Source organism: Suncus etruscus, chromosome 12 (assembly GCF_024139225.1).
Source record: "Suncus etruscus isolate mSunEtr1 chromosome 12, mSunEtr1.pri.cur, whole genome shotgun sequence".
NCBI classification, from domain to species: domain Eukaryota; kingdom Metazoa; phylum Chordata; class Mammalia; order Eulipotyphla; family Soricidae; genus Suncus; species Suncus etruscus.
In genome coordinates this window covers 55,984,539-56,128,717 of record NC_064859.1, presented here as the reverse complement: position 1 = coordinate 56,128,717, position 144,179 = coordinate 55,984,539, and the positions used below count along the sequence as shown (strand labels likewise).

General features: G+C 36.0%; 1 protein-coding gene across 1 annotated transcript; it reads right to left on the bottom strand.

Annotated features, from left to right (window-relative positions):
• Window positions 1-73,148: 73,148 nt before the first annotated feature.
• Window positions 73,149-132,623, bottom strand: TMEM182 (transmembrane protein 182). The gene is made up of 5 exons (XM_049784945.1): window positions 132,492-132,623; window positions 132,178-132,277; window positions 130,605-130,703; window positions 99,780-99,917; window positions 73,149-73,369 (listed from the first exon to the last, which is right to left on the bottom strand). The coding sequence occupies exons 1-5, from the start codon at window positions 132,621-132,623 to the stop codon at window positions 73,149-73,151; spliced, it is 690 nt and encodes a 229-aa protein (XP_049640902.1).
• Window positions 132,624-144,179: the final 11,556 nt, after the last annotated feature.

The window sequence follows — 144,179 nt, the reverse complement described above, 5'->3', positions numbered from 1 at the left end:
TGTGTGTGCGTGTGTGGTGTCAGAGTTCAGTGCCTCACATATGAAAGGAAAACACTACATTAAGCTACATTCTTTAGACATGTCTTAAATATTTATGTTCTCTTTCTTTAATTAAAAATTAAATCAATAGACTGGCTACATAAAAATATAGATGGCCAATGGACATATAAAAAGTGGTCTTTTAAAAAAAAGTGCTCTTCCTTTTATTAGGAATTGCAGATTAGAACAATAAGATATCACCTCACACCAATGAGACTGGTACATGACACAAATTAATAGAAACCAGTGCTAGCTTAAATGTAAGGGGAAAAAAATAACCTTATCTGGTACTTGTGGGAATGTTGACAGGTTCCACCTAAATTAGACAATAGGCACACCTCAAAAAACTAGAATTGAGCTTCCATATAACCCAGTAATTCCACATCTTGACATCTCCAAAGCCAAAAAAAAAAAAAAATCCAGAAAAGACACCTGCACTATCATGTTTACTGAATACTATTTACAATAGCCAAACTCTGAAAATAGCCCAAATTCTATGAACAGATGATTGCATTAAGAAACTATGGCACATAAACACAATGGAATATGACTCAGATATAAAAAAAAGATGAAATTATGCAACTTGCTCTGAACAGCCAGAAAAAGAGGGGCATATATAAAATATATTTTTCTTTCTCATATGTGGGATTTAAATAAATATAATAAGGAATTAACAAATGGCCAAAAATAACAACCTGAAAACTTGTCTTCAGAATTGGGCTTACCATGGTGGAGGACAGGGGCAGAGCAGGAAATGATGTATATATATCTATCTATCTATATATAGATAGATATATATCTATATATAGATAGATAGATAGATATACACATATATATATATGTTTGTGTTTGTATGTGTGTTTGTGTGTGTGATGATTGATGGGGATGGAGGACAATGCTGAAAGTTATTGGAAATTTTATATGGAAAACTATTGTTAACATGTAAACTATAATCATGATGACTAAAATAATTTTAAGACATATTTTGCTATGATTTTTAAAAAGCTAAAAGTCTACTTCAGAATCAATAAACATATGTTTAAAATAAAATCATAGATACATCTTTACAGATTCTCTCTTTGTAAGAGAAAAGGAACAAAAATTATTCTTATAGTCAAAATGTTGCTAAATTTCCTTATTTTTATACACAGAATATCCTTTATCCCCTGACAATTCACTCCTATACAGATGAATGAAACATTATTTTAAATCAGACCAATAAAAGTCAACAAGCAGTGAATAATTATCTCATAGAAGAATATGGCCTTTCATTTTATTGGTAGTTTAAGTTAAATTGCAGTAAGGTGAATGCAAAGGGAATAGTAGAAACTGGTGTCTAAATATGTAAAGCCTAGGGAAATGTTCATTAAAGGTTTCCCAATTTGACAATGTCTACACAGGTGAAAGTATAGGACTGAGCAAAGCAAATTCCACTGTTTCAACATCTGGATGCTGACATTAACACAGTAATTCACTAATTCATTCAAACAGAGGTAGGGTTGGTCAAGACTTTTTAGTGGTTTGTTATAGGCTTGACTTTAATCATAAAATGCCTCAAACAATGTCCAGAGCTGAAAATGAAGGTATTTTTTTCTCCAACTAGTTTTGTAACTTCTAATTCAGAGAGAAGCAATCAGTTTAGCCAAAATGCACGATACTCTTTAAAAAAAAAAAGAGTCCAAATCCCTAGTATGAAAAGGAGAAATATTGTCAGGATTGACTCGCTTGGCACACAGCCATTCCCTCCCTGAAGGCTTTTGGGTGACTAAATGCAGCAGAGCCTGTTGAAACCTGTGAAGTTGTGATAAAAACAATTGGACCAGGACTTCCACAATAACTATTTGGATGAGTAGGTATATAGTTAATTTTTATGCTTTTCTTCACCTTTTCTGAATTCATAAACTCTGCCCCAAGGTCAGGGCATAATATTCCTGTACTTTTAACAGATCATTTATTCCTAAAATGTTTTTGTTTTTGTTCTTTTAGAGTTAGAGAGAGAAAAGAGAGAGAGAGAGCAAGAGAGAGACTTATAGCTTTAAAGAAAACCAAGAGATAGCATTTTAAAGAGTGGATTGAACCAAGAGAAATAGTGAACATGTGTGCTTTCATTCTATTTGAAAGTATTAATGTTTCATTTTTTACAGAAAAACTGGTGATGTTACTTGAATATACTATTCTTTATTTTAGCTTGGAAAATTTAACTATTTCTCAATTAGGGATATTCTAAGCTTTACATAAATTGTCTTCTTTTATATTCTCAGCCAATGTATGAAGAATGTATTGTTATTTTTATTATTACAAATTAGAAAAATTCTGAGATCATGTAACACATAACTGAGATTTAAAATTATGTGTATCTTGACTAAAATTCTTCTTGTCTTAATTACTGTGTAAATTTACAAAAAAATCATATTTATTGTATTGCTGCAAATAATGAAGTGACTAATTTTCTTCCATAAAATCATGTTACACTAAATAATTATTTTTTAAAATATCAAATCACTTATTTATTATCAAAAAAAGCCTATTTCTTTACTGTTTGTCAAGTGTCTTATGAAATAAGGCACATTTCAAAAGACAAATCCAAAAATACCAAGTGATTTTTTTCCATTCCAATTCATTTTATCTTGAAGATAAAATGTACAATTAAAGAAGAAAATGAAAACACACAGGAGGTTCTTCTAAACCACTAGGACTTTGTAGTTACATGTTGAAATTATAATGGCTTTCTATGTATGCTGGACAAGCATTAACAATTTTAGCTAGAAAAGTTAACTTACTAGAATTAATAATGTCAAAGAGTAAAGATTGCTTTTTATCCTCCTTAAAAATTTTAATTTTACATTTTTAAAAAGGAATTTTTAACTCTTCTATTTTCCAGGAGTCTTAAAAATAAAAAGCAACATTAGTATCAGCAGCTTCTTTACACACACACACACACACACACACACACACACACACACACACACACCTCATTCTCAGAAGGATAAATAGTAAGTACCTAGAGTATTTGAATAAGCAGATAATTAAATGCACTTAACCTACATTGCTATTAGCCTTCTATTCAACTTAAGGTATATTTCTTTACCTATGTAATCAAGGAGTGTACCTCCAGCTGTCAACACCTCAGCCCAAATAATCAAAGCAGGTTCTGGTTAATTGAGAAACAATATGCAAACATAGTACTTCTCTATCCTTGTAAATTTTATATGCATAGAAGTTCTCAGTTACTCTTTCTGTGCATTTCTTATTCAGTCAAAATTGCCAAAATATAATTTTGTATGTGAATTTATACCATTATCTGCAATAGAAATATTTAATTTGGGTAACATTTTATGTAACTTTAAAAAAATGCTTACTTTTTAAATGTAATAATGAGCAAAATAATGTGTCCCTTTAAAAAGATTTAAAAGATACCATTACAATGACAATTATAGCCAATTGTAAACTTTCACAGGAAAACTGATCAATTTTGTATCACAAATATAATTCACACTGATTTCCAAATCACTATCAGTCTAAGAAATAAATAAGAAATGATCTTTGAGGAATAAATGCATAATAGAAACCAAATTGGAGTTGCCTTGTTTCCCAAATGCAAATGTGTTCATCTGTGGCCAGTTTATATCACAGAAATTCTCAGGGGAGATTTAGGTCACCAATGGATGTGATTAAGAAATGAAGTTCACAGAAAAAAAGATGCAGCATCTTTCAACCAAGCTTTTGGTATTATGAAAATGCATGATGCAGTGTGAGGCCTTTCATAATAAAACACTGATAAGTACAATTGAAATAAATATACCAGTATCCGTGGATAGTGGTCAAACAAATAGTCCTAAGTAAATTATCCTTTTAGATAAACACAATGAGGCTTATATGTTTTTATTTTCAATAGGGAATAATAGGCTAAGGTTTATGAGTATTGAAAATGATTAAGATATAAAACTATTTTGACATTACTATGCTGGGCCAAGAAAATAGCAACAATGACATGAAAATAAAAATCAAAAAAAGGTAGCAATTTTGAAAAAATCTTAAAAATGCCTAAATTTTCTTTTATTTTACATAAGTGTGGTACTAATACTTTGACTTAAAATAATAATTATCAAAGTATAACTGTTATTGGATAGCAAAATCAACCCACTATAAAGTGACCCAATAACTTTCTTAGCATGTGACATTTAAAAAGTGACACTATTTATTTCTTTGGGACAAATATAATAGAACTATAAATCAAGCTTCCAAAACAACCATAAAAACTTCTTTTGAGATTTTCCACCTCTAGGCTCACCTCTGTCCAAAGAAGTTTCAGAAGACTTTCTATTCAATAGGTAGTGTTTTTGTGACATTTATCACACCTTGTGAGAAGGTGGTTTAACTATCATAGCAAAGAGCCTGGAGACTTGATCTGTCTCCACCTATAGTCCTGAGAACAAAGGAAACTTCAATTCACTCAATTGAAATGAATTGTATTCATATCATAGCAATATTAGGACCTTTTAATTGTATCTCCCTAAGAAAAAATGAAAATGCCTTAGTTTTGTGAGATTAAATGCTCATTCAGTAATTGCGATGGACAGTATGCTTTCAGAGTGAAAGAATTAAATTAAAAGAAAGACAACTCTGGAAACCGTACTGGTGGTAGAATTAAAGAATGTTTCATCAGATCCTGATGTCTCTACAGTAATGAATCTGCCAAAAGATAATAATATTTTAGTGAAAGATTTGATTGGATAAGTCACATTATTTATTAACTGTTATCCTAAAGCATCACTTTTGTCTTATTATTAAGAATGGTTTGAGGGCAGCAAGGATGCCTGACACAAGGCATTAAAAATGGATTGTGTCTATCAGAGAACTTGGAGAAAGTGAGCTATTGAACTGTGTTGGTTGATGAAATTTACTAACACCTGATAACTAAGGCATTTAAAACTCATGATTGGAATCAGCTCAGTGAAGTCCCCTTGAATAGTAAGTCATTCACTTCATTCTTTTCAATGGCCTATATAAAAATAAGTTTTACTTATGATGCTTTCTTTATAAACATTTTAAAACAGACAGCTAGATTTAAGAACTCCATTGACAGGTTAGGTGAAGATGATGAAAGTTGGTGGGAAAATGCCATCAGAGCCATTCTGCAATGATTGGCAATTTTTCTGGAGAGCGAAACTTTCATGTGCATTTCAAATTAACTATTTGAATTCTCAATTAGATTATATAATAAAGATTATGATGGCAACTAGTAGAGTTTACCAATGATCTTCAAGCAGGGCCTGGAGACTAGGCAGCAACAATAACAATTTGGGTTATAACAAATTGGGTTATAACAAATTTCCCAGAGCTCATTGACCCTTGAATGTATGTTCAAGGCATGAATATTTATTAAAATTTAAGCAATTCAGACAAAATAACAGTCATATTATGAATATGACTTATTATGAATAAATAAGGTCTTATTATGAGTAAATAGATAAGTAAGAAAGAAAAAAGAAACAAAAAGAAAAAGCTAAACATTGTAGGATTCCCTTTCAAGAAATTTAAAGAAATACTCTGTAGTGGGTCCTTGAATAAATTTCTTGAATTGTGGCAGTTTTTTTTTTTTCCAAGTATCAAGACAAGATAAACTTGGCAAAATAGACATAACTACTAGTATATAAAGATATTGGAAAAGTTTATAATTTCTGAGTATATTTTTCTTTATAGTACTTAGGAATCATGGAATCGTAGAACTTAAGGAATTAAAGTAAGTGTGACCAACCTTAGACATTGGGATTAACAAATTTACCACCAATCCAAATACAAAAGATTGTTCCCAATTCTAAACTGTAGATCATTACATATATATTGCCAAATTTAATTAGATAGAACTTTATTTAGACAGACTATAGAATACATTTACAAATTAGTAAAATACTTTATAGATTTACTTAACTCACAATTTAGCTTTTTAATAATCTGCATTATTTGGTTTCTTCACAAGACATCCTGAGTAATCTATATTAGGCATTCTGAGAGTCCATTCTTATTTTTATTATTCTTGTAAAGAAACAGTCAATTTGATATATCCCTCATGCACTGTCTTTTAAATTATTCACCTACCAAACTCCCTTTAATAAAATATCACAATTTTGTCTGTTAAAAATAGAAATAATTACGAGCTGCAGTGGTGGCACAAGCGATAGGGCATTTGCCTTTCAGGCACTAACATAGGATAGACAGTGGTTCAATTCCCCGGCGACCCATATGGTCCCCTAAGCCATGAGCAATTTCTGAGTGCATAGCCAGGAGTAACCCTGAGCGTCACTGGGTGTGGCCCCAAAAGGCAAAAAAAAAAAAAAAAAGAAAGAGAGAAATAATTATAATTGCATCTAAAATCTAATAATAATAGTAATAATAAATAGGCAGCTACATCATTTGTAAGGTCCCATGATAAATGAAAATGTGGAGCTTTGTATCCAAATAAAACAGATTTTCTTTTCTCCCCCATAGGCTTTCTCTTGAGCTGTCATGATAGTTTTTATTGTTATTTAATGTTATGATACCTCCAGCTTAATAGTATTTGTTAGAGAAGTGTAGGCAATACTGGAGAAGGATGGTGTGACAACCTGAATGGAAACAGAACCAGATGTCTGGAAGCTGAAACTTCTTGGGAAAATAGACAACATGGGGAAACAGGTAGCATATTGCTAGCAAATACTTCTTGGTTCCACCCAACTTTGTTTGTTTGTTTGTTTATTATTTTGGATTTTTTGGCCAACCCAGCAGCCCTCGGGGGTTACTTCTGGCTCTGTGCTCAGAAAAGCTCCTGCCTTGGGGGACCATATGGGATGCTGGGGATCAAACCCGCATCTGTCCTGGTCAGCCACATTCAAGGCAAATGCCCTACAACAGTGCTACCACTCCAGCCCCTCCACCAAACTTCATTTACAAAATATATATTTAAAAGATAAAATTAGAGAGATTCAAGTGGGACTACAGTGAAATGGAAACCCCCTTGCCTTATATATGTGAAATCCTGGGTCCTTTATCCCACATTGATCAAAAGATAAAGGGAACAAGGAAATCAAGATGCTTAAAAAGTGGAAGCTACTTCCCACTCCCATGTTGGGTATAATAAAAGCTGATCCTTCTCCTAAGACAACTTGACACATCCTCATTGACTGATCAAACTTGCTGCAGTCATTCTAATGGCTTGTTTTTGGATGTATATAATATTATATGAACCACTGAAATGCTCAGATAGTCAATGGCTACCTCTATTCCATGTGTTCTTAGACACATTTGTTTCATCATTCTAAGATCAGTGATTTCCAAACTGCTTGGCATATTACCCTCTGAAAATAGTGAATAGCATTACTAGCACAATTTACTTTCTATGAAAATCCACCTGTTTCAAGTCAACAAACAAAAACCCTTCTCAGTTGTGTGCCAGGGAAATATCACCCCTAAATTGTTCTGGTGTCCCAAGAAGCAGCATTGATCACTGGGAATCACTGTTCTAGAGTAATACTAATAAACACAGATGCCACTGAGCCAATAAGGCTATTGTTATAGCTAATCTGAACAACTCTGTACCTATATATTACATGAATAAAAATTATTTCAAAAAGTAATCCAAAATAGATCTAAAATAATATCTAATATTTTGGGGCTGGAATCATCACACAGCAGGTAGGATATTTGTCTTGCACACAACCAACCTGTGTTCAATACCCCGGCAATCCATATGTTTATCTGAGCCTGCTAGGAAAGGTTTCTGAGCACAGAACCAGGAGAAATCCCTGAGTGCCATTGGGTGTGACTCAACCCCCCCAATCTAAAATATTAATTAAAAATAAAATACTGATTACATATTAAAATAATCACACTCAGTATATGGATTGAATAAAATATCTTATAAAATTAATCTTTTCCTGCTCATTTTTTGTTGTTTGTTTCGTTTGTTTTTGGGGGCCATGCCGGTTGATGCTCAAGGGTTACTCCTGGCTATGTGCTCAGAAATCACTCCTGGCTCGGGAGAACCATATGGAACGCCTAGGGATCAAACCAAGGTCTGTCCTAGGCTAGAGACGCCTTATCTCTAGCACCACCACTCTGGCCCCTTTCCTTTTCATTTTTTTGGGGGGGAGATTAGGGTCACACCTGGCAGCACTTAGGGGTTACTCTTGCCTTTTTATTTTTAATTTTAAAAATGTAGCTACTAGTATAATAGCCAAATCTTGGAACCAACCTCGATGTCCAACAACAGATGAATGGATCATTAAGATGTGGTACATATACACAATGGAATATTACATGGCAGTCAGAAATGATACAATCACAGACTTTGCAGCAACGTGGATGGACCTAGATCATGTTATGTTAAACGAAGTAAGTCAGAAGACAAAAGATAAACACAGAATGGTAGCACTATTCTGAAACACCTAGAACACATATTTTATACACAACTAATACCTAACAATCAAATAACAGGGTTCAACAGGGTAGAAACAACGAACACTGTAATAGTCAACATAGACGTGGGAGCAGTGTCCAAAATACATGAAAAAGGAACAACGCAAACTCTTGACTACACATTATACCACAAAGAAAACAGCAACAACAGAAACGGCAGCATAGAGAGAACAGGTATGTAATCAGACTTCTACAACAAAGGTCCACAATAACCCCTTAGAGTTCGTATACAGGAACACAAGTATAGAACACCAAGGGAAATCACGGACTGCAATGGCAACATACATAACACTACCTTTTAATGCCTTTATCTTACTATACTTTAAATAACCTCTCAGCTTTTCTGTCCACAGGTGCCCTTGGATACAAAGGGCGAACAAACTAAGGTGGCAACTCGGGATACCACACGGGATACCATACCTTGCTTGCACTACGAGATGGCCACAAGAAAACTCTTTAACATACACTTTATCTCTAGGTAATACCTTCATTTAGGAATTGAAGCACGAGACCAGTCAGACCACTGAAGCAGTACCTGAGACGTACAGACTTAAACTACAGGCTCTATTCTTCGAACACATTTAATCAAACCAGCATTCCCTTGCTATTCTCTCCTCTCTTCTCACTACTTTTTTTTTTTTCTATTCTGCGCATTACTTTTTTCCCTTTCTCTCCCCCCTTTTCTCTCTAAGGTATTTTCTCTTTTCTCTCCCTTCAAACCCTTCCCATATACCTTCCCCTTTCCCCCCTACGGAAATCTAACTATCCCTTCACCCCTCAATCCCATCCAGATCTCCCACCAAATTAAAACTCTTCACCCCCAGTCCTTATTCTATTAGGCATCAAGATCGATCCCCTACCCAACGAACCAGTACCCAGCACCCAGGCGAGAGGACACCCAGATAAACCCACACCTCGTCTCCTGAAAGAAAAGACAGTCAACTCCCCTGTGGACTCACACTGCGAGGCCCTCCCTACCAACTCCCCCTAACGCGGACTACTCCTTGAAACCGGGCCTAGATCCAAAAGTATCCCCAATGCAAGAACTCTTCCAAGACCTCCCTGCCGCAAATTTTTACCAATCTGAAGAAGGTCAGGGGGTGGGTTAGGAAGATGCCTGGGAACCCACACACCACAAGAAAAACCCAAAAGACAATGGGAAAAACTGTACTTCCAACATAGGTATAAGACCTGTAATACACCACCTCTTTACCTGCCCTCCCCCAAATGTAAGGTAATCTTTTGCACCACTTTGGTCCCTTAAAAATTTCGCTAACTCATTTTATTTCTTTTTTTTTTCTTTAATTTATTTATTTATCTTTTTTAAATGTTCGTCCTACATATATATTTGTGAGCACATACATTTTTAATTCCCCCTTTTTTTTCTCTCTTCGTTTTTTGGTATGTGACCTGTGTCTGTTATCCCATCAGTCCACCCACGAATACACAGACATTATAATGTAGCACCACTTCCCTCTGCAAAGGCACACTACGTAAAGGGGAAATATTACATATAAAAAAAAAAGAGCTCTTATCTACTAGAGATAGGAACTCATAGTTGTTTAAAATATAGGGATATCTCCTGCCTTGAAAATATGTCATGTGGAATCAAATTAGACCTCAGGTGATTAGATACCATTCATCCAGCCTTGAACCCTTGATCCCCGACATAGAAACGGCACAGCTCTTCACAACAGCTGCAGGAAACAAACTCCATCCGGGACGGCCTTAATACGACGAGACCAACAACAAGGCCCAGCTCTAACATGATATCCTGACAACGAGGAAAATGCGAACATCTTGACCTTAGAGCAGATTAGCCTACCTTACCAACTAACGACAAGACAAAAACAGAAGTCGTGGCACCCTTTGGTAGGTCCAAAAGCCAAGATCGGGATTTACAGATGACTGGCTGCTAGATCCACGACCAGACTGTATACATCTTGGGTCCAATAAAAAAGCCCTAGTTTAGGGTTTGAACTATGACCTGCACAATAATCATGATCCCCAGTCCCAAAGGTCCGGCAGAGACAATAGTAACGGAATGGGGCTTTTGGAAGCACAAAGCAAGACGCTATCCTAGGTGCCACCCTAGGTTCAGTGCAAAGACCAAGATCACCAACCACAGAAGATGGACTAAAATGACACTAAGGTAACAGAACCGCTAGAACCACAAAGACTGACTTCATCATAAGTCCCACCTCAGGATCTGTGCAGATACTGAGACATCTAAACACAGAGCAGAAGTCTTCCACACACCAAAAAAAAAAAAAGGGAAAAAAAAAAAAAAAAACACCAACGGGAAAGGAAAGGATCCTGAGCAAAGTCTAGAGTTGATCCCATGACAGTATGCTCCAAGGACGGAGAAACCCCATATCTCTTAGGCCAAGTGAATTCTTTTTCGAATGACCCCAATATTTACTGTGCCAGGGCAGGAGGGAAAAAACAAAAATACAAAAAGCACAAAACCTTGGTTATTTTATATATAAATATATATATATTACCTTCATTTATTATTGTTATTATTATTTTTGATTTACCAATCTATTTTGGTTGATTTCTCTGTTTGGGTGTAATTATTGAAAGTGTAGTCCCCAATTATACTTTTTTTTTTCTCTTCCTTTCTTCTCTTTCGTTATGTGCTATGCCACGTTTCTTAATTCAAGACCATGGCGTGATCTTTGTTGGTCTGTTTTTGTTTTTGTTTTTTTCTATTTGTTTGTTTGTTTTGTCTGCTCTGTGTGGTGCTTATCGATATAGCTGGAGCCCTCACTGGATATTTGACACTTCTTTTGGCACTAGTGGAGTGTTTCACCTTCTTTTTCTCCATCTCCCAAATTGATGATGAGAGCCTTTAGAAGGACTCCGCCCAATTTCGGGGTATTAGACTCTTATCCCAGTTTATTACTTTTCTCTCCTTCAAACAAAACCACGCAACTTGAACTAGCTAGTCCTGACTCCAGTTAGAGGGGGAAATAAGGGAGGCATCAAGACCAAACAGGTGCAAGACTACTAAGTAGTGGGTTAGATACAGAGGGGACCACATATTCTAGCCGCCCTGGGGTGAGGGAAAAGGAAAAGGGAGGTAGGACAGAAACGGAGGTGTAGGGTGGACAATTTGGCGATGGGAATCCCCCCTGATTTTATGTAAATATGTACCTAAAATATTATTGTCAACAATATGTAAGCCACTATGATCAAAATAAAAATTTATATTAAAAAAAAAAGAAAGAATAACAAGATAAAAAAATGTAGCTACTACACAGGCCTGTGTTTTGTATGCTGCTAATGACCCTAGTAGGAATCCAAAGTTTCTACTCCTGTTAGATGTTGAGAAAACAACCAGAAGAAGACAGACAACTTGACTTTACACAAAGGGTACCAATATTTACTGGTTCTTCTTGACACCCTCAGTGAATGGGTAGGGGTTTTCCCAAAAATCACTGAAAAAGCCAGAGAAATGTTTAAAATATTATTTAAGTAAACAATCCCTAGACTCCAGATCACAAAGTGACAATGGTATTTCTTTCATTTCTAAAGTTACCCAAATTTTAGCCTCTGTCCTAAAAATAAATTATCAGCTCCATTCAGCCTGGCACACTCAATCTTTGGGAAAGTTGGAAAAATGTAATCACATCCTAAAAAAGATATTGAGAAAGTTATGCCAAGAAACTTCTGAGTCTTGGCTCTCACTTTTGCCTATAGTCATCCTAAGATACAGAATAAACGTTTTGCTGAAGGAAAACTTTTGCTTAGTAGTCCCTCTGAGATATTGTACATTAGAATCCTTTAAAAAACATACTTACTGAAATCAAAGAGTTTAAAATTAACTTAATATATTATCAATTTAGGACAAGTGCAGCTGGAAAATCAAGAACATATAAATGTTGTTTCACTGTAGCCATATAAAGAAGTAGTCCCAACCAAAATTCTGCATAGTAGTTAGGTCTTACTGAAAACCTGAGAAACTGAATTCCCTTCCAACCAACAATTGCCTAAAAGGTAGGGATCTTATCAAGTCATCATAAGCATCCTTTCTTAGAAAGAGTGGATCAAGCTATTACTGTGATCCCATCAAGAATTTTAAACTTCTTTTTAAGAAAGCCCAACACTAAAAGTTAAGTTATATGTGTGTTAACTTGGAACATTTCTTTACAGGTGCTAAGTAAAGACAGAAACTAGCATTTTTAACAGCATGCAACAGAAAAGAACAAAAGCTAATGCTACTGCTATTGATTTTCCTTAAACCTTCTGCTCTTCCATGGGCCAGAGAGAATTTCTCTCCAACAGGGCCTAATGATTTTAAAAGTTGTTTTCATCTATAGGCCTGAGTAATTGTGTAGCAGGTAGGATGCTTGCCTTGCACACAACCAACCTGGTTTAATATGGTCTCCCTGGTGCAGTGCGGATGGAGAGATGGAGCATCCGGTGATTTAGTTGGTCAGTTTAAATCACACCAACTGAAAAAGTATCCAATCAAAATAAATAATAGAATGGTGGAGGGTGTATAACAGCAGCAGTTAAGAAGAAGGTTCCAACCAGTCTGTCCACTTCCCTTCCTCTCCCCATTCCCTACTCTCTCTGCCACTTCCTTGTTTGTTTGGGAACTAAACTGGTGGCTCAGAAATTACTCCTGGCTATGAGCTCAGAAATCTCTCTTGGCTCGGAGGGCCATATGGGACTCCAGGAGATCGAACCTCAGTCTGTCCTGGGTCAGCTATGTGCAAGGCAAACACCATGCCACTACGCAATCGCTCTGGCCCCTCTCTGCCACTTTCTTTTGAACTTAGATGATAGGTAATAAATATTATTGACAAAGGTATATGAAGGCTCTTGCTTCCTGAAAGAATACTGGTTAATACATCAGGAAGCAGAATTGTGACAGAAATAGAAATAATATCTGGAATAAATACTCTTTCAAAAGGGGCCACAGAGAGGAGGTTAGATCCCTGCCTTGCATATGATTCAACCTGGTTAGATGTTTACATGGTCCTTAAACTTAGCCAGATATCACCAGTAGGTGGCACCCATAAAAAGCTATATACATATTTCAAAATAAGTATATATTTGAAAATACTTTATAGCACTGGAGATGTGACTCCAAGTCAGGATTTTCTTGGGAACTCCAATATTACATGGTGTCCCAAGCAGCCATGGAGTGCCTCAGACAACTAGCAGAAAATGAATGCCAGATGTGTACCATGATCCAATAAATAACATAATTGTAAGTACTTAGTTGTTTAAAGTATATTCTAAAGATTATTTAATTTTTCATTACAAAGAGATGCTTATATGTAAAATTTGTAATTTTTCAGTGTGCAACCCAGTAGAGAGATTGAAATAAAAAATCCTTAAAATTTATTTACTGCTTTGCACACAATTAGCATTTTTCAAATAGCTAAAGTTTACCAATTAAGCTCACTGTATTATGAGAAATTGTTTTTGCAACCTCTACAATATAATGCTAGTCCAAATGCATGAAGAGGTTTATAAACTTTTCGGCATATTTCTAAGTACACTCTAGAAAGTCGGCACAATTCTTCAGCTGATAACCAGAATAACTGAGTTTTTGAATTGGCTTTTACTAACCCTCCTCACTCTCCAGGACTCACACTTCAGTAAGCTGAAATGATTTCCAGAAATTTTTTAATAACTTCCTCTGTAACTAATTCCAGAATACATAATGAAGAAACCCACCTGCATTCTAGAAATGATGTTCACTTGATAGCACTGAAAATTAAAATGAGTTTCTAATTTAGCTAACAATACAGTAAAACCAAATATATGCACAAGCAAAATATTAAAGATTTGTTTATGTGGAACTCTGATATTTGCCATGAAATTTCCCACAATTAAATTTTGACTCAAAAAAAAACTGATTTTTTTTTTCTTTTGAAATCAGTTTCAAGAAAGCCTTGATAGAATCAGCTAATTAATTCTTGGCCTTTTTAACTAACTCATATTTGAAGTCAGGTGCTATAAATCAGTTTCAGTTGAGATATTAAAATCAGATTATAACAGAAAAGCCTTGTAAATATTTGCCTCCAAATGAGTTTAAGAATAAATATATATTCAGTAATTCATCCATATTTAGCAGATATTAATAAGACAAAGCATAGCTTTAAATTCACTTATCATTTAATATAAAGGAGGGAATAAGAAACTGGGCCTGATTAGCTTGTTTATTCTTGAGTTTGGTAATACCTTATTAAAATCTGAAGCGCAAAATGATATAATCAGGCAAGTGTCAGCAGAAATATTTATTCTGTAAATGAAGCTTTAGTTAATAGAACTTTAATTTGAAGTATTTTACATTTTCTTCTCCACCATAACAAAAAAAAAAATGGAAAAGGATTCGTTGAAAGGAATGTAAAATTAGTAGAGGCTTGAATTTTTCTTCAGCAAGTGTGTTAACACTAAAGATTGGCAACTGCTAAAAATGATACAACTACTCTGTGTTTACTCATGTGAAATGAGTTTTTATGCCAGAAAAAAAAACACAGAATTTTTGGTGAGGAAAAGCTTCCTCATTTACTCATCTGAGAGGCAAAGAGAATAAGGTCTAGTGTGGTCTAAAACGCCTGGGATTGCGAGTCTTGGGTAAAAGAGAATCCCAGGCACTATCAAACAATCAATAAGGTTGATTTTCACGGTGACCAAAAGCTTGGGAAATTGAATGCAATAACTTAGACGTATTCATAACTTTGCGGGTGGTAAAGCTGGAAAGGACCAAGCAAAAGAGAGGAAATCTATGATTCTTGGAAGACTGAATAAGAAACTAAGGAGCCAGCAAATTTAGGGTTGCCAATTTAAAAAGTTCAACTACCTCCTCTATTTTCGCCTTCTCTTTGAGCCATTCCAGGAATTGGAATATTGCTTCATTTCTTTTCAAATTTCAGGGGAAATTCTTATCGAGAAGGCTGCCACCACTTTTAATTAATCCAGCACTTTACCAGATTCATAGCACTCAGAACCGCCTAATGAATCACCTTGAATGGGAGCGACAGGACCCTCCTGGGCCAGCCCCAATCCACTTTCAATCTGGGCAGAATCCTGAACCAAATAACCAGGCTGTCTCTTGCAGTGCAGCCTATCAGAATTCACCATCAATGGGAATAAAAATAGAGAAAGCGCTACGCAAGGGGCTGTGGGAGGTCAAAGAGCTGGTTTTTCATTCCTGTTCTGACAGTAGCAATGAAACTATAGTCTTGTTACTTAGCTTCTCTAAATTCGATTTTTTTTATCTATAAAAAGAAAATTCTATTAGTATTAGTCTGAAAATATGCATTAAATAAGATATGCATCTGGGCTTGCTTGGATCATAAAAGATTTGAACCAAACTGTTTTATTAAAATAGAATTATAAGAGTGGGAAGGAAGGTAATGTATAGACACTTTACTGCTCACTCCCGAGTCTAACTTTCTCCCCGCATACTACAGATCTTGCCATAATGCCTGTGGTATCCAGAAGACAGTGTCTTTGTCTCACTGTTCCTGGTAAAGGACTAGCATCCTCTTTTCTCCATTCAGTAATAAGAAAATCCAGAAAGTGTACGTTGTGGTTGATTTGTGCATGGTGCATGGTGGAGCATTGCAAAAATGTTAGCAACCCTTATCTGTATCTTTATTATTCTCAACAACTTAAGGGAGGTTTTGTGGAAAAATAAATGGAGGTTCAAGGATGACAAAAATAAAGATACCCTCATGTTCAAGATTCTTATGCATTGTTTCCCACCAACTCCCAGTCCCACCCTCCATTATATCCAAACACAAAACAATTTACAATTCTTCTTTGCTAACCTGCAAATGACTCAGAAGAAATAGAAACTAATCATCTCACCCAGAAAAATGGCAGATCAGTGATGAAACAAAATAATTGATTCAGAATTTGTTCCAGGATGCAAGTGAAATTTTTACTCAAAGATACTGTCTTCTACACCCTAAGTAATCATCACATCATTCCTTATTGATAAAACCCTTAACACTTCACCCCAAGTATCAAGCACCATAATTTTAATACTAAAATTTTGACATAAAAATAGTTTCTGAATTTATTCTAATTCCAATTTGTATAATTAAAGTATGGAGATGTTCAGCATCTGCCTTAAGATGCACTTAAAGTCTTCCATTTCATGGGATTCAGTAGACATATGACATTATGAAGATTAAAACCACAGTTTTGTTTAACTAGAAGTTCAAATAGGTGCTGTGTTTTGTCTTCTGTCCCATTCTGACACTGTAGCTTATTGAAATACAATTAAATTTATAACTCCTGAGTCACTTAGAAAACCAGCTTAATGAAAATGTAAAGTGATCAAAATAATTAATCCCAAAATTAAATGTTGAATCATGATAATTTTAAAGAAAAATAATCATTCTCTACCATAAATAAATTCAATTGAAATAAACAAATATTACTTTTGATTTGGGGAAGCGGATGAACCATATGAAACATAACAGAAGAGGCAGACTTTTATTCAAGCACATTCATTTATAATTTACCCTTCCTTGTATATAAACTGATTAATTTTTATCTCTCAAATATTTTCCAATTTTTGACATATGTACTAGATTATATGACAAAAAACAAAAGGTTTCTATTCTCCCTATGAAGTTCTTCTTTTAATACATCAAAATTTAGATTGATATCTACTGATACTACATTAAAAAAAAACTAATTTTAAAAGAGAAAAGTTTCCAGATAAAAATGTGTTCTTTTATATAGCATGAAATTTTAAGCAGCTATTTTTAAGTTTTTAAGTTTCAGTTTCTGTGTTTTATAGTAATTCCATCAGTTTGACTTTCTTAAATGCAAAGCAATTGCTTTCATAGAAAAAAAGTGTTTTTATAATGTCATTAAGAAAAACTCAAGAAATTGTCATGAAGCTAGTTACAATGTAGTACCATAAGTACTATTTTAATACAACCTTTTAAGTCCCATCACCTCTAAGTATTATAATGACATTAATATCATGAATCATTTTGTCTCTATAAATTTATCTACATAAGGGTGGGAAAAATTTCTCTACGTAAGTATAATATATAATAAACAAACATTTTTATTCCAATTTGATTCAGCTTTTCAAAAGAATAACTACTTACTAACATTACAACATGCTAAAATTTTTTTGGAATAATGAAAAAAAGCTGTTGAGTTTTTGTTTTGTTTTGTTTCAATAATTTTTTTGTTTTGGGGCCACATCCAGTGACACTCAGGGGTTACTCTTGGCTATGAGCTCAGAAATGACTCCTGGCTTGGGGGACTATATGGGACGCTGGGGTATAAAACTGCAGTCTGTCCTAGGCTAGTGCCGTAAAAGGTAGATTCTTAATCTCTTGTGCCACTGCTCCAGCCCATGTTTCTTTTAATATTTGTGCTATTTTGGAGATGTGTATTTTAAAGTTTTTCATAAGGCATTATTATCATAGTGAAGTTAACAGATAACATATACTTTATATTTAAACCTGTTTTGAATATTGACCTCAAACCTATAGTTATTTCAATCTCAGTTTTCAATATAGTCATCTCTAATATAAGATGTATCAAACTTTTATGCTAAGTCTATCATGAAGTCTATCATAGTTGGTAGTGGGTAACGTAGACTAAAATAGAATAATATGAATCAGTGAGGAAAGCTTCCAGGATACTGGAACAAGGTCAAGGACATAACTTGCTTGCTATCTCCTGTATTGCTAAATTCAAGGAGCCATTTTATATCTCACATTTGATGTTGTCTGTACTTTTCACCCTTTGAACTTTTTTTACTCTGATTTCAAGTAATACTGTTTTCTCAGACTCTTTTCTTTAAATTTAATGCTACATGGAATTATATTGCTTTCTAATTACTTCCAGTGTAGGGTGAGAAATATCCATCTTCATATCCTCTTGGAGTAAAATTTATGGCATCAACTCCTTAGGCAGTCTGACTTTTGAGCTTGAAGTAGAATTACACCAGGATTTTTTGTGTGTCCTACTCAGAGATGGAAGAGGAATTCTCAGTCTTCATACTCTATAACCACATAAATTATTTCCTTATAATAAGTTTTTCTGTAGACTATGAATATACATAGAGATATAGATGATAGATAGGCATAGACAATAGAAAAATAGATAGATGATAGATATAGATGGATAGGTGGATAGATATAGATGGCTGGATGGATAGACTATATGGTCCTACTGTATATGTTCCATAAGTACCATGTATCATTTTTATTTAACTTATTAGTTTTAGAAGCATATTTGTTAGTTTGTACTATGAGGTCAAAAAGCACAAACATGGTAGGTACTTTTCCTCCTTTCAGTTCTGGGGTTGTTCTTAATAAAAATAGCAGTAGATTGTTTTTCTAATGAGGTCCTTACTTTCTTCTGTGTCCTGGTCTGGTCTTTTCTTGGACACACAGAAAAAAAAGAGGAAGCTGTTATTTTTCTTCCATAGAAAAATAATTTCTTAGGGATTTATTTTTTTCACCTAACTGATAAAATCAGATAATTAGGGCTCCAGATACCATACTGTTGGAGGTTTGAGAGGGAACACAATTGATCCATAATAACATTTGTGTATTTGTTTTGTTTTTCTTTAATTTAATTTATTGTATTAAAACGATTGTGATTTACAAATTCCTTCATTGTTAGTTTTCAGGCATACAATAAATCAGGGCAAATCCCATCACCAATGTCCACCTCCCTCCACCATTGTTCCCCAAGTGCATTCCATACCATTGCCCCTTTTCCCCCAGCCTGACAGTATAATAGGCCCATTTAAGTTTAGATTGCTAAAGTTTGGGTCTCTTGTTTCCATTGTTGTTGCCTTTGTCTTGAATATTTAGTTTTTTTTGTTTTTTTTTTTTTTTGGTTTTTGGGTCACATCCGGCGGTGCTCAGGGGTTACTCCTGGCTGTCTGCTCAGAAATAGCTCCTGGCAGGCACGGGGGACCATATGGGACACCGGGATTTGAACCAACCACCTTTGGTCCTGTATCGGCTGCTTGCAAGGCAAACGCCGCTGTGCTATCTCTCCGGGCCCATAGTTCTGTTCTTTTTAACACTACCAATGTGCCTGAGACTTCTTGGCCCCTGGTCCCCATCCTTTCATATTCGCATTTCTCCTCTTCCACTCAGTTTCTTTTTTTCTCCTTTCTATACTCAGGGGCTAATGGTGTTTGACATATCTTCCATTTAGACCATTGAATTTCTTCATGCAGTTATTCTAAAAACCACATACAGGTGACATAATTCTATTTTTATACTTCTTCTTTTGGCTTACTTCATTTAACATAGTATCTTTTAGTTCCATCCCTGTTGCTGCAAATTGCATGATTGCATCATTTCTCACAGCTATGTAGTTTATTGTATATATGTACCACATCTTTATGATCTGATCATTTGTTGTTGGACATCTAGGCTGATTCCAAATCTTGGCTTGTGTAGTTAGTTTCAAGAAATAGTGGTGTGTAGAAGACTTCATTTCACAACCTCCTTTGAGAGAGAGAGAGCAACTGAGCCATCATCAGTTATATGAAAAAAATGTCAGATAATTTCTAGGAACTCATTTCCAGAAACAACTCTTTTCCTGCTCATTATCCCATAGAAACTAGAAACAAGGTCTGGAGTAGAGGTTATACTTGGGTAATGACTGGAAAGATTTGGGGTCTCTTGGGGTGCTGTAGAGCAAAGCTGCTAGAAATGACCAACTTCTATCTATCCTGAATTTTATGAGAGTAAGATATAACATTCTAAGTATTATAAAACTTCATTTTATGTGTAAAATTGTAAAATTTATTAGCCTTTTAGGTGCCTTTTCTACTTGTGACCTAATATAAGCCTAATTAAAATACCTAAATAGTCAACAATAAATAGAGTGGACTTGAAAAGCCATGGAATTAGTAGTGCCCTGGGGGAAATGTGAGTGTACACTTTTTAAAACAGGCAGGGATTTAATAGTTAACTTAATGCCAGCATTTACAAACTAGAAGAAACTGGCTTGAAAGTTAGCACAGTGGCAAAAACACATTTTACCTCTTCTCATTGGAACTTGTATGTCTTTGGTTAGCCTCGGGCATAATCACTCCCTAGTATTTATGCCAGACTTACAGGCCATAGTTACCTGTTGAAATGCAGTGACTGGCTGTCTTTAATCTATAAATACTTTATATTATATAAGAAAGCTAAGATCAAGAAAAATCAACCAGTGATTTTGAAATAATAAAGACTAGCATAGCAGTCCAGGTCTTTTTCCATTGCGTGGACTAGATAATCCTATTTGAAGTACACTGAGATAATCCTTGCTAGAGCAGAGAACTCTCTATAAAGAGTCCTTGTAACTCTCCTGTAGATTTCACTCTTTTCTATCAAGTCAGCTCTAGCAATAGAACCCATGACAGGCATCTTCCTCTGCGGGTATGTTTCAGTTCAATTGCCAATAGCTCTCCCTCAACCTCCGCTGCCTGAATGTCCTCCTCTATTGCAGGGCCCTAGTGAGACTATGTGTCTATCTTTTGGCAGTTTCCCTCAGAACACATTTTTTTTATCACAGATTGAGAGCCCAGTATATTATATTCTCAATCTCTGTCATCTCCTATCACATTAATGTGATACCATTTTAGTCTATTGGAGTCCCATAAAAATGAAAAATAAAAAAGAAGAAAAGAAAGAGGTGCTAGAGCATGACAGCACCTGTCAGAGTGTTGCAAGTACTTATTTGAAATAATGGATTAAATCAGTTTCATGTGACATTTGTAGTGGCAACACATCCCTGTAGACTAAGTTCATTTATTTGCACTATGTAAATGAAGGCATCTCATGCAGACTATCATTAAAGAAAATGTTTCCTCATAGAGTTATGTACTTAAAAAATATATGGCATGGAGGGGAGCTTAGAGACTAGTAAAGAACTGTAATTGCATCCCTCTGCTTAGAGAGCAAGCTGTCTCCTTGTTTAATGCTAAACTTATAAGTCATCTTTTAAACAAACACTTCCCCAACCTTTGGGGCTAACGTGAATAATACTTTGACTCTTTTCAAATAGGTTATGAAAAATACTGGCACCTACTCTGTAGTCTAGTTTTATCTGAATTGTTTACTTAACTGAAAACTCTTGGAAAGAGTAGGGGTGATATTGCCATCTTTCTCTTCATCATCCAGCATCATGGTTTGAAAGCACCTCAAAGCACAGCATGAATTCATTGTTTATCTTAGAAAATTCCATCTGAGAAGTTGAGTAAAGTTGCAGATATAAAGAATTGTTCCAGGAAAATATTATTTACAGTCTTTAAAATACACATCTTTATTATGTAGAATAAAAGTCTCATTTATGGCTTATAAGTATATATTCAGATTCAGAGTTAGGAATAGGGGCTGGAGTGATAGCACAGTGGTACGGCGTTTGCTTTGCAAGCGGCTGACCCAAGAGGGACTTTGGTTTGATCCCTGGCATCCCGTATGGTCCCTCAGGCCAGGAACGATTTCTGCGTGCACAGCCAGGAGTAACACCTCAGTGTCACCAGGTGAGGCCCATAAAACAAACAAACAAACAAACAAAAACACAAAAAGAATATAACATTATATTTTCAAGTCTATAAAATGGAATTTAGCAGACTGGGAGAATAACTTGAAGGGTAAGACTGCAGGCTTTGCATAGAGGAGCCTTGCCTCTGGTTTCGGGCACCACCAGTTTCCCCAAAAATCAAAAAAAACACATCTCATAGCACAAAATTAGGAGATGCCCCTGAGTTCTGAGACCTGTGATCCCAAAAACCAGTAAAGGATAATTAGAAATGAAATGTGACTTTATCGATCTAGAATTCGGAAGATGTTAACTAGGAGACATCTATTATTACTAGGTGACTGCAAACCAAATATTGACCATCTTATATGCTAAATGTGCTCTAAGTTGGAGAAGAGATACCAAAAGTATTAGCTCTTCTCTCGGAAATGTCAGAAAGTAAGCTGTTTGAGAGGTTAGTTAGAGCAGAATATCATTGGTGATGAGTTATATTAAGACCTGCAAATCAGTATTGGTTCCATTACTTGAAATGGCAGATCTGAATGATTTCCTATATGCTTGTTGGAATGTGTATAAGATACCTCAACCCCCACACCACTCGAACTCGGTACTAACATTCACGGTTACCAAGGGAACCTCTCCCTTGTTTCCTTTCCCTGGAAACAATGCACTTTCCAGAAACCAGGTTTTTGCCCAAAATGTAGAAAAGGCCAACATTGGGCGCAAGTCTGCAGATCCAGAAACCGCTTTGATAATAATCTGAGGAGAGGTTTGAACACAAACCCCAGGAGGCAAAACAATTGCTACCATTATGGGAAGCCCAGGCATTTCAAAATAGATTTCCATCTCCTTTTAAATTTAGTTTCTCAAGGGTACACATACACGATGCAGGGAAACGCCCACAGGACCTCCCCTCTCGGGCCTTACCGAAACAGGCCAAAGTCCTCAGACCATAATTCTTCCCAGCCCAGACCAAGAAAATTTAGATTAGAGATTTAGATTAGATTAGATTTAGATTAGAGATTAGAGAATTGAACCAACCAGGGAGAGCTTGGTTGAACATAACATGCCCAGAGGACATTACTATTTAACCAGGAGAATGCCTTTATATGTTGAGAACTGGCATTGTGGGTCTGGCACCCCCAAATACAATGGGTTTGATTCTTGGCAGAAGTTCCCTCAACCTAAAGAGTATATCAATAATCACCAGTGTCATTGATTCAGATTCAATGGGAGAAATCATTGTGATTATTAACATACCAGTTACATGGACCTTTAAGAAAGGGAAGCAATCACCCAACTTGTGATAGTACCTTATGTCAAATGTGGAAACTCAAATAAGAAAAAAAATGGAGGTTTTGGAAGCACAAATCCAGGTGCAGTCCACAACCCACTCGTGGCTATGGTTGTTACATTCAGAATAAATAATTATTATTATTAAATAAATATTATTACATTAATAATAAAACTCCAATTGGAAAGGCGGACATTTAAAGGTATGCTAGACTCTGGGGCACAGGTTTCCATAATCTCTGATAAAGAATGGCCAAAAAATTGGGCTTTCCAGAAAATTTCGTATTCTTTGAAAGGAATAGGAGATTTAAGTTCCTGTTTGCTGAGTACAAGGACTATAGTGTTAATGACCTATAAAATCAGACCTCACGTGGGCCTGTTTTCACCATTTTTGTAGGACCATTACCTACACAAACAGTGGAAGGTAGAATTCCACATCCCATTAGCTCCAGAAGCACACAAACCTTCCCTTGATTCAACAATTCAAACTTTTTCTTAGGGGCCAATGCCATAAACACATGAGCACCAATAAAAATAAAATGAAAATCTGACGAACCAATTTGGACAGGTTAGGGCCACTTATTGATGATAAATTAAAGGTGCGGACAGAATTAGTGGATGAATAGCGAAGCTTAGGATATATTGAACCTTCTTTTTCTCAATGGAAATTATCCATATTTACTATAAAAGAGAAATCTGGGAAATGAAGAGTTTTGATGGATCTTAGAGCTATGAATTTATACATGATATTTATGGACAAACTGTAAACAGGCTCACCATCTCCTGTAGTTATTCCAAAGGATCAGCCATTGATAATAATTGACTTAAAAGACTGCTTCTATCATATTCCTATTCACCCAGATGATAGAAAACATTTTGCATTTTCAGTTCCTTCTCTCAATAATACTCATCCCTGCAGATGTTTCCAATGGACCATTTTTCCACAGGGCATGCTGAATACCCCAATAATGTGTCAGTCTTTTTGTAGATAAGATTTTGTGCCTTGCTGGTAAAAAAATTTCCTCAAGCCATGATCATTAATTATACAGATTACATTTTGCTGACTATGAACAATGAAACAGATCTACAGAATTTATACTCTTATGTTATTGACTATTTACAAGCACCAGGACTAAAAATAGCTTTAGAAAAAATACAGACTACGCCACCTTATCAATACTTGGGTTTCATTTTGGACCGAACATCAATATTTCCACAAAAAATTTTTATTAATAAAAAAATACCTCAGAACACTTAATAATTTTCAGAAACGTTTAGGAGATGTAAATTGGCTCTGCCCTGTGCTAGGAATCCCGAATGCAGAGTTGTCTATTTCTTTAAAACTTCGGAGAGTAATCCCTCCTTAAATAGCCTGAGAAATTTAATTACAGCTGCCAAAAATGAATTGAACATCTTCCTGAATGAATTACAAAAATCATTTCTCTCAAGATTCATCCCAGGAGATAAGGTTTTTTGCTGATTCTCTCTATAATAGATTCTCATACAGCTGTGTTAATACAGCAAACAGGACCTTTGGAGTGGGTGTGTTTACATAACAAACAGCCTTGCTCAGTAGTGTCCTATCTACAACTGATTTCAGAGTTTATTATCAAAGCAAGACTCAGATGTATATATTTGCTAGGTTTTGACCCAGATGTAATAGTTCTGCCAATACCAAAAAAGGAAATTGAGTCAATATTGCTTTTAATTACAAAGGGTCTTCTCAGATTTCACAGGAGAAATATTTTTTCTTTATCCATCAGAAAAAACTTGGGACATATTTTTTTTTAAAGAAAACTCAATTTGTTGTTTCTTCAATTGTTTGGGATTCCCCATGTCCAATACCAAAGATTTTTTACATAGATGGATCATAAAATGGAAAGGGAGGTATTACCATGGACAAAATTAATATGATTATAGATACCAAATATAAATCTGCCCAGAAAGTTAAATTAGCAACTTTAATTCACCTATTAGAAAATGTAACAGAAACTATGAATATAGTTAGAGACTCTATGTATGTGGTAAATTTATGTCCTGCAATAGACACCACATCCCTTAATGCTAACAACCCAATCATACAGAATTTACTTAAACCATTACAACAGCTTCTTTAATAATGAACTGAATATATTAGAGCCCTCAGGTCTTCCAGGATCATAAATCAAGGAAATAAAACTGCTGACTTGTTAGCAATGCCTATATTTAAATCACCTTTAGAAGAACATTCAACCATACATACAAATGCACGCTGTTTACATGTGAATTACCAATTCCATAGAGGCAAGCCAGTGAAATTATAGAGAATTGCAGCATGTGTGTGCACCATTAACAAAGAAAACTTATGGGGCTGGCGAAATAGCATGGAGGTAGGGCATTGCCTTGCATGCAGAAGAACAATGACTCGAATTCCGGCATCCCATATGGTTCCCTGAGCCTGCCGGGAGCGATTTCTAAGCATGGAGCCTGGAGGAACCCCTGAGTGCTGCCAAGGGTGACCCAAAAACCAAAACAACAATGACAACAACAATAACAACAACAACAACAACAATAATAATAATAATAAAGAAAACTCAGGAGCAAATTAAAGAGGCTTACAGACTAATAAACTTTGGCAAATGAATATAACTCAAACATTTATTTCCAAGAAAACCTTATCTCCATGTTGTGGTGGACACATATTCTCAGTTTATTTGGGCAATCCCTATGTCTTCTCAAAAGTTTAAGGCTGTTTGTAGTTTTCTTTTACAGTGTTTTTCTGTGATGGGTATTTTATATTCTATAAAAACTAATAATGTCCCAGCCTATATTAGCAAAAATTTTGAATTTTTTGTGTAAAGAATGGCAGATAAGACATCTGAAGGGGATTCCTCACAATTGTCGTGGACAGGCCATTGTGGAAAGGACTCACAGAACCTTAAAAACTCAATTACAAAAAAATAAAAAAAGAGGCTTACCACTAACGAATTTGTTATCTTTGACTCTTATCACACTAAATTACTTAAATTTACCCCAAAGGGAAAGTTACACTACATGGGAAAGACATTTTAAAGAAGATATTCTGAGACAAGAAACAATCCATACACCTATTTGGGTTAGGGAGGATGATAAATGGATAGCTAGATATCTTCTCCTGAGAGGAAGTGGTTATGCCTATGTTTCTACAGATGATAACCCTTCCAAAAAATTTTGGGTCCCATTATGCCTCATCAGAAATTGGGTTAGCACAAATGATTGGGCTAGCACAAATGCTGGGACTATAAACTCCCCTTCAGATCAAATACAAAATACTCAAGACACCAACAATAACTTACTGAGGCCTCCATGACAGGGAACAAGGATTTAACATTCACACTCCATAACTTGAGTAAGACTGACAATAGCAATAAGCCCTTAATTCCAGGATACAAAAGGAAAGACAGGAACCGGTCTTAACGGACCTCCCAAAAATAGGAAACTCTTACTACATGAACTCAATATTGCAATGCCTGTATAATATTTTAGACTTGAGTCAGTATTTTTTATCAAGATCATTATAAAGAAGATATTAACAGGAAATATCCAATGGGACATGAAGATAAATTAGCCAAAGAATTTGGTCAGCTCATCAAAACCATGGGAAATGGATATCATAGCTATATTAACCCTGAAAGATTCAAAGTAACAATTGGCTTACTTAATGACCAGTTTGCTGGACACAGTCAGCAGGATCCACAAGAACTATTGATATTTCTCATAGAGAACTTACACCAGGATTTGTTTAATGAAAATTTAATGACAGATAAAGCTTATGGACAATGAGAACTATGAACAATCTAGATCAGAACACCGAAAGGCTCATGAATCTATTACTTATGAACTTTTTCAAGGCCAGTTCAAATCTAGACTTCAGTGCTTCACATGCCACCATAAGTCTGAGGTTTATGAGACATTTGTTCATTTTTCCCTGGCTGTAACATCTACAGATAAATGTACATTACTGGAATACCTCTTTGAATTTTTCGAAGAAGAGTTAAGAGACAACAACAAAGTTCATTGCAACAGCTGCAACACTAGAGGGATTTTTTTAAAGAAAGCATACATATGGAAACTGCCACCAGTATTAATAATACATTTGAAACATTTTGCTTTTGATGGAAAACAAATTTAAAAACTGCACACTTATGTGAATTTTCCTTTAGAAGACCTAAATTTAGCAGAATTCACTTCATAATGGGTCAAACCATTATGGTAAAATTCACTATGGACACTGTACTTCTACTGTAAATTTGCTACAAGACAACACTGGATCAATTTTGATGACAGGAAGATCAGAAAAGTCCCTAGTACGTCTGTGAAATCCACAACAGTATACATCCTGTTTTATACTTCTCAGAAGTCTACAATGAATGCAGGTAATCATTTCACTGCCTTGTCAGTTGCTATTAATGCTCTATGGTTCTTTTCACAGGTATGATCGCTAAATAGGATTGAAAATGATAGATTCCCATTGCAGTTGCTTGTATGGTGAATTTATATCTTAACTTCATTATTGCTCTAGATCACAGTTAATCATGAAATTTTATAATTTAATTCGTGTTACTTAAGGTTCACCTGAAAGAAAAATATCTCATCATATTAATGTTGTTATATAACAATTAAGTTAGGTATATTCATTTAACAAATTTCATTTTTTATTTTAATATTATTGTTTTATTTTCCTCAATTTAGATTTCAAGACAGAAGTGAATACATAACTTGACATATAATTTTTTAGGTGGACTCTCTTCACATGGCCCCTCATCCTAAGATTGTCTATTATAGAGTTATCGTTCAACACTTATAGTAGTGTTTTCCATGTTTGTATTGTGCATGAAATTATCTTCCAGATATGCTCTACTCTGCTTTTGAAAAAAAATTTTGTGAATTTGAAGTTATTCATATAAATAGTCTGCCAGTTATTATATCTTGAAGCATTTTTTGTTTATTCAGCTGAATTTTTCTTTTGCTTTACTTTAGATCCTGTCCATTTGCTTTTTGTTTAAAAACTTTTTTTTGTAAGTATGAGTGAGTGTGGTGGCATGATTTTTGTGAAGTCTGTATTTGTGTGTCTTGTTGTGTGTCTGTTTGTTTTGCATATTTTGTATATAGTTTCTTTTTCTTAACTTTATCTTCCCTGATTTATTCTTCCTTATCCTTTCCTCTCTCCCCCTAGTTCTTAACATTCAATTTTCAGGAATCCTTTTATATATGCACATCATTTTCTTTATCTGCAACTACAAGCCTCCTGATTTGGGCCCGAGGAAGAAATCCTTGGTTTTTGGAATTTCGTGTCCTGTACCAAGCTGCGACCTGCTTTTCCAGACTCTTCAATTGTTTTTGGTCGGAATTTTCAGAGTTGCAGACCCCACATTTTTACAGACTGGCTTTGGATTCTATAGAAAATTCACTTTTTGTATTTTTCTTATGACTGTAATCCATTGAATTTATATTTGATACTAGACTTCTTTTGACTATTGTAATTAATGTTCTTCTCCATTTTTAATTTTTAATTTTAGGAATTGATGTTGTGTTACTTTAGGATTTTGCTTTCTTGACTTTAGGTCAGTGGGTTGGATGTTGCTGTGAATAATTTCCTAAATGATATTTTTGTCTGTTCTCACATTTCTTTTGCATGGGTGCATCATAAGAAAATTATAGTAGGTTCAAAAGGATGTTTTATCCATTTTGGATGGAACCTCAAGTTGTTTATCTGCATGGGCAGGTTCTTGGCCTTAAACATTTTGTTTTGGTTTGGGACTAAAACTCCCATCAATAAATAATCTGCCGTACTTGGTACACCAATATCAGACCTCCTATGGACTTCTGCTTGGACTAAGAACTTGGAAATAAGTTCAAATAACATTTTTAAAGTTGCTCCCCGCCCCCCACATTGAAGATGGAGGTATGCCTCCTCCTCCAAAATAGGGGTCTAATTCAATGCCCCCAAATATGGGCTTCCTGGTCAGCCCGGACATGCATGGAAAATGTGCTTTATCCTTCGTGCTACACAGCCTTTCTAGCATCTCTTCTAAGGATCTCTGTCTCTGGATTACAATTGAGCTTTTCAATTGCCTCGGGAACTCCCCATCGCCTACTAGAACCTTGATTATTGAATTTCGGACACTCCACTCGTTCTTCCGAGGAAGAACTTATTTGGAATTCTTTATCTTGTACGTCGTAGATCTATCATCTCTGGAGCTTGTAGTTGATTTCTTGACACATGTTTCTGGTTTTGGACACCTGTGTTTAGGTTAGAAGTTTTTCTTTACTTTTCATTGTGATGCGCTTATGCAAACAGCAGCTGTTTTCTTACTGCTTAGTTGTTCCTTTTAAAATTATAAGAAATGTTACTTGCTTTTGTATTTTATTATTGTTGCTTTACTAAAACAGGGGGAATTGTTATATATGAAAGCATTTCCATTCCTCACACCTATATTTATTGCAGCACTATTCACAATAGCCAGGCTCTGGAAACAACCAAGATGCCCTTCAACAGACGAATGGCTAAAGAAACTGTGGTACATATACACAATGGAATATTATGCAGCTGTCAGGAGAGATGAAGTCATGAAATTTTCCTATACATGGATGTACATGGAATCTATCATGCTCAGTGAAATAAGTCAGAAGGAGAGAGAGAGACGCAGAATAGTCTCACTCATATATGGGTTTTAAGAAAAATAAAAGTCATTTTTGTAACAATCCTCAGAGACAATTAGAGGAGAGCTGGAACACCAGCTCACTCCATGAAGTTCACCACAAAGAGTGGTGAGCACAGTTATAGAAATAACTACACTGAGAACTACCATAATCAAGTGAATGAATGAGGGAACTGGAAAGCCTGTCTGGAGTACAGGTGGGGGTGGGGTGGGATGGAGGGAGATTTGGGACTTTGGTGGCGGGAATGTTGCACTGGTGAAGAGGGGTGTTCTTTATATGACTGAAACCTTATCACAATCATTTATGTAATCAAGATATTCAAATAAAGAGAAAAAAATTAAAAAAAAAGATTTTTATCTCTGCCTGTTGTCGCACCTACTACCTTCCAGGTGGGGGCACTGTTGAAAACCTAATAGTTTGGGAGCAAGGTGCTCAGGGTCTTTTTGTAAAGTTTACTAGCTGGCTCTAGGTGTTTTTTGGAGCTGGTGGTAGGCTGACAAAGGACTCTGCATCCGACCTTCTTACCCCTTTACCCTCCTGTCTGTGTAGATTATTTACTGCGGATAAATATTACCAAGATCTCCTCCCCCCGCCCCAAGAGGGTAGAGGAATGGGAATCAACTTCTCATTGTGGGAGCTTTTTGAGGATTTATTACTATCTTTTATTACTATTTATAAGGATTAATATAAAAATACATAGCACATTTAACTTTCTGATACATATGTAGTTTAACTTTTCTATTTTACCTATTAATTAATATGTTAATTAATTAATAATGCATCTATAGATTTTTCCAAAATTTCTATAGATGTAATTTCTGACTAACATGTGTTTTTTAGCCTTTACAATTAGTACATATTTACTTTTCTTCCCTTACAACTATAGTTGAGTATATAAAATATAAAATAGAATGTAAAATTGGGTCAGAGAGATAGAGCAAGGATAAAAAAAGAGCAGTTGCCTTGCAGGCAGCCAGTCCCAGCAAACCACATGGTTCCCTGAGTATAAGCAGAAATGTTCCTTGAACACAAACTCAGGAGTAAGTCTTGATCACTATTAAGAATTGCCCAAAAACTATAAAAGAAAATGAATGGAAATAGTGACTTGAAACAAAACTGTATTTGTTTGAATCCTAAAAAGAGAGCTTTCACCCATTTTACCCTAAATGTGGTATATGTTATTGTTCTTAGAGATTCTTACCAACATAATAGTGCTTTACGTTATTGCCAGTTTGTTTCTATAATTATTATTGTATGACAATATTCTAAAATGTCTAAATCTATGTAGATTATAATACACTTTTTTCCTTTATCCTGCTAACATGATAAATGACATCATTTATTTTAAAATGTTAAATCAACCTTACTTTCCTGAAATATACCAAATATGCTATAATGGTTTTATAATTTTTAGGATTAGATATAATAATACTCTTCTCTTTAGAAGTTTTACATTTATGTTCATGGATTAAATGAGCTATGATCTTACTTTCTCATAATGTCCTTACCAACTTTTGATCAAATTTACACTGGCACCTTTAAACTATTCGGGAAAGTTCTCCTTTTCCCTCTCTATTTTCTGTAATAATTCGCAAAACATGTTTTAATATCAATTCTATAAGTACTTAGTAAAACTCATCCTTAAACCATTTGGACTTGAATATTTGTGGATAGGATTATAATAACTCTTTAGGTTCTTTAGAAGTGAAAATATTATTCATATTCATTAGAAATATTGTTAGTTTGCACTTTTCTACATTTAATTTTCTACATTTCATTATTATATAAATGTTCATATTTATTCATATATCTGTTTATGAAATACTTTATGGTTTTAATGTCTGTATGACATTGTTAATTAACATTCTTACAATTCTTTATTTGTGTTTTTCTACTTTTACTAGATTTGTTTCCTAGGTGTTATTAAGCTTAATTTTTTATAAATTAATGATTTATTATTAAATATCAAAACTTCAATTAATTATTAGGTATCTTATTTTCTTTTTATAGGTGTTATTTTTATTCTACTTTGTTTTAAATTATTTTAATACATTTTTAAATGTCTGACTAAAAGCTCAGTGTGTGGGGTTTTTTTTTTCAATTTCTCTGTTTTTAAAGCTTTTTTCTTCTCTAACAGGCACTTACTATGAATTTCTCAGTATGGTTTTAGTTTTACTCCACAAGCTTGTTAATTTTCTAATTTTAATTTTAAATTTATTTGACTTAGAAACATTGATTATTTAAACCTTCTATATTAATTATATATATATATATATATTTGACAGAGAGGGGAGAAGTGAGATTATAAATATAAAGCCATATATACATAAATGTATATATATATATATATATACTTAAACTTTCAAACTAATGATAATTTGGTAAGTTTTCGTTACTGTTGCTGTTCTATAATTTCTTTGAATTTAATTGCATCATAATCCAAATGTATTTCTATTATTTCATTTCATTGTCCCTGAGGTTTATAGGAGATAAATTATTCTTAGAGTACCCACTGATGCTTCTGTCCGTAATAGCCCTGCACTAAAGACAGATGTCTGAAGCCAGCAAACCTACTTTGTCCAATCAAAGGTGAAGCAGGAGAGCTTCAAAAGATCCCTTTGTTTTCTACAAGAAAAGTACTGAACGTCCAAGAAAGAAACAATTACAATAGCTTAAGACTTGGATAAAAGCCACATATATTCTCAATAATATGTGTGGTTAATTTGGAACTACAACATATTCAGTCTGAAAGAAAGATGTTAGGATCATCTTTCATGACCTTGTCTCCTGAGATCCAGGACCTTGACATTTTAAAGACCTCTAAATACAGTACAGTTGGGATGTCACTGGTGAGATTAGTTTACAAAGAGATGTGGCTTACATCTCGACTTCCTTTTCCATGTTTTGAGATTTCTCTCTGTTCCTCTCTAATATCATCAGATGCAGTTTCATAATGACCCACTTGGCCTTTTATTTGTAGATCCACATAGTAAAGAACAATAATTGGTTGAAAAGTGGAGGAAAATCTATCCTTGTCTTTGGCTATGAAGAGCTGTTATTATCACATGATGAAGAGGAACATCACTCAAATGTACTGGACATTTCTGAGCATGTGGTTTCCTTTTGATGCTTGAAGTAAAAATGTAACAGAAGAGAGACAAATCATGGGTAAGATTATTAATTACAAGGGATCCAGGATAAGCTAGATCTCTGAGTGCAGAGCGAGGAGTAAGCTCTAAACACTGTCAGTGTGGCCCCAAAACAAGTACCATCTTTAATTTCAGGGTCAGAGAGATAGTACAGGGTTTAAGGCATTTATCTTGTAACCTTCAGACTGTGGTTAGATCGCCAGTACTGCTAATGGTCCCTAATTACCTCTGGTGTGGCCTTGAGACAAAAATTCAAAAATGAATTACATGTAAAGAATACATTTAAAGCTTTGACAGGGTATTTTTAGATGAGTGGAGATCATAGAATCTTTCATTAAGACTGCAAAGAGTTCAAGGTTGTTGTCCATAGCACTATTTGACCACATGGCAATTTCTATCAAAAGATCCTTTCCACTGGATGTGAAAATATGTCAGAAACTTTTATTGGTTTTTGTGCCACACATAGTGATGTTCAGGGCCCACACTTGGCTGAGAGCTCAGGGATCATTCCTCATAGCACTCAGGGAACCATATGTGGTATCAGGAATTGAATCAGAGTTGGCCACTTGCAAGGACTTAACACTGTGTGTGCTTTTGCATGGAATAAGTTGTAAAGAAGATTTAAGGAAACCCACCAAAATTCTGAAGAAATTACATTAAACAGTATGAACTGTTAATTATGGTTGAAAGTGTCATAAACAATACAAAGTGAACAGAGTCATTCCCAAATTCTACTGGCAGAAAAAGTTCTAAGAACATTGCTCAGTTGCAAAGTACATTTATGAAAGAAGAGAACTGGATCAAGAGCAATAGTAGTTTTCTAAACAAGATTTCAAAATTACTATGAAACAGGTACTTTATTGGCCTCTTTTCTTCTTTATAGATGAACAGATGTCTATTAAAAGTATCTTATGTGTGACCTACCACTAAATGTTGAATATATTAAGACAATGTACTTTTTTTCTAATACCTTGATTCTAGATTATATTTTATTACTGGTTTCTATTGCATCAGACAATTGATGGGATAGCACTTTTGAAGCTTTATTTTAGAAACGGTGGTATCTCTTTTGAATGCTTTCTGCTATCAGCCTCTTGCTCTGTGTTGGTGCTCAGTATACAATCAATAGCAAGAAACCTTTATGTGGCTCAAACTCAGAATGATCTGAGACTTACCAGCAAAATCTTTTTCAGAAAAACTGTCCTGTTAACTGTTACCACCAGTTGAGACACAAAGTTAGAATCTGTTATGCTAAGTGAAATAATGGGGCCGGAGAGTTGGCGCTAGAGGTAAGGTGCCTTGCAAGCGTTAGTCAAGGAAGGACCGCAGTTCGATCCTCCGGCGTCCCATATGGTCCCCCAAGCCAGGGGCAATTTTTGAGTGCTTAGCCAGGAGTAAACCCTGAGCATCAAATGGGTATGGCCCAAAAAACAAACAAACAAACAAACAAAAAGAAATAAGTCAGAGGGAGAGAGACAGACACAGAATAGTCTCACTCATCTATGAGTTTTAAGAAAAATAAAAGACGGGTAGGTGGCGCTGGAGGTAATGTGTCTGCCTTGCAAGCGCTAGCCAAGGAAGGACCGCGGTTCGATCCCCCGGCGTCCCATATGGTCCCCCCAAGCCAGGGGCGATTTCTGAGCACATAGCCAGGAGTAACCCCTGAGCGTCAAACAGGTGTGGCCCAAAAACCAAAAAAAAAAAAAAAACAAAAAAAAGAAAAAGAAAAGACATTTTTGCAATAATATTCAGAAACAAAGAGAGGAGGGTAGAAGGTCCAGCTTGCGACATGAAGCTCACCACAAAGAGTGGTGAGTGCAGTTAGACTAGAGAAATAACTACACTGAGAACTATCATAACAATGAGAATAAATGAGGGAAGTGGAAAGCCTGCTAGAGTACAGGTTGGGGTGGGGTGGGGAGGAGGGAGATTTGGGACATTAGTGGTGGGAATGTTGCACTGGTGAAGGGGGGTGTTCTTTACATGACTGAAACCAACTACAATCATATTTGTAATCAAGGTGTTTAAATACAAATATAAAATTATTGGATAAAAAATGTTGAGACCAAGAATCCAGAAATCTGTACAGCAATATGGCATGTCCACAGGACTCAAGAATGTATGATCATTTTCTTCATAACTTAAAAATGATTTAGATTTACCTAAGAGATGCTGAGGCTATACAATAACTGCATATGGCATGATACAAGCTGTCCTGGAATAGTCACATATAATAAAACAAGAGTTTACAAACAGGAAAACTTAAAATCATGCCAACACAATGAACAATTCTGTAAAACACTGGTCATTTACAAATCAATGTCTGTGTTGCTCTGGTTCCTGCTCTTTGTTTTCCTTTATGAGTGGAGACATCAGTGACTAAATTATTTAGCTATGACTAAATCACAGACTGGCCACTGGTATTTTAATTTTTTAGTCCTCAGAGTCTATGAATGATGCCAACAGCCTAATCTGGTCTCCAGAAACTAAGGAGATTAGATTCCCAACTGATTACCTGGGCAAGAAATAGTAGCAACACACATGCACACACTCACTCACTCACAAACACACACACACACACACATGCACGCACACACACACATTCACACACTGAAAAACAGAGAACAACATTAGTAAAAAGGATGTGAGAGACCGAAGATTTGGTAGATAAATTCTTTTGCCTTATTTTTTCCAGGGAATAGCTGATGTAAGAAATCTCAACAGATCAATATTACACAGCCTCATACCTGTGTCATTCCCTGCTTCCTGCTTCTCTTTTTTTTTTATACTGGCTTCCCAGGACTGCTTTGCAGATAAAAATAATATTATATATACATTTCTACTTTAAATTTTTTTCTAAATATCTTGGACAAAAACGAATGCAGTGTAAAATGAACACTCATGTTTACACCAGTGCGGTTCAGAGTAGGTCCCAAACCAGAACATCTTTTTGAAATGTTAAAGAAAAAAATTCTCAGGTTTATTGCACAATTAATAATTTAGGAAATCTGAAACGTATTTTTAAAACTTTTCAGATAATTTCCTTACAAGCATTTGTGAGAACCATTCCTTCAACTGGTAGTAAGAAGTGGAAAGAGCTTCTTTATAATGGTGTAATCACACTATTACAGAAATCTAGAAAATGGATCATTCATTGGTGGTATTCATTGGGTTAACTAGACAATATTAAAATGGTATAAGATGCAGGGACTCAACATTTTTGGTCATAGTATCATATCAACTGAAAACAAAAATATTGCCTGTCTGATTCAACGTGAATTTTATTTTTGAATTACTTTATTTAACACTAGTTTCATATTTTTTATTTTCAGTTACAAAGTTGTTCACTATTGAGGTTCAGTCGTGCCCTTCACCAGGATATATGTCCCTCACCAAAGTCTCCATTTTCACCCCCACCTTCCCTCCACCTGCCATTGGGAGCACCCAGTTCTTGTCCAATGTATTTCCAACTATCATTGTCATAGTGGTCCCTTCTCTGCCCTAACTGTAGCCCCCCACTATTTATCATGAGCTTCCTAGCATGAGTGGTCCTCCTGGCCCTCATCTCTATTGTCCCAAGATACCATACCATACTATTTTTTTTGTTTTTATATTCCACAAATGAGCGATATTATTCCCTCTAACTCATTTTGCTCAGCATAATACTTTCCCTATTTATCCATGTATAAGCAAATCTCATGACTTTATTTTTCCTAACAGGAGCATGGTATTCCATTTTGTAAATATGCCATTGTTTCTTTGTCCATGCATCTGTTTTTGGATACTTGGGTTGTTTCCAGATTCTGGCTATTGTGTATAGTGTGGTGATGAACATAGGAATGCAGAAATCTTTTCTGCTTTGTGTTTTTGGGATCCTAGAGTGGTATTGCTAGAACATATGAAAGCTCAATTTCTAGTTATTTTGAGGAATATCCATATCATTTTCTAAAAAGGCTGAACCTGACTTCTATTCTTTAACATTAATTTTTCTTTTCTTGTCCTTTTTTAAATATATATAAAGTTGGAGTAAACTCAGTTCTCCATAGCAATGCTCATTTTTAGAATGAGAACAAGGTTCTGTGTTTCCTGAGTCTTCTACTTACCTGGATTTCAAATCTCTTGTAACCTTCATGTTTTCTCTGCCATCCTAGACAGCTATGTAAATTGCTCACTACTTTATTAAATTAACTTTTAGACTTTTGCAACACTCTTGGAGAGCCACAAAGTTGAGTTTTAAGACTGTTAACAATATTAAAGTTTGGAATATCTGCTCTGACTATAAGAGTCACTTAAACTACTTTAAAATATACTTATGAGACTAGCAATAGCTAGTTATGGGAACTATAGCAATAGCATATCAGGTAAGGCTTTTGCATGTCTCTCACCAGAGTTTAATACGTGGCATCCCATCTGGTATCCTGAGCATGCCAGGAGTAATTTCTGAGTACAGAACCCATGAGCACTACTGGGTGTCATCCAAAAACAAACAGAAAAGTAAAAAAAATGCATAAAAACACACAAATATAAACATATATAATATTTATATATTGCATTGACTTGACTTAAGTCATACACTTATTTATATTGATCTTGGTTAGGGTCTGGGTTTCTTCTATTCAAAAAGGTGTCAAGCAAGAAATTTAATGTGTCACCACTTTTTACCAAAAAGTTGGAAAGTTCTAGTTCATACTGTTATTGCGATTTTATCCTTGATTCCATAAACATCAGAGAAAATATAATCATTAAATAGGTTTCTAGTTTTCAAAAAGCTGCTATCACCAACACCTCACAAGAATCATGAAGATTTCTAGTAAGATTATATAGTCTGGACGTTGACAGTATAAGACAGACCAATTTTTTTTTAAAGGCTCTTCAACTGCATCTTCATAAGACTTAGGAATTTTGGTTTCTTTCCTGATAGTTAGTTATCAAGCTTCTTATGGAATTTCTATGACCATGTATGCTTCCATGTTTAGGGTGCAGTCACAGCAAATTTAGTTCCATTAATTCTAGTTGTAGGAGTTTTCTCTTTGCTCTCCAAGGCAGAGAGCAGTTTGGAAGGGGTCTGCACATGTACCCCAGAACATAGTCTGCCTGCCTTCATAGAGCTCCTGGAGACAGTTCCAGGGGTCTAGCCACTATCTCTCAGGAAGGCTTCAAAGAACATGCGCCTGGAGCCAACAGCCCAGCTCTGCAAAGCAGCCTTCAGCCTTATCCTGTTAGCTGGTTTGTGCTGAAATTTTTTTGTGTTTGATTCTCACCTTCTATTCCCTCAGTGAAAATCCCATTATCTCTAACAGCTGTGTGTCAAGAAAAAGGCATGAATCTTGTGTAACAATAAAAGGATACTATACTTGTTTTTCCAGGTAGCCTTAGGCAAAAACATTTTATCTCACTTTCCTCATTTAGAATATAAAGACTTAAACTTCTTTCAGAGACACTTCTGAATGGAATTAAATATCAACAGAAAAGAAGCTTAGACTATTTGTTTTTTTAAACATGGGTCCCTCCCAATGGTAGAAATTTGTCACCAAAATATTACTTGCAATTTATCATTTCTAGATAAATTCATAAAGCGAAAGAAAACCAGGAAGGTGACATACACTGCGTAAGCTTTGAAATTGATTTCAGAAGCATCCGCGCTCACTACAAAAGAACTTCACAGTTTAATTAGGATGGCTCAAATCCAGTGTCTATATTTAGGATAAGCTGGAAATTACAGTGTAGAAATGAGAATCATCCAGCAAGTCTAAATGGGAAGATGAGGAGAATCTGTGGAAAACACACACACACACACACACACACACACACACACACACACACACACACACACACACACACAGCTTTTCTCAGCTAACCGTAAAAGTTAATAACTTTTGTTTTTTACTGGACACAAACTGAAGTGATCTTGGGGGATTTTAGTTCAATTGAAGAATGAGCTTTAACTTAAATGCTTTCAATGTGAACTTTTAAATCTGCCCTCATTCAAATCAGGCACACTCTCTTTAATACCTGTGTTATCTGCTTAAGCACAGATCAATTTGGCATTTAACTTATACCATATCATAGAAGCCTCATTAAAATTCTGAATGTATATAAACATATTTTATACCGTTAATATTTTGGCTTCTTTTTGTAAATGGTTGGCAGAGTTCTCATGGCACTATATCATTAATTCCTTAAATATTCTTGTTTTCTTTTCATCATTGGTATATCATCAAATAAATTAGTTCAAACCCAAAATGTGACAGAAAGAGCCATATGATTGATTTTTTTTTCACTGCAGGAAATGTTTTCAATGATTTTGTACAAATTATATTGGCTTAACATCCAATAATTTGTTAGAGGAGCACATGGTTATTTATGACCATAATTACAATGTTTTGGGATGTTGAACAGGATAGGGTGTTTTTTTTCCCCCTTACTCTGTCTTTGTTGCAGTTAGTTACCTGGGCCTAAGTTGAAATGTGCTAGACAGCTTTTTCCTAAAAGCTGTTTAAATGTTTTAAATATATACTCAAAATTGTTAAGAAAATCAATCGCTTATGGGGCCTGAGAGGTGGCACTAGAGGTAAGGTGTCTTAGCTTAGCCAGGAGTAACCCCTGAGCATCAAATAGGTGTGGCCCAAAATACCAAAAAAAAAAAAAAAAAAAGAAAAGAAAAAAAGAAAAAAAAAAAAAGAAATTCAATAGCTTTTCCTTGGAGCTGACCTAAACATCTAAGATGTTCTTCAGCACAATAAGTGTGTAGCCAGAGAGAAGCAGAAAGACACTAGAATTGAAGAGGAAGAGGTAAAAATTCCTTGAAAGTATAGTGATTTGCTTTGGCTTAATTTTAAAATAAAAGGATGGAAAATTCAAGGTAAAACTGCTCTTACCCAATTGTCACTAATGATCTCTGGTTTAGAGCCTACATTTGCACTAGCTACATGTTAGGGATGATGTTTCCCTGATTTATTACTATTACAATACTTCAATCATTGAACCACTCTACTATCTGTCTAATGTCAGTCTCTCATTCAAAAGGATCATTCAAGTTTTAAAATAGCCTGAAATTTACTAAATTTCAACCCCGAAGACCCAGTGTAATTAAGTTGAGCTTGCTTGCTTGCATGTTAATTTGAATTAACAGCAACTACATTTCAGGTATGCCAATTAACTCATTCAATCCCCGGAATGTTACTTAGGGCTTGGGATTCATATTCCACAGATGAATAAACTGAGATTAGGTATTATCAGTACTGTGCAGTGTCTTAATGAGAAACTTTACATGGGTTCCAATATCAACCTTGCCATTCCCTCTACTGGACCAGACACTATTCAATGTCTCTAATGGATACAATTTAAAAAGCTCTATTCTTCGTTCTCTGATATCAGGATTAAAAAAAAAAGTGCATATATTTACCTGAAACTATTTAAGCAGTAGAAGGATGAAATCAACAAATTTGATTGCAAAATTTTCCTGTTTTCATGAACACCAGAGTATTAGAGATGGGATTGAAAGAGGAAGCCTCAGTTTCCCCTTGTTCCCTGTTGTGATGAGTTCTATTTTAGCTGTCTGCATTACACATTTACAGTTATCCACAAATTCCTAGGCTCTCACTGAGACTGAAGAAGTTCAGTTTTTGAGGCCATGTATTTTGCCTCAGGCCTTGGGCTCACAGGAAACTAAGAGAAGGGGCAAGCTGGGGAGACTGTCCCCACCAGCACAAGTGGGAAAAAAAGATTAATTTTAGCAATAAAAATGGACCCTGAATAATGGAGATTATCTGGGAAACAAATGGAGACCCTCTAAACTTTGATCAGAAACACTGAGTTTTCCTATATAAACTGGCAAAAATCAAGCCATACATAGTCCTATACTAAGTTCCTTCCTTCCCTGCCGAAGAGGTGGTTTTTTGTTTGTCTGTTTGTTTGTTTTTTCAGTAAACTTTTCTCTTTCATCTCTGAATCTGAACATTTTATTACTCAAAATTTTCCTTCTGGAAAACACTAAAAAAATCCCTGAGAACCAGGATCAACACAGATATCTGCCATCACCACTCCTGCATCAGTATTACCCAAAATAAATCTCTTGATCTGCTCTCATTTTCTATCAAATTAGCTGAAACAGTCTAAATGTCTTAATGCTATTTTAACTCAAAATGAAAACATTTCTCCTCCAATCAAAACACCCTTGAATGAACTAATCTGGAGGCGAGCTGTTTGCTTCTTGACAAAACAAGTAGACCAGGCCATTCAAATCTTATTCTCATCCTCTTGAAAGCACTGAGCAGACTGGGGAGGTGGGTTGGGCTGAAGATGAACTCCAAGTCGTCAGCTAACTACTCCCCTTGCTCTGGCTCAAGGGCATCAGGGACAGGCAGAGGATTTAGCTGAGGGATGAGGTAAATTACAATGTAGAGACTCTCTAAGAAATTCTGTGCCTGACACTGCCATCAGGTGGTCTTTCCTGGTAGAGGTTTATTAAAATAAAAACAAACACCTCCTCCGAGGTTTTCTTGCTAATGATCAGAATCTAATCCAGTCTCAGATCTATCATCAGTTTACATGCCAAATGACATGGGAGGATTCAATCAGCCAAATCTAGAAAGCATGAATCTGCAGGACAAATTACCCGTTTCTTTCAACAAATTATTGGTGGAAAGGAAAAAGGAATGACAGTAAGGGAAGGGGAAGACCCTCTGCAAGAGACATTTGAGAGAGAAACTTGTGAAATAAATGCAATACAAATACTTATGTGATATTGATTTAAACAAATCATTAGTTAAAAAAATATGAGGAGGATGTTAATGAGATGCTTTATTAGGCTTTTCATGTGGGGGTTGAAAGCTAAATCACCAACACCAAATGGTTCTAATAGAGTCAAGAATAACCCTGAGCACTGCAAAGTATGTACCAAAGCAATAGCAACATTGAATAGAGACTAGTCACTAGATAATATTAAAAAAATGCTATTTAATTGCGACTACTAATTTTTATTGAGGCAACAATGGGATAGGGACTAGTCAGTAGATAATATTAAAGAATCGTTATTATAATTGTGACTACTAATTTTTATTGAGGGTTGGTAGTGTTATTATATTTATTTTTAATCTCATCTTCATCAATTAACAGGCCAGAGGCACTCTACATACTGTATATGTATCGATGATTGAATGAGGTATCAAAAATTGGTTCAGGGGTAAATGGAATTAGAAATAAATAATTGGAGATTGGAAGAATACCAGTTGTCTTGTGGAATCCAGGGAATGAGGACATGGGGAAAGCTTTTACTGTTTCTTATATGTTTAAAAACACACCTAAAAGGGGCTTTTGTTTCTTTGGGCCCATGCTAAATTACAGGGGAAAAATTATTGTAATTTTTAGTTAAATATAATATATAATATGTTTTTACTTTTTGCAGGGGCACAATCAGGCTCTGCTCTTATCACTCCCCACAGGTCTCAGGAACCACAATTGGCCAAATGTAAGGCAAATACCAGCTGTACTGACTCTCAAACCAAAAACTAAGTTCCAAGTTTTCTGCCTGTAATGTTGTTTTTTATTTTTATCTGTTTAGCTTTCTGACCACACCTAGCAGTTTCAGGATTTGGACATAAATTCTTTGTTAGAGTTATAGCCACCTTAACTTTGGCACTGTCTTTCTGGCTGTACTTTATTCATCTTCAGCAAATTTTATCCATATGGTGGCAAACTTTGTCAAAAAAGTTTCTTGTGCTTACTATTTTTCTCTTCATACATAGACATATATATTCACTGTAGCAATTGGTATCCCATGCCTACGTGTGTTATAGTAAAAATTATTCTCAAATCCTATAAAAGAAAGTTGGCTTGTGAAGCAAAAACTTTGTGAATGCTTAGACAATTACACTTTAAAAGTTAAGGAGCTTCAAGTTGTTTTGCCTTTTCTTTTTAAAGCCATCCTTCAGTGAAACACTTTATATTTAAATTTAAATGTAAATATAATTGTAAATATATATTCCCCTGTTGATTTCTTTTTTTTTGGGGGGGGTGCCACACCTGGTGATGCTCAGGGGTTACTCCTGGTTATGGCTCAGAAACTGCTCCTGGCTTGGGGGACCATATGGGACACCAGGGGATCAAACCACGGTCCTTCCTAGGCTAGCGCAGGCAAGGCATTATGCCTTGTGTCACCGCTCTGGTCCCTCCACTGTTGAGTTCTATGACGAAAACTATATACACTAGTTTCTAAGGTATTTTTCCTCTTTTGTAAGCTGTTATTGCTTAGGGCCTGAATGAGAGAGAATACAGCAGATAGGACACTTGCATTGCACAAGGCCTAGCCAGGTCGAAACAAACCCCAAGCACCAACTGCAATCCTCAAAGGAATGATCCCTGAGCACAGAGACAGGAGTAAGCCTAGAGACCCACTGAATGTAACCCCAAAACAAACAAGCAAACACAAAATTTGTAGTTGCTTAAACTTATTTCAACATATTTTTTCCTCACATGGAGGGAAGCAATCATCATTGACAATGAAATAACAATAGCTGAACTCTAAAAGTCAAATTAACATTTTGTATTCAAATTCCAGAAAGGTAACATCTTCACAATAGCACTGTCTTTATATTTGCAGGAAAAGAAAAAAAAATATGTCTGCGTATTCTCTTAAAATTGGGTGGCAGTTAGCTTGAACTTTCTGGTTTCAATTCCCTAAGAGCAAGAATGCCAACTATAGCACTATTTGCTTATTAAAGGTTAGCACTCTGGAAGATAAGATACTTGTCAAACAGAAAAAAGTAGCAAAGATATATTTACAGTGTTGTTTGTTGTTGTTAAGTAAAAAATGTCTCTAAAGCAGTAGCTATATAAACATTTCTTTCCAAAAATATTTTTTACTTTTGTGCTCTGTATTTCCTTAAGGCCAGTAAAAGTGAGTCTTTAGTGAAAGTACCAAGTATGATCAGAGCATTATTAATCTCCCTGGTGAACGATGCCTTTTCTAAATAGAATTTTTGGGTCTTGGGGGTAGATGCTAAATAGGAATTGCTGGGTCATATAGATATTCAATTATTTATTTTCTGAGAACTGTCCACAGTGTTTCCAAAAGGGCTGAACCAGTCAATATTCTTACTACTCCTGTGGAAAATGAGGGCTTTTACCCCCCTACACATCCAAGACAATATTGTTTATTTTCATTCTTTGTCATGTGAAACAGGCTTATTGGTGTGAGGTGGTACAGCTCATTACTGTTCAATTTGCATTTCCCTGATGAAGAGTGGTGCAGATTACTTTTAATATATCTTTTGGCCATCTGTATGTCTTCTCTGAGGATATTTCAGTTCCTCCTATCTCCCCATTTTTCCTTGTTAGAGTTGATAGTTTTTTAATTGTTAACTTTAACAAGTACTTCATAGATCTTGGGGATTAACACTTTGTCAGTCTTGTAAAATTTACCGCAGCTTTAAGCATATACACCTTTATACAATAATAGCATAACAATATACAAATTGGGGGCAGTCTAGGCACTACAACATGAGGTGTCAGGTAAAATTACAAATCAGGTATACTCACTTGACACTCACAACTGCCCTCTTCCATGCACACACACACACACACACACACACAAGCAAAGTGAATGAAGGCTTCTGTCTGTGATGACTGTGTCATCTCTTGCCTGTCCCATTTTTCCTAATTGAGGGGGTTCATACATTTTAGTCTCTTTGCTTGAAACAGTCCCCATCTTGCTTCATGTGCCAACTAGTTCTTGGTATCAGACTGTCAGCCAAAGCTTCTGTAAGCCTTTTTTTAAAGCCCCAATGTCCCTTCTCTGGAAGAGATAAAATTCTCTTTAACAATTCCTGGGTTTTCAATATTTATTGGTAGGAAAGATGAGTTTGTTAATTAAACTTCTCTCCCACTAGACTGAGTTCTAACACAGAATAAAACTGTCTGTGCTCTCCATAGTTGGGTATAGCAAGTCCTTAATAGGAAGGAATGATGAGAATCCTGCAGAGCAGACCTGGGAAGGAGTTTACAGGACAAAGTGCTGGTTCTTGGCAACTGTAGGGACACAAAAAGAAGCAAAGAGGCAACAGTATCTGCAGCTTATGCAGCTCTTCAACCCTTCTCTAAGCAAGCTTTAAGTGTCCAATCTTCTCATCCCTACAGCTCTGTCAAAGAGCTAGAATTGTGATGATTGCTGCTTTATAAATGGGATTATTGAGAGCACCGAATCCTAACCACTAGACCACTAGGGAGGTTGATAAATGGGATGTTTGAGCCAGAGGGAATTGTAGTGAGCATTCAAGATTATAAAGCTAGTAAAATACGAAGTCTTCATGGATAATCTAGGGTGAGCGCTGGGGACTTCTCTCTCTACCACAGTTCCCTGCTGCAATGAGTCCTACTAGACTCTGGGTCTCATCTGTGTCTTCACCAACATGGCTGCAGGTAAATACCCAAGGCTAGAGACCTAAATAAAAAAGAAGTTCTGTTCTCCATGGGAGAGTATATTATATGCTTATAAAATAGTACTACATGTTAATAGGAGTTCAATAAATAACTGCTAAATGAGCATGAGGAAATTCAATCTAACCTACTGCCAAGTGAGGCCTGAAATCTAATGGCAAGATTTCTGTTCATTTGCAAGAGGTCTCATGGAAGAACTTTATTCTTTGAAGAAGTTTCATTACTCTTATAAGAATACTTGTTATTAAGCAAGAGCTCTGCAAATTTGGACAAGTGACTTAACCTCTCTGTGTTATCAATAATCAGGCTATTACTATGAGGATTGAATAAGAAAATCCACTGGAAGTAACATTGTACAGGCACCAATCAACTAGTCCCTGCCACTAGGACACCAACACCCATGCACTCCCTGTGCTGAGTTTTTGTTAAATCACTGGTCCTAGTCCAAGTCCTGGTGCAAGTTCAAATGCTCTAAGGACTGAGCCACTGTCTAGAAGGGGTGAATAGGAGCAGCTGCAGGTATTACTTTCTCATTTCCTAGGAAGCAAAGACCTGGAAAGTCACCTTTGAAAGTCACATTTGCTCTGCTCCTGAACCTGACTAAATCTCCACACTTGACCTCAGCCATTATTATTTTCCTTCTCAGGGAAGAGACAGTACTATCCCTTGAGTGGTCAGAGAGAATAATGAGCACAGTTAACTCTTAGGTAGCATAAGGAGAGGAAACAAGGACATTCATGGCAGCAAGAAGAAAGGAACTGGTAAAGCAATGAGCACTTGGGTCTCAAACGCTGGCCTTAAGGCAATGTTGAAGGGGTGTGAACACTGAGTCCTTCCCTTCCTGGTGCTTCCCTTGTCTTCCTTTGTCCTACAAACACAATGCACAGACCTCTTGCCTGGGATGAAAACAGAAGCAAGGCAGGCCAAAGCAAAAGTCAGACAGAAGGAAGAAAACATCTTTGGCCTAAGGCTTTGACCTGACTCCAGCCTGGAATGACAGCTCTTTCTCCAAGCCAGAGGATCTGGTAAGCAAATCAGGCCTACCGCCTGGATACAATTAACAAACAACAGACTCTGGGAATTTGTATGCAAATGTACCCATAATGCAACTTTAGTTACTTCCAAAGGATAATTAAAAAAAATACTCATGAAGGAGTAGAAATATCTGAGACAAGGTGGCCTCTACTGACCACTAGGTCACCCTCTTGGTTCCTGGTCACAAACCACGACCCATTAATCACACTGACAGGAGCAATTACAAAGCAGACATTCTACAAAGGGAGCATTGCTTTTCCCTGCTACATGTGAATGGATGAAGGAATGGATAATTGGAAGCATTTTTGGAAAAACAAATACTATACTCCCAGTTTCCTTTAATTATAAATATAAGCAGATATGCATTTCCTTCATTCATCTAATAAATATTTATAAGCCATGGTTATAGTAGGGGAAAATTTCAACAATAAGCATTTAAGAATCAGTGAAAATAATTTAAGCATTAAGCATAAAGAGAAACATGTTCAAAAACAAAAAACAAAATTTAAGACTTGCTCTAAACTTACGAGTGGTTTGCATTGGGAAGATGCACCTTATCCAAGTAGACAGGTAAATGGTGAGATCTATAAAGCACATGTGATCCATATTCAGGGAATGGTTTATGCCAGTAAGTGGTCGACAAATTTGGAGGAAGGAAGTATTGTTGATGCTTGATGAAGTTTCCAGAAGGGTTCAGGATTTTGAGAGACTTTAGAAACAGAAAAAAGGAATTTCATATATGAAATGGAATGGAATTTACTAGGAGTCTCCTCATTTTTGAGAAGAATTAATGAAATGACATCATCAACAGACTCAATCACAATAATGTATCAGAGGATGCTCTGTGTGCACTAACAGACAGATTCACTTTCGTGGCTTGAATAAAATGAAGTGCTTATGGGAGATATCAGGGTACCTTGGAATGGTAAAGAATTGAACAGGATGGGCAGATATAGGGTCTTAATTTTCTAAATGCAGCCATCATCAACAGAAACAAGTTTTCGTGATGTTAGTCTCTGTCTCTACTTAGATCTTACAATCTGTGGGTATACCACATCTGTGTGTCTGCATTGGGTTGGAAACCTGTAGCCTGATTCAAAAGCCATGGGCAGGAGCATGGCAATTATTATAATCTATGCATTTATCAAGATAATTCATGAAGGGACATTAACTGTCATCCAGGCAACCAGCAAGAAAGAAGAAAGTTCTATTCTAAGTAGACACTGGCTAGTTCCCAGACATTTTGCTATGTGGTGAGATCACTTCATTATGAAGAGTGGCTCCCAAAGATTTCCAGCTAGCACTGACAAAAAGATGTGTGCCGCTGATATTGTATTGACTTGTTGCACACAATGCTGTAATCATGGATTAGGAAGTCAGGAAAGATAGCCTGGATTTGATATCTGGGATCCCACCCCACCCATCATATTCAAGAACCACAAAGGCAAAAATAAGATTAGTGAAAGAAATCTGCACTCAAAGGGAGTAGTGTAATGTTTTATAAATGATGGTGCCCCTATGCATCTTTTTTGGATAGAGAAAATTATGATAAGGAAGAGGCAGGGGGAAGCTCAAAATATAAGGCTTAAGGACAGAATCAGTGAGAGAAAAAAAATACAAAAAAAGTAAACAGAACAGAATATTGGACCTTATAGCTTTTATTTTTTAGTCCTAGAAGATGTCTGAGCAAAGACAGTGGTGGGCTGAATCCCAAATAGGATAAACTGGTTCTCTTTCTAGAATTGATCACTTAGACATGTATGAACTATATCAATTCCAAATAAAATAAAATATTTAGATTTTAATAAACTCTTAACAGTATTCCCATGGTGCCTCTGGATTCAGATTTAACTTGCTGTACTTACCAAGTACTTTCATTAATATCCTTTTATTTGACCTTAACAATTACCCTGTCTTAAAATTGAGCCTCAAAGTTTTAAATTATGTGACTTAATCAAAGTCATGGAGAGAAAGAAGAGCGAGATAGATCCTAAACACAGATTTTTGGACTCCTGAATTCTTTTCATAACATCAAGTTACATCCCTTACTTAAGAAAGTACAAAGAAAATACCTATGCAGACACTGAGCAAAAAGAGCACCAATGAATTCAAACAGCAGTCCTGGCAAGTCCAAAGCATCTGGGAATAAGCAAAGAGGTAAAGCTTTTTGTTTGCCTTCTGCGATTCGGTTCAAGGCCACTTCTTACTTGGGACTCAGCTTGCTAAAGCACAGCGCCTCTCGTTCTGTTTTAGCAATTCCACAGTGACCCCTGCTGGGAAGGAACAATTGCTCAGCTTCTGGTTCCCTGCTGGAGAGCTCCAAGGCTGTGTGGAGGGCTTCCAGCCAGGGGGAGGTAAAGGACCTGCCACTGCTTCCTTTCTACGGGGAACTCCTTAGGGGACAGGGCAAGGGGCCTGTGAAGTTCTACCTGGATGGTTAGTAACCTGGTGCTGGTCCCTGTCAGATGGGGGATGAGCTTCAGCAGACCTTTAAGGAGCCAGAAAGGGCAGAGATGAGACAGCGGGCACTGTCTTGTCACTGAATCTGTTCTAGCAGTTCTGTCCTCTGCCACCCACCCACCTTGACCCACTGCATCTTCTCTGCGGATCTCTGCAGCATGGCACTTAATAGCAAAGAAAAATAAAAATAGCATTCCCTGCCATAACTGAGAAGACGAATTCCATGGAAAGTGCCAAAATGTTTGCAAAAGCAACACAGACAACAGAGTGCTTGCATATTTCACCAGGCAGGAGAGTAATTTATGGGAAGTATTTTTAACCGTGAGAAGTGATAGGGAAAACCACTTACATATAATGCAAATTGAATATTTTACAGTTATGCAGTAGTAGGTCTGGAAAAATATTACAAAAATTGTGGGATTGCCAACAGAGAAATCCTAAAATTGGAGCTCCTGTACCTGTGCTTACTTCCCCTGGACATCATCTGACTAGGAGTTTGGTGCTTTCTGGAAAAAATCTGCATTTTTTTTTCTTGAAAGGATGTGAAGGTATACCTTGTCAAATAAATGTTCTTTATTACAATCGCCTTTCTTCAGCTTTTTTTCCTCAGCTCTCTATAATGTGGAGATGACCTGACATCAACTCACAGTTGTGCAATCTCTTTCCAGTCTCATTTTTTCAAACCCAGATATATTTTAATATTTACTTTAGCATCTGTTCCATATGAGGTAGACAGTCCCTTCAGATTATACTGTCATATTTATCAAATTTGAATCCCTTCCTCAGAAGAGTTAGATTGGAATCAACCATCTTAGATTCTCTCTGGAATGGGTATAGGATGCATTTCTAAGTAATCAAGAAGATTCAGTGTCATATGAGCAATAACTTTGAGTCTCCCCTTGCCAGCTGTGCCATCTGTCCCCATTGACCTAACACATCATTCCCAAGGACCTGGCTAATACCTTAAACATTCTAACTAAACCCTAGAATTCTGCCCCACTAAGGAGGAAAAAATTATGGTCAATGCCTCCGGCAAATAGACAAATCCAAAAGACTCAGGCCAGCCAGAGCACTCTGTAGGATCCTAGCATTCTTCCTAAAAGAAATTCTAAGAGCCTTCTAAAACCTCTACACAGACTCTGTTTTCCTATAAAAACAAACCATATTAACTTAGTCCTTTACTAAGTTCCTCCCCATATGGTGAGTTTTATTTTTTTCCTCCTTTATTTTCCAATAAACTGTTCTATATTCTAACTCTGAGTCTGAGCATCATTATTGCTCAGTATTCGCATTCTTAAAAACGTTGGAGAACCTGGGAACCATGAAGGACCTCAGAGACCCACCGACTCGGCTCCTGCATCAACTTCACACGTAGGTCACACTGTCCCCTGCAGTCATTACAGACCCAGGATATGACTTTGTCTAGAGGTGTCCTGCCCCAGTTTTCAGGTGTACTCAAAAGCCATTTGAAAAGTTCCTGAGTGGCCAGTGGAAACATTTCTTTATAGATGACATGAGCCCTCTAGTGGAAATTTTGGAAGTTACAGTCCTTGTTTTTTTAATTTTGGAAAAAGCTGATAGGGTTTCTTCTAGCTACCATAAATTACTGCTTGCTAATACCCATGTAAATCTCATTGTTTACTGCATTTTCTTTTCCACAAATGTTGTCAAATGTCTTTTCCTAGTTTGTATCACCTGGGAATATTTCTCTATTGCAACCTCTTCATTCTTACCACTTGGATACCAGAGGCTTAGTCTGGATGCTCTGACTTTGTCTTCCTCTCTGTTGGAGATCTTGACTTTCTGACATCACCATTTGCATGCTAAGAATAGTAATGCCACACTTTCAGTAGGTTAGGTGGACTAACAAACACTTCTCTCTGAACAGAAATATACACAGAAATGGACCTCTTCATAAAAATCTCATTTTCTAATTTGCCTTCTAATCAGAGATTCAACTCCTTTGCATATAATGATGTTTCAATATATACCCTATGGTCACCTGGTCCCATACCTCAGTCATATTTGATACCTACATCTCTGCTCTTACAGTGCCCCCAAACAAATGGAAAAGACTCATTCTGTCAGGGAAAGGCACTGGGAACAGTAATCATTTGCACTTTAATAGGGATGATATCAAAGTGGTAAAAGCAAGGATTCATCCCTGGATGCTCACTTAGATGTTTTTGCAGTAGTTGTAAATCAGTTATCCCCTTCCATTCTGAAACTTTTCCTCAAGATCAAAAATCCAGGTTGCCTTTAAACAATGTTCCTGTTCTCTTTAAGATCCTAGGAAGTAAAAAAAAAAACAACAACAAACGTGGTACCCCTTTTTATAAGTTGTGAAACAAACATAATTATAAAAATAAAACAAAAAAGTGCAAAGGTTAGAGAGAAAGTGGTACAGGGGTTAAGATACCTAATTTGCACATGGCTGTTTCATGATTATATCCATTGGATCCATTGAACACAGCTAGCTGTGATTCGTGAGCACACAACCTAAAGTAAATCCTGAGCACTGCCCCTAATGTGACCCAATTCCTCCCTGTCAAGCACACACAAAGAAAAGTTCCAGTGACTGAAGAACTCACAGTCAAGTGAAAAACAAAACAAAACAAAAATCATCAAAGAAACATAAACACAAAAACACAGTACTATTTTTCTGTGCTTTATGAGGTATTACTGATTAACTTCTGGGTATATTATATAAAAATTTAAGAATAGGCCATTGCTGAAAAAATCTCCTGCCCTGTGCAAAGAAGATCACAACCAGACTACTGTTGAGTTTCTTGGAAAAAGGAAAGCACAGAAGAACCAAGTGTGCTAGAGGCGCTAACATCCCATCAGCCTCTATTCTGCTGTCTAATCAAGTGTTCTGCTGACCCGCTCTCAACTGTAGATCCTAAGGCCTCTTTAACTCCCAGGTCCAGCGTTGCTAGCAGCATGTCAATCAGGTGGCTCTATAAAGATGTTACTCGTTTCCCCCAAGTCTAACTGAGATGTCTGACAGCATCACCGACATAAAAAGATTTTCTAACTTATGTGTCTAACTTATGTGTGTCTGTTCTGACACCTTAAATCTGTCATTGATTTCAGGAGTCCTAATGTTTTCAAGAGCAGAAAGAAACTAGTCTACTCATAGCAGTAAATCATGATTCATCAGTCAATGTGTACTGTGGCACTTTTGTATCTTTTGACTCACATTAAAAACAAACAAAGAATCTTATTTTTTTCTATGAGCAGCTTTATAATTCTTGACATTTTGTGAATTACCATCCCTTAAATTGGTGATGCTTAGCATTTGTTTTTAAATTTGAATTGGGTGGAAACTAAAGTTCAAAGAATTCTCTATTGAGTATTTTAGAGACAACCACAGGGTATCCTAGAATTGGGTGTAGAAACTACCTAAGGAATTTCTGATATTGGAGGGAGGTCCCATAACAGAGTTCTCATCTGTATCCTGGACTTATGCACAGGGTAAGCAACAAATTTCAACTGGAGAGTTTACTAAGTTTACTCAAGCATGTTAAATTCAAGATAAGCCCCCTGTCTTTAAATCAGAGCATTAAATAAAATGCATTCAAAATAAACACTAGATCTGAGACTCCCAGAATAGCCATTATAAAGGTTATTTGAAACAGGGCCATCTGGACTCCTCATTGTAAAGTCAAGGATTGTGCACCTTATATTAGAGGTCGATCTTGACATAATTGACAGCTGAGATGGATGTGACAGAGAGGCCTAAGCTGACACAGGCTTCCGTGCTTGTGTCTTAACTATATGATTTCCAATGAGTCCTTAGATATATCTAGAATCAGTGTCCTCTGTAGTTGAAGGGGGCAAGTAATAGCACACAAATGCACAGTCTCTGACCAAGAGACTATTTGACTTTCCTTGCTATATAGGACAATTTGCACCAATTATACTATTTGTTCCCAGACTCTCTAAACTTCCTTACACTTTTCTATGAGATAGAAAACTTAATATTCGCTCTTTTTTCATAAAATTGCTCTAAGTGTTAACAGAGATCATATTTTTAGTACTTAATCTAATATCTGGCATATACTATGCACTAAACCATTTAGTAAAAGTAAAACTGTTGCACACATTTAAGTATTTTGTGGCTAAGGCCACACCAATTTGGGGTCATGGATTGTTCCTTGTGGAACTTGGGGGCTATGCATGGCTGGAGATCGAAAGCAAAGCTCCCACATACAATTCATGTGCTCAAGATCTTTGCACCATTACCCTAATCCTAGACAGGTTTCAGAATGACCTAAATCTATATCACTGACACCTCAAAATGCTGATCAGTGAACTTCACTGTTGGTGAGACTGCAAGATGATACAGCCACTGTGGAAGAGGGTTTTCCAGTTTCTATAAAACCAAACTCACTCATCATATAATCCAGAAACTGTGCTCCTTACTATTTACCTAAAGGAGCTGAAAACTTGTCTACACCAAAACCTAAACACAGATGTTTATTGCAGTTTCATTCAGAAATACCAAAATTTAGAGGCATCCAAGATGGCCCGAGTAGGTAAATATATTAAAACAACTCTGATATTCCAGGAAATGTAATATTAAGTACTACTAAAAATAAATACGCTTTCCAGAAAAACAAGGTAGATACATAAATGAAAGGAGTCAGAATGTAAAGGTTACAACAAGATTTCCCTATTGACAGTCTGGAAGAAGCAAACTATGGAAATAATAATAATGAGATTGCAAGCAGAGGAGAGATAACTCAGTGGATCACAGAGGATATTTGGGGAAATGTGTGATTCACGTGGATACATTATATATTTGTCCAATTGTGATGCATTCTGCATTACATTGAGTGACTTCACTGGGTCACTCTGACTTTGGGTGATGATGGTTTGGTCAATTAGGTTCATCATGTATAAATGCACTGCTCTGGCAGGGCGCAGTGTTGGTAATGAGGGGGCCTATGGGAAGAAGATTAGGAAAACAGGGAATATAAATTGATATACAAACTTTGGACCCCTACTCAGTATTGTTTTCACCCCAAAACTGCACTATTTAAAAAGCTATCTGTAACTACTCTCATCTAAAATCCTTCCTAGTTTTGCATTTGATACCAGATAGAATGACTCTTGACTGAAGCTGAAGTTGACAGAGTTTCTGTGATGAATTTGCAGAGCTCTCCTCATTCCAAGCACTGCACTGCACATTTCCACAGCACGTTTTCTTGATTTTGGCTTTCCCTACGCTGTTAAAAGTGTTGAGCCTTTTCTACCCCTTCGTCCCCCACTATGACTTTGTGCGCAGCTGATTACTATTATTACACTTAATTTTCAAAGGAGGAAACAGGCACAATGGGACCTCATCTAGGAGGTGTTATTTAGGCATAAATAACACCTCAGGTGAAACAGGTGAGGCATCATTTGCATCTTGGCATTAAATTAGAAAGACGCCAGGAATATTTTATTCCTGAAATAACAGCCAGCAACTGAAAAAAACCAGAATGATTAACTAACGTTCCTTGGCTTTCATAATCACTTGGTAATAAATTCTGAGTTAGAACCATCTGCATAGAGACTGGACAGCACTGAACCCCAGGGGTCCGGAGTCCCTTCTGCTTTGAGTGAATTGAGTGTTGAGGCAGGTCAGCCTATCTGAATCCAGTAACTGACTCAGCATCATCACAGTTGCACCATCTCGACAACTTCTTGAACCTTTCTCAGCAACATTTCATCAGTTCATCAAATGTTTTCCAATTTGTGGAAATACTTGTTCTGAATTGTTTGCCTCCCAAGGACTTCAACACAAAAGATAAATGTGAAATGTTTAGATAAAAAAGAGATAAGTCCTAGATTTTAACCAAATTGGTGCTTCTTTCTTCAGGTGGATAACTGTGCACAAAAACTCATCTAGAGGGCCAAAGTGATAGTCGAGGGGTAGGGTACTTGCCTTGCACATCGTCAACCCAGGCTCAATCCCTAATATCTGATGGTCTCTCAAGAACTTCCAAGACTGATCCTTAAGCACAAAGTTAGGAGTAAGCCCTGAGCACTGTCAGTTATGCTCCCATTAATAGATTAATTAAATAATTAAAAATTATGACTAAACATAATTAAGCTCAAACCAAACTAGAATTGGATTGACTCATAATGGTTTAAATAGCCATAGTATTATTAAAGGTATATTGAGAGCTATATACATTGTTTGGTCAGAAATGATAGAACACAATTTAAAAAATGTAAGAGTAATTATGGTTTCAAGTATTGAATACTTTTTTAAAGTACATACGTTCTATTTAAACTGTACATTGAAAGTACCAGTTAAAAGAAATAGCTAACTTACTCATTAGCAATCTTCCTCTGGCCTTATCCATTGTGTGTATTAAGTTATACATTAGCATTAAGGATACCATAGCCAGTAATGGTAGTATCAATACCTGTACCCATAATGTTTGTATCACATTATAGGAGACACTGAAAAGAGAACATCATCTCTAGGAAGAATTCTTACCTGAAGCTTATGACTGCCAGCTGTCAAAATATCAAAAAAACTAAAATGAGAGAAGCTTGCCAAGGTCCTTAACAAGAGCACCTCTAAGTGTCAAGGTCATAAAAGACAATGGAAGACTGAGGAAAGGTTGCAGATTGGAGTCACTGCAATTAAACTTAATGTGAAATCCTCCATCCAATCCAGGAACAGAGAAAGGCAGTGGAGGAAAGATTGGTTAGATTCAAAGTGTGACATTCAAGTTCGGGGCAGTGTACTGAGGTTCATTTCTTGGAAGTGGTATTGCAGTTTCATAACAGGCTAACACTGGAGGATAGAGGTAAAGGAGTGTGTGGGAGTTCTCTGCTCTATCTTTGTTCATCTCTGTAAGTTTAAAGTATTTTCAAAATAAAAAGGGAAATGGGAAAAAAATTACAGTTCTTTCTTCTCCAGGTCGTGGCCATAAATATTCCAGGGAGGATAAAGCTAGAAGTGCTTGTGGTTCAGGAGAAATCTATACAAAGCAACAAAATTAACAGGTTATTTGAATAAGAAGGTATATCTGTAATTGATTTATTCTAGTCTGTGAACAAAAAACTGGGAGTTCGTTTGTGAGTTCCTACCAGCAATCTTTTATCTGTAACCCACCACTCCTCCTTTGACCTCCACCTGCCTGAAAAAGGGAACTCCTCCATGAAATCATAACCGGTTCCAATTTTTGTGTCAGCCACTGCAAAGGCAATGGCTCTTTATTTTTACACTGTTCTCCTGAAGTATGCCATTAAAGGCTCAGAATAATAAAGACTGCTGTCATAATTAAGCTCCGGGATGTATTTCAAAGACTCTCAGACATTCGAGATGAGAAAGACCCAGCAGGTCATCCAAAGCCATCTCCTTGCCAGAGCAGGATGACTGTGTGCAACTTGGCAGTTCTGTTATCGGGCTATAAAAATTCTAAATGATTCCCCAAAATTACCACATTGTATAAATTATGATAAAAAAGTTTACCCTATTCCTGGTTAATTCTTGAAGAAGGGGGAGAAGTAAATCACTAAATAGATTTCTAAAAACAATTACTGTCCTACTTAGAATATATTTTACAAGGTGAAAATGTGGTTATTTTCCATTCCCTGTGACAGCCTGGCTTATTGTTATGCAAGAGGGGCCTCTCTGCATCTGATCATCTAAAATTTAGCGCTGACCCCAGCTGTCCCTCACACTGTATTAGAAAATGTGGATTGCAATAGTTCCAACTTATCCTGGCATATATATGTATATATACATATGTATGTATGTATGTATGTGTTTTATATATATATATATATATATATATATATATATATATATATATATATATATATATAAGTTCTGGACTGGAACACAATTGTATACAATTCTGCCTTTGCTTCAGATTTCCTAGTACAAAAAAGAAACCCGGAAAGGACTTCAAATATAGATACTCAAACCGCTGTTCTTTTCAAGTTGAGTAAGGACTTCTTCTCAACCAGAATCTAAAATTCTTGTAAATTGCATAATGATATAGAAACCTGGTAGAACATATCTATCACAACTACAATAACAGAAGTAGGAGCTCTTTTCAGTGGGTAGAACTTGAAGGGAGATTGAGGCGAGACTGAAATGGAAAAGTTTAGAATGAGGCAGGAAATACATCCTTCGAATATGTTTTGACTGTGTAGTGTGGAAACTCAGCAAAAATAAGAAGATAGACAGATAAAATCCAGAGAAATATATGACCAACTCATCCACCAAGAGCATATCCACAGATGTTTGTCTGCTAATCTTCTGTACTGGGCACAAAGAAGCGAAACAAATTAGATTGAGGCAATACTTCATATTTTGTCTTGGGTTTCTGCTACTTCCTTTTCTCTTGAGTCTTTTCTACTATATATCTCACCCCTGTATAAAACAGCAAAAAAAATATCTGTTCTATGTGAGGGGAAAAAAAGAGCATTGTAGCAAAAATTATGCTTAATATTTATTTCCAAGTAACCATGTTTGCGTACATCATGTCTGCAATTGGTCATGGTAGAAATACATTAAGAAGCATATCCCAACAACCAGAAGTTCTTCATTTGAAAGCCTTCATCACTCTTCTTTTAACATGACTGCATGAAAAATATACACAGGCAGGACCCTGTTTACAAATGGTTTGTGTTCCAAAACTTTATTTGTCAGTTGGTTAAAATCTACAATATGCTTTACAGAGACCCACTCCTGTGAACAATAGCTTATTTCCCAGGGCAGCCTACAAAAGCCTTTGAAATCGTAATTAGAGCTGGTTTCATGGCCTTGATCAGCTCTATCTACAATATTCTTACAACCTAAAATGCCGAAATTGCCATTAATTCACACACCATTAGAGCATATTGCCAGCACTTGTGAACTGAATTCTGAATCCATAGAGTAAGAAAGGTCACTGGTATGAAATGGATGTCAAAAGTTTATTATTCATTAAGTCTAAGGATTATGGTATAGAAAATAATAGGGGTTTAGACTCATGAAATTAGCTGCAGTTAACAAGGCATCTACATGACTACAACAAACGGAAGACAAATTAGATGTCTCTAAGAGACAGGATGAGCACAGCTGAGTGAATCATATAGTAAATTATCAACTGGCGCAGCTTTCCTGATTCTATCAATATATACAAGCATCATGAACATATTAACATATTTCCCACTACTTGTCAACTACCATTCTTGCAAGTAGTATGGATGTATTTATATGACGTAAATAACTTATACTTGGTCAGATGGACTGCCCATAGAGTTTCCTTTTGTATTTTTGTTGAATACTTTTGGTTGTCTAAATTGATACACAGTCTGTGTAGTTTAAATGGGGGAGGATGTGTTCAAGCAAAGTATGTGTTTGTGCTAAAAGAGAAAGTCTCCGCAAAAGCCAAGAAGGGTCCCCTTAAAGACCGATGGCTCCTGGATTCTGGAACTGAAGGCCAGAATTTGTTTTCAGTCACAGCAACAACGGCCTTGGGATCAATGACAACCATCTGGCATTCATAGGATGACTCTGTTCTGTCCATGTGGGTGGCTTTCTGACATACTGGCAACGATTTCCATGTGCTTCTAATGGTCTCCATCCCCTTTCCTTCTGACGGCATAAGGCTCATTCCTGCATCTCTCCTGTTCCCCTGATGACTGTTGATGGGTCTTTCAGGCTTCTGCCTCTAATTTTTCCTAACACTCTCTGGTACATACCAGAATAAATTATTGAGAAGGGTAGTAGCTTGGGAAGACAGAATAGAAAGGAAAAAGCTGACTACCCAGCTCTTGACCTGGGTTATGAGCAATTGGATTGTTCAATATTCATGATTGTACCAGGTGTTCTACCATATACAATTAGCTCTACCAGTCCTAGAACATATACAAGGTACTTGCTCCCTCAAAATTGTACCAAGAGCCAGCTCAGTGACATTGTTAGCACCTTATCTTATGCGAAGTCTTTGAAAATGGCTCTAGCTAAATAAATTTGTAATCAAGTTTTCTATGCAGATGAAGGAACTAGTATTGACTGCTAATAAATTTTTGCTACCTCATAAATTCTATTTCTTCTGGGAACTGAAAAAAAACTTGCTCATTAGTATATTATAATAATAAAAATAAAATAAGAATAATCAACAAAAATATAAAAAAAAGATGAAACCTAGTGTAATTGCTAATTTCTCTCTTCCAACTCTTTAAAGGAATGACTTCTTTTGCTAAATGACCATAAATAGGTCACTGAAAGAATATTTAACATAAATATTTTCATGGGCTCCAGTTCCTGCTAAGTCACTGACAAAAGTGACCTTGGTCTGAGTCATAGATCCACAGCAAAGTGATCCATTTACTTCATTCAGTCATTAATTTAGCCACAATTAATTGAGTGCTCGCCATGGAGACTTGGAGATAGGGGCTATCTGCAACACTCCCCTTACCTTGACTATTACTTGGAAGACTTAAAGACCATGAGCAATAGGCCATTATGGATCAGGAGCAGAGGGAAGGTCAATATCATGACTAAGTTTTCTGATAACTGCTTTACAAAGATAATTGTGATAAACTCCTAAATTAACTGGTTATCTTGTTGTCTAAGCTTTCTCAATAACTCAACTTCACAGATAGAAAAAAAAGAATGTATTTCCTAAAAAACATATAATAAGATGAAATAATAAGTAAATTATAGTAGCATATAGAATCAGTATCTTTATCCCTATTTTCCTATAAAAACTATAAATTCTACTAGTTTGTTTCCCCAGTAATACTTTATAACATGTGTGCTGAGATGCATTTAACACTCTTTGATCATACATAGTCTAGAGATTTAATTCCTTTCCTCTGGTCTAATAGCTGCCTAGTGTCACATATCCTAACCAAGTCACATTCCAAAACATTTTGATTTCTCTAATCCTAAAACCACAAATCTCTGTTATCGGTGTACATACTAGCCAAAGTTTTTTTGAATGTTGTTTGTTTGCCTGTTTTTGAATTTCCTGTGAAATATAAATATTGAAGGCAAAAAGGTGAAGCTTAAATCTGTTTTTCTAATACTCAACACACCACCATGCTTCCAAATATTATTTGAGGCATTCTTAGGCTTAGGCAATGGCAAATGGTTTCTTTTTAAGAAACAATCTTTCAAGATCAATGACATGCCAAGTATTTCTCATGGAAAAGATAAGAGAGACAATCAAAAGGAAAAGCTTAGCTTCTAGATAGTGGAGAAGCTCAGAATAGAGGTTCTTGAAGCTGGGGGATATTTTTAAATTATTCACAAATATTCCATCTACCCTTCACATGTCATTTCAGTCCATTTAGACCTTTTTACTTTTAGAGCTTAGAAACTCTTAAACAAATAGAGAAAGAAAGAAAAACTAGTGTTTCTTGTAATAAAGTCTCACAGACTGACAATTCAACTGAATTTCTCCTGTGGTAGAACAAAATACTAGTCCAAAAAAGACATAAGGGAAACAATAGTATTACTAAAAAGGAAAAAGAGGATCATAGAGATCAGGCCTTCACATTCAATTTCAGAGAAGAAGACCCGGAGCTGCTTTCTGTTTAGCACAGTGTGTACCAGTTGGAACATGGACGGCGAACACTGCAGTGCAGTAATATGATCTGTGCTTTAAATAGCTGCCAAGTAGCCATGTGGTGGCTGGCAGCAGCTATGTGTTGCGATGAGAGCGATCTGTTTCAAAGTAAAGCCACATAACAAGAGGGTAAGTAAAGCTGATGTGCTAGGGAGCCGGTTTTCATTATCTTTCTGTGTTTTCTTTCTTACATATATTTAAATGGATTCCCCATTTCAGAAGGGCACTAATTCAATTTGGGCTAGGGCAATGGCCAACCACATATAGAAACTCAACAGAGTCATTTCTGGGATAACTTCTTGAACAGTTGCTTTCTGTAGAGGGGCCATACCATTGCTACTACAACAACCTCCCCACACAAGTTTTTCTTGCTCTCATCACACTTCTGGGAGCTTGCAGAGGCAGAGAAGTGTAAGATATTCCTTAAATGATTTAAGGAATTAGTACAAAGGAAATGGCCCTGGAAAAAATGATATACACTAACTATGGAAAAGTGAAGTATAAAATGGATGGGTCAGAAATTATTTTAAACAAGGTTATTCAAAACCAAACAGCTGCTGGTGATGTTAGAAACAGCACAGTAACAGTTGATAATATTTACTTTCACTTGGAGAGAATCTCTGATCCACAACACCATCATCAACATGTTTCTGTCCCACATAGACAGTGTGAGGCAGAGAGAAGTAAGTCAAGTTTTCAAGGTCAAAGGAGGAATGGTGGAAATCATATTACCCTGTATCACTCTACTGATATCTGTCTCTCACTCTTTCTTTTTTCCTTTTCTTCTCCCCAAAATGGCATTGAGGGAATTGTGTTAAAAATCAATTACAGACCAAGAACTCCATTGAGGAGTTGGCCCAAATGTATTATTTGGATTAAAAAAAAAAAGGCTAATAGCTTTTCTGTGACTACACAGGTAGGTTTTGAAGACTCAGAAGTTCATGATTTCCCCAGATATTCAATCAATTAATCTCTGATAAAAAGACAAGAAATGCAAAATGGAACAAGGAAAGCCTCTTCAACAAGTGGTGTTGAGACAACTGGTCATCCTCTTGTAATAAAGCAAACTCAGACCTCCATCTAACACCACACACAAAGGTCAAATCTAAATGGATTAAAGACCTTGATATAGGCCCAAAACCATAAGGTATATAGAACAACACACAGGTAAAACACCCTATGACATTGAGACTAAAGGAATCTTTAAAGAGGAAACAGCATTCTCCAGACAAGGAGAAGAAGAGATAAACAGATGGGACTATATTAAGCTGAGAAGCTTCTGTAACTTAAAGGAAATAGTGCCTAGTATACAAAACCCACCCACAGAATTGGAGAAAGTAGTCACCCAATACCCATTAGCTAAGGGGCAAATATCTAAGATATACAAGGAACTGACAGAACTTAGCAAGAAAAATAATCTAACCACATCAAAAATAGGGAGAAGAAATGAACAGACACTTTGTCAAAGAAGAAATACAAATGATCAAATGGCACATGAAAAAATGCTCCATATCACTAATCAGGAAGATGCAAATGAAAATAACAATGAGATACCATCTCATGCCACAGAGACTGGCACATATCACAAAGAACAAGAACAATCAGTGCTGGCGGGATGTGGGGGAAAAAAAAACTCTTATTCATTGCTGGTGGGAATGCCCACTAGTCCTGACGCTATGCAAAACAGTCTGGAGATTCCTCAGAAAACTGGAAAGTGAGCTCTCATATGACCCAGGTATACCACTCCTCAAGATATACCCTAGAAACACAAAAACACAATACAAAAATCCCTTCTTCACATCTATATTCATTTCAGCACTATTTACAAAAGCCAGACTCTGGAGACAATCAAGATGTCCTTTAACACATGAATGGCTAAAAAAAATTGTGGTACATATACACAATGGAATATTATGTAACAATCAGGAAAGATGAAGTCATGACATTTTTCTTACATTGATGTACATGGAAACTGTAATGCTGAGTAAAATAAGCCAGGGGGGAGAGAGAGAGAGGAGAGAGAGAGAGAGAGAGAGAGAGAGAGAGAGAGAGAGAGAGAGAGAGAGAGAGAGAGAGAGAGAGAATAATCTCACTGATCTATGGGTTCTAAGAAAAATAAAAGGCACTATTGTTATAATGCCCAGAGATGAGGACCAGAAGGACCAGCTCAGGATATAAAGCTCACCACAAAGAGTGGTGAGTGCAATTAGAAAAATAATTACACTAACAACTACCATGACAAGGTTAATGAGTGTGAGAAGTAGAATGCCTGTCTCAAAAACAGGCAAGGGGTAGGGGAGGAGGGAAATTGGGGGCATTGGTGGTGGGAATGTAAACTGATGAAGGGGAGGTGTTCTTTGTATGACTGAAACCCAAGTACAATCATGTTCGTAATTACGGTGTTTAAATAAAGACATTAACAAAAAAGTTCATGCTTTCTTTTTCCCTCTGTAACTGAACAACAATGATATTGAGAAAAAATTTATTTCAGAACAATCTCAGATTGCTAAAATTCCAACTTTCTATTTTGCCATCAGTGTCATGATACCTTAAAGTGGTTTCAGACTTCTATTTCCTCACACCAGATTCCAGGTCACTGAATTCACTGGGCATGTCACAGGGGCCTTGACATACACACCAACCCATTTAACGCATGAAGTCCAACACTACATCAAAGTAAATGTAGTCAGCAGAGGATTTAAAAGCAGCTCACTCTGTGCAATTTGGTTTTTCATTCATGCAACTAATCCAGCATGTAGGACTAACCATTCACAGAAATCTTTGGTATGTTCAAGGTATCTTTCTCCCCTTCGCTCTTGGGGAGAAGTTGACCAGTATCACAGAAGGAGCTTGGAGATGTGATCTTAGACAGGTTCAACGCCCCCCCTACAGTTTCATTTTCTCAACCCTCATGGAATTATTCTACTAAACATGTAAAAGTTCACAAGCACATGCAGGTGCTCAAACATCAGTGTATTTGCCATTGTTAATACTGTCTTAACTTTCATTCAGTGTGACTTTAGACGGCTCTATTTTTCCAAAATTATTTCTAACTTTCTACAATGTTCTAATTCACTATGCTTAGGGAGGATGGTTGTCATTATTCCTCCTTTTTGAAATATGATCACAAGGAGAAGAGCAAAATATCACAATAACAGGAAATAGTGGATCTTCCCACTATCTTCAGCATGTTTATGAACTATGCTAACTTCTCTGTTACTGAAAAAGCAAAGATATATTTTGGAATAATTAAACACAAGTATTAAATATATCTAAATTAAATATTAAATATTGGTAAGTTGTTTCTGCTTATCAGTACTTCTTGCATTATCTAATGAGTATGCATTACAATGGAACAGAAAACACACCGAAGAATTTAAAGTATTATTTAGCTTTATTCTTCCCTATTGTGTCTGTGAATAGGCAGATAAAGACCTTGGAAATATTTCCCTAAAAATTTAGTAGTGAAAAGTGCAGTTTTTGTGATTAAGAATTTATAATGAGAGAAATCATATTATAAAATAAAAATATTAATTTGAAACAACTTGCTGTGTATTAACAATAATGTATAATAATATAAGTATTAGAAATAATGAAGTATATTCAAAATGCTCTTGATAAATCAAAAACTACACTATCTAGGGCAGGGGTCTCAAACTCACGGCCTGCGGGCCGTTTGCGGCCCTCCATACAAAATTTTGTGGCCCTCGGCCGGCCTTCAAATATCGCAGTATTCGAGATTATTCGCTTATAGAATAATCGCATTAGTAAGAAAAAAAATCACATTAAACATTCGCATACCCTTAGCAGTTCCGTTCGGGGTATGCAAATGTTTAATGCGATTTTTTGCGATTTTTTTTCTTACTAATGCGATTTTTATTGCGAATATTCAGTAAGCTAAATCCCTTAGGCGGCCCTGCCTCACCCGGTCTTTGCCTCCTGCGGCCCCCAGGTAAATTGAGTTTGAGACCCCTGATCTAGGGGTAAGAAAGATAGCACAGCTTGTAAGGTACTTGCTTTGCATGTGGCCAATCTAGGTTCCATCACTGGCAGCCCAGAAGTTGCCCCAAGCACTATCAGAAGCACTAAGACTAAGTGCAAAACCAGGAATAACTTCTGAGCAAAACCCCAGTAAATAATTGAATAAATGGACTCTTCAGTAATTAAAATGAAAAGTATGTGAGATGTAACATCACTGTACATAAACTCACCTATGAGAATGACCTATATCAAAGTCAAGCACTGGTTAAGTTACAGAGAAAAGGAACCTTGTATAACTGCTGGTAGAAATGTAAATTGGTGCAGCCTCTATGAATATTTCTTTTAAAATAAAAATGAAAATACCAATATGTTCAGAAATATAATTCCTAGGCATTTAACAAAGAATATTAAAGCAAAATGGTATTTAAACTGGCTATAACTATAGTTGCTTATTCACAATAGCCCAAACTTGGGTCGACCTAAATTTCAGCTAAAAAGAGCTATGATATGAAATTTTCTTACTTCTTAAAGGTAAAACAGAAGTTATGACATAAATAATAAAACACTATTTAATAATTTAACTATTTTAATAAAACACTAGTTATTTAAAAAACAAAGTAATTTTTAATGTTAACATGTTAATGTCACACCACCTGTGTGACATCATAGATAGCCCTTGAAATTATTCTGGTAAGTGAAATAACTGAAGGAGATAGAAAACAATTACAAGATTATTTCATTCATATGTAAAATATTTATAATCAAAGCAAATGAGAATACAAATATCTCAACCTGTTAGAAAAAGAGAGTGGTTATGTCAGTAGGGAAAGGGTAAGTGATGAGGAAGACTATTATTCTTATAGTATGATAGAACTATAGTGGCAAGATGCTGATGAAGATACAGAAAGGTAGAAGCTGTACTCCTGCTATTTTGTAATATTGCAAAAAATACAAAAATTGTGGCAAATAAATAAACTTTTGTTGAACTTAAAGGAAGATAATTTTAATGCTGATAAATTAACAATTTTTCAAAATGTTTCTGGATATTTTATTTTCACTAGTATTTATATACTTCAGTTTCTTTTTTTTTTCAGTTTTTTTCTTATGATACTTTTTCAGTTCAGAAATATTGGATAACCTAAAATAAGTAATATAGAGTCCAGATTCAGGACTTGGTAGAGTATATAGTATGTTTCTTGACTGATCAGTAATAGAAAAATTGAAAATCCTTTAATACCACAGAAAATTCTTACTGGCACTGTTGTTATACTTTGTGAGTGCTATATAAATCTTAGATATTAGCCTTTTATCTGTTCTATTTTTGCTGCTATTTTTAAGCACTTAGTAAAGTGTGTTTTTTTCTTATTTCACCACAGTTTCTTTTGCCATGTCAACTTATTTGATGTAGTCACTTTTGTTATCCTCCAAGGTCCATATTCTAAAAAGTTCTGCCTCCATTTTCTTTAGTGTTTTTTTATAGTTTTTAGTCTAATCTCCAGGTTATTGATGAACTTTTAATCAATTTTTGTGCTTGATTTTGACCTATGAATCCAGTTACATTTTTTTTTTTGCATCTTGATATCCAATTTTCACAGCACAATTTATTGAAGAGGTTTTCTCTTATTCCACTTCACACATCCAGCTCCTTTGTTATAGATTAACTATTCATAGATCTGAGGGTTTCTCTCAGGGTTTTTCAATTCTATTCCACTGGTCTCATGTCTATCTTTATTCTGAGACCACCCCATTTTGATTACAAAACTTGACAGTACAAAGTCAGGAATGTTATACCTCCATTTTCTCCCCCTTGGAATGTCATTGACTATTTGGAAAGTTTCTAGTCCTCATACAATGATTGGTAAGAATATCTGTATCAGCCTGTATGAAAAACAGTAAACAGATTTCCCAAGTAAGAATAAAGCTTACTTATGACCCAGCAATTTTACTTTTTGGCCTTTATCCCACAAATTTAAAAAAAAAACTTACCACATTAATTTGAAAAGAATATATATACCTATGCACACAGCAGGTACATAGTAAATAGCTAAGATAAGAAAACAACCCAAATGAACAACCACACTTGTTATGATATACATACGTATATATTAGTAAATTAAATACTATGCACCCATAGAAAAGATAAAATCATGCAATTCGTTGCAATATTGATTATATTTTTTGTTAAAATAAGTCAAATGGAGAAACTCAAATACAAGATTATTTTTCTTATATGCATAGAGAAACAAAAGAAAGGAATAGAAGGTAAGAAATGATAACAAGTCATTGGCTCTTGATTACAGAATTGAGAATACCTAATAAAGCTAAGGTATGTAGGTGAGGGAGAAATGATTTAGTAGACTGGAAATAACAAGAGACATTGCTATAATATCTTGAGAAATTACATGAGTACAAATTTATTTCTATATCATAGCAATAAATAACATTTTTAAGAAAATAGAATGAGTAAAGATAGAAAATTTAGATACAGATTTTTGCTCAGTGATAGAATTCATTGACTGTATGTGTAAGGCTCTGACTGAAACCACAAAATAAAATAATAAAGGCAGCAAAATAGGAGCCAGAGATAGTACATCTGGAGAGATGCTTGCTTTTCACACAGTGAATCAAAGTTTGCTCTCCAGCACCAAGTATGATACCCAGAGATCCAACCAGCTTGATTCCTGAGCACAGATCAAGAAGTTAGCCTTGACCATCACCTAGTATGCTCAAACAAATAAATAACTAAAAATAAATAAATAAATAAATTAAATTAAATTAAATTAAAAACCCCAAAACAAAAGCAAAATACAGACTTGATTTTATTTCAACAGATGTGAACAATGTTCTTTCTTGACCTCATATTCTATTTTGCCCAAATCGTTGGGTGGTTCCCTGCTCACTTTCAAAGGCAGTTTCTTTAGATGTTATCCAAGCTCTTTCTTATTCCTTCTCTTTAACTTCTCAAGGAATTACATCTGGCTTCCTACCTACCATTATTCAAAAATTTCACTGTCTGAAAAAAATTCGAAGTTTCCATACCTGCAGGCCACTTTTCTTTCTCTGTTTTATTCAACTAATCAGCAGTACTACTAAATATCCAAACTCAATGCCTTCACCAAATATTTCCCTCTCGAAAATCCTTCATACTACCACATTTACCATTAATATTTATGTCTCGCTCTTGGTGGCCACATAGGAGTTTATGGGAAATACAATTAACTTTACCTTCTCCAAGGGAGTCAAATGAATGCATCAAAGGATGCATGCTGCTTTAGAAGAATGATTTTATTCAACACAGTTTATAACTGTTGAACAAATATTTGTCAATGGCTATCAGTTATTAGGCCTCAATTGCTAGAAATTGTTCAAAGTAATTATTATTGGAATTTCCTAGTAGACTGTAGAACCTGGCAATTAGTTCACATTTACCCTGGGTCTAAGGGAGCAAGGTCTCACACACACACACACACACACACACACACACACACACACACATCTTTCTCTGTCAGAACAAGATGCAATCAAGCCTTCTTACCAGAAAATTTAAAGTTCTTTGGAATGCTTGAGACAGAGAAAAACATAGAAAAACATGTATGTATATATACAAATAAATATGTCTTTCTAATTAATTAATATACAAAATATTTTAAGAATAAAATATTAAATATATGTATTTGGATATGTCTATTGACAAATATATTTTAAAGTAGCATTAACAAATATAGGTATGTAGATATTTATGAACACACAGCAGATATATTCATACAAACATGCATGTTATGTGTGTGTACAAGTACATATATGGGTATATATAGATTTGCAAATATACATATAAAAACACACAGTATAATCCAATTTCCTGCTTGACATCTCCTCTAGATATGGACACATATCTATAAAATTTTTGACAGATAATTCTCATATTTTGGGGCATACAGACAATCTATAAGTATCTCATCTTGGGTTTTTGTATATCCCCCACCAAAGATGAAGCAATTTACATAGGTCAATTTACAAAGGACTCCCACTTTATTACATTGTTTAAATACTTACTTGTTTTAACATTTTTATTACATTTTTATAATATTTATTATATTTATATAATATTTATATATTTTTCTATAATTAGTATAATATTTATTATATTATTTATTAGTATTTATTTTATTATATATTATATATTATATTATTATTTATTATATTATACTACTATCTGAAAGCTTTAAAAAAAAAGCCATGACAGAGTCTCTCTTTGGAAGTAATGGAAAAAGAAATTCTAAGGAAAGAAAAACTGAATTATCTTATAAGTTATAAGAATGATCTTATAAAAAAACATCTTTTTTTTTAGTAAATTGAGTCAAAATGGCTCCTGAATTTCCAGAAAACACACATATATATGCATATTAATTGTGGGTGGGGAGGATAAAACCTGCAGTCCTCAAAGTTTACTCCTCGTTCTGTACTCAAGGATCACTCCTGACAGAGCTCAAGGGACCATATGTAGTACTATTAAACCCAGGTCTTCTGTATGCAAGGGAAGTACCTTACCTCTGTGTTATATCTTCAGTCCTTGTATTTTTGCTGTTTGTCTGTGTATGTATTTTACCTTGTTGAGCCCTCATTCTGCTGAATTATAAATGGAATACTCAGAATAAATGCAGGAAATCAATTACGTCAACTATACTTTTTTTCATAAAGCTAATTTTGGTTTTTGTCTTTGTGTCAATCAGAAAACAATCAATAATTGAAGAATTAGAAATCATACTAGTGTATTTACTTGCCTTATAAGCACACATATTTATGCTGCATACTTATTTGTATTTATACATATATTTATTAATAAATTATTCCATTTTATCCAAATCTATATATAAATAGGCACACACATATTATATTTACATAAATATGCAAAATAGCAAAATCAGATATACTATATAAATCCTTATATCCAGAGAGGGGTTAATTTGCAAAGTGAAATTGTCCAAATATTCTTTTAATTTTCTATAGTCAGAGACTACACATGTAGGGGGAAACGATGCTTCTTAACCTTGAGCGGGCTTGTAAGTACATCCCCCTTCTCTTCCCTTTCAAACTTGCCCTCTACAATACTTTGAACCCCATCAACATTGGGCTGGTCCTAATGCTCACTCACTCAGGAAACTCGAAACTCTAACTGGATCCTTTTTTCTCTCAACATTCCCCTCTAATTAGAATAAAACTTTTGCCGAGATCAAGCTTATTGTAATATGTATGGTGTTAACTTCTTAAGCAAAATCCTTGATTTTAAGGTTTTTCTGTTTGGATAGCTTGGCCTTTACCAAATAGTTATTGAGAAAATGTCCTTCTATATTGAACACCAATTTTAAAGTTTGTTTCTATTTCTTCTCTTTGGTATGAACCCCTCCCCAGACCTGATGGAGTCCCACAGAAATTAGATTGGAAATCATGCTCTGACTCTATAATAAATTTGTTTCCACATAATCGCAACACACTGGTTCTTCTCCCCATTCCCCCAGCCCCTGCAGACCAGCATGCAGCTTGTTTTCACCAGCATCCGTATCTGTCCAAGCCTGCTGACTTCCTAAGTTCCTCTGAAAACCTATTCTGATACTTTCATTAGACTATAAACCAATTATGCTTTGAACTAGATACACACACAGTCACTAAGGAAAACAGCTGAAGTGACACTAAGAAAACAACTATATGACTGTTCTCTGAGAGATGATTTTTTTAAATTATCACATCTCAGATATATATTTCCACTATCTACTTTTTCTCTTTATTATACCCAATAATTTTTCTCGTTATTATACTCATTATATATAAGTATATAACACACAGGCATCTGTAGGTAGAAACAAATACTGACACTTCCATCATAAGCCTTATAATTAAATGTACTCTTCAAATTCAGTTTGTTACAAAGGAGTCATGAAGTAACCAATGACCAATAATAACATATCACAAATATGCAAATATATTTAAATCTAATCCTCAGGTCCCAAATCAAACACCATCCTTCAGATCTCTTATTTTTTCTGCCAGTTTCAGTGTTTGTTCTAGCTGCCTCCTGACTGAACAAAACCTACTGGACAAAGAAAAGCTGAAAAATTAGTCTTCTCCAAATTCCAAAAGGTATTCATTGCCCTTATTTTATTCTTCTAAAAATTTAGCAAAAAATATGTCTTATTTGTTAAACTGATAATTTATGATGCAAAGTAAATTTTAACACTTCATTTGGATACCTCTGTAAAGTAATCAAAACATCAAAAAGAGAATTCAAACTCTATTCTGTGTCAGAAAAAAATTTATGTTAAGAATATATCAGATTAAACTATATTTTGCTCTTTGCAGCAAATAGACTCACCTTCATTCCTTCTGTGGGTTGCTGGTAAGTGGGTTGAGAAATGTGTTTTAATTAATGCGAATGATGCATTACAGCTATGAAATAGTTCCAAAGTGTGGATCTATGTAAAAGTGTAGCACAATCAGACATTCAGCTAATTGCCGTGTGATAAATATATGATATCTGCAAGGCTATTCTAGAAAGTGAGGGTTACCATCTGAAATTTATAAATATTCACATCGTTACTAAAAGCAGCTTGAATGTTAAATTTAAATGACATATAACACAGCAGAAAAAGGCTCCATTCCAAAATTCTACAAAAAGGAATTGTATTTACAGATGACATGATCTAATCAAATACATGTAGCATCGTCTGGAAAACTTAATGGCATGCCATAACTTAATATCACAGTCAATATGCATAACAGAACCCATCATTATGTTTAATAATCAAGCCAAAAGCAAGGAAATAAATGAAGCAATATAAAAAGGAAACAGAAAAAGACCCAGGAAAGTATCAATCACAAAATTATTAATGATATAATTGCGATGACTTGAGGAACCAGTTAACCCCTGAAGCATTGTTGTTGTTACAGTTTTATTACAGGTCAGCCTTGTCATTAAACATGAAACTGTCCTCTTGGTTCTGCAGATACCTCAGACCTTTGCTATTCCTTCATAACAGTGGAAAGAAGGCCATTCTGGTGAGAGGATTGATGTTGGAATATTAAATTTCTGAAACAATTCTATAATGAACAACTTTGTAAACCACGGGAGGCAAATCAAGAAGGCCCAGTGAATCTCTGATAGGAACAGCTGGATGGAAAACATACTCTCTTCCATAGCATTATCTAGGTGGTCACTGTTGGTTCTCCTCTGAGCTGTGCCTTCACAACAGCTGTGGAGCAAAATGCTGCTCCCGGAACAAAGAGAACAAACTGAACTGTTCCTCTCTCACCCCGAATTCCCCCATGTCAAAGGCTTCCAAAATGCAAATACAACTAAGGCTTCTCAGATGGATTTGATTTCAATCAAAATTATTGCCAAACAACATCTTTGATATGCAAAATATCTGTAATAGAAAATAATAAAGAATTCTCCCCACTACTCAGCAAAATATTTTTTTCTGAAGGAAGAAACCTATAATTGTTTATCTACCTGTTTGAAAGATGAAGAAATCAAGGGACAATAGTGAATGGAAGCAAATGATCAGAAGAACTGCAGTTCGTAAAATCTTGGAAAAGTTAATATTTCAGAGATTTTAATAAAGCAAGGCTATTATCATCCTCATATGGAAGTATTTTGAAAGTTTGTAGCTAAGACCTATTAAAAGCACATTTCGTCAATAAATTTTCACATATTGGACATATTAACGACATAAGTTTTAAATGGCAATTTTTTCAATATCAAATAGAATTTTGTACTAAGCTAAGGTGCTTGTTTTTTTAAAATATTTTCAACATATCCCATATATAACTGAATCACTTTAAGTTAATAAAAACCAATCTGTGTAATGTGTAGTTTGGTGTACATATTTGCTACATCCAAATATATGTAAAAGAAAGGTACAATTAAATAAAATTAAGTAACCAAACCACTGCTGGTATGTGGAATAAATAAGTGCTTGTTCTTAATTTTTACAGTGACCTAATTTAACTGATGAGTTTGTGACTCCTACAGCAAGAACAATTGCTCTCTATTTTTAAATAATAACTAAATTATTCATAGGAGTCAGTAAATGTGTGTATGGATAAGAAAAATTATAGAGTAAATTATACTATAAATTTTTTCCATGACTAATTATTTTCCCCTCAAGTTTTTTAAAATAGCAGTGGATATGAATGCCAAGATGGTGGGTTTTAAAAAAAAATCTTGATTTCATCAAGGTTGTGGCATTATGCTATTATTAGGCCCTCAGAATTTTCATGCATTGGAGTTCAATAAAAAGAAGCTTTATTTATTTTCTCTCTAGAAAACAAGGATCTTTTCAAGCACTTAGATAAGATGGAAACATGCTGATGTCTGGATCAAGGCGAAGATTGTTGAGTTATAGAAAATTGCAAAGAAAATGGTTATTTCCAAGAGCAACCAAATAGTTATATCAACTAGTTTTACACTGGCATCACTGAAACAAAATGAAAGCATATGCTTCGTTTTCAAATCACTCAAGAGAATACACTGGCAATAGTCAGACTAGTGATGTATCTGAATATGTCGTCCAATAACTAGAAATAGTAAACCAGCTAACAAAGAAAAAAATATTCCTGCTGGAGCCAGGAAGAATGACCAGCCATATAGAACAGATGGGGTGAAATCCATGCAGTCTTTCATTTTCATGTTTTTGTAGCTTTCCATGTCTGCCACTGCCTGGACCCAGATAACATATAGCATCACCACCAGGGAGAACAGGATGCCTGAGAAGAATAAAACAGAAAACTTTAGCCTTCCTGAAGACATTTTCCCAAGAACATTGCAGTAGATTAAACATTTGCCTAATTCTAACCCTAATAATTCTAGTTAAATCACTTATTAGCATCAGATCCTTTATTACATGTTTTATAAAATTATTGTTTATCTTTAATTTCCAAAACATTGAGAGAAGGATTAGAGCAAGATGACTAGAACAACGGCAAGAACAGATGTGTCGTTATTGAGTATTTGCTATGTCCCAGGCTCTATTAGATACCTTGTACTTATAAGTCAGAGATCTTTGCTTAGTAGATTTCATTTTACAATATTTATTTATTCTAACTGTGTGCTTGACTTGGGATGAGCACTGTAGTGATTATTTCTTTTCATATATACAAGAAACAGGGGAAGTTGATACTACTAGTGCTCAGTTTCAGATCTGACTTACAACTTGTCTTTCTCACTATTATTATATATTATAGCCAAGTTAAGTACTGCCTCAACTGAAAATGGCAATAAAAATAAAAGCTAAGGTAATAACCAAACAAAAGCACAGATAAGAGCACTGACCTAATTTAAAAGACTATACTTGATTTAAAAAAACACTGAATTATATATTTTATGACTGATTCAGCTAAAGGAAATATCAAGCTGTGAGAATGAAGTTGGGGATTGAAAATGTGAAAGTCTGAAAAGTCATACCACAGGTTGGTGGGGAGGTGGCTAGAGAATTAACCCATTTTAGAACACTGCCTGGCATGTGGCCATCCCAGATTCAAGCCTCAACACACCAGGAGTGATCTTTGAGTACACAGCCAAGGGTAAGCCCTGAGCATAGCTGGTTTGCCCCTCCATAAACAATTAAAATGGAGGTTTGAGAACAAGAGCCTTCTTAATACACAAGAAAATGAAAGGGAAGGAAGGAAGGAGGGAGAAGAAGGAAGGAAGGAGGGAGAAGAAGGAAGGAAGGAAGGAAGGAAGGAAGGAAGGAAGGAAGGAAGGAAGGAAGGAAGGAAGGAAGGAAGGAAGGAAGGAAGGAAGGAAGGAAGGAAGGAAGGAAGGAAGAGAAGGAGGGAGGGAGGTAAAGGGAGATTAAAACCATTAACCATTAATTAGAAGGGAGCATCACAAATTATCAACAATTCCAATGTAACTACAATTCAACTATTCAAAAATTTGACTGGAACTATGAGTAGAGCAAGTATTATAATGTTGAACCCATAACCTCAACATGCAATGGCAAGAAGATTTTCACAAATAGAGAAATACAAAAATACCAGTAAGCTTCTACTTTTCCCCAATAATGGTCACTATAACAAGCAGAAGCAAATGTGGTCACTCCATTGAGCTGCAAACTTGGGAGTGTCTGCTGAGCTGATTCACTAGGGAATGAGTGACACTCTCCACATATAAATCACCAACCCCAAAGATTTTAAATTGGCCTGGAAGCAATATATCTTTGAGGTCACTAACTATTTGTTCAAAGTTCAGTCCAAACATTCCAAGGATCTATTATGTTCTATAAATGAATGAACTGAGTTGTCAGGTATAAAGTTTCCATGCCCTAATTGTTGGTCTTTCTGAAAGCTAAACAGAGTCCAATGGCTTGAAGCAGGAACATTGGCATACTGGCAGACATGAATAGGTTTTAAGAGTCCATTGAAATCCTCAAGTTACTTGTACTTCTCCAGTAATCAAAATGCTCTCACTCACTCACTCTTTCTCACTCCAACCCCTCTTTCTATTTCATCATTTAGCAAAGAATCTTGTAAAGTAAATATATGGATAATGGGTGCATAAGTATGTCGAGATAGGTTGGTATCACAACTTAAACGTTCTCACAATTATGATATAAGCCCTAGGACAACAAAGATTGACCATAATGCTTTACTAATAAGAAGCATATTTCTTACATGGTCTGGAATAGAAATGCAGAAAGTGGAGCACAAAAATGGAGCAAATGAACCATTGAACAGTAGCACTATCATGGGGAAATAGTATTAAGTCATAGCTGGGGAGAAAATTTTTCACAAAGCAGTACCTTAGATTTGGACAACAATATAGCACTGCCATGTGCTGTTTAGCAAATCTGTTTTCAGTACATTATTTTCCATAAATATAGAAGCAGTGTTCTCTGATAATGTAAATGCCTGACTTAGTTATTTGAATACAGTCATTTCTCTTAAGCAAATGCCTTTCAAACCTTTGTTGATTTTGCTTTTATCTTCTCTGAATCTTCTGAATCTCTTGTGCCCTTATATGCTTTTATAAAAAGCAAAAATTGGTTTTGTGAAATCCTGGTAGCTTTGAACATATTTTTTTCAAGAGTTGCAAAAATCAGTACTAAATTCAGATTATTTTATTTATTTAAAGAGATATCATAAATAATCTTATAAACAAGTCTTAATAAGAAATAATGAGCTTTCTTATTATTACCTAATAATATTATATAACAAAAATTATATTCTGAAAATAATAAATAATCACTGTATAACTAAACCTATGACTTTTTCATAAATTGAAGATCATTCCCCTAATTCAAATCATATCTTCATAATGATATTTTCCCTAAAGTTTAAAAGTATTTTCTGAACCATTCAGTTGTCAGTGTGTTATGAATGTGAAAGTTTTGTGGCTGTGTGTTTAAAGGGATAGAGAAGTTAAAGGAGAAGTATTTTTATCAAGAATTAATAATTTAGCTGATATGAAAGAAATGATTTGTTAGTTATGCCCATTGGAGGCCTAAGAGACTAATATGGACCAATAAAAATGAAAAAGTGTTTTAAAAAGATACTCTTCACTGCCTGAAAGTTGAAAAAGATATAGCAAGAACGAGTTGTATAGTGTTCGGTTAGAATTTACCAGTGCTGATGTATGAATTGGATCAAAAGATAGATTGACAAATAGAAGAATACAAAAATAAAAGTGAGTACTTTAAAATATGTCTGAAATGCCAGATCCATAGTACAGCAGGCAGGTGCTTTCTTTGCAGACAGCTGGCCAAAGTTTGATCTCCAGCACTCTATATGGTTCCCGATGTGTGTGGAGAGTGATCCTTAAGCACTGAGCCAAAGTTAAGCCCCAAGCTCTGCCAGGAGTGTCCCCCACTGCTTGTAATCATATACTCAAATATCATTTCTCTGTTATCTGAGAGGATTTTGAAGCAAAAATACCACAACTTCATGTTGCAATGCTGTTCCCATCTATGAACATATTGACTTTTTAATACAAAAGAGCAAGTTTTCTCAAAGAGTAAGATGAAGGCAGGGCTAGAAAGTATACAATGTTTCTGAAACACCTTGTTATACCAAAAATATGAAGTTATATGTTTTCAGAAAACAAATTTCTGCAGCTTTTCCTATCTAATCCTGAGGCAATGTGCTTGGCCATCAATGAAAGTGGCAAATGATATCTCACTGGATAAAAATATGAGTCCAGGAATCCACACCAAAAAAACAAGTAAATTAATCATTGAGAAAAAGCCTACCTCTACAACTTGCAAATGTAGAAGACATCAGTGAATATGAAGACACTATTGGCAACCATTTAAAGAATGATCATTTTCAGACAAAGAAAAAAAATGGACGCTGAAACTAGGATATAAAAATGAGTATAAAAATATTGTGTGAAACTAGGGTATAAGAAATTCTTATTTCCATAGATTTCATGTATCTTTTCCCAAAACCCCTATAATATGTAAAGAAAAAAAAAAACAATCAAAATCACCTTCTGCAAGTGATCAGTGCCAACATCATCAGTGCTTGACAAAAGGATGTCACCTCATGAGAAACAGTGAGAAGAATACAGGATCCTTACAAGGATATGGCAGACAAAGGTATGGAGCCCAAGTCCAGTCATCAGACAAACCAATTCAGAAACAGTCCAGAAAGTTAGAGGCCTTTACTCTAGTAGAAATAAAGGATTTGTTCTGGTTTGGAGACTCAGATGACACAATATTTTATGGAAAATATGATCCAGGAAGGGGACCTATTAAATAATTCAAATAAAAATTATTCATAAATAAATAAATAAATGTTTAAGCATTTATTTAAAATAATTATTTAAAATATTAAAATAAAATAATTAAAATGTTATTAAAATATTATTAGGATGTTAATGAGTAGGAGAAGTCGAATGCCTGTCTCAAATGCAGGCAGGAAGTGGGGGAGAAGGAAAATAGGGGGTGTTGGTGATGGGAATGTTGCACTAGTGAAGGGGGTTTTCTTTGTATGACTGAAATCAAATTACAATTATGTTTGTAAAAAAAAAAAGGAAAAATGTCTATCATGTCTCACAAAAAATAAATATTATTAGAAGGGAAATAGTTCAAAGAATTGGGTTGACATATGGTCTAAAAGGGAAAAAAGGAACAGAAAAGGACAGGGAAGAGGGTGGAAGGGAAACTGGAAACATTGATGGTGGAAAATGAGCACTGCTAAAGAGTGTAGCACATTGTATGACTGAAATTCAGTCATGAACAACTTTGTAACTATAAAATAAATAAAAAACACAGTAGATGCATGGACCTTGAATGCTGTCCCTGGCACCACGTGATCCCTGAGTTTGGCCCTGGTGATGCTCAACTTTAGCATCATTCCTTAGTACTGAAATATTATTCTGGTAAGTCAAGTCCCACCAAGAACTGTCCTTGATACCTTGAGTATCCCTCAAGTATACATAATTCCATTTAATAGTGAGGTATTAGCTCAAACTTAGCACTATTTTTTCTTCCTCTAAAATTATGGGAACAAATAGGTTTGAATTCATACACTCAGCTCAAGAGAGCAACTGCTCATGTCCTTATAAATGCTGCTCTTGAGATACCAAAGGATAAAAATACAATTTTATTTCATGATATTAGTATCCAGAAGAGATGGTCCAGTTGATAAGTGGAGTAAGGCACTAATATTACAGGTAAATGGGTACATCTTTCTGGGAAGGCAAATTAGTGCTCTCTCCTCATTTTTCAAGCACATTCACTTGCAACCTGGGTCAGATCCTTTCTTGAATGAATCATTTTGTATTTTGTTTTGAAGTTTATTCAGATTTACTTACAGAAAAGGTAGAAGTTTACCAAGGAATCATTCATGTCTTGCTGACTATCCCAATCACTGCTTTATTCAGTGGGAGGGAGCAGACAAGCTACCAAACAGTGCTCAGGATGATCACATGTGACTCTCCAAGATTCTCCTGGCCTGGCTGCTAGAGGACCTCACTACTAAGGCCTGAGGAAGCAGAACTACTAGGTGCTACCTAATCTCCTGATATTGGAGCTACGTAGCAATGCCTGGGCAGTCTTCATGGCCACTCCAGGGTTATACCAAGTCATGTTCAGGAAGTCATGATATCCAGGGAAGCCAAACTACATGAGGCACATGCAAGGCATGTACCCTGGATGATCTCCACAGCCCCAAACAATGTCATATTTAAATTTATTTATTTATTTATTTTTGTTTTTGGGGTCACACCTAGCAGTGCTCAAGGTTTACTCCTGGCTCTGACTCAGAAATGGCTCCTGGTAAGCCTGGTGGACTATATGGAATGCCAGGAATCAAACCCGGGTTCGTCCTGGGTTGGCTATGTGCAAGGCAAACATCCTACCACTGTGCTATCTTCCGGCCCCATCAGATTTACATTTTAAACTAAAATTTATTTTTCATTAAATGGTATAATCCTTTTGTTTTTCAACAAAACCTAATAAAAAATAATTCACTAGAGCTTTAGTCAAGTAATCAAGTATGGCTCTGAAGCTTATAAAGAGCTGTAGACATAATGAAACGCTAAACAAAAAACATGTTGGTCTTCTTAGTGATAGAGCACAGGAAACCCTTCAAGCCTATGATTTTGCATGGATTTTCTTACAAAGTTGAAAACATTCCCCTCTGAATGTCATGAATTCAATTTGGAAATGAGTTTGATTTTTTTCCCTGAAACAAAGGTCACACAAAATTTAGTCTCAAGTGGTCATTAGGGACACAAGTGCTAATGATAAACAATGTGGAAGCAATCACAAGGTGGAAACAAAAACAGAAGAATTTTCTCAGTGCCAAGTCACAGACTGAGAAATAAAACTGTATGCTGTCAATATTTCACAGAACATGAATGGAAAAAGAAGGCATACCTTAAAGATTTTTCTAAGCATATTATAGAAACCAGATTTCAAAACACATTCCTGGGGGAAAGTTGACCACAGAAGCGAAAACTTTCTTCAAAAAGATAGGCAAATGTCCAACTGCTATAATCTTGCTTAAAAGTACATATTTCTGGATTCTTTTTAAGTCTTTTGGAGTTACTAATAGTGATAAACTTTTAACTGCTTCTATGTAACTGAATTGACTAAGATATGAGTGATATGCATTAGCCATCTGAATAATTATCAATTGGTTACTTGAAAAGAATCACAAATTCAGAACCATTCATTGTCCTATTTCTTTTTGTGGGGGGTCACACTCAGGGTTAATCCTGGCATTATGTACAGGTATCATTCCTGGTTGTGCTCAGAAAAACATACGCTGTGCCAGGGATCAAGCAACATGCAAGGCAAGTGCCTTACCTCTGTGCTATCTCTCTGGCCCACATTGGTCTCATTTAGTCAGGCTTCTACACAACTTCAAGGGAAAGTCATTTCAGCTTTCAATGAGCATAAGAGATGCCACCAAATACTGCAGTACTCAAAATTGTATTATGTACCAAGTTATCGTGAAAAGTAAATCATAGCTGAAAAACTACATCTTTTCTCTACCTAGAGAGTGTACATATTCTAGAGATAAGGTTTCACCACACAGTGACACCTATATAGAACTAAACAGTAATTTTTGTAAAAATTTAGGTATAATATTTCTATCTTGTACTATATATTTTAATTATTATGTCTATTTATCTGTACTGAGGATATCTATCAATATCTCTGATAGATGCATATTGGTATAGGACTAGCAAGCAATGCTTATAGATGTTAGGAATAATTCAATATACTTGCCAGGTCAATTTTCAGAGTATGAAAATGAAGTCTGCTATAGTTAATAGCCTAGTAAAGTTCAAAGTTTAGCCTGTGGCATAAATATAACTCAAAACTTTATGGCAGGTGTGGCATATTAGGTTGATGAAATTCTCAAACATCCAACAATAGGTAACATATTCTATGGAGGTTGAAGAAGACAAGGTGACTTTTCCAGGTGGGCATGCCTAAAAGGCAGGAGGTGAATTAAAGGAAAGAAGTAAAGAAGAAATCTCAAGTGTGAGACCATGAGTATGGAAAGGAGCTTTAATAGAATGAGAAACCTAGCTTAGACATACCCCCCAAAATGAAAACCTAACTCATGTTAGCTTTTTTAAAGCTATGTACTTACTGTCATTTTTCTTCCCAAAAATTAAGTATAAATATATGATAAATTCCTTCAGATATTCATAGCAATATGTGACAGCATGACTAAACAACTTACCCACAGAGGGCTTACAAAAGACATGTAAATAATCTTCATGTAAACATCTCTTAAACGAGCCCACAACTGGTCTTGAAGACATTATATTAAGCCCTAGAGAATTTTTAAGCTTTTTATAATGATTAATAGTATGTCAACTTTATTGTTTCCTTTCTCATTCTTTTAACTGAAGCATAGTTTATGTAGGAGATATGACCTATCTTGGATGTGTGGTTTAATCAGTTTTAATAAATACAAATATCAGTGTAACCATAAACCCTCATAAATAGAGCATTTACTGCAGCCATTTATTGATAGTACAGTAGCTAAATTGCTTGCTTCGCACAAGGCAGACTTGAGTATGATCCCAGCACCACAATGATCCCCCCAGTCCCATCAGAAGTGATCCCTGAATGTGAATAGAGGAATAATGCCTGAGCAGCACACAGTTTGGGCAATAGTAAAGAGAACATATTGGGCCAGATTGATAGCACAGCAAGTAGGGCATTTGCCTTGCCTGAAGACTATCCTAGTTTGATTCCCCACAGCCTATATGGTCCTCCAGGCCTGCCAGGAGTTATTTCTGAGTGTGGAGCCAGATTTAGAAAAAAAAAAGAGCATATTTACCCATGTCATTCCAATTAGTTTCCTAATACTCATAACCCTCTGTTCACCCAACCAAAAGCAACTATCACTGGAAAGCAGTTTTTCTCTAGATGGAGACATGAAGTTACAGTGGTTTGAAACCCCATCTCTGCTTTCACATCATTTTGTTGAGTGATTCCGTCCAAGTTCATTGCTTTTTAGTGCTCAGCAGTTTTTCTTTATGTGCATTGTTGGGTTATACCTTACTTTACCTAAAAAAAATGTATATGACCGGTTTCTTTGTATCTGTTTGTTTACAACTTGATTTCACCCAAAACAAAGATTGTCTTACTTGTGAACCTGGGTGGGTTTACTGCCCCATCTTGGGGTGATCTTTGTACTCAATAAAACAGCAGTTCTGGCAGGCAGCAGGAGCTCTATACTAGATAGAAGACTGCCAGACTAGGTAGAAGACTCCCTCACCCTGGTCTGTATTAGTTCTTGTGCAACCCTGATTCAGACTCGTTCACCTGGGATTGGAGATACAGTGTATGAGGTGATTTTATTGTAAATATTCCATGATTTATTTATGCATTCACCTAGTGATCAATATTTAAGTTCTTTCTGAATCTGAGCTATAGAACAACGTTATAATGAAAGTGTTTACTTGTAATGTTATAATTCAGAGCTTTGATGTCATACACATAATTCAAACTGCTTTAAGAAAAGTTAGTTACAAAATCTTTTTATTTTTGTTGTTTTTTGTTTTGGGGCCACACTTAATGTTGCTCAGGGCTTGCTTCTGGTCCTGAACTCAGGGGGCACAAAGGGTGACAGGGATTGATAGTGCCAAACAGATGTCATGCCCACTCTACTATATCACCATCTCCCTACAACAAAATCTTTGTGTTGTAGCTTTGTTTTGAGGTCACACTATTGTCACTGTACTCTGAGGTCACTTCTGGTGTTGCTTGAGAAAGTATATGTAGTGCCAGGGATATAATCTAGAACAGCTGAGGAGAGAAAGAGCCCCTCTGTTTCCTCCAATCAAATGTGACGAATGCTGTTTACAGACTCTCCCCCAGCCAGTTTCCTAATCCTGACACCCACACAGGTTTCCCTGCTACCCAGCACCGTTTCTTAAGTCTGTTGGTGCATAGAGAGACTCTTCAGTCCTTCTCATCAATTTCCATCTTCCCAAGCCACTCAGATGCTAGTATATATGCACAAAGAAATTTCAAATGGATATATTGATATATATTCATATAAAAAATATTATATCATATATTGAACCTAGGCAGTAACCTAACAAAGGCCCTTCCCCAACTTCCTATTTCCCTAACCTCTTATTTTGGTATGTAAAACCACATCTGGATTATAGGGTCTTCCCCTACCTTGAATGGGTCAGTGGGGTTCTGGATTATAAAGAAAAAGTGCTGGCTTTCGGAGAGGTAGAAGACACATGAGATAGGCAGCAGAAGAAAGAGGAGACATGGCTTAGGAGCACAGGTCAGGGAGAGCTCATCAGTGAAAGACATGGAAGGTAGGCAGACATGCCGCAGAGGCTGCACATGGCAGAGAAAGGCCATGAGAAAATAAAGCAAGCTGACACCAATGAATACCTTTCCTGCCTTTGTATTTTTCTCCATTACTACTACCCTGCTTCATCAGACCCATTGGCCTAAAGGGTTATAAACATTGTGCCTGGGTAGCCTCATCCAACACATGGACTTTATATTTTTTATTTTTATTCTACATATTGTATTACTCATTATACAATATATTTAATATATATTTATATATATTCAATATATATATATGTATTGGGGAAATTATTTAGCATTGTTAATATATAATTTTTATTTTGACCATATTGGCTTACATATCGTTCACAGTAGTATTTTCGGTACATATTAACATTGAATCAGGGGAATTCCCATCACCAAATTTGCCCTCCCTCCACCTCCATTCCCCTCCTGCATCCCCTATCCCTCACCCTCACTCCCCGGGCTGCTAGAAGAAGCCCTCTGTGTCTAGCTTACTACTTAGTGATCATATATCTGGTTGGTCCTGGTACTCTCCCTTATTTCTCCCTCTGTTTGAGAGGGGGAACTAGATAGTTCAAGTTATGTGGTTTTGTTTGAAGAAAGAAAAAGCAATAAAATGGGGTAAAAATCAAATAAGCCGAAAATGGGTGTAGTCCTAGAGTCTCTCAGTTTTAGAGAGGACAGGAAAAAAGAAATTGAAATACCAAAACAGTACAAAAATAATATCGAATAAAATATCCAGTGAGCACTACATCACTTAAGGTAAGCACCACTTAATAGTCTTGGTCCTGAAATAAAACCATGCCAGAGTGCAAAAAGAAAGAGAAAGATAAAATAACATAAAATAAGATTGGGGACATCAACTTCAATATCAACACCAAAACAAAGAAGTCAAGAAAGATAAAAGTAAAATAAATAAATAAATACTCCTAGAACCACAAAGAAAGGTTTCATCATAAGCTTCACTCCTTGACCTGTGCAACTACCAAGATATCCAGTTACAGAGGTCTGATTTTATCGCCCATGATGAAGCAGAAGTCTTCCATACACCACAAAAGCACCGAGGGGAGAGTAAATGAACAGACAAGGAGTCTACAGTCAACCCCATGACACTATACTTCAAGGGTGGAGAGACTCTGTATCTCCTAGGCCAAGGGGATTCTATCTAATGCCTCCAATTTTTACTATGCCTATACAGGAAAAAAAAACGTGGGGGGCACAAAATAGTTTTTTTATTTTATCTATTTATATATATATACATATATATATATACATATATATATATATATATATATATATATTTGAGGCAGAATGGTCCTTGCACTTCCTTCTCCTAGAAAATATACAGCACAAAACTCAGTTGAACAAGTCAATAAATTAGTTCACAATATTTTTATCATACTTAAATAACCTCATTTGTTTAGGAAAATAACTTATAGAGCAGGTATAATTCTAGCCAACTTTATACTATCAGTTTAGTAGATCTTAAACACCCTGAAACTTAAGCATTTCAATCAAATAAATGCAAAAAAACAATGGGGAAACTAAAGAAGATACCTAAAGTTGGGGCATGGAGAAAAATCCTAACAAATTTCCAGGTCCACAAAAAATTGCCTGAGTTTTATAAATGAGGACCTAAAATTAACACTTAAGATTTTAGCAACAGAAATCAAGGAGGCACTAGCCTGTAAAATTAAGCTAATTATATATGAACAATTCAACCAACTCTAAGAACTCTTTCAGAGGATGAGAGAATTTATAAAAATATAACTGAAGGAACTAAAAATCATGTTAACAAGCCATAGTAGCAGAATTACACAGGTAGAGAATCACATAGATGAACTTGAAGACAAAAAACAAGCCAGAATTGAAAATGAATTCAAGAAAGAAAGGAGAGACTAAACAATGGATGAAAATGTAATGCACTTAATGAACAAAGATTAAAAAATGTTCCCCAAATGATAGGACTACCAGAGAGGAAGAAAAAAGGAAAGGGGGGAGAGCAAGAAGAGGGAGATAATATCAGAGAACATTCCCTTTCTCTGGAAGGAGGCTTTTCTACAAATCCAAGAGGCAAAAAAGAGTGCCAAACAAAAGAGACCCTAGCTGAATAACATCAAGATATACAGTAATCCAACTGGCAAAAACAAAGAGAGAATGGGACTCTTTAAAGCAGTTAGGGAGAAGAAAAACCCTAAGTATAAAGAACACAAGAATCAAACCAGATCTTCCATTTGAAACAATCCAGGCAAAAAAAGAGTCGAATGACAAATTCAAACTACTGAATAAAAGAAATGTTCAACCTAGTGTCCACTACCAAGCAAACTTCTCATTTACATGGAAGGGAGAGTTAAGAACATTCTCAGAAAAAAAGAACATGAATATTTGCACTAAAAAAACCTATTCTAAATGAGCTACTCAAAGATAAACCATATAAACAAATACCCAATTTAACAGCAACAACCCTACACAATATAATGGCACAACTACCCTTTCTATCAATAGTTTTCTTTTTTTTAATTTTTTTATTTTGAATTATGAGAACAAAAGATGCAAAGAAAGAGAACAAGGTAAAGTTACAGTGGAAGGACAATCACCCATAACACAATTCTCAGCAGAAGTCCCCTTGCTGATATCTTAACTTTAAACTTTCAGCCAAAGAACGTTAAGATAAATAAAACAGAATCCATGTACAAATAGTTTTCTTAAATGTCAATAGACTAAACGCTCCCATCAAAAGGTACAGAATAGTGGGTCAGATCAGGAAACAAAATCCAGCCATCTGCTGCCCACAGAAAACACATTTAACATTTCAGGATATACAAAGGCTCAGAGTAAAAGGATGGAAAAAAATTATACAAGCTACTGGAAAACCAAAAACCAAGTGTGGGGGACAGCCATAATCATATCAGAACTAATTGCATTAGGAATTTACTGAGACAAAGATAGATACTACATACTGATCAGGGAAAGAACAGACCAAGAAATACTAACTCTGATCAACAATCATGCACCAAATGTAGAGTCAGCAAAATATGTAAGCTTTTTACTCACACATGTAGAGAAACATATAAACAGAAAGATCATAGTAGTGGGAGATATCAACATGCCATTAAAGCCACTAGATAGATACATGAGGTGGAGCACTAGAAAAGACATAAGAGCCCTAAATGAGAGATTAAAAGAACTAGGACTAATGGATCTTGACAGGGTCTTTCATCCTCAAAAAGCTGAATACACACTTTTCCCAAGTGCACATGGAACCTTATCTAAGTGAGACTACATTTTAGGGCATTAAAGACCTTGATACCAGACCCAAAACTATAAGGCATATAGAACAACATGAAGGTAAAACACTCCATGACATTGAGACTAAAGGCATCTTCATGGAAAAAAACAGCATTCTCAAAACAAGTAAAAGAAGAGATAAACTGATGAGACTATATTAAGCTGAAAAGCTTCTACACCTCAAAGAAAAAGTGACTAAGATAGAAAAGTCACCCACAGAATGGGAGAAACTATTCACCTAATACCCTAATACCCACCTAATACAGATAAGGCTAGTATCAAAAGTATACAAAGTACTGACAGAACATAACAAGAAAAAAACATCTAACCCCATCAAAAAATTGTAAGAAGAAATAAACAGACACTTCCTCAAATAAGAAACACAAATAATCAAAAGGCACATAAAAAATGCTCCACATCAGTAATTATCAGGAAGATTCGAATCAAAACAACTATGAGGTACCATCTCATGCCAGAGACTGACACACATCACAAAGAACCAGAACATTTAGTGCTGGCGGGATGTGGAGAAAAAGGAACTCTTATTCACTGCTGGTGAGAATGCCATCTAGTCTAGCCTTTATGGAAAACAATATGTAGATTTTTCAAAATATGGAAATTGAGCTTCCATATAATCCAGCTATACCATTCTTATGAATATACCCTAGGAACACAAAAATACAATTCAAAAATGCCTTCCTCACACCCATATTCATTACAGCGCTATTTACAATAGCCAGACTCTGGAAACAACCAAGATGCCCTTCAACAGACGAGTGGCTAAAGAAACTTTGGTACATATACACAATGAAATATTATGCAGCCATCAGGAGAGATGAAGTCATGAAATATTCCTATACATGGATGTACATGGAACCTATCATGCTGAGTGAAATAAGTTAGAGAGAGGGAGAGTGACACAGTAGAGTCTCACTCATCTATGAGTTTTAAAATAAATTAAAGACATTATTGTAATAATGCCATAATAATGCCCAGAGACAATACAAATGAGGGCTGGAAGGACCAGCTCACTATATGAAGCTCACCACAAAGAGTAATGAGTGCAGTTAGAGAAATAACTACACTGACAACTATGGTGACAAAGTCAATGAGTGAGAGAAGTACTGTATTTATTCGAGTATAACGCGCAGAATTTTCTACCAAAAAAAGAAATCAAAGCTTGGGTGCACATTATAAATGAGGGTTGGGGTGGTGGCCAGTCCAATGAGGGTGCAGGCGAATTGTGAGTTCTCACTGTGCCTTTTCTGGGCTGTAGCCGCACACGGTACGCGAAGGTGAAGAAAAAAAAAATCAAGAAACCTGGCCTATCTCTCGTGATATCCTGGGTTAAAACATCATGGAAATACATACCAAAAGAAATGATCATCAAGATTTTTTGAAGACAGGCATCAGCAATAAAATGGACGGCACAGAAGACAACCTGCTGTGGAATTCAGACTCAGAAGAAAGCGAAGAAACTGGAGAAACATATGTTCCTGCCAACTGGGACACTGATGAAAAATCGACTCGAGAAGAATGGGAACAACTCTTTAGTGTATCAAATGATGAATCTGACTTTGAAGCATTTTAAATAAATATTGTTACAGGTAATTTTATTTTGGTATTGTGTTTATACCAGTTTATGTTGTCAATAAATTATTTTTATCATGGCCACACGTGTTCAACATATATTTTTGTCAGTTATAATGCTTGGTGTGAAACAAAATTTTATACCGATTTTTAATCGAAAATTAGGGGTGCGAGTTATACATGGGTGTGCGTTATACTCGAATAAATATGGTAGATTGCCTGTCTCGAATACCTTATGGAGAGGAAAGATATTGGGGACATTGGTGATGGGAATGTTGCACTGGTGAAAGAAGTGTTATTTTATAACTGAAACCCAACTACCACTTTACAAATCCTTTTCTATCCTTTTACTCTCTCAACCCTGACTTGTTATTTCTCCCCTAATCCTTTTTACTTTCAGTTCTTAACTCCTCAGGAACCAAAATATCCCCCCCACTACACACCCCTCCTAACCAGCTCCCAATGTGAAAAGACAACCTTACAGCCCACCTTGCCTTAGCCCAAGAAGCTGATGCAGTTCACTCCCGAACCTTGGATTTTTATGTTTGGAACTGGCACAGTTTTCTAAACCAGCACCAGGAATAGAACTTCTCTGGGGGAAGGCCCAACTTGTGCTAACTTGCTACAGGTTGGGTTCATATGACACCCCATGACTTGAAACAGCAACAGGATGAGTTTCCCTGCCTCACAACCTAACCATCAGATGAAGTCAGAACATGCTCCATGACACTCTGATTCAATACAGGATCTGTACAAAAATGAATATCTCAAATTCCTGAAGCCTGGTTGTGACAACTGTGATTGAGAACTTTTTATGGAAACATGAATAATGACTTTGGTGTTTGACAACTTAGTATGCCTGTAGCCTGTAGTTGGTTTTATGACAGGATGATTCAGGGTAGGGACATCCTATTTTTAGGCCAAGGTTTATTGTTTCTATTTTTCCCAATTTTTGCTGTCCCTATGCAAAAAACTGCCACTTTTTAAAAAATATTTTACATATGGAATCCTGCCTTTTTCATAGAACCTTCATTAATTAATTATTCTGTTCTACCTCATATTTCTGCACTTTTCTATAAAATTAAGAAGGGAGAAAGAAAAAGGATAGGGGCCAGGGCTAAGTGGTCTCAGGTGCATTGGTGAAGATAAAAAAGAATTAAATATTCAAGACAAAATCAACAACAACAGAAACAAAGGACCCAAACTATAACAATCTGTACTTAAAATGAGTCTTTTTATACTGGCAGGCTAAGAGGCAAAGGGTGGTGTGATAAGTTATACTCTGGCAATGTTGGTGAACAGAGCTTAACATTGGCAGTTGGATAAACTTTGATTCATTGTATTTCTGAAATCCAACTATAAAAGGGCTTTGTAACTCACAATGGTTTAAATAAAATAAAATGTTAAGAATTAAAGAATCGAGAACAGCTGCATGCAAAGAAATGCCTTACTTGTCCTATCATTCCTGTTCTAACAACATTTTTTTATGAAATACTCTCTATACTCCCAACAGATAAAATGACGTTGTATTTATTAATAAAATTAATTAAGGTATTTTCTGAAGTCCCTACAACAGCACTGCAGCAGCCCTAGGACATACACAAGTTTTTGGGTCACAGAGTTAGGACAGCATGTCTTTCATGTACAAACTCTGGATTGAGCCCAAGCTCTGCATTCTGTCCTGAGCACCCCAGGAATGATTCCTGAGCACAGAATCAACTAAAGTGTTGAGTCTCACTGTGAGTGGTCTAAACCCTTCCTTCAAAAATATATACACTTTTTTTAAACTTATATCATCTTCCCCAAACATAAATTTGTCAACAACACGTTTGATAATCATTCAATCTAGTTCACTAAAGTGATTAATCTCTGTGAATACAACATAAAGAATTTGGTGATTGGTTGTTTCCAGTTGTTTAATTTTCTTGTTAAACTTCCATCATTCATTGTTTGAAACTTACAGACTCTACCATATAATTGATTGTTATAAGGTTCTATTGGAAAATAAATCCCCATGCTCTCCTCCCCACTTTAGAGAAGCAGGACACCGGTCTGTATCATGTTTTTTTCTGGGACTCCTTTGGAGAAAGATTCACCCCTCAGCTGTTTAAGGAACATTACTAGGCTTTATGTTAATACGTTAAACATGACAACATGAGGAAAAAGAACTAGATTCGTTTAAATTTTGATTGATTTCTTTGTATGCAATAACAGTGCTCACTCATAATATGGATGGCATAGAGTCCCAAGAATGACTTTATTTGTGCTATACATTTTTCAAAGACTTTGAATAATATCAGCAAACTAAATGGTAATATATAGGGATATTAATATATATAGAATATTAATGTATTTAAAAAGCAAAGAGCATTGAATGCAAAGTACCAACAGAGTTGTAACCATGTTTTAGTACAACTTAGTTTTAATATATCAGAATTATAATGTATTTTAAAATGTAAATTTTGAGCCTCTTTTAACTTCTCAAGTGTCCTCACATGCCCTGTTGAAGTAGTCATTACCATGAACAAAATCTATTCTCAAAGGCCCATTTTAAAGTATGAGATGCATACTTATTTTCCTAAATAGACATATGGGAAAAGTAAAATTAGCCAAGTCTACATTTTCTAAATAGTAATACTTGTGGCTGCATTTTATCATACTTTCAATATAGTATTGTTATTACTTCATTCATTAAAAAATCATTTTCTGGAAAAAATAAGCTAAGAGTCCTTAAGATAGCTTAAATTATATTTTCAAAATAGTGCTTTCTCATATATGTATGCTATTGCTTTATTTTATAACTAAATTATGATTTTTACTACATATTGTATTTTAGAAATTGTAAAACAACTAATGCATAACAATTAATAATCAACATTCTTGATTTATCTCTGTTCTTTATTTCATCAGACTCACTTTCCTCTCATTTTTTCCAATTTTCTGAAGATCCAGGAATATGTAGTTATACTTTAATGATTATATATTTTCATTGCATCTAAGTTTCTATTTATTATTGCTCAACAATACTATATCTATATAGCACACTATATCTTTTTATGTGACACCTAGTGTACTATATCTTATCTTATAGATACTATATCTTAGTGACATCCTTACTTTCATTTTGTGGACCTCAAATTTTCACTCAGTCACATGTACTTATAAAATTACTATCTCATGTATCTCAAATATGTGTCTTTCTCTTAGTTTGGCATCATAATTTTAGTAATAAACATCTCATATATTCAACAGTCTGTACTCTCTTGAGAAATGATTGATAGAGAATGACTATAAAGGCTTAGCTTTCTCTGAAATAATTAGAGATTTTATCTGAAAAGGAAGCTCATTCAATGTCCATAAAGTTTCTACACTCCATAAAATTAGGTAAGGAGACAGGATTGAAGAGCACGTTCTGCGCAGATGAATATCTTCCCTCAAAGAATTACTTAGTCTTTTCTAAAAAGCTTCATATTTTGCCAGCAGCGTAAAGTTGAGAAAGTTTTGAGCTTTTCAATATTTCTTCACTAGTTTCTAAATGGGCATGATAAGGATTATGCAAGTTTGCTCCGAAGAAAGTGTTCTCGAAAAGTGAATAAAGGCAAAAAGCACACGGCCTCAAGCCAGAACACACCCCACATATAGGAAGCATTGTTTAAAGATGTTAATGTTATTTAGCTTTGGCACACACTTCTGCTAATGATTATCAAATAATATTGTCTGAAATTGTTTAAAACATCATAACTTCTCAAATGGATGTGTTATTTCTGGACTGGTGAAGGGGCAAGAGAAAAATTTATCCCCCGTGCCAGAGGGTTCTGAAGCTTTATGAAAGAAATAAGCAAAGGAAGGCTTCAAAGATGCCTGTTACTGTATTTCTCTAATTCTCCACCGGGTGGCACTACTCACCACCGAGTCCCACCGTTGACTATTGTGAAAGAATGGTATCTGTGCTCTGTCCTAATTTTGGACATTTTCTTCAAATGTCCAGTCAAGCAAACTTCTTAACCACCCCCCTCTGTCACATACCCGTGGGTTCCTTAGTGAAAGAAAAAGTTATTTATGGAAAAACACTCTAAAACAGCATTTAATAAAACTATAAAACCTAAACACTGTCAGGCTGGAGCGCTAGTGCAGTGGTAGGGCATTTTTTTTGCCTTACATGCTGCTGACCCAGGACAGACCTGGGTTCAATTTCTGGCATCCCACATGGTCTCCCAAGCCAGGAGCAATTTCTGAGCGCATAGCCACCTGAGCATCACTGGGGTATGCTTCCCCCCAAAAAACAAACAACAACAACAACAAAAACATAAACACTGTCTTATTAAAAATAAAATTTAAAAAATCAGTATAATTTGTTTTATTTCTTTATTTATTCTTTATAATTTATTTCTTTTTTAACAGAGTGACTGTTTCAGGTCAAATTGTTAGAACAGCTTGTAGGGTGCTTTCCTTTCAAGTAGCTGACCAGGATTCAGTCCCTAGCTCTCCAAAGTGTCCTCTGAACCTTAGTGTAGAGTCAGGAGCGAGCCATTGAGTGTGGCTCAAAAACGAACAAACAAAAAACCAAAATGTCCATTTGTAAGAAAGGTATTCAGTGAATCAGAATAATTTCAAATAGATTAACTCCCTGACACTTTAAATCTTGAATACTTCAGGGCCCAGGGTTTCCATGATAGATGGGTGCTGAAGGAGAGAGGAGCAGTTGGACATTGCTATTCATTTGTACCCTGGCAAATCTGTTCCCCAACCAGAGAACCTGGTCATAGGTCTGCAACCAGCTGCTCCAGTGCCTGCCTCGAACCTTCATTTTGAGTGGACTCATTGTACCCACAATCACATCTCCTGGGAGTAAAAATGTTTGCTGCTAGGCTTGGCTGTCCCTGGGCACAGAAAGTGCCAGAGATGGTTCTTTTTCCTTTTTTTGATTTTTTCTTTTGGTTTTTGGGCCACACCCAGTGACCATCAGGGGTTACTCCTGACTCTGTGCTCAGAAATCGCTCTGGTAGGCACTGGGGACTATATGGGATGCCAGGATTCGAACTACCATCAGTCCTGGATTGGCTGCATGCAAGGCAAATGCCCAACTGCTGTGCTATCTCTCTGGCCCCCAGGGATGGTTCTTTAAAGAGGGCTAAGAGCAGTTATTCACAATCATGGTTCCAGTGACATCCAGCACAAATCAACTGGGCCAGCAACTTGCTCCCTGACTGATTACACATCAATCTAATGTGTGGGGACTTTAGGACAGCAATGTCTCTGCAGAAAGATGACTGTCTCTCCTCCGTACTCCCTGCCTTCCTTGCCTTCAGTTGCCTGAGACATGTCACAGGAGCAGCTTTGACATGTCCCTTTTGAATTCTATTCCATTAGTTGTTTTTTTCTTTTTTAAATTTTTTTGGGGAGTGGTTATTGTTGCTGACTTGGGGGAGTGTACACCCAGCTATTTGGACCATACTTGGCACTGTTTCAGAGCCACACCTAAATATGCTCAGTACTTATTCCTGGCTCTGTGTCAAGGATCATTGGCTGGTTGGATTCACAGGAATTTATGGTGGTTCCCAAGGCTAAATACCCAATAAACTGAGTGCACCTTTCCCAATAGACTGTCTATATAGCCCCTTTCCCTTGTTTTAACAACTTGCCTCTACTTTATTCAAACCCGAGCTAGTGCACATCAATTCTAACAACGTAAGAGCAAAGTGGGGTAAAAGTAACTTTCGAGGATATGACCAAGAAAAAAAAGTGGGAAGGTTTTCAAATATTTTGTAAGTGAAAACATTTCACAGAAGGATTACATAAGATGCTATTGTATAGTGAAGTATTATGCTGAGCAAAGTGAGCCAGAGGGAGAAGGATAGACATAGAATGATTGTACTCCTTTGTGAATAAAAAAAAAAAGATAGTATGGTAATAATTTCTAAAGTTAATAGAGACAAGGGTTAGGTGGACCAATCCATGGTAGGAAGTTTGCCACAAATAGCAAGGAGTATAGTTAGGGCAGAGAAAGGACCACTATGACAAATTGAGTTGGAAATGATCACTCTGGACAAGAACTGGTGCTAAAAGGAGATAAATTGATATACAGATAAAACTCCATTAACAATATTGCAAACCACAGTATCTAAAAAGGAAAAAAAGGAAAGGAGGAAGAGAGAGAGAGAGAGGCCTTACAGGCTTTCAGAGGCCTCTAGGCCAAGCTCTTTCCTCTGCGGACTCAAAAGAGCAGGTCAAAGAGGGGAAAAGCCTAGGACTGCAAGCTTAAATCTCTTCCCTCTGGAGTCAGCAATTCTTTGCTAATCCCTTCCTGCCCTTGGTCCTCTGTTCCCTCATACTCAGGACCCAGCAGACCAGCTGCTGTAGAGATATACTCCCTGTGGAGGAAGATCAAGGGGCAAGACAGACACCAAGAGGGTCCTGTCAGTTCTGTTTTCGGCTTCGTTGAAGGAGAGGTCAAAGCTCATTCATTCTTCTGGCTTCTGTAAGGTTTACTTTTGTTTTGTTTTGTCCATAGGTTTAAGCCTACTGTCACTATTCCCTAAGAAATTATTGTTTTGTATATCTCTCTGATCTCAAGTGGAAATAAATTTGTTTTATTCTTAAGCTATATAGCTCATTAGACTTATTTGTAAATTTTGTGTTTTTAGGGTTTCTCTCTCTCTGTATGTCTGTCTGTATGTCTCTCCAAATCTCTCTCTAAGTCTATAGTTTTACTTAGGAAATGTAAGAGAGAAGAGTGGAAGAATAGAAATCACACATTGAGCTGGGGGTGGTCGAATCCAGAATGGGGTGCCTGCAATAGATCTTTGAAAGAAAGAAAGAAGGAAGCCAACCCCAAATCTGGTGTACTTCTGAACATTATCTGCTATATATGAAAAACTTGCTTTCTCATTGAGTTGTGGGTCTCTAGATCCAATTGTGTGAGCATCCAACCCATATCAACAAGAAAATCAAGGAACCAGAAAGCAATTAAAAATTTGCTTCATTTTGACAGTACCAGAGACAACTTGGAACCCCTCAAATAAAGTCTTCAAGACAGTCCTCCACTTTAGAACCTGTTCACAGTACATTCCACTAGCTTTGTATCTGACTTGATAGCTGAGGCACAATGATACCCAGCACACCCTCTTTAAATTTGGGCACTTGAAGGTTTTAAGAACTCCTCAGATTTTGCTAGAAGGACTTTGCTAGAAGGACACCAAAATCTCAGGAAACCTGCATTCACTGAACCACTGATCTCATATAGAAGCCAGGTGGAAGAGATGCAGAGGATTACCACATGATAGGAAGACTAAGGGCTTCCATACTCTCCCAGACAGACAAAACTCTTTTAAATCTTCACAGGCTCACCAGAGGAAAGTTTTTTTGGACAGTGTTTTGTATTGTAAGAAGATCTTAATATATAGGCTTGACTGGTGAATTAATTTGCCATTGACTATTAGACCCAATGTGCAGTCCCCGACCTCCACAGGTGTGAGGGGTGAGATTAGTAGGTCCAATCCTTTAGTAGATTAGTAGGTCCAAAAACACCATTCTTTTTTAAAGAGAATTTACATTAAGACACTGAGAAAGCACTGTCAGAGACCAAATGGGGACAGGTGAGTCAGAGAATGTGCTAAGGACCCATGCCCCATGTAGAATAGGATTGTCATGGCTCATTATGTATGGTTCACACCTTCTATGTTGGGACCAATACTAACTTGCTCAGGTAGAGCCCACCCTTAGGTGAGAGAATGGGCAGAGACATTGTCTTCATCATACTGCATCTTACTTGTAGGATGAGCTACACTACAGGGACACACTGTTTCTTTCCAGTGTGAGCTGTACTGCAGAGACCCATTATCTTCATCATGTTCCACAATGATGTATTTCCTTGACTTGTTTCCTCCACCAGCATACCGGCTATTTACTACTTACTACCATACTGTAGTAAGGGCCAAGTCCCACTGTATGTATGTAACCTTATAAAATATCTACGCAGTGTTACCTACTTGGCAGTCTAATGAGATTCTATCAAGATTCAGACATCTCTCTGTCTGTGAGACTCTCTGGTTTTATATTAATTGAGAAGAAGAAATGTAATAAAAACTAAATCTATTATTCAGGAAAATTAAAATTGAACTGTAAAGGAAGAGAATTCTGGTTACTTTGGTATGTTCATATCCCTATTTCTAGTTTCTATTGTTTGTCATTAAAACAAACATCCCAAGAAGGGTAAATCTTTCCTGTACATCACAAAAAATTTTCATGCATAGCAATTTCTGCCTTCATGTGAGTTTGCCCAGATAATCAGGAATGACTACTGAATAAGATTTTTTCTCATATCACTCATATATTGTATAATGCTGTATCTGCTTAATCCTACTCTAACTACCCCTCCAATTCTTTGGAGCTAGAAAAAGACATCTATCTTCTGTTCAGATTATTGATATCTAAGAGTTATAGACCCTATAGGATTTCACATTAAAACCAATCTCAGAAAGGGGAAGGCACTGAGAAGCATGTGAAGAAAGTCAAGGCAACAGGATTGCTTTTATAAGATCCTATCAACTTTTGAACTCTTGGTGCACAACAGAACATCCACAGGAGACACTGGTAGGGGAGGCAGGTACAGCACAGGCCCACCAGACTCCTCTCTGGGCATGTGGAATGTATGAGAGGAGCAAACCACTTCTTGCTCATAGGACAGCTATGACTCAGTTTGACAACAGGACTACAGGGTCTTATTAATGCCAGTGGCTCACTCTGTGCATACAACCCTCAATGGCCCTTAGTATGTGTTTCTGCCCTGTCCTAAGGACAGCTGCCTGATAGAAGGAGTGTCGAATTCCAAGAGTAACATTGGGAAGGCAGTCACCACAGCTCTTGCCAAAGTCACACCTGTCACAACAACAGGATTAAGGACAGCATGACAAGTATAGTTTGGCTGGGTGGGGAATAATGAAGCAAGTCTGGAAAAGGAAACAGTTTTAAGAGAAGGGAATGAGATCTCTTCCTTTTGAAAGTAGAAAATTTGGCCAAATGGGATATTTAAGTTCAATTCTGTTTAACTCTGTGAATGATCCATATATCTAGCTCTGTTACCAATGTAGTGAAGATGAACTGAAGGTGATGTACATACCTAGTGTTGCTCCGTTTCTTCCTCATCATTGTAAGAGCGAAACAGTGTAAGCTTCCATATTTGGACCACAAAGGGTATATCAACTAGAATTACTATCTGGAAATGCTAATGTGAATAAGGTAAAGATTTTTAAATGCTCCTTTTAATAAGTACTAGAGTTAAGAATGATATATTGTCTTTACAAAATGTTTTTAAAGCCTATCTTTTGGAAATGGCTGCTAAAGATTTTAGTTACTGCTGAGAGCATAACCTTCCTTGTCCTGATAAACTGATAACATGAATAGTGATATTTCTAATCCTATCCAACAGAAAATAAGAAAAATTGTGTCACATAAATAAAAATTAATTGTGCTATAATGGACTTTATATACCTAAAACATAAAAATACTAACACTATTGTAAAATGTGTTACATCAAAATTAATTTTTAATTAATGAGTAAATTAATTAAAAAGGAACTGACTTCGGGTGTTTTATGACTTTAGAATAGGCTCTCTGAATACCATCAGAACCTCTGAATTTATGTAGGATTATTGAATGATGCTTTGATCAAAGAGAATACAACACCATAATTATCAGAATCATAGCAAAAGACTCATTGAAAAAGGAAAATTTAATGGTCACAGGACTGAGTACATATAAAACTTTCTTATAGAGTTCTTAGTCACATAACACATGAATATAAGTAAAAAAGATGCTAACTTTTAAGTATTACACAGAGCTTTATGTAATTAAACCTCCAAAATCAGAGCATGTCTGGGTTTCAAACAAGCATGCTGCTCATAATGTCTTCATACTAAGCACTGCTATAGAGAGTCCTTTTATTAACAACAATTTTAGTTTCAAAAAGCTAGAAATGAGTAAGAGCACATACTTTTGAAAAGAGGTGTTATTTTTGGGAGGACCACAAGGGAAATAGACACCTTAAGTAGCTAGAGACTGACTAAAGTGAGGATAGACTGTGCTTTTGAGAAAAAAAATAACAGATAAAAACATTTTCAGGCATATACAGGCTTTGGTCTTATGGAATAAAAAATTAAAGAATAGAGAATATGATTATAAAGGCAGAGTGAACAAAGACAGACACAAAAGGTTATGTGGTTTCACTGATATTAATTATACAGAATAACCATGTATATTATAGATATATGCATAACATATAGATAATATATAGTATAAAACATAAATAATAGATAAGAGATGGGGAAGGATGAGTTTCTCCATGAGTGATAAAATATTCTGGAGTCATAAAGTGGTGGAAGTAGAACAAATATATATATGTGTGTGTGTGTGTGTGTGTGTGTGTGTGTGTGTGTGTGTGTGCGTATCCCCAAATATATATAGATAGTTTAATATCTTTAATATGGTAAACCTTCTGGCATGTAAATTATACCAGATTTAAACATGTAATACTAAAGCCTAAATATAAACTCATGATAAATTTTTGAAAGGATAATGAATAGCTGACATAAGACAAAATAAAATAGATTAAACAATCCTTTTGTCTTCAATGTGCTTACTTTTTAAGTCTTTGAGCAGAAGCAGATCTAATTATAAATTTATACTATCTACAGATTTATGCACCATGTATTTTTTGAGATGTACTTTACCCAAAGACATAACTTAGTGTCAGTGTGAATGCCTCACACGTAAGGGTCATGAGTTTAATTCTCATCACCAGGAAAAAAGCAAACAAGAAAGAAAATCAAAGCAATATACTGAAAGAACTAGTGTGTTGCTTGACTGTTGACTAAATAATGGAAGACAATATCATGGGTATAATGAAATTATACATTGTTCCCTTGCTGTTGCTGTCGTCCCATGCAGAAACTCTTTGTTTTCTTACCAGATGTTATAATATAGCTCACTTATTTGTGATTTGATCCTGCTGAGTTTGCCTAATTTTCCTGTAGTTATTATCTCAACATATTACTTTGCATTTAGTTTTCCTAATACTTTCTACCTAAATGAAAGAGGCTTAAAATTTATCAGATTCAGCACTTAGAACAATAATTTAAGGAATTTACCTTGTATGCAGCAATCTAAGCTCAATATCCCACATTCAGGTCTCCTAAACTCTGCCAGAGTATTCTGATTTCAAAGCCAGGAGTTAACACAAAAGCAGTGTGACAAAAATGAAACAAAACAAACAAACGAAAGCTACCAGATTTAACTGGTCAATTATTTTTCTACATGTACCATCTTCATTATGTTAGGAATCACACATGATTAGTTAGAAAGTTAATTAAAATATAGTTAAGGGATTACAAAGAAGAAAATGTGTTTTGGTCAGTCACAATAAAGAAAATTGAAGGTGACTTTACAGATAATTCAAAAGCAAATTATAGCAATGATAAACACATTAGGGGTGTTTATGATATCCGGGGGTTATCTTTATAATAAAATTTAAATATTTTGTTTTTATTTAGGGGGTGGGGTCAACATGGTGGTGCTCAGGGTTTGCTCTGGCTTTCTGTTCAGAGATCACTCTTGGTAGGATCATATGCTTGGGGGGATCATATGTGATACCAGGGATCAAACCCAGAACAGCACAAAATTTTAATCAGAAAGAAGTTTTTAGTAAGAAAGAGTTAAAGGTCCTGGAACCCAACTCCCTCTCCTGGCATTCTCTTTTATGCAATAAACAAAGATCATGTACAACAAACAAATTATCCTGCTGATGTCAGCATATGGAAAGCAGGAAGTCACTAAAAGCATAGTTGATCTATTAATGACTTCCAAGAAATAGTTTATGTGAACATCACTAGAAAGCTAATATTAGATGCTTGAGATGTAGAATTAGAATAAAAACTATAACAATCTGAAGAGGACCATATTGGGAAATAATACTTTGACTTCCCACTTACCTGCAGCGATATAGGCGCCTCCTCCAGCTTTGTAGAGAAAATGGCTGGCGAAGGGCGCAGCACAGATGATGAAGAAGCTCGCAATCAGCACAGCTACCACTCCCAGCAGCATGAGGGCTGCCCAAAAACCACGGTAGACTGTTGGAACAATGAAGAAAGAGGAAATAAAAGACCATTTAGAAGATGAGCAGAGCAGAGTATCACAGTCAGCTGACTCCCTCTTCACATTTTGAATTTCAGCCATAACATGGCTGAGTGCAAACCCGGGGTATGAATGGGGACCTGCTGCATGACTCTCAAACCACAAGGTCCTTCTTTTGCAAACATGAGCTTTCTGTAGGTGCTATGCGCATGTGCTCAGGCTCCAGGAACTTGCTTTTTTTTTTTTTTTTTTTTTTACTAGATTTCCTTCTAGAAATGGAAACAGCTAAATGCCTAGATAAAGTTCTCCTGACCCCATTGGAATCACACTAAACATACAAAACATGGAAAGGTTACAACATTGCACCTCTTTCCTGTTAACGTACTATCTATACCACAATGATTTTTACATGTTGAAATAAACACCTCTATCCCATATCACCCTCAAATACACTTTTATTTAGATTTTCACTCCTGAGGTAATAAAAATGCCAAGTACAATTTAAATAACAGATACTGGTTTAAAAGCAGGTATATTTAAAGTATATGACTTTCTATTCTATTAGTCATTAGAAAGATTCCATGAAAAGTTATAGTAACCTTTTAGTGAAGTACTAGCAATACTGAATCAGTGCATGCTGCTAGTGATAAATGGATTGTGTGCTGGGTGATATCAGCTAATTAAATAAATATTAATTCTAATGATTATTTCTGAGCTGGATAATTACCAATCTATTAAATAAATTTATCATTTCCCAAAGGCTAAACCACTAAAATGATTTCCTATTGGAGCAAATGTAGGAAAGCTGAGTGAACAAAATTACAGGCTCTAAGTTTTTAATAAAAATAGAGACACTTTAAAGTGATTTATCTCAACAAGTTCACCTAAAAAAGAAAGTTATATTCATCAACTGGAGTTTTAAAAAAAGAATAAATGATGGTAAAATGAAAATTTAAGACTCACTTCAGTTAAATAGGAAAGAAAGATCAGAAGTTTGGGTAATTTAAATATTAAAGAAAAAAACTGGGGGGGTAAGCAGTGGCACAAGCAGTAGGGCATCTGCCTTGCATGCTCTAACCTAGGACTGACCATAATTTGATTCCTGGGTGTCCCATTGGTTCCCCCAAGCCAGGAGTGCATAGCCAGGATTAATCCCTGAGTGTCATCAGCTGTGGCCCAAAAAAAAAAAAAAAAAAAAAAAGAAGAAGACGAAGAAGAAGGAGGAGGAGGAGGAGGAGGAGGAGGAGAAGAAGAAGAAGAAGAAGAAGGAGGAGGAGGAGGAGGAGGAGGAGGAGGAGGAAGAAGAAGAAGAAGAAGAAGAAGAAGAAGAAGAAGAAGAAGAAGAAGAAGAAGAAGAAGAAGAAGAAGAAGAAGAAGAAGAAGAAGAAGAAAAAGAAAAAACTAAGGGGAGATTTTACAACCGCTACTATTCATTTGCAGTTTCCAGATTTGCCATGTTAGAAAATGTCCATTAATTGCAGTAAAGTAGTACTGACTTGCTCGTGGTATAACACAATAGATTGTTCTCCAAATATTTGTTGCCCCCCACACACACACAGAATTTGCTAGATATTGACAAGTCTTAAATTTGACTTCATTCACTCCACTGACTTCACTATCTAATCCACTGCAGGTTCCATGGGTAGTGCTCAGGCTATAAGTTACAAAGAAGACATCTAGGAAAAAAGGAGTTTGCTCTACTGCCAACTTTGACCACAAATGCCATTGGACAACAATGGAAAACAGCTCTCTGAGGACTCTTAACAGTATATAAAGAAAAAAATAAACAAACTGAGTAGGAAAATCAAATCTTAAACAAAGGTCAACTTGGCTACAAAGGTTTTTTTTTTTATTTTGTTATTTTTCTTTTGACTCTCTGTACTTAACCTGAATACAAGTCAAATGGAAAGGTATAAAAGAAGCAAACAGAAAAAAAGAGGAGCCATCTTGTCAAAAAAGCAGGCAAATAAGCCTTCATAAACCAGAGTGCAGGTAATTTCCAGGCATTATTATCTCAAGGCTACCTTACACATGCATCTAAATTGCTCTCCCAGTGGAAACTTAGATCTTAAATGTCATACAACTTGGAACAAAGAGTAAGAATAAGGGATGGAAATTGATTCAAGAATAAGGAAATTATTGTTAGAGTATTTTTTTCTTGGCAAAACTGTTAATAGCTTTGTCTCTAATCTCCCCTTTCAAAATAACAAAACAAACAACAGAAAAAAAGAACACCACCGACAAAAAATTAAATGTAGAGAATTATCTTGAGTTAGGATAAACTTAAACAACTGGTCTGGGGCTTGCAGTTGAACCTTAAGAATTCTTTTGTGTTGATAAGCACCCCAGATTCCTGGCTTGACAATAATAGCAAGTGGAGGCTGTCTAGTAGAACCATGTCAATCTCTAGTCTCCTTGATCTTCATCACAAAATTACACACCCAACACAATGTTTTGGGGCCATTTTCTGTACATACATGTTTTTGTATGTTTCTCAATTGTTCGTGCTCTTATTCTCCCTCATGAATATACATGAAAAAGAGTTTTACCTGGAAAACCACCAAATACTTATAAACTTTTACATCGTTCTAATTCTGCTGGGCATAAATTCAGAACCTCAGCTCTTAGAAGTTGCTCTCTATCATGTTCTGGAGGACCTCCTTTCCAACTTAAATTACATCATTGTCAATAAACCCTCTGATCTATTTGGTTATTCCTGTGCTTTTTCTAGCACAACACTCTTCCATTTCTGCATATGAAACATGGTGGGCTGAAACTGTGGAGGGCAGGGTCTGGGCCTGGGGCAGCCAGGTCCAGAAACTTTGAGGGCATGTACCAAGACAGTTAGATAAATTAGCAACATCCAGGGGTCTGCAGGCAATAAACCTTATGTAACTGCATGCTACTACTTCAGCCAACCAGTTTAAATCTGGCTGAAACAACATATACAAAGAACCTATAATTTTATCCCTAGTTTGAAGCCCTAGCATCCCTATAAAAAGGGCTTTCAGTCCCATCTAGGTCATTGCAAACTGGTCATCTAGGTCATTGCAGCCTCTACATGCTGGTAATTTAATAACCTCCCTTGCTTTTGCATTACTGCTGTCTCCCATCTTTGTGGGTCAGATCTCACATCTAGAGGTAACATAGGAAGGCAAAAATTCTCAGAATAAAAATATAGTCATTATAAATGCCAAAATATATTAAATAAATGTGTATATGGAGTGGCTGGAGTGATAGTACAGGAGGTTTGGGCTTGCCTTGCACATTGCAAACTGGATTTGATCCTCAGTACCACATATGATCCCTTGACCTCCTTGAAGAGTGATTTTCAGGCAAAGAACCAAGGTAAACTTTGAGCATTGCTAAGAGTGATTAAAGAAACAAAATCAAAATATAAAAGTGTAGATATAGAATACAAAAATTTACATATCTGTTTTGTTCATAAAATGTAAACAAAAAGGGGCTGAATTGATAGTATGCAGGTTTAGAGCTTTCCTTGAAAGTTGCAGACTCAGGTTTGATTTCTAGCACCCCACATGGTCCCTATGCCCATTAGGAGTGATCCTTGAGCATAAATTCAGAAGAAAGCCCTGAGTGCCTCCTGGCATGGCCCCCAAACAACAACAACAAAAAAAAGTAAATAAAGAAAATAAATAGCATTACAAGTTTAACTTTGATATCCAAACATATATAAGTATTGCATGTCTAAAATATATTTGAAAGATCAAATTTATAAATAACATACACTGGGAGCATAGAATTTCTAAAAGAAGAAACATGAAAAATTATCCAAAATTATAGGAAATCAGGATTGAAGTAGTACAGCAAGTTAGGTAGTTGCCTTGCACATGGCCAAGAACCTCAGCTTGAATCACATGCATTGCATATAATCAGTCTCCTGAGCATAACCTGGGTTTACTCATGAGCACTGAACTAGTAATTGCTTCTGAGCAACAAAGGGTTAGACCAAGTCATCTTTGACCAAAGCAAAAACAACAACCAACAGAAAATTATAGCATAGTGAAGGTGATAAAATAATTAATGTGATCTGTTAATTAAGCACATTCATATGTGTGATTATGTATTATGCTTGTGCACAAACTACCAACCATCACAGATAATGGTAGAATCAGTGTCTGATCTGACTTCCACATAAAAGTTTAAAAATATTGTAGTATTTCTTTTTCCAGTACAAATGGAATAAATATAAACTAATACCTCATTAATTTAGACCATGGGAAAAAGAGTCTAGATATTTTAACCATGGATTTTTTTAAGTTCTATTCTAAATCATTCACTTTTATTCGATTACTCACTCTAGTGTCTCAAAAATGAACTCTAAAAGAGATTCCTCAAGGTTTACTTGGTCTGAAAGGACCAAACAGAAGTTATGATAGGCTTCAGTTGGTATAGTAGGCCATTACTGTAAATGAAGCAGTAAAATCCAGCAAATACCACAAAACTATCAGGAGGCTTAAAACCCCACCTGGAGAGTTAATCTTTATTGTTCCATCCGAGTCCCTTCCCAGAACATGCATCCTGTTTATATCCTACTTGCAATGACCATAAAGTCCTTATTCAGGTATAGCTTCACACAACCTGCTCCCAATCAATAACCGTGTGTCCTATAAGCAATATTGTAATGTGTAGCCTATCCCTGCAATAGTCACCTAGCCCATTTGAAAATTATCTAAACTGGGTATAAAAAGTAAGTATGTAAATCCAGTCTGAGTCAACAACTGTGCTTGGTTGACCCCAGCATGCTGATTGTGGCTCTCAATAAACGCTCTTTGCTAATTGCATCTTGAGTGCTTTGGTTCATGGGTCAGACTGGAATGATGGACTCAACAGGTCAATGGTCCAAGTGTTGACAACCAGAAGCCACTTAACTTAACAAACATATTCAATAACTCTCCAGAGAGTGAATGATAGCAGAACCTTCTAGAGGAGACATAACTTATGCCATTATAAATTACATCAGTACTGGCTAATAAAGGATAAGCAAGTAATAGTATGTGATAAGTGCCCCAGCAAAGCTAGACAGAAAATGTCATGGAGCCCATTGGACAACTGAATGGTAGTGAAAATCAAAAACAAGGACCAAAAGGGTCCACTGCCCTAGGAGTAAGTAGTTAAGCTGGGCCTTCCAGTTTCCCTAGGATTTCTATACAAGAAGAGGAGAGTTATTTCAAAGAAGTAGAAAAGAACATCAAAGATGGAGGAATAAGAAGCAGCCGCCTGGAGATTCTGCTCAGATCAATGGTGGGACAAGAAATGAAGATCTTGGGACAAGAAATGAAGATCTTGGGACTAGAGCAATAGCACAGTAGGTTGGGCATGTGCCTTGCATGCAGCTGAACCCATATTTATCTCAAATCATCCTCCAATCCTGCCAGGAGCAATTTCTGAGAGCAGAGTCAGGAGTAACACTTGAGTGCAGCAAGGTTTGTCCAGAAACCAAAAAAAGAAAAAAAAAAACTTAGAAACTCATTTAAGGTCTTTCTGACATTCAAAAGAGCTGTTTTTTTTTTTTCTTTTCATTTTTGATACTAGAAAACCCAGGAGGTAAGACATCATCAAGTATGGTCACATTTGTATAATTGTGTCATTACTCTAAAGTCAACTTCAGAAAATGACCTAGTAGGAAAAAACAGAGGGAGAAATAGAACAAACAAAAAAACAAAGTCAATCTGATAGGTAATTATTACAGCAACCCTAAAGTGAGCGGGGTTGGAATATAGATGAAATAAACTTTAGGAATGCTGTTGTGAGCAATAATAGAGATTTTCCAGGGGTAATATTAAGCCAAGACAGTTTGTTCTGTTATAATATTAACACTTGCCTTTTGATTTCATGAAAATTTAATTTACACTACAAACCCACTTTCATCAAAAGTATAGAGGAAAAAAGTCAACCCAAATTATCACAGTTACAAACTCCTAGTGTTTTTATGATGTATCTTGTTGAGCACGGAAAAGTGTAAATATTGTATTTGCAGTTTAAAGATAAACTCGAGTGTTATTCATTTTTCAAAAGTTGCTATCTTTCCTCAGACACCTCACAAAGCTAGTTCATAAAGCTAGTCCTATGTTTCCACACATCCTCAAGCACACACAGTGAGAAGTGCTATAAAATATTCTAGATGGAGCCAAAACAAAAAGCACACCATCCCCCTCCACAATCCCCAGCAGCAAATGAAAGCCTCCAACATATGTTGCCATAGCTTTAGGCAAGACGCTTCTGTTTCACAGGCCAGGGCGCCTGTCCTGCATCTCCACGTCCCACTTGCCTTGGCAGTGTTGAGAAGGTCTAAAAATAAAGGAATGCCTACACCAAAACAGAAGGACAGGCAGTACAGTATGTCCGCGTCTCAGCTCTGCAACTGTGGATGTGCCAAGCAATGTCACATATTCTGCGTGGTCCTTTGAATTTGGGGGGCATAAAAAGAACATTGAAAGACCCTGTGAAGATTGTTTCCTTCTCTCCCAAATGTAAAAACTGGCAATGAAGGATCAGCTAAGACAGAAAGTGCTTTGGACAGGGAGGCAATTCCTCTCCTCACCGCCCAGAAAATCAGATCTTGGAAAAACAGACCCTAGTGCAGATGATGGCTAGATTTCATCATTGGGAACGGAATTTCTAAGTACAGAGCATAGGCACAGTCATTTTCTCATCTTGACTGTCTCTAAATTCATATATTGGGGATATTGAAGGAGGGAGATAGATGGGGGTGAGGGAGAGCTTAGCAACAAATTATTGGGTATTAAAAGTCAAAATAAATAAATCATTCTGTCATGAGAACTAAACAAAACAAAATATTATGGTTGGACCCTCTTGTTGCACACAGAAAATGAGGTTTGATAAGACACTAAATGTGGAGAGATAGCATAGCGGTAGGGCATTTGCCTTGCAAGCAACTGATCCAGGACGATGGTGGTTTGAATCCAGACATCCCATATGGTCCCAGTGCCTGCCAGAAGCAATTTCTGAGCACAGAGCCAGGAGTAACCCCAGAGTGCCGCTGGGTGTGACCCAAAAACCGTGAATAAATTAAAAAAAAAAAGACTTTAAATGTATCAGCTACATCCCAGAGAGTACAGAACCCTCTCTGCAGAGAAGCCCCGGCAGGAGCAAAGGTGTGTGATAAGGACATGAAGGTGGTTATCAAGACATTAGGCAACAGAATTTAACTCCATTGAAAGCCCACAGGGGAGCAGTTTGGTAGAAATACTAGAAAACCATGTGTAAAGGCAAGTAAATTGCTTTCCCATTCTGGGATTGGGAAATATGGAGGATAGCATTTCCACCTGAGATGATCTGTACTTCTCTCTCTGTCTCTCTGTCTCACTGTCTCACTGTTTCTCTCTGTATCTCTCTGTCTCTCTGTCTCTGTCTCTCTCTCTGTCTCTCTGCCTCTGTCTCTGTCTCTGTCTCTCTCTCTGGACTGACTTTCTTTTCCTGCAAAAAACAATTTCTTGCTGCAGGCTTGGGTCCATGGTTCCCTGAGAAATTGGTACAGGACTCATTTTCTACACTGGTAAGTTTGATGGCTGCTTTGTGGGGCTTGGAACCACATAGGGGCTCATCACAGATTCTTCAGGCCTGGATTTCCCAAGCATGAAACCAGTGAGGTGAGATGCCACCTGCCACAGTGTAAAGAGAAGCTTGTGGGTACAGACCAGAGTGGCCTTGAAGTAATAGAAGTGATAGTAGTATATGACTAAATAACTGCAGACATGGTAACCAAGGAGCTGCTGTAAGAGGAAGGTAGAGGAGGCACAAATAGGATAAGAATTGTTCTGATGTTTCCTCCCCTTGTTTTGCTTTGGGTTTTAATTGCTGAATTTAAATGCTTGATGATACTAAGGGGACTCAGTGCTCATGGTGCTAGAGAAGGGGACCTTTTTTCTTCTTCCCTTTCTTCCTGCCTCTCACCTTCCATTCCTTTTTGCTTCCTTTCTCTCCCTCCCTCTTTTTCTATTCCTTTCTTTCTTTCTTTCTTTCTTTCTTTCTTTCTTTCTTTCTTTCTTTCTTTCTTTCTTTCTTTCTTTCTTTCTTTCTTTCTTTCACCAGTTTATAATATATAGGTTTCAGGTATATAGCACTATAAATTGATATCAGTATATACAACAAAATGCTCACTACCAAATAAGGATTATTTTCACCTGGATGAAAATGAGCATTAATTCATACAAAAAGAAATATAAAAACTCTCTTTATCTGACACAAAGCAGCAGTGTCTGACAAATGACTATCATAAGTTTTCTCTTTTATTGGAGTTTTATGGTCATAATGAAGGCAGAAGTCCAGCATCAAGATAGTTCTCTAAAGAAAACTTATGAAAAAACTTTTCACATATTAGTTTTTCCCCATATATTTTCCAATCACATTTCTACATTTTAGAGTCCTATTCCTTTGACCTGTTTAATATTCACATTTACTGATCTTTGTTCAAAGGGATGTGATCTCAAAGGCCTTTCATATTCAAAAGTACTAATAAGATCTTTTCGATTACTAATCTATCCTTTATTTCTAGTTTAATTTACAGGGTCCTAGTTACTGTACCTAAGTGGATAAAGGAACTTTTTTTTATTGTTAAAGCAAGATAGATTTTTTTTTGGAATAAAACTTGCAAGGAGAGATAGAGAAAAAGAAAGATGTAAGGGGAGATAGGAAACTTGTACAATAGAGCTTAGACTTCTTTAGTGTTAAAATGAGGAAGCACATGAGGCAGAGCGATGGCACAGTAGTAAGGCATTTGCCTTGCACGTGGCTGACCCAGGATGGACCATAGTTCTATCCCCCAGCATCCAATATGGTCCCCCAAGCCAGCAGCAATTTCTGAGAGTATAGCCATGAGTAACCATTGAGCATAACCAAGTGTGGCTCAAAATCCAATAAGAAAAAAATAAGAAATGAGGAAGCACAAAAATAAAGAGATAAGCAAATGAAATATGTGTTCAAGGAGAACCCAAGCTTGAAAACAAGAAAATAAAGGGATTTCCCCCTTTATTATCCAAGGTCTTGTATACAAAACTTCCTAGTTCTTGCCTCATAGGGATTACTGAAGCACCCTGATTGATGCCCAGTTTCAAGCCTGCCCATTGCTGTGTCAGCAGTCCTGACTTGATGACTGCCATCCCTGTCTAATCATCAGAGACACTTGGAGGGTATTAATTTCATCTCCAAGTCAGTATTAGGTATTCTAAACTTGATTTAAAAAATCTCTGAATGTGAAGTATGGACAAAAACATATTATGATTAATAGCATGATGTCTAGCTAGATTGAGGCCCATTAGAGTCTTATTTTCGAGTGTGGCTAACTTTATTGAATTAGAATTTATTAAGAAGAATTAATAATACCCATAGATGAGTGAGACTATTCTACGTCTCTCTCTCTCTCCCTCTGACTTATTTCACTCAGCATGAAAAATAAAAGTCATTTTTGCAGCAATCCTCAGAGACCATGAGAGGAGGGCTGGAACTTCCAGCTCACTTCATGAAGCTCACCACAAAGAGTGGTGAGTGCAGTTATGGAAATAATGACACAGAGAACTACCATAATCATGTGAATGAATGAGGGAACTGTAAAGCCTGTCTGGAGTACAAGTGGGGGTGGGGTGGGATGGAGGGAGATTTGGGACATTGGTGGTGGTAATGTTGCACTGGTGAAAAGGGTGTTCTTTACATGACTGAAACCTAATCACAATCATATGTGTAATCAAGATGTTTAAATAAAGAAAAAGGAAGAATTAATAACTTACCTATAGGTATTTTATCTAATAACATTACAGTAATCCTTGTATCTGAGATGAGGTTGAGTGATATTTCCATGTATAAACATCAATAATTAAGATCAAAATTTGAACTCAAGGTTGTCTGACCTCAGTCTCTGAAACTATAAGCATCTATATTGTTTTCCTTGGGAAGGTTAAAGGTTAAGTCACACTTACAGGGGTCTCTCCTGGCAGTGTTCAGGGAACCCTGAAATTTTGGAATCTAGGCTGGCAATCTTATAAACAGAGTGTATTCAGCCCATTGAGCTGTCTAATCCTTACCTCTTTCAATTTTTTAAAATCAATAAATCAGGGCTGGAATACAGTGGGAAGGGTGCTTTCTTTGCATGCAGCTGACCCAGGTTTGATCCCAGGAATTCCAGATGGTCCCCAGGACCTACTAAAAGTCATTCCTGAGTGTAGAGCCAAGACAAATCCCTGATTATCTCTAGGTATTGACCTCCCACTTTAAAAAAAGATAAATCAACACTCCTTCCTTGGTCTTTTATGCTTGATACTTCTGATTATGGCTCATCCTACCTCACTCTCTAGAAGTGTTAAACTTACACTGAAGTCTCCAGGATCAGGAGTAAAGGATAGGGTGTGCTAATCATGTCTCCAGGCCTCTGAAATACTGTTTTCTCTAGCTAAAAGTAATTGCCTGAAAATTTGAGGTTCTATAAAGCATTCTCTACTCCTTGAAGGCATATAGTTGAGTTAGTTCCTCATGTTCAGCAAAAGGTAGAAGACAGTGCATAGAGACAAGAGTACATATAGACTCAAGATTTGGAATTTCCCTTCACAGTTGTGAGACCTTGGGTAAGTAACTTAGCTTCATTAAAATATTATGAGACCCATCTGGTTATGTGTGTATGAGAACTGGAAGGTTTAATATAAATGAATACAAAATGGATGCCTTTTCTATATCCAATTTCAAGCCAAGTTCTTGACTCCTGACAGGCATTAAACTTAACACTCTGTATTACCTTCCCCTCTTTTCATATGCAAATCAATTTCTTTCCTTTGGGACAAAATTTTAGTCTTTTCTATCTTTTGAACCTTAGGGGATGCTTTATGTCTAGTGTGACCAGTAAAGTACAAATAATTAAATAATAAGTAATCTATTGTTCAGTCCCCACTGGAAAAATCTAAGTATGTAGTCAAGGTTAGGGCATATTTAATGGTCTTGGGATAGAATGAAGCTAACTGACTCACTATGGAAAGGAGCCATAATTTGGGCTTGATCACCAGAGAGATCCAAGAACCTTTCTTTATCACTTATATTTGCAATCGAGAGAAACAGACATGTGGGAAAAAGAGTTCAGGAACCAAGTAATGATACCTAATACCTGGGTAATTGCTATAGGGATCCAGAATTATGTAGTCATTCTTTCCACATTCACAATTACCCAGTTAAAAGAAATCAATCAAGAATAACAAAGATTTCTATGTGGTCAAGCTCAACTCCAAAAATATCAGGAGAGGAAAATTTACATAGTCATGGGGTCTTTTTTTATTTATTTTTCTTCTTGGTTTTGTTTCAATTTTTATTTTTTATACTTTACTTAATAGGGTTACAGTTGTGTCAATACTTTTTGATAAATCTGGTTCTTTATATTAAGATATGAAAAGAATATTTTAATTATAAATTATTTGTGTACTTTTTAAACATTAAATTTGATGCTGGCACAAAGCTTTTATACAGAAAATAATTGAACCAAAGTCTTACTAACTTAATTTTTAGTGTTCTGTTCTAAGAATTCTAAGACTTAGTCTTTCTTTTCAGATGACTGTCTTTGCAAATATATAACATTAAAATCACGTTTCTCTGAAAAATTTTTTGGTCTTTATTATATTTCAACTATGGTATTAAGAATCTCTGTTTTAGAACTGTGATCCAAAAGTAATTTCTATTTCTGCATCAAAATGTTAATTTAGGATTAATATAGCACTGAAATTATTTTGTATTTCATGGCATTTATTATAAATCCCTCAACAAAAGAAGCAATTCAACACTAACTAAACACTATAATAACTTATCCATGTTAAATATTAACTGACAATTTATCCTATATCAGACACTAAGCTTTACTTACTAGTCTATGACATAAAAAGATAATCTGTAACATCAGGCAGTATAAAAAGACATACATAACAAGAGTGCATAATAAAATGACTATTCTCCATTACACCTGTATGGAGAGAAAAAGAAGACAGCATTGTAGTAAAATTAAGTAAAATGTGAAGAGTACTTGACCAGAGCTCAGCAGTCTACAGAAGGCCTCTCTGTGGAGAGTCGGATACTTACAAGGGAACATGAACACAAGACCTAGAGGCGGAGAACAGAAGGGGCAAGAAAAACTAGAGAGGATAGTGCCGGCAACTTAGAGTGAAGTAACAGAGAGTGAAAACCTTTAGAATGAAGGGGAGAGACTCTTGCTAGACAGTAGGATGGAATCTTGTTGATCCATGGAATATATGATCATTTCACAGTGGAATGTTTTGGCTCCTGTATTGTGAAAAAAATCACTAAATTTTTCCCCATGGGGAAAACCTTTGCCAAAAGCTTTGCAGTCCACCTCTGACTAGTTCCCTCACATAGTTCTAACCACTTCAATTTTGAATACAGAATTGAGGTTAGCAAGGGTGTGTGGAAGGGGGGGGGAGGTGCAGAGAGGGAAGAGATCCAGTAGATGTAATAGAGCAAGGGGAGAAGGCCTGGGGATCTTTGGTGGTAATAAAAGGATAAATGTTATGTAATTCATAAGCATAAATGTAAATACTATTATAACCACACGAACTACAGCAACAATAACAACAAAAGATGTGCCGTCTGCTTTGTGGAAGAAAGATGTTGAATAAAAGAAAGCCAAAATTTTCAGAACAGAGAATATAATCCTCTTTTTATGGAAATGCCTATTTAATTGTTCTCTCATGTTTAAAATAAAAACACCAGAGTCTCACAAAACTTCATAGAAATTACCTATTTTTTGAGGAAAATTAAATGGGTAGAGAGCACATAAAGAAATTTTAAAAAGAAGCAAAACTAAAAGCTTCTAAACAGACACTAATGGTACCAAAATGGGAGTGCAATTGAGCTGTTAGAGTGAGGTGGGTGTGTGCACAATGTGACTTGTCCCTGCCAACAAATGTCTAAAAAATTCTCTCTCTAGCCCCAAATCTGGACCTGCCTGAGTTTTGGGAGGTGAACCACATGTGTATGGAGTGCTAGCTCAGCCAGCTTTAATAGGAGAGTCCCCAGACAAACAGAGAGCTGGCTGCATGCTCAGACCAAGTACTTTGCATTGACTTCCAATAAACAGTCATAGCTTGCTTCTTCACAAGCCACTAGATACCATTTTCCCCACTTTTCAAAAGACAGGATCGACTAGGTTCAAAGCTAGCACACACAGAACACCAGACCCATCATGTACATGCATCACTGACTTGGCCTCCTCTAAGGATCCATCCTGGAATTTTCACTGACCTGCCAACTGTTTACTGTGTGTTTATTAGAAGCAAATAACTTAACTCGCTAACCTATTCCCTAGTGTGTGTGTGTGTTTGTGTGTGTGTGTGTGTGTGTGTGTGTGTGTGTGTGTGTATGTGTGTGTGTGTGTGTGATTTAAAGCAATGTAGTCTCAGCAGTCTCTTCCAATTTTTCTGGGTAGAATCCAAAAAGATTTTTCCCTCCAACATTATTTTCTCTGACAGAAACTGTAAAGATCAAACTTCAAAACCTCCTCTCAGAAACATCTGCCTTAGCGCAAGGGAGAGTGCAGGGGGAAGAAAAGAGGGAGAGTGAGAGGGAAACTGGGGACATTAAGGTGGGAAAGAGAACATTGTATGACTGAAACTCAATCATGAGCAACTTTGTAACTGTGGAAAGAAAACGCAACAATTGTGTTACAAACAACTTTGTAACCATGATCTTTAAATAAAGTAAAAAAAAAAAATCACCTGCCTTCTAAAATTGCTCATTTCAAGCAGACACTCATTGATATCATCAATTACAAAATTTCTACAGTCACTCAGGACATGGTCTCCTAGAGGATTGTTCTATTTACTTGAAGAGATAAGACACATTCTTGGAAGATTTCCCTCTACTCAGCACAAAACAAGCAATAACAGCAGAGACTCACATTTGTTTTGAAACAGCTGTTGCTCTAAAACCAAGTTAAGGCTTTACTTTCCATAAAATGTTTCAAGTTTCTTAATGGTATTAAGTAAACAAAGGCTCCACTGATGTCAATAAAATTTCACCCACTACAGCCTTGAAATACTGAATGTGAATATTATTAAAGGCATTTTAATTTGTTTTTGTTTTTCAGTCACACCTGCTTTTTTGCTCAAGGGGTTACTCCTGGCTCTGTGCTCAGAAATCCTTCCTGGCAGGCATGGAGACCATATGGGATGCCGGGATTCGAACCACCATCTGTCCTGGATCAGTTGTGTGCAAGGCAAATGCCCTACCGCTGTGCTATCTCTCAAGGCCCCTTTATTTTTAAAAAAGATAACCCTTTCCTTAAAATGGTACTTTTAAAAGTGATTTTTAATTTTATTACAGGGTCCCTAAACTTGTTAGTAAAAAGGAAAGATTAGAAAGTATTATTATTCTGGCTCTGTATTCAAGGATCACTTCTGGCAGTGCTTAGGGCACTATATGCCAGTAAGGGGGGGAAAAAGTATTATTAATTCATCATGCAGCAGAGAAAAAAAGTAATTCTTTCTTATTACAATGTAAATTTTATTTTAAACCATATATGACTTAGGAGGCAAATGAAGCAGTAATATCCCTTTAGTGTAAGCAAGAAAGTGTTGGTATAAATGGAACAGTTTACTACATTTTACTATAATTTACTACATTTACTACATAATCTTTGAATTGAGAGGCCTAAGCACTTTGACTTTCTGTGACTTTGAGATGGCAAAAATAAATCCTTTCTCACGGTGTTGTTCAAGATCCAGGAAGCAATACCTGTAAAGCAGGTAGGCTACCATAAAAATTACATATAGTGGCTATTCCCCACATGCTTCCATAAATTCATTCTATTTGTCACCAGAAATTATGTTTATATTAGTCACTGTGTTGTGATAGTAGTAACTTTTTATACGATAGTTTGTTTATAGGTGTCAATTTTTGTGTCCAGGTAAACAAAGTAAATAAGGATATACAAAAACAATGTGGTGTCACCTCACACCAGTGAGACTGGCACACATTAAAAAAATAAAATCAGGGCCCGGAAAGATAGCACAGCGGCGTTTGCCTTGCAAGCACCCGATCCAGGACCAAAGGTTGTTGGTTTGAATCCCAGTGATACCTTTTGGTCCCCCGTGCCTGCCAGGAGCTATTTCTGAGCAGACAGCCAGGAGTAACCCCTGAGCACTGCCGGGTGTGGCCCAAAAACCAAAAATAAAATAAAATTAGTGTTGGCAATGCTGCAAATACAAATAAACTCTTATTCATTGCTAGTGGGAATGTCAACTGGTTCAGCCACTTTAGAAAATAAACAGGATGCTCCTAAACTCTATTCTGAAAAAAGACATTTTTACTCTTAAATTCATGGCAGCAGCATTAATAGTAATCAAGATCTGGAAATAGCCAGTGTCCAAAAATAGAGGAATGGATAAAGAAACTGTGGTACATATACAATTATCGCAGAGAAGTGTCCACAGTGACAATGATAAATGGATTGATTACTCTGGAAAAGAACTGGGTGCTGAGAGGAAATAAAGTTATATGCATGGTACCCATTATTTACTAATAGTGCAAGCCATCAATGTCTAAAAGGAATTTAAAAAAAAGGAGAAAAAAAATGTCTGCCCTTGAGGCAGGAAGGGAAAAGGATGGGAGGGAAATAGGGAATAGTGATGGTGGTGTGAATAGTGAAATGGTGATTAGTGAGAGATGTGCACTGGTGTTGTATATGATATGATTGAAACCCAGTCATGAACAACTTTGTAAGCAAGATGTTCAAATAAAGTAATTAACAAAATATAAGAAACTATGGTACATCTACACAACAGAATACTACTTGGCTATAATAGAAGATGAAACAACGTCATTTGCTATTACATGGATAGAACTGAAAGATATCATACTGAGTACATCAGCCAGAAGGGGAGAGCTAGAGAATGGTCTCTTCCACGTGTGGAATATAAAGGAATGCAATAGGTAAAAACAAAGTATTAAAAGCCACATAATCTAAGATCAGGCCTATGGGACATTTTTACTATGTCAGGTGTACCATGACAGTGAGCTGGGAAGGAACAGGAGGTCACAGACGTTGAAGCCAGGCTGGGGAGAATGAGGTGGAGACTTGGAGACAATGATGGAAGGGAATGGACACTAGTGGACTGTGTGGTGTGGAATGTTATATTCATTAAACCCTTTTGCAGTATTATAAAATTAAAAATCACAGTGACAAAAGTTTTCAAGAATATTTTTTATAATACAGGCACAAAGAAAGAAGAAATAAAGATATAAATAAATAGAAGTGAAGAAATTGTGATACTATTTAACCCCAAGTGTTGATAAATTTACTAGGTCTAATTCCTCTTGTTGCACAGTTATTTATTAAGTAGTATTTTTGTCTATAATTCATATGCAATCATTTAAAATAGAAGAGAAAATAGCAAATAAAATGTGATCACATTTCAGGAAAATAGTGGTGGTTAATCTGAGAAAGAAAAGTAAGAGGAGACCTCAAATTACTGTTATCTGAAGGCCAAATCTCAGTTTATGACTTTCTCTACTTAGGGACACTAGACTGAGATTTTCACTATCCCCTCTGACAAGAATTATCTTGTTTTCATAATAGCACACAGCCTTTCCAATGTAACACTTTTGTGGTTACTTCTCTTCTCTCTCTTCTCCCTTACCTACTACTAAAGGGCATGCTCTAATTCAGTTCTGGGATGGATCTTCTATTTACATTCACTCTTCCAATGTCTCTAGTCTGGCCACTTGGTGTTGATCTGATCACTTGGGGTTGATTCAGTGACTCCCACAAATATGGTTCTTTCCCAGCCCACCACTATGAGCCCTAGACTGACAAAAAATCTTTTGTGACTCATTCACCAAACATGCTTAACTTAAAATTTCCCGAACTACTGACACTCTAAAAAAGCACCTCTGTACCAGCCTTTCACTTTCTAATAATAGAAACTTTATTTCTCCAGTTGCTAAGGACAAAATAAAATGGGCATTGTTGACTCTTCTCTTTCTCTGACACCCCACACCCAATCCATTAGCAAATCCGGTCAGCTGTTCTTTCGAAATATAAGCAGATAAAATGAACTTCTGCCATAATGTAACCTCAAATTTCCTCTAGACATGCAGATATCAGAGAAGGCTAAAAAGGTTATCAGGACTTCCTTCTGTGGGAGTAAAACCACCATTCACAGTTACAGCTAAGGCCATGTGAGGACTCTGGAAATCCATCTCAACAAGAAATAAATTAAACGTCCCTCCCTTCTTGATTATGGTTGTCAGAGTTGACCTAGTGTAGAGCCAGGAATTCTACAAACATAGGAGGCTTTCCAATATGCAGATCTACCATAAATTATATCTGGGTTTGCAGCTATAATGTTTCACTCCTGAGTGATAGTAGCAGTGAAAGGATAGGCAGAAAGAAATGTCCATAGAGTCTAGGAGTGCCCTAAGAGTATTTATCTCTTAGTGTCAACAAAGTCTAAGTAAGGAATCTAGCATTCTGCCCATACCTAGTCTTATGGAAAAAAAATTCACCACTTTTTCTGCAGGGATAGTGTCATAGTCCACCAAAATAGAAGGCCCAAAATTTCATATAACATTGAAAAATAAATAGAACTTATAAAGAAGAAATGAAAGGAAAGTTTATAAAGAAGAAATATAATGTCCAAATAATCTCAGTGGGTCATTTGAACAGTAGAATGGAGTGGACAAAACAGTATCTTAAACACTATAGATAAACAAATGTAGAAGGGAGGTCTAAATAAAATCAAGTCCCCTACAAAAATACCATAATAGGAAATTGATGACAGTTATTAAAGTAATTCAATGTGAGGTTTAGTAAATGGTTTTTAGATATGATCTCACCAGAGTTCAATATATAAAAGAAAAAATTCCATAGACAGAAACTGATCACAATGTACAACTTTAATTTTGTGTAAAATCTCACTGAGGTGATGAAAATAAGCTATGGATTGTGAGAAAATATTTAGAAGTCCTGAAATTTCAAATCTAGCAGTTATAGAGAACTCTCAGCTAACAGTAGTATTATCAATTCAATTTAAAACATATTTATAGTTCAATGTGATGATAGAAAAATATACTTTTACTCTTTTCCTCATTCCTATGCTACTTATGCTATTTATTTTATAGAAGCAGAAAGAAGTTACAGGTGTTAAGGTACTTGCCTTGCATGAAACAATGTTCCAGGTGTGATACCTGGCACTATCTATCATCCCCTAGTTGTCAGGCGTAATCTCTAAGAACAAAGCCAAGTGAGAACAGATGATAAAGTTTTATAATAAAATACCTTTAAAGTAAAAAAGAATACAAATTAATTCTAGGGCTAGTATTTTAAGGAGTTTGGATATAGTTTTTATTTTGATAGATTTTTACTAATTTGTTAAGTGGCTTTAATAGGATCAGACCAGAATCAGACACATTTTCAATTGCTATTATCTTGATCTTAGACATCTACAGTAAAGATAATTTCCTCCTGGAGATTCCACCCTAGTCTTTATACAATACATTAATAAAGCAAAAATCAGAGAGATTCTGTCAAAACATAGATCAGATCAAACCCTTTGTTGACTCTTCTCTCATCTGACACAGTATATAAAGCTAATGGGTTGTCCCTCCACCCCTTCTACTAGGACCATCTCAACCATTCTCTTCTCACTCAAATTTTCCCCAACTTCCTGTTCTTCCACCCAGGACTCAAGCTCTGGGTTATTGCTTCTTGAGAGTGAGAATGTATAGCTGATTCCAAAGCATCTGAAACAGTCCAGTGCTTTAAGCGCCTAAATCAGATCAGTTTATACTTCTAACAGAAGAGTACAGAATCCTAACAAAAGCCTCTAAATTTAAGACATTAAAAAATACTATAACAACTACATATACATATCTTAGATTCAGATTTGAACATTGTGCAGGGAAGAAAGTAGAAGTAAGCTAACTAATGCTTATGCCTCTTAACCATAACTAGAGCTGAATGTGATAGGAAGTTGGGGTAAAGTTCCAAAGAAGAATCTGGATCAGGACTGTTGGGAATGAATGTTTGGAATGTATCACAGTTCATATCTCATTAGAGATGATTTTGTGTCAACATACCACAAATCATCAGGTAATGCCTAGAAACTTTTTCTACGTCAGTACCCATAATTGCTCCTGGAATCTTATTGGAAGGATTCAGTATGCTGTTGAACATTCTCAAATGCACAGGGCAGCTCCATAGAGACACTATGAGTCCTAAATGTTAGTATTGCCCAGGTTCAAATATCCTGATATAGAGTACCTGAAAGTTCCTTTCCCTTTACATAAATTTCTGTTTTTGAGAGTGACTGGCATTTTCCACAGAAATCAACAAAAGCCTCCTAAAGGCTGGCTGGAGCCTGCTCTCTGTGGAGGGAAGTCAAGTTATGCTACTTTAAAGAATCCAACAATCATGTTTACAGAAAGCAATCACTGAGCTTATTGTAAGAAACTCATATCAAGTGCCAAACATTCCTAAGATGCCTATAAATAAAAATATAAAGCACACAACATATGACCCTCTGAGGATGTGATTCTGAATCACTGCTTTGAGTTTGGGTACTGCAGCTGAAAAGCCATCAGGCACTGCTCAGAAGAAAGGTCTGTAAGTGCCTCCAAGGGTTCACCTAAACGCTAGGGTGACTGGCTGAGCCCCTGAGTAAATGGCAAATGACATTGGGACTTGCAGTCTTACTCAGCAAAAAGAAACTGGACCTCCTGCTATGCAAAGTGAATAGTAGGAAAATTAATTGGATTTAATGTATTTGCAAATATCTAGGTACTTACACAAGTCACTATTATATTTTCCAATTAAGTTTTATGGATGCTATCCCCTCCCCAGTTAAAACAAAGCAAAGGTATTTAAAGCTATTTGATATACTTAAAACAACATCCAATATTTCCTCACATGAACATTATCATATGTAAACACCATAATAATAGGAAACAAGCTTAGGATAGCTTGACTGATTTGGAAAGGGTGAGTGGGGAGAAATAGCATTCTAACTAGATTAGATGCCTACAAAATACTAATATGCTCTTTTTATTTCCATAAACTTAAACAGCTTATTTTTCTGTTGTTTATAGCTTTTCAATACAAGGTATTCATATTTATGCTTTTAATTTGTTCTATATAGTAAGAAGATATTTCATCGGTATGATTTTAGTAAAAAGTCTGTACTCTCATTAATGTTATGCTATTTTGGATGCTATTCCAAGTACAAGTGTGAGTCAATCGCAAAGGTTTTAATTCCTTCATTGCCCACACGCTGTGGTAAGCTTTCACATTCTCATCTCTCTATTGCCCTACCCTTTTTGGGGCTTCTTAACTTCTGCACTGGCAGTAAAAAAGAAAGATGGAATCCAGGGTGGGGCTTGGCTGTCAGTAGGGTTGAGAGGCGACAGAATGTGCAGGAAAAGGAACTTGCTCCCTAGAGGGCAGGAGGGCTCTGCTAGTGAGACAAAGTTAGATCCAAGAGAATGGACAGTGAGCAGGAGAAGAATGCAAAGTAGGTCTAAGGACCAAACCCATTACCAGGCAATTGAGTTTAGGTTTACACAAAGATGTCTTAGGAGAGAGAGCTGCCCTTAATGTCGTCAGTGGTGTCATTGAATGGAGAAGCTTCTAGAGGTCTTCAGAACCCTTGCATTAACTGCTTATGATTTGGCTTCCTCCTACTCCTTGTCCTGCTTACTTATTCCACATTTTCCATAAGGACCTTTCCCAATGTCTCCCTCCCCAGTGCTCTTTCTGCACTGTGCTTCAATGTTTTCTTCTTTTCTTCTCTCTTGATGATACTTCTTTTGTTTGTTTTTTTTTTTGTTTGTTTTTTGTTTGTTTGGGGGCCACTCCAGGTGGTTACTCCTGGCTATGCACTCAGAAATTGCTCTTGGCTTGTTGGATCATATGGGATGCTGGGAGATTGAACCGCAGTCCATACTAGTTTAGCACGTACAAGGCAAGTGCCCTACCGCTTGTGCCACTGCTCCAGCCCCTTCTGATTGAGTATGCAGTGCTCCACACCAGCCTGACTTCAATGAAGGATGTGCAGATTCCAGGATCTTTAATACAGAAACCTAATGCCAACAATAGGAGACTGCATGAAAAAAAAAAAACTATTGGCACTACAGACAATGACTTGGATTGAATAAACTAGTTTGCCTGGAGCCTAGAGTTGGTCTTATGCCAGGAAACTTCAGGGGTAGAGGTCTCCTTGTATTTAGACCAAGGCTTTTCCTTTCCATGTCCCCCATATTTTGGTGGGCCTATGCAAACAATATTTTCCACTCTAACACCATTTTTACTGTGTCCTTTTGACTAACCCTTAAAAAAAAAACCTCTTAAACTTTTGATGTTAACTTAAACTAATATGTATGTGCATGAAAATATAAGAAAAATACTATGCCTTCAATGTTTAAGGAGTCACATAAATCTCATGGCTTTAGGTTGCTTTGTGTACTGCTAAGAAATGTTATAATGTACTACAATCTGGGGACTTGTGGACAAAGTAATTGTACATGGGTTCTGCCTTATTTTTCTTAATGTTCTTTGACTGTAAGTTTAATATTTAGGCATCAGCAAGGGAATTTCTTCTGAGAACTCTGTTTATGGGCAATTGTCCTTTCACTGTAACTTTACCTTGTCCTCTTTGCATCATTGTTCTCATAATTAAAAATTAAAAAACAGAATTGCCATTCATCAATTTTCTCCCCATCCTTCTCCCTTCTATTTCACTGTTATTATAGCTCGACAATTAAGAATTCCATAGCTCAGCATAACACAAGTGACTTAACACTTATAATGGTTAAAACAATAATAGAAAATGACTGGAGAAATCTAAGGACACATGTGCTCTTCAGAAGATAAAAGAGAAACAGGTGAATATGACCTACCAATCATGGTGCAAGAGAGAGGAAAGAAACCCCATCTCAGAATGAATCACCATGAAAATTGCTTTGGATCTTTTAGGAAAAATAAATAACCTTTTAAAAGCTATGATTGGCTTTCTATTAACTATAGTCCAAGACACTGCTTACTATTTCTAGGGCTTAGCTGCCTCTTTCAACATTTAGTTTTATATAATTTTCTTATAACTTTCATCTAACTTATTCCCTAACTTTTTGATATATTGATGATGAAAGGAAAGGCCAAAACAATACATAATATATGAATATTGATAATGGAAGCAAAGTAAATGTGCAAATCATGTTGAAAACCCAAGTATTATAAAATGTTATCTGGGTTCATTTGGTAAAGGTTTTAAAAATTCTAATAGTACCATTACCTAGACATCAGAATTAGCACCATATTTCTGTACAGTAACAGAAACAGAGACTCTCAAAACTATTCCTTAAGCACTTATTCTACAGTGGAAACAGTAGAAAAGTAAACATGCAAAAAGATGCTGCAGAAATTGGGGGAAAAGTGAATGAACATGCCATTGGAGGAGGGAGGTTGACACTGGTGGTGGGAAGGGCTCTGACTCATTGTATATCTCAAATTCAACTATTAAGGATTCCATTAATCACAATTGTTTTAATAAAAAAATTTTTTTAAAATGAACAAAAAATCATAGAGTAAAACATTAAACACTGCTATAGGTGATCAAATTTAAGAATTTTTTTTTAGAAGAGAGCCACTTCTAATTCATGTATTAGAGGGACACAGTGCTATACAGAAAGGCTTCTTTAGAAAGCTGAATTTGAACTAGGTAAGAGGTAAACTTACTTCATTGAAGAATAGCATGGAGAGTTCTCAGTAAACTCAAAATTGAGCTGCCATATGACCCAATAATCCCTCTTTTGGGTATCTACACCCAGGACAGAAAAACATTCATCTAAAAAAATGTATGCACACTGCTATTTATTGCAGCACATAGCTAAGACTTATCTCAACTTAGATGTCCAACAATGGATGTAGTGCAATCATGAAGAGGTAGTACATCTATACAGTGCAATACAACACAGCCATATGGAATGATGCAATCATAAAATCTGCAGCAACATAGGATTGGAATATTGTAGCACCAGGAACTGGAAAATATTGTGTTAAATGAAGTAAGCCAGAAGAAGGATAAATACAGAATGATATCACTTATATGAGATATTTAAAATAACTACATGAAGAAACGTAATGGTATAAATGAGAGTTCCTACAAATGCCATTGGCCACAGAGTATAGTGTGGAGAAAAGAAACTAAGGGGAGGAGGAGAAACAATATGAAAGGATGGGGTCTAGGGGCCAAGCAGTCTCAGGTACATTGGTGGAGAAAAGGGAAAAAAGAAAGGACAAGACTAAATCTCCAAGCCAAACTCAACAATAGCAGAATCAAGAGAACCAAACTATAACAATCTAAACTTTAAATGGGACTATTATAATAGCAGGCTGGGGAGCAAAAGATGGTGGTTAGGATACACTCTGGGAACATTGGTGGAGGGAGGTCACCAATAGTGGTGGGATGGCCCTGGTATATATCTAAAGCCTAACTATAAAAACTTTGGGGGCCAGAGAGATAGCATGGAGGTAAGACGTTTGCCTCTCATGCAGAAGGTCGGTGGTTCAAATCCCGGCATCCCATATGGTCCCCTGAGCCTGCCAGGAGCGATTTCTGAACATAGAGCCAGGTGTGACCCAAAAACAAAAACAAAAACTTTGTATATCACAATGGTTTCAATAAAATAAAATAAAGTAAAATAAAATAAATGACTAGAAAGAATAAAACAGCATCTGAATAAGTGAAATTGCCCATGCAAAGACACCGAGAAAAAAAAACCCCAAATATTTAATCTCAAAGATTCAAAGAACATCTTTGCTCTTTGAATGCATATTTTCAACTTATTATTAGAAGATAGAATTGCTCACCATATTTTTTTGAAGAAAGACGAGCATAAAATTTAATTTTGAAATGGTTTTACCTTATTGTTTTGTTTTTTTTTTTTTTTTGGTTTTTGGGCCACACCCGGTGACGCTCAGGGGTTACTCCTGGCTATGCGCTCAGAAGTCGCTCCTGGCGAGGGGGACCATATGGGACGCCGGGGGATCGAACCGCGGTCCGTCTCCTAGGCTAGCGCAGGTAAGGCTTACCTTACCTCCAGCGCCACCGCCCGGCCCCGGTTTTACCTTATTGTTGAGAGTACTATTTGCATTGTCATTTTAAACACGTTTAAACTTCTACTGACCTTTGGGAGCTATGTCAAGTTCTAAGATCATAAATATGATTAAGGGCCAAAGAGATAGCACAGCAGTAGGGTGTTTGCCTTGCATGCAGCCAACCTGAGGGGGAACCGGTTCGATTCCTGGCACCCATATGGTCCCCCAGCCTACCAGGGACGATTTCTGAATGCAAAGCCAGGAATAATCCCTGAGCACCGCTGGATGTGGCACAAGAACCAATTAATCAATGAATTAATCAGTAAATAATATTTATAAAATAAGTATGATTAAGCCATATACTGTGCATTGAGAAAATTTTAATAAATAATTGTTAAAAGAGTTAAGTGATTTCATTTCATTGAAGTGAAACCATAAGCTATGACGACACAGAAAATAATTATTGATTCACTCAGGTGTTGAATTATCTTGAAAATTAACTTACAAACATTCAGTTATATTTTGCTACATTATAAAAAATAAATTAACTGTGACTAAATTTAAGCATGAAACAAACCAGAAAATCTAAATTCATACAGATATCAAAGGTAATGGAGTTGTTTCATGGATTTCAATGTAAACAAGCCTAACTCAGAAATTCTAAAACTTAAACCACCATCTCTAGGTATGGATGACTATTCCAATAACTATCACTGAATTTAACAAAGTTTTAGAATATAAACTTGAGAATTTTTAGATTTAAAGGAAACACGGAACTATACCTGACAAAAAAGTTTAGAATCAGACAGCATAGAAAAACTTTAATCTGTGTTTTTTGATGAATCCTAACTAAATGACTTATAGATAACATAATTTAATGTTAAAATCTACAATTAGTTTCTTTTCTTTGTTGCATTTTACCTGTTGATTCTCATTGGGAAGCTTCTGGGTAACTAATTAAGGGCTGATCCCAATTGTGTCCTGGGGACAAACAGTGCAAAGGAATGAGCCTAGAGTGACTATTCATAAAGTAATTCTGAGTCATTGCCCCAGATCATAATTAAATGAATCATTTCACTCACAGTAATATCTAAGATCAACAGCAGAAAATGTAAAATTAGCACTTTTGAATTAATTCTGAAAATAAAAACATGGCTGTGGGGGTATGTTTATCTTGTTATAAAAATAAAAATTAAATAGGTAATATCCACTGCTTTGAAAAGATTTTCCAGGAATATTATATACTCCCATATTTTTGCTGATTAATAAAATTTTAAATGTAATTATAAAAATTCAAGAGACAACAAAGACATTTTGGCAATAGTTTTCCAGGCCAGGACATACTTATCAGGAATTTTTTTTACAAACAATAAACTTTCTCAAAATGAGTTGGGAAGTGTATAACACTTAATAATTATGAATCTATTTGAATTCAAATAGTGGTTTTGGAGTTTAATTATGATTGTTTGGCATTGGGGAGTAGAAAAACACACTTATGGTTTTGTAAATTCATTTTGATGTGATCTCTGTCCTTATTTTGAGTAAATAAAGCAAAATTTTAATAACTCAAGTATAATGTTGGAGCCAAAAAAAGAGCTTGACTACATGTTTTGCATGCAAAAAGCTATATTCAATTTTCAGAAATACATGCCTCCCAAATACCATGGAGCAACTTTAAAACACCAAGTCAAAAGAAGCTCACATTTGAGCAAAGTCAAATGTAGCCCAAAAAATCCCCCAAGTACATCTATATTTATCTATGCACATATAGTCATAGATCACTGAAAATATTGTGAAGATAAGTGAGATTTTTATATACTACTGCTGTTATAGGATATACCTCTTTCCTTGTCAGTTATTTTTACTTAATGTGTCTGATAAAGTTGCTTAAGGCAGATAGATAAACAGTTACAATATATATGTGAAATAAGAGTTTAAGCACTTAAAATTAAATTGGAATACGGTTTTATCACTACATCCAAAAGTGACACAGTAATTATATGCAGTGCTACATAATAATTCTAAGTGTAATTGCAGTATAATTTTTCTGACATGCATTCACTACCCCTCTCCATCATAATTATTATGCAGATTGTACCTTGTTTTTAAAGTTCTCCACTATCTTCTTGAGGTGACTTTTAAAAATACGGAGGTTGGTTTTAAAATATAGAGTTTAAAACTCTTAAAGTTTTAGTTACAGACACCAAACCACACCCTAGGTTAGGTTACTGACTCTGGAGATCCAGAAAAATTTGTCAACATTCTTCTTTACATAAAGGTTTCTGAATGTTCAGTGATAAAAGTGAATTCAGTATCCACCACATGGTGAACCCAAGGTATTTCAGATAATGTTCTCCAGCAAAAAGGGAAAACTAGTGAGAAAATTTTAAAAAGCCGTGATATGAATACATATTAATACACACTCATCCTATGATTTCAGCATATGAATAATAACAGTAATAATAATATTCATGCTTGCATCATGTTTTTGAAAACCAGCTCCATTCATTCTATTACGAGCCATGAAGAAGGAATTATCTTTTCCCAAATGATTTTGTCTATCATAATTTGTTAGACATGTTCCTATATGTCAACATTTTTTATTAACAATAATCCTCACATCATACATGTTGCGTAAGACTTTGACAAATACGAATAAAATATCACAAAGAGTTTTTTAAAGTTTCCCTTTAAAAAAGGGAAACTAGTGAGGGTACAATATGCATAATAATTATGATGGAGAGTGGTAGTGAATGCATGTCAGAAAAATTATACTGCAATTACACTTAGAATCACACATGCACATTACATGTGTTTCCACAGTCCAAAGCCATTTTTGTTTGCTTATGTAGAGAGCCAAATTCAGTGATGCTCAGGACTTACTCCTAGTTCTGAGCTAATGGACCACTTCTGATGGGGCTCAGAGACCATATGTGGTTCTGTGTAGAACCCAGATTACTGCATGCAAGTCAAGTACTTAAACCCCTGCACTGTCTCTCCAGCCCCAAACACTTATTTTGAACACAAGCAATCCTCAAAGTTAATTACAGAATAATGTCTGTATATCAGCTCACTACTTTACCCTCAGACCCCTCACTTTCTCCGTGCTGCCCTGGCACCAACTTGCTCCAGAGAGGATTTATAGGACAACCTGATGACTTGGAAACAGTAACAATTTGCTTCCAGGGCAGGTTTTGCAGCATTGACACTTAATAATGAGATTAAACCAGAAGACACTTCGTGACATCCTGACCTCGACATAGGAGCTCTGAAAAAACCAAGATCTCTAATTACAGAAATCTGACTATGACAACCGTGATTGAGAACTTTTACTGGGACCATGAAGAAAGACTTTGGGGTTAGACAACTTAGTATACCTGAAGCCTGTAGTTGGTCTTATGGTTTCATGGGTAGGGACACCCTGTTTCTGGACAAAGTTTTTCCCTTTCTATTGTTCCCAAATTATCCTGTGCCTATGCATAAATATTCTAACTCCCCAACCTTTTTGTTTTTTTCTTTTTGTTCTTTTTTATCTTTTAAATAGGGGCTCCCACCTTTTTTTTATAAAACCTTTGGACATGGATTAGTTTGTTTTACCTCATATTTCTTCATTTTTTTTATAAAGTTAAGGAGAAAAAAAAAAGAAAGGATGGGAGCCAGGAGCCAAGTGAACTCAGGTACATTGGTGGAGGAAAAAAAGGACAGAAATAAATATCCAAGCCAAACTTAACAACAATAGAATCAAAAGATCTAAACTTTTACAATCTAAACTTAAATGGGCCTGTTATACTGGCAGGCCAGGGGATGAAGAGTGGTGGTATAGGATGCACTCTGGGATCATTGGTGGAGGAGGTTAACACTGGTCATGGGAATGGCCCAGCTTTACTATATATCTAAAATTTCACTATTATCAGGACTCTGTATCACAATGGTTTTAAGATAAAATGAAAATAAATAAATAAATAAATGTCAAGTAAGTGACACTGCTTAGCAAATGCTATATCCTTTGACAAACTAAAAGTAAAACTATAATATATGATAATGCAAACTTGCAGAAAGATGGAAAAATAGATAAATATAAAAGGACTCATTAAATTCTATAATGGTTAGTTTTACATCTCAGTTTTATTACACTATCTTTGTTTTTGTTTTTAGTATTTTGGGTCACACCGGCAGTGCTCAGGGCTCTAGGCTCAGAAATTGCCCCTGGAAGGCACAGAGGACCATATGGTATGCCAGGAAAGGTAAACACCTTACCTCCATGCTATCTCTCCGGCCCCATTGTTACACTATCTTTGTTGGTCAAACACTAGTCCTTGTGTCTCTTTAAAAACATTTATTTCATGTGGTTAGAATTTACTCAAAATCCACTGTGAATAAGGCAGAACCTAATCATCCGAAGGCTTCAAAAGCAAAAATTGAGGTTTCCTAAACCAAGATTCTCTCTTAAGAACACATTGCCATTCTAAGTTTCCCAACTTAAGACAACAGCGATTCTCTTTTTATGTAGCTCTAACTCTTTTCTTTACAACAAAATCAAAGATGTACTTACTATTATATTTATTCAAATAAATTGTGGGTTTACACTAAAAGACAGACCATCCCATTTGCTAATGAATAAATCAGATGTGGAAATTATCTGAAGAATCAAAATTGTTTTAGGTAGTATCTTAGTTATGTAGTCAAACCATGAGTCTAATTATAGCTAATACTCCATGTATAAAAACAAATGTAAAATGACATTTAATTGTGAGACAATCTAACACAAGTAAGACATTTGAGTTTTGTAAGATGGGAGTAAAACTCAATCAAGCCTCAACGCTGAGGTCTTTCATCACTAATTTCTGAAATTTTCTTATCAAATACAGAAAGATATCATTTATACAAATAAATTTTCATCAAATATTAATGAAGTCAATGACATTGTTATCTTTTGTTTTATAATTCTTTCTCTTTTAATAGTGAGCACATTTAAGTCATTTTACCTTTTAATTTAATTTTTCTCATAAATTAGCTAGTCATTTTACACTCATCAAAGACTAACTTGTACTTAAAATCTCTATGCTGTAGCCTTAACCTGTAGTTTTCAGACCTAACATAACTCAAAAATCACAGGAGCTGATTTATTAAAATTATTCCTTTGAGGAATATTGATGGTGGTTGTAGGGTGGTACCATGAACTTTGAATAAACATGAAATTATACCCTGAAACATATTCTTGTCATCAAATACTAACTCAGTAAAACAAATAAGATAAAACCTTAATAAAATAAAGAATTAATGTGATGAAATATATAGATTTATACATTATACAGATTCTCTGGATAATTTTAATTTTACTTACAACATTATGTATTATTCTTTTTGAAAAAATATCTCTGACATCAGTAAAAACTGTAACAATCCATAGTTTTGTGGTTAGTATGCATATGTGAACAAAATTTAGTAAAACTAGCTGAAAGTAAAATTTGACACACTAACTTACACAGTATATTTTATCAAACTGTATTCAATCAGCAGAAAAGATAATTCTATGGCAGGGCCCTCCTTGCATGTAGCTAACATGAATTTAATCTCCACATTCCTGGAGCCACAAAATATCCCAGAACACAGAGCCAGAGTAAGCCCTAAGCACTTCTGGCCCCGAGACAAAGCAAAACAAATCAAAACCCAACTAGATTTATTTCTTTTAATAGAGCAAATTGTATGATGATCACAAAGAATATGATGACACAAATGAGCATAGGTAATTCTGACTTCCAAGTAACAAATACTCTTCGCAGAGGATGTAGAAGTCAACCAAGTTCACTTTGTAGAAATTCAATAGCATAGTCATATGCTATGTGCAACAATAACAACAAAAATTTAATCAATCTACATATTATTTTTTCGAGATGAAAGACTAGTGTTAGATTAGTTAATTCTTAAGCAGCAGTAATTCCTAATACATATCACTATTTTCATATTAAGCAATACTTCTTAAAAATGATCTGTAGTAACCAGGGAGGAAGTTCAGAGACTTGGAGTGCAGCCCTAGCATGCACGTGACCTAGCTCAGGGCTAACACCACAGAGCCATACTGTGTATGAATTTGGAGGTTCTCCAAGTACTATCAGACTTGCTGAGTATTGACTGGTCACCTGAGCCTTGCTAGGGAACAATGCTCCCCAAATAATGTTTATATTAACAAAATAAATAACACTTTTTCTGGAGGGGGGTGAAAGGCCACCCCCCAGAAGTGCTTAGTGGTTACTCCTATATAGAAGTAATCTTCCAGCAGTGCTAAGGGATCACATGTGGCAGTGGAACTACTATGGTTATAATCTAAATAGTCATAATCAAGGCACTTTACCTCCTGTACTATCTCTCTGGCTCCTAGGTTTTACTTTTAGACTTTAGCCAAACTTTCTACTTTTATATATTCTCTTAGAACTATCGTGTGTTAAAGATGGCATGTAAATTGGTAATAGATAAAACCCATTTTAATTATATGTTGCTTTTAACTTCCCTTGAAAAAATATTGGTAGACATTTTGCATTAAAAACAAATCCACATCAAAGCAGCTACTTACTGAGTGCAGAGTCATAGGAGGTAGAATTGTGCTCCCCTCTCATGTAAGGGTATGGAGATAGGTAAGCATGGGTGCAGTTCTTTGTTTGAGGTTGATTGGCTAGAAAAGAAACCAAATGTGTTATTGAGAAGCTTAGTGAAGATTCCCAAAGAAAATTAAGACAGGACATGGGTCTTGCACAACTAAAATAAAAGTTCAGATTAAATCAATGAATTCACAGAAGGGTTGTTAAAGATAAGACTTCTTCAAAGAATATTTTTGAGAGGAATACAAATCCATCTAAAACATACAAGCTGTGACACAATGGAAGCATCACATTTTTTTACTTTCATAAAAATTTTCCAGCTCCTGACATATTACCTGGCACCTAGAAACTCTTATAAATATAATTAATTAAAAATTTTATATGCTTGCATTAAATATTCTGATGAGTTAAAATTGATATAAATTTGTGTGTAAATATTTTAGGAAAAGATGCAAATAATAGATTTTACAATTTAGTAACTTGAAAACATATTTAGCATTTAAGTTCTAAGAAAATAATGTTTATATCACTTGAAAACTTAAAGACTTCATCATATACTCTCTAAGAAAAAAATATTCTTCTGTTCTCTAAGTCTATGACAAAATATTTCTACACAATGTCTTTTACAATGTTTTTACTTTAATAATTTTAAGAAATTTTCATTGGCATATTGCATAATTATCTAACCCCAAATAACTATAAAATATTTTATCAAGTATTCCTCAAAAAATTCTATTTTTCATCACTATGTTCTCTTTTCAACTTGCTATCAGCTTGTTTACATCTTCTGTTATGTCATATTTTTATAATAATTTCTATAAACTTGAAAATTTATAGACACAAGATTTATCACAGGAGCAATTAATAAGGACCCACAATAGTAGGCTGTAGGGCACTAAACAGTTTCTTGTTGGACTCAATTAGAGAAAAGGCCAGGTACTTTTAATGCGCTGATTTTCAAAGGTTCATACAATATATGAAATACAGTTGAAAGAATGCCTCATTTTTTAGACACTATTCTATTACCAAGAATGAGAAACTTAAAATTTATGATACAGAATAAAAACATCAAAAGAAAGACATTTATTGAGATTGTCCACAACTTGGTTAAGGCCCAAATAAAGTAAGCTTTCATCTAACACTGGTAATTAAGTTTCATAATAAAAATGATATTTTACTTTGAAGTCATGAATATGAAATAATGTACCTCTATCTATGAATTTTTAGATTTCTATCTCAAGTTAAAATTAAAATACCTTATATATAATAAACACTATTATAGGTAATTTTTTGCTAAGACTAGTGTATTTTAAATGTATAAAATATATAAGAAAAATATACAATCTCTGCTATAAGTATTAAAGCTCCATTTTATATAAAAATATTCAAATAGCCATTTCTACTTAAAAAGAATTACATATGAGTCTTCTAAAGATATTCTATTATTTCTACAATTAAAAGTTCAATTCTATTTTGTAGGTAGCATGTACTAAATAACTTGTTTTTATTTTAAAGTCAAAAGGTAATATAAGATTAAATTTCACTTACTGTACCAGAACTTCCAGATATTAGAATCATTTTCTTCCACAATCCCATTAAACCAACATCTCCAGAAGAATCCTTCATGGTGAAAAGTTATGTTCTCTATCTACATAAAACAGAAAATTGACATCAACACAGGAACACAGTTTAAATTATTACACAAACTATATTTAAATAATATTTATAATCTCAAGTAATAATGATCAACAGCTCTCTCTATATATTTTCTATGAAGAAATAGAGACTCCACAGTTTTTCTCTGGCATCAATAGTAGATATACACCTATCAAGTACAATAATATTTTGAAGAACAAACGTACATTCTGTTCACCTGAACACCGTCCCACTTCAGTTGCAAGAAGCCAATAGTCTGATCCAAAAGCAACCAAAAAGAGTAAAACTCCCAAAGCACCAAAGAGAGCCCCAAAGAATATGGCAATGTTCAGTCTCATTCTCAAGTCACTGTTCCTTGTAAATAAAATAAGACGTTGGAGCAGGGGGAGGCAGGCACCTAGCCTCTTGATAAAAAAAAATGATAAAGAAGGATTTGAGTAGGCAAAATCTTTTTGAGAAACCACTGTAGATCGTGTTTTGGTGGCTTCTTGCTCACACCCAATGAGTTTGTATTCCCTGTGCTCTCTTCTGGAGGAACTCCAGCCCAGCAGCTGAGAATGACCTGCTATTTTAGGATACTGATTGAGAAGCTGTCTGTCTCCCAAGGGGATCAAAAAATAACTGACCTTCCCCTGACCATAGAGAGGAGTGTCATGATATGGCTAGAATGATCATTATTGCTATTTGGTAATCCATAGAAGTTGAAAGAAGATGGATTGGCATGAAATCATTAGCAGTATTGTTATCTGAACTAGTCCATTTAGCTCTCAATGACCACTAAGACCCCCTTAGGATACTTTGAAGGCATATAAGCTACAGCTATAAAGGACTACAAAGAGTTCTTTAAGTACAAAAGAAGTTGTCAGTAACATTTTAAATTCCTTTGAGCATTTGAGGATAAAAAATAAATTGTGGGTCAAATAGCTAAAAACAACATTGAGTGCAGTAAATATTTATAACTGTACTAGATAATTAGGTGACTGCTCACAAAATCAAGATGGAACTGAGCAGATGGGTTGAACAATAGATCACATACCTACCAAGTCAATACTCAAGAATACCTGATTCCTCTGAAACCTGCCAGGCCAGAGCCATACCAAGAAACCCAAATGGTTGAGCAGAGCATCGCCAAAAGTGGCCATTATTTTAAAAAGAAACTTGAGGTCACAAAACCTTTTTACAGTACTCATGGTTTACTCCAAGCTCTTCACAGGTTTCATTTCTGGCAGTTCCCAGGAGACCATATGGGGTCCCAAGGATTGAACCTGACTTGCCAGATACAGGTAAGTTTACCAACTACTGTATTATTGCTCTGGTCCCCAAAAGAATCTGTTTTAAATAAGCTCCAAAACTTTGTATATGCCTTTTCAAATAACAATTCCAAAGTAGATTAATGGGGAAAGAAAGCATCAGTATAGATTATTTTCTGCTTTATAAATGAAATAATGTTTGTACAACATTTTTGCACTTTTCATTTTAAATATTCACCTACCTCAGAATAGGAATTATATTTAAAATGCATCCCAGCCATTATTAGCTATATTTTATTTATTCCTGTCTTCTCTTTGTTGCTCATGTCTGACATATTTTCTCTTCATGTCTCATATGCAAGAAATTATTTTTAAGTATTTATAATATTTAAGTAACAGCAATAATTTAAAACTTGCCACTATAAGATTTGCTTTTATACTTTATAAAGTAGCATTTGTCACCATATGTTTTAAAGAGTCAATTTAAAATCTACCAACTTACTTTGCCATTTCTTTTGTTTAGCATCTGTTACATCTGTAGGTTAGAATTTGGTAAAAGCAAAATGATGATTTCTTATTGAGAATGTGGGTGTTTGGCCAGTTCCAGCTCTGCACAACAGAAAGTGCCCAAAGAAGATGAGCAGTGAAATTCTAAATCCAAATTATTAGCTGTGCAGTTAAATATAATTTGAGAGTATATCTAGCCCAACTTCTCAATTAATGTTTAATTCTACTCTTAATATTCCTCATGTCATCAAACCATGTAATTTACATTTACGTTTGAAGACAAGATGTTGGCATTATCCAGATTAAATTTCTGCCAAAAGATGTTTTATTTTAAAGGTTTACTTAAAAAGAGGGAGACCAGGAAGACAGTACTGCAGGTAGAGAGAGCATTTGCCTTGAAAGCAGTCAATGCGGGTTCAATCTGCGGCACCTCATATGGTCCTCAGAGCACTTTTGAGTAATCCCTGAGTGCAGAGCCAGGAGTCAGCCTTCAGAACCACTCAAAACCCAAAATTAAAGTAATATACTATATTTAAAGATATGTACATATCTATGTTTCTATTATCAGCTTTCTATGTCCTCTGTGCCTTAGAAGTTCAAGAAATATGTTGACATAGAATCATCCAGTGTTTTGGATAAATAATCATTTCATGCCTCATCAATCCATAATCTGTACTTGTTTTCTAAGTGCAAGTATGTTTTTCTAAGATAAATTATTTTCTTTAACGATCTTTGGATAGTCACAACTCCAGATTCACTTTTTTCTTTTTCTTTTTTTTTTCTTTTTCCTCTTTATTTCCAAGCATTGATTTAAGGAAGGCTTAATAACAAAAAGGCTTAAATAAATTCAGAATGAAATATTCTAAATCAGTGCTACCATCTCCATTATTTAGACACAGTAATAAATAGAGTAACAATGTCTAAAAAATAGTCACATCTTACAGTTTAAACAAAACAACATAGTTTGAAAATGCTACTTTGCGTGGTAATATCCTATATTATAGAGCTTAGCCAAATCTAATCATGAAGATGATTAAAATAAAAAAGTCTTTTCCTGACAGAGTAGTGACAGAAACATCACATTTGAGAGTACACAGTACCCCAATTTCTGCCAGTGTCTTGTCCAAGAGCAATGAACATGGAGTTGGGGGAACCTCCCCATGAGGTTCTACAACCTGGGAGTCCAGAATCCCCTACTAGCCATCATATGGCATCTGGTAAGGCCAGAAGCAGCAAAAAAAAAAAAAAAAAAAAAAAAAGCCTGTCCACCCCTCAGAGATTACTCCTAGCATATTTGGGTGACATATGTGGTGCCAAGTAATAACACTGGGTCAGTCACTAACAAGGTGATCACCTTACCCACTGTACTATGTCTCCAGCTCTCAAAATACTTGTGGGGTTGGGCTCATATCCAGTTACACTCAGTACTTATATTTGGCTATGTGTGCAGGAATTACTTCTGTCAGGCTTTGATCGAGCATGTTAAGTCAAGAGTCCTACCTGCTATATTATCTCTTCAGTATACAATCTTTCTGATATAGATAATTCTCACTGGTGTGAGGTGATGTTTTATCATCACTTTGATATAACATCTATAACAGCGATGACGAACAATTTATCAAATCCTACTAGCTATCTATACATCTACTTTGAAGAAGCTAAGTAGATTTTTTTTATGAGATTGCTTTATTGCTGTTGAGTTTGTAAGTATTTACTGTCTCTTGTGTATTAGTCTTTCACCAGATGATGGCATAATAAGACATCCAGTAGGGTGTCTTAATATGTTAGTCATCATTTCTTATATAGGCAGAAATTGTTCATATTGATGCAGTTATGCTTATTTCTGATTGTACTTGTCATTGAAAGTGAAACATTAAAACATGATCTCTTAATTAATCTTACAGATACAGGTCTAATATTTAGATCTTTAGTCTATGTTAAAGATTGAAGATGTTGAATAAACATCTGTGTATTGTGTGAGGTAGTAGTCCAGTTTCATATTTTTGCTGCTCTCCAGTTATACCAAGACTTGTTGGAGAGTTACCATATTTCACTGAATTCTCCTCACTCCTTTGTTGTAAATTAACTATCCATGTATCTGAGAGTTTACTTATAATACACAATTCTATTTTATTGTCAGTCTTATTTTACTCCAATATTTAAATCTAGGAAATAAAATGATTTACAATTTGTGGGGTCTTTTTTCTGGGGGGAGGATTGTGTTTTCCCCATAGTTGCTGTGGCTGTTTGGGAGATTTTATAGTACCAACAAAATTTTAGCAGTATTTTCTCTATGTCACTGAAAGTTCAATTTTTATAGATATTTTCATGAATCTATATACTCTTTGGGGGAGGGCATTCATTTTTAACACTATTAATTCTTCCAAATCATGGACATGGCATTTTTTTCTATTTCATTATGTGTCCCTCTAATTCTTGTAATAATAATTTATAGCTTTCAATAAATCAGTTTTTCTCTTCATTGGTTAACTTGATACCTAAATACTGGATTTTTGAAACTTCTTCTTTGCCCTGGAGGTGTACCTGGGATTCTCAGATGATGATCATTACTCAATCCAAGTGGTCTCTCAGGGAAAAACAGCCTAGAGAAACTTGAAGGAAGATGAGAAATACAACCAGTTACTATTACAACACTACTAGTAAACATAGGCAAATATTTTAGGTGCTTTAAGTTCTGGAGAAGCACCCTTGCAAATGTTCTTGAAAATAAATGAACAAGGAAATAAATAAGCATAGATACTTTGTGAAACCAGATATCAGGAGATAGTTCATGGATCTCAGAAAACTGTACTTTTTGTTTTGCAATTTTGAAAACTCCTTGAATTTTTTTAATCATTCCTGTCTGTTTGTTTTTCCTAATCTTTATTATTTTACTGACATAATTTTATTTTCAGAGCTTCTTAACTTCCTGAAAATAAATGATTTCTCTGATCACTTAGTAAAAATGTGGCAAAATAAGTTTTAATTTGATTTCTTAAAAGAGTTTAAAAATCAAGCATTTAAAATATATAGTACATTATCATAATTAGTATTTCAAGACAATGGAAATTTTCTTCTTTGTTTTCACAAGTTAAAAATAACTTGACAGCCAGAGACCCAATGCCCAATGCTCAAAAACAAAATTTTGTCTGTTTTGATGTTTCTTTTTTGTTTGTTTGTTTTTGGGGTCACACCCGTTTGATGCTCAGGGGTTACTCCTGGCTAAGCACTCAGAAATTGCCCCTGGCTTGGGGGGACCATATGGGATGCCACGGGATCGAATCGCGGTCCTTCCTTGGCTAGCACTTGCAAAGCAGACACCTTACTTCTAGCGCCACCTCACTAGCCCTGTTTTGATGTTTCTATTTTGATAACTGTAAATAATTTACACAGGTAAATACACTAAAATTTCAGAAAACTCAAGTAAAATTTGTGAGTGATAATAAACAAAATATTCTTTATTCTTAAATTCTAACATCCTAACATCCAATACAGAAGTTGTTCTAATTTTACTGATCTCAAAATATAATGATCATATTTAGACAATCTCAAAACAGAATTATTTTTATTCACTCTGGTTTATATATATATATGTATATATGTTTATATGTATAAATGAGAAAATGATTCCTCAAATATATTTTAAAATTTGTGTATATATAACAAGACACAGCTGTAAAATCTTTTGAGACTGAGATTCGTATTTTAAAAAAAAAGAACATGAAGCTCACAAAAATTCTGTTCAAAAGGACAAAATTTCTGAATATCAAAATCCAAAGACTAAATATTCTTGACAAAACAGTCTTGATGGGTTGGAGGGTGTAAGGAACCCCAGTATGGATTAGGATCATTGTTAAGTGTGAATATGTTTCATCGCAAAGATTTCACTGGAAAAACTAAATAGGTACATAATGGAAAATTTCCAAAATTCCCAGAATTCTGGGTTATAAACACAGATAGCCCTATTACATATAAGACCCAAGAAAGAAGCCAACAGACAGAGGAATGATCCTATAATCAATTTCTCTGTCATCATTATTGACAGATTTTAATGGCCAGTGAAGCATCATCTTGTATGGGCAAGTCTAAAGATCTTTTTTTTTAGTTGAAGAATTTATTCAAGAGACAAAATTGATTAACATATTGAGGTAAACTAACATAGCATAATATAGTAACATAACATAACATAACATAACATATAATTAATATAATAATACATGTAAGTCAAAGAACAAAACACAATTTTTGATTGTAATAGCTTACATTATTAGAGGCAATTTTAAATTTTTTTCACAAATCTTACACCATGATATTTAAGGTACACAGTGACAATAAATGAAGGCCTTTCCACCACCATTGTTGTCCTCCCTTCATCCCTGTTCCCAAGCATATATCCCTTATCTCCCTCCTTTATCCCCCAGAATGCTAGTGTAACTAAAAGCATATATGCAGTTCCAGATATTTATACTAGTGGTTTCTTAAAGGTTTAGAGTCAAAGGAGCACTGCAAAACAATGTTAGAATGGCAATTATTGTTTGCATGGGCCCACCAAACTTTGGGGGTCATGGAAAGGAAAAACTTTGGCCTAAGTACCCGGAGACCCTACCCCAGAAGTTTCCTGATATAAGACCATTTCTAAGCTCCAGGCAAACTAGTTTGTCCAATCCCGGTCAATGTCTGTAGTGCCCATACAGTTATATTTTTCACAGTCTCTGTTGTTGGCATCATGTTTCTATACTGAAGATTCTGGAATCTGTATATCCTACATTGAAGTCAGGATGGTATGGAGTGGTGTCTAATTTCAACTCATAATTGAAGGGCAATGCAGAAAGCCCTGTCCAGTATGCAGGTCATTGTTATTGTTCTTGTTTAAATCTTCTCAGTGTTAAGGGAAGACTCTTTTGAGTAAATTGATGTCAGAGTACAGTAGGGTCTTCCCTAGTAGAGGATTGCTTCCAGGTGATGTCATAGACAACTTTGGTTGTTTCGTAGATGGCTTCCCTGGTTCAGAGGTGACTGGAAAATGCCCAAACCTCTGAGGCCTGTGCCAGGTCATCATGTCAATGTTCAGGGTGTAAGGTTCCATTGCACCTCAAGATTTGTGTGTTCCTATCTCTATTAGATAAGAACTTATTTGTATTATAGTATTTTCCATTGAATGTGCCCATGCAAACAAGGAATAATGCCAACTAGCATTATTAGTGCATAAGGGGGCCGCCAGAACAAGTCCAACAATCCCCGTGATCTAGTTCAAACATAAGCATTAAACTGAGGGACTCTTTCACCAAAATTCCTTATTGAACAGTTCACAAAGAGAAAAAAAGATAAAAGTGGGGAATATAAAAAATCTAACTTAAGACAGTGGACACAATTGTCACCATTTAAGAAAATTTGTGTGTTCCCATCTCTATAAGAATGTGTTTGTATATAATTTTCCATTTTAATGTGTCTATGCAAAGGAAGAACAGTATCACATGGCGAGATTGGAGCCTATGGGGATGCTAGAACAAGTCCAACAATCCAATTGACTTGATTCTTATATAAACGTTAAATGGAGGGACACTTCTACAAACTTCCTTATTTAACAAATAACAAAGGGAAGGAAAGATACAGAGGGACTCTTACACCAAAATACCTTATTGAACAGTTCACAAAGAGGAGAAAAGATAAAAAGTGAGGAAAATAAACAATCTAACATAAGACAGTGGACTCAATTGTCACTGTTTATGGGAATTAATCAAAAACCTAGTATGGTATCAGCCACAATTACAAAATGAGAAAAGAAAGAGGCCAAGAGGCTGCTGGGAGTAAACAAGTAGCTAAAGAGTACTGGCCTCTTCCCAGCTTGAGAGTCCATCCTCTCATTTTTATTTTAAAAATATATGGTACCCCAACCCGAAATGGTCTCTTCCCAAACAGAGAGCCCATCCTCCCATTTTTATTTCAAATAAATGTTATGGTTTTTGAAATGGAGACCAATGAGAGAGAGAAAAATACCAGTGGTTGTCACGACGTAATGTCCTGACATACACTGCATTGCCCACCATCCACCCCATGTGTCCCTCCCTTAGTGTTGGGAGAGAAAGGGGAAAAGACTGAAAACCACAATAGAGTCCACCTGGGCCAGCAACCAGGAAAGGCCTTGAGTAGGGGGAGAAATAGGGGAACTGCTGGAGGCCTGCAAGCCTCACAGCACCCCCAACCTAGGGAAAATGCCTCTGGCATAGGGTGTTCCCTAACCCCATACCTGGGAAGAGCAGGCTTCCAGGATCAAAACACCAAAAACCAGCTATCTGCCTAGCCCCTCCCTGTGCTCCTCTTCCCTATCTGTGATGTCTTCCATCCTTCCTTCCTTCCTTCCTTCCTTCCTTCCTTCCTTCCTTCCTTCCTTCCTTCCTTCCTTCCTCCCTCCTTCCTTCCTTCCTCCCTCCTTCCTTTCCTCCTTCCTTTCTTCCTTTCTTCCTTTCTTCCTTTCTTCCTTTCTTCCTTCCTTCCTTCCTTCCTTCCTTCCTTCCTTCCTTCCTTCCTTCCTTCCTTCCTTCCTTCCTTCCTTCCTTCCTTCCTTCCTTCCTTCCTAGGCTCCTTCCTTTTTTCCTTTCTAGGATCCTTCCTTCCTTCCTTGGATCCTTCCTTCCTTTCTTCCTTTCCTTCCTTCCTTCCTTCCTTCCTTCCTTCCTTCCTTCCTTCCTTCCTTCCTTCCTTCCTTCCTTTTTTCCTTCCTTCCTTCCTTCCTTCCTTCCCTTCCTTCCTTCCTTCCTTCCTTCCTTCCTTCCTTCCCTTCCTTCCTTCCTTCCTTCCTTCCTTCCTTCCTTCCTTCCTTCCTTCCTTCCTTCCTTCCTTCCTTCCTTCCTTCCTTCCTCCTTCCTTCCTTCCTTCCTTCCTTCCTTGGATCCTTCCTTCCTTTCTTTTTTTTTTTGTTTTTTTTTTTTCTGTTTGTTTGTTTTTTGGCTTTTGGTTTGGGCCACACCCCGTAATGATAGGAGGTTACTCCTGGCTATGCGCTCAGAAATCGCTCCTGCTTGGGGACCATATGGGATGCCAGAGGATCGAACCGTGGTCCATCCTAGGCTAGCGCCAGCAAGGCAGACACCTTACTGCTCCAAGCCATGTTTTTGGGGCCACACCCGTTACACTCAGGGATTACTCCAGGCTATGCCCTCAGAAATCGCTCTGGCTCAGGGACCACTTGGGATGCCAGGGATCAAACCAAGGTCCATCCTGGATCAGCTGCATGCAAGGCAAACGCTCTACCACTGTGCTGTCGCTCCAGCCTCGATGTCTTTTTTTCTTGACCCTTCCTCCAAAGTAGTAATTAGGATCACATGATATAATTTTAAAATTATTTACAAGACTTTTCTGTTCTTAGTCATAGTAAACATCAAATAAACTCTACAGGAGAATACATTTTTCTTTGTATTTTTGTTTGTTAAAAGGTACATTTTAATATCCCTAATGTGAATATGATGCTGTAAGTACATGCTCTGCAAAAGCTCAACCTGATTGAGAGGGAATAGATAGCCCCAAAGTGACATAAAGCCCTGGGGTTAAAGGGGCCTTAGGCACTTGGTGGAGGTAAAGTGAGACTATGTGCACCAAGACCAAAATTGTCAAGACTACACATGGTGGAGGTAAAGTGAGACTATGTGCACCAAGACCAAAATTGTCAAGACTACACATTACCTAAATAAAATAATTAAATTTTTTATTTTTAATTAAGGCATTATTATTTACAAAATTTTTCATGATAGAGCTCTATGAAATCAAATTATAGAAGGACATGCGGCTCCTTAGGGAGGGTCTGGGTGGGGCTCTGAACCTCTGGTCTCCCAGCTTCTTGAAGGATCTCTCCTTCCTGGGAGCCGGGAATCTAGCAGGAGGAGGCTTGGCAAGCCCACGCCATGCCGGAGGCCTGCTTGGCCAGGCCTAGGGGGGGTGCGGGACTTGGGTAACCCCAGCACCCCTCTGCCGCCTTGCTCCAGATCTCCAGGGCTTCCCCGGGCCACACGCCTGGGCAAGCCGGTGAGTTGGGTCCCTTGGTGGAGCCTGAAGGTACCCTAGGCCTTCCCCCACTATCCATGCGGCTCCTTAGGGAGGGTCTGGGTGGGGCTCTGAACCTCTGGTCTCCCAGCTTCTTGAAGGATCTCTCCTTCCTGGGAGCCGGGAGTCTAGCAGGAGGAGGTTTGGCTGGCACTGGTAATCTCTGTCCAGTCTACATTCTCAAAATCGCGCGGGGGCGATAGCCCCCGCGCGCACAAGAAACATTAATAGTACTCTCACAAGAAACATTAATAGTACTCACTATCATTGAATTATGTTTTTATGTATGCAGAATGTCCATTTTGTACTCTGCCCTTTTGCATACCCCTTCATAAGTTCATATTTCTCTTTAACTTCTTTATCTCCTATCATCATTACTCCTTTTTTACCCTTTCTAACTTAAGTATTGTTGAGTCCTAATTCACAGACCAAAGTGGTGCCCTAGAGTTAACACCCACCCAACTATTTTAAAAGGCATAAAAATGACGCATATCTTTTCAACATTTTATGGGTGTTTTCTTTGACGGCTATAACTTTTGCTAAATACTTTCTTATACAGTGATGATCCCCACCCCCCATGTTTTTTATCTTCTCTTTGTGAACTGCTCAATATGGAATTTGGTGTGAAAGAATCCCTCAGTTTAATACTTATGTTTGAACCAAGTCATGGGTCTTGTTGGAAATGTTCTTATGTCCCCATATATCTGATAGCACCACGTGGCTTTATTACTTGTTTGCGTAGGCACACTAACATGGGAAAATACTATACATACCAATAAGTTCTTATCTAATAGAAATGAGAACACACAAATCTTGTAGTGCAATGAGACCTTACACCTTGAACATTGACATAAAGACCTGGCACAGGCCTCAGAAGAATGGGCATTCTCCATTTACCCCTTGATCTACAGAAGACATTTACAAAACATCCAAGGTTGTATATAACATCACCCGGAGGCATTCCTGTACCAGGGACGACCCTACAGCTGCTCTGACATCGATCTACTCAAAAGAGACATCCCTTAACACTGAGAAGACAACAAGAACAATGACCTGCTTACTGGACAGGGCTTGCTGTATTGCCCCTTTATGGTGAGGTTTGTCTATAACATCACCTGGAAGCAATCCTCTACCACGGAAGACCCTACCACTGCTCAGACATCGTCCTGCTCAAAAGAGACTTCCCTTAACACTGAGAAGACTTAACAACAACAACCTGCTTACAGGACAGGGCTTCCTGCATTCCCCTTTCATGGTGAGGTGAAACGAGAAGGCACTCCACATCATGACTTCAATGTAGGACATGCAGATTCCAGAATCTTTAATACAGAAACATGAGACCGACAACAGAGACTGTGTGATAAGTGTGTTGGCGCTACGGACAATGTCTTGGAGCGAACGATAACTTTCCTGAGGCCTAGAGCTGGTCTTATGCCAGGAAACTTCAGGGGTAGGATCTCTTTGTATTTAGGCCAAGGCTATTCCTTTCCATGCCTCTCATATTTTGGTGGGCCTATGCAAACAACAATTGCCACTCTAACACCGTTTTTACTGTGCTCCTTTGACTCTAATCCTTAAAACACACCCACTTAAAATTTGAGGTTAACTTAAGCTAATATGCATGTACATGGAAATGTAAAAAATACTATGCCTCTAATGTTTAAGGAGTTACGTAAGTTTGATGGCTTTAGATTGCCTTGTGTGCTGTTAAGAAATATTATAATGTGCTACAATCTGGAGACTTGAGGGACAAAGTAATTGCACATGGATTCTGTTTTATTTATCTTAACTTTCTTTGGTGAAAGTTCAAAGTTAAGATATCAGCAAGGGGACTTCTGATAATGTTATGGGTGATTGTCCTTCCACTGTAACTTTACCTTATCCTCTTTCTTTGCATCTTTTGTTCTCATAATTCATAATAAAAAATTATAAAACTGAAAAAAAAAAGGACATGGGAAGAAATATTTAATTTTATACAGCATGTCCAAACTGCTATTTCTGCAGGCCCATCTCTACATCTCAGATGCTATGCTTATTCCTCCAGTCTTCCTAATGAGGTCAAATTCCTGGCTGACAATCCCAGGTACTTTTAAGAAATGG

What these genes read in the sequence shown, in the direction of transcription:
- TMEM182 (XM_049784945.1), bottom strand. Translation starts at nt 132,623, where the DNA reads ATGAGACTGAACATTGCCATATTCTTTGGGGCTCTCTTTGGTGCTTTG. An exon ending in CTCCTATGACTCTGCACTCA is followed by an intron (nt 99,918 to 130,604) that starts GTAAGTAGCTGC and finishes TTGTTCCAACAG; the next exon opens with TCTACCGTGGTTTTTGGGCA. An exon ending in AGGCGCCTATATCGCTGCAG is followed by an intron (nt 73,370 to 99,779) that starts GTAAGTGGGAAG and finishes TATTCTTCTCAG; the next exon opens with GCATCCTGTTCTCCCTGGTG.